This window comes from Odontesthes bonariensis, chromosome 9, assembly GCF_027942865.1.
Source record: "Odontesthes bonariensis isolate fOdoBon6 chromosome 9, fOdoBon6.hap1, whole genome shotgun sequence".
Lineage (NCBI taxonomy): Eukaryota > Metazoa > Chordata > Actinopteri > Atheriniformes > Atherinopsidae > Odontesthes > Odontesthes bonariensis.
Genome location: NC_134514.1, coordinates 25,371,638 through 25,515,816, shown reverse-complemented (window position 1 = coordinate 25,515,816; position 144,179 = coordinate 25,371,638). Strand labels below are relative to the sequence as shown.

The 144,179-nt window shown below is 41.1% G+C and overlaps 2 protein-coding genes across 3 annotated transcripts in view; one reads left to right on the top strand and one right to left on the bottom strand.

The window, feature by feature from the left end:
- Positions 1–62, bottom strand: part of rbm7 (RNA binding motif protein 7) — a 6,784-nt gene extending 6,722 nt beyond the window's left edge. Inside the window, exon 1 of the mRNA XM_075473830.1 lies at positions 1–62. This exon is cut by the window's left edge and continues 136 nt beyond it. The gene's annotated coding sequence lies outside the window, so the exon portion shown is untranslated.
- A 71,300-nt stretch (positions 63–71,362) lies between these two features.
- clmpb (CXADR like membrane protein b) lies at positions 71,363–143,142 on the top strand. 2 transcript variants are annotated; one of them, XM_075473828.1, is made up of 8 exons: positions 71,363–71,551; positions 71,663–71,767; positions 123,011–123,162; positions 130,452–130,653; positions 132,588–132,755; positions 134,005–134,127; positions 134,609–134,750; positions 137,148–143,142. In XM_075473828.1, the coding sequence occupies exons 2-8, from the start codon at positions 71,737–71,739 to the stop codon at positions 137,482–137,484; spliced, it is 1,155 nt and encodes a 384-aa protein (XP_075329943.1). In that variant the 5' UTR covers positions 71,363–71,551; positions 71,663–71,736; the 3' UTR covers positions 137,485–143,142. The 2 variants fall into 2 exon arrangements, with proteins under 2 accessions (XP_075329943.1, XP_075329942.1); XM_075473827.1 differs by having other exon boundaries at positions 71,363–71,767.
- The last annotated feature ends 1,037 nt before the right edge of the window (positions 143,143–144,179 follow it).

The window sequence follows — 144,179 nt, the reverse complement described above, 5'->3', positions numbered from 1 at the left end:
AGCACTAGCGTAAAAAACACTGCGACATTCAACTGGAGGGCCTATTTTGACGTAGGCAGACGTAAAGCGAAAGACCCCGCCAGACAGAAAGTGCTGTCGTGAACAGCAAGGATTTTACGACACAGAAATACTGTACACGATTTCCCCCGTATGTCCTCAGAAAAATGCAACCACGTATTTAATACAATTGTAGACCATCTACATATGCCCAGCACTTTTTCGTAACATAAATACCTTGATTATTTAATTGTTATTAAATTATTATTGTTATTTAATCACAATTAAGGGAAGCATGAAGAAAGATTTCCATGGTAATTTGACCAGACATGTGGCACAGTCTAACTTAGAAGTGAATAATTTCGGATATCAACCCAGACCCAGTTGTATCCAGGGCTTTTTATTAATCCATGGTGGAGGTGGGCAGTATTGGGCTTCCCTTGTACCCAATATTTTAATGTTAGGTGCAGGGCCTTCTAAAGAGAAAATTGATTTCTAGTTAATCTTCAATCTTGGGTTCAGACAAGTTTAACTGAATGATTTCCAATTGCACAGTAAGGCTAACTGTCCAAAGTCAACCCTTCTAAATATAAAAGTGATGGGCCAGAAGAAGAGAATAGCAGAAGCGTTGCTTTTTGTACTTTTGTCACTCTAAAAGTCATGATCGTGTGAGACGGCCTGACCCACAACCATAAAAGTAAAACATCTAACCCTTTTAATTTAATCATTTATTTATTTTTACACAAGTGGTTGCCTATTGTTGCATATCCTATTTTGAGTCACTCCCATCTAGTCAGATGCTTGGTCAGGATACAGGTTGGCATCTTGCATGTTAATGACCAACAATGTTGGGAAGTTAATACAAGACTTCCAGCCAGTATTCACAAGTATGACTGTCTTGAGAAGAATCAAAGTCCTGTGTTGAATCCATCTTCTTGTACAATTAACAAATGCTTTTCATTCCCAGTTGCTGTTTGGTGAGATTTAGGTCTGTCTTCTGATATCCAAAGTGCATGGAATGCAGCATAATCCATAAAGTCTGTGTTGCTAGTAGCCTGACAAGTGCGCTTGAGTTTTGTAATGCAGATTTTACGCTGTGCAAGTATGTGAGAGTTCAGCATTAAGGTAAAAATGCAAAAGCGTGGTAACCAATCCATCCCTCCATTTTCTATGCTCACTTTATCCAGTTTAGGGTTGTGGGGTGCCTGGAATACCAGCTGCTAAAAGAGACAAACAGCCTTGCACACTCACACTCATTCCTAGGGTCCGTTTAGAATCTCCAGTTAACCTAACATGCATTGTTTTGGACTGTGGAGAAGCCGAAGTGTTCGGACAAATCCCACGCTTGCATGGGGAGAACATACAAACTGAAAAGGCCCAGTCAATTTGAACCAGGAACCTTCTTGCTAACCACCATACCCCCATGCAGGTCCATGGTACCACTTTTTTTTTGGTTTAGTTCATGGTTGGACAGCAGGTTTTTCTCTACCTTAGAGCCTGATTACATTCAGCTGAGGATTTGCACATGGAGAACAGCCGGCACCACAGTTGTTCTTATTATAGCCCAGTGCCTTCTCGGTCCCTTTGGAGGACCTCTTTCCATAATTGCTCAATAGATTAGAATCTACAAAGAGAAGTTTTTGTATGCACATTGCAAATCAAGTCTCATAAAAACTCCACATGGTCACGAAAAATTGATGAGTACCAAGTCACCCGTACACAGCCTCCAGCTAAATTTTCCCTCTTTTTCACACTCACAGTCTCAGACGAGTACGGTATAAAGGCAATTTAAAAAATCAACAATATTTTTTGTAGGAACTTTACGGGGATATTTTGACAACCATGTCTTGCCCAAAACGTCCCAATTCTGAGCAAACTGCACGCACTGCAAGTGCAGTGATAGGCCAGAAAATCAAAAAGCAACTGGATGTAACTCTTGTTCTATGTTTATGTGTATAGCCTGTTTTGAGGATGTGCCTTGCTATTTAATTTATCATTGAACAAATAAAGAGTAGGCCTATAAGGACACAGTTTACTTTTTTTAAGCAGCTTTTTCGAGGTTTTCCAACAGAAAAGAGGATGCTCTTCTTATTATTTTAATATGCCATTTTTCTTCCTGATGTGAATGTGTGGAATTCGCAAAAGTCACAGACTGAGTTGTTACTCACTTGTAAAGATGAATGGAGCCATGTGTATGTCAGCAATGTCCAAAGTGGTCTTTCCCGAAGGACATTAAAACCACAACTTGGCCGTACCCCATGTGTAACATACAATGCATACAATGCACAAGAAAGAAGCAGCAGAGAAGACATTGAACCCAGGTGACATTCAGCTTATTATTTTTTCATGGTAATTTGGGACAGGGGCCATGCAGAAGCACTGCATCTAATTAAGTGCTGCTCCTAGAAAAACCATGGAGGGGAATATATTCAGAAATTAGTGATATTTATTTACTTAATGGAACAATCTGCAGGATTGATTAAAAAATATGTATATTTTTATAATCAAAAAAGATTACAAAAAAGATTACAACCAAACCATGTTTCCATGTAAACCTGAATTTCAGAGTTTTTCCAGTTTCAAATTTTAACTGAAAGCCCTACTGAAATTCGTATTTAGTAAATTTGTGAAAAAGACAGTTCGCTAACCTTGATGTCACTACCAGCTTTGATATCACCTGCTCCAATGCTCCTCGCATTGAAAGCTGTAGTATACTTATAATTCAAACTTAATTGTGTCTCATTAAATCAGTCGAATACACATTACTGTCCTTCCTCTTGACCTGTTTATACATTCTCAAAATTGCAAAATAAAGTATAATGTATTGAAATCAGTTTGTGTTGCTGGCAATAGCTGCTAATAACTAAACAGGTTAGTGGGAAAGCCCCCGTGTAGTTTTACAGGTTGTTGATCTGGGTTGCAGTTGAATACTGTGTGACATCAATCACAGCCCTGACTTCGGACAAACTACAAAATAAATGGAAGGCAGCATGAGATCCGTGGCTGCTTGCGCTTGCCTAGAAGTTGGTGTGACTGCATGCTGTTCAGACTGTGTATAAAGGGTAAGTCATCGTAGCAATTCTCATTTAGACCTGAAGCAAACAAGGTCAGCTGCTGTGAGGTCCATGAAGAGGATTGCGTGTTTGAAAGGAGCTTTTCAGACTTTAGACATCTCGTGCGGTTGTCACACTACCTTTGCCTGTTTTTCTTACCTTTAAGCTCGCTCTGATTGGGTCGGCGCTTCAAGTGTCCGGAACCAAGCACTTCTGACCGTGGAGGTCAAGCAACCAGAATGAGAGGCTTTACTCCCATCGTAATCAGATGGGCCGTCGAGTCTGTCTTCTATTAATTAGATCAATTTGACTTGTAATGATTTTCTCCTTCATGCCTGGGAAGCAACCTAACAGATTCTGCCACGGTTAGTTGGAATAGGGAGAAAAAGGGGCCGCACACAAGCCACAACACAATGACCATCTATCATTTGCTTTTCTTTTGGTTTAATTTAACACATAGAAGATAACATTGGACCGTGAGCAGCAGTCATGCTGCATAGCCGTACATGATCTATACAGCCTGCGATCTGCATGATGTATTACATGCAAGTCAAAGTTTCCATGATATTACTCATGTGGCAATAAACTCAGCAGTTTAACACCGAAGTCTCAGCTGTCATCATGTCTGCTGGAAGCTGAAATGTTGCGCATAGTTATTAACACGTGCTGCAAGGGATATTGCTGCAAATGCTTATGATTTATTATGCTGCAAGGCTGCAATGTAAGCTGTAAAAACGCAGCCTAAACCATAAAACCACACCTGTGCGGCACACTATTAGTCTACCAAAGCCTTGAATCTATTTGGGGTTCTTATACTGCCATTACCCCATGCATCTCCCTGATCTTGTTTCCCTATTTTTACAACAATTGGAAGGGATTCAGGGGAGCATTACCGAAGCGTACTGTACTGGACAATGAATACAAAGTGAGATTGGTGGGTGAAATGGATGACAAAGACTGGCTTATCCACTACATCTGAATAAAGTCTCAATTACTGCCTGCGGCATCTGAATGAAATAAATTAGCAATATATAAATCGGTTTACTTTTAAACCTCATTTTATGCTATGAAAAAAAAATCAATTGACTTTCTTAGAAATAACTAATTCTCTTTTACAATGGCTGGATCAGATAATAGACTTTTTAACAATTGAAGAAAGTATAACTACACAACACTTAAAGCAGCTGGATGTCAGGTCTACATGGTCATTAGTACATAAGTACATAGACACAGTAAAACTTACTAATTAAACCTCTCTGTGAAATAGGTAGGAACTTTTTATGTATTTTCTTTTTTCCCCTTTGTCTATTTTTTTTTTTGGTTGTTGTTTTCCCCTGTCTTGTGGACAAGCGCTGTCCACCTTGTGTGTGATGTATGTGTGATATGTGCAAAACTGTAAATAAAAAAAAATTTAAAAAAAAGAAATAACTAATTCTATCTATTCCATCCATATCTATTCTGTTCCAAATACTGTATACTGAGCTCAGAAGATTCAGAAAAATGTCAGTAGGTGTCAGCATTGATCCACCGATGCTGGTTACACCAGCACTACATTACTCAGGATTTTATTTCTGTGGGCATGTGAAATGGTTGTTATGCTGTATGGCAGGGGAAAAAAAACAGCTGGGGTATTTTATGTGGAGAAATTGGATTCTATTGTCATTGGAATATCCCTTTTTAATGTTTCTCTTTCCGGGCTGCAGCCCACTGTCAGCTTTCCAAAGGGCTCTAAATGGATTCCTAATGAGGTGATATAACCCTATTTGCTCAATGGTATTTTATTTTTTCAATTTACAAAGACAGTCGCCGAAAAATTGTCAATGCTCCACAAAAGAGCAACATTTGGCTTTTGGGACAACTGCTGGATGGAAATATTCCAGAGCAAGGGGATCTTCTTTGGACGTCATAAAGCCATCGTTGTTGTTGTCCAAGCATGAATATTCTCATTTTCTTTTCTTTTTTATCACTAACTAGTTTTTAAGTAAAATCCAGCTGACTGAAAAAGCTGGTTGATGTATGGATCACATCCTACTGGGTGTTACAAAATCTATTTCAATCCTTATTATTTCATATTGGCACATATGCATACAGCCTTCGAAGCTTGATGTGTGGAGGAAAGTAGCAGAACTGCTGCCCAGTGGCAGTTCGGTTAAGTGCTCGCCCCCCTGAATACGAAAAAGTGAAAATTAATCAATGAATAGCTTTATGAGCCAAGACACTGACTCACTCTGTTATGCCATTTAATTTGCCTGGAAACAAGTGAAGCTCAAGCTGGAAGCCATCATGCTACTTTACAACAATCCTGCTGGACCTAAAATAGATATGAAACCATGGTATGAATTTTACAATCAATTTTTCAATCAAACATCAATCACATTATACACTCATTGACATTAACTTGTGTCAGCCTTTGTTTATACGGCTATGCTTGTGATGCTTGATGAGACTTGACCACATTGTTTTAATTGATAGAGGAAGAAGAAGAAAAAATGACCATGAAAAACAGAAGCAATGCTGCAGGGCAGGACAGAAACCAGTGAGCACCCGCCAACCAGCTACCCATAGTCTGGTCACATATGGGTAAAGTCTTATAATATGACCATTTAGCTACACAAGGCATCAGTAATGGAGCTACACACACAAACAGTGTAAGCACACTTCCAATCATGACCTTTTGCCCGGAGGTGTTTCACAGAACTGCAAAGCAATTGGCTGCTGTCTCCAGGCGCGTCCTTCTTTAACACCAATCTTTCCTTTAGGCTCCAACGTATATATACAGTATATGCACATGCTGCTGCCTTTCCCTCCTGTTCATTAATATTCATAATTCATGCGGAATTAAGTGATTCGGGAACATTAACCGCGCATGAATATTTGTCGGATGAAAGTTTAATTAAGCCATCCCTCTTTGGCGGCGTGATGTCACAGAGCAACTTCCCATTCACCGCATCCAGCACACAGCTTAATGGCCTGTGTCTTTTTAAGTGCTACTCAGTGCTTATCCAGCAAACGCCTCAGCCTACACCCAATCTTATATTACACCACTTGAGTTCATATTTGATAGAACCAGTTGATAGGGTTGGTGTTTAAGCGGTTCATTTTGTTTCAGTGGCAATATGGGGATCAATCATACTTAATTCAATACAGCAGGAGAACCACTTTTGTTGGGGATTTCATTCATTATTCAGGACTGCGGACTATACATAGTCTATCGGCTCAGTTTTGGATTTTACCTCCTTATAATCCTGCATTGGCATAGTTTAATAAAGAAAAGAAAAGTTTTTGGGTGTATTGCTGTAGACCAAAAGTTGCTGTGCACACAGCCAGACACAACAAACATTTTCATCTAATCTATTTCTGCAACTTTGCCCCCAAAATTAGAAGTTAGGACTTCAGAGAAATGTCCTAGTTTTCATTTTGAAGGACACATCAGATGAAGTGTTTCTCCCACACACGCACACACACACACACACGCACACACATACTGTATGTGCAGACAGCAGCTCATCATTGGCAACATGCCACCCCGTTTCAGCATCCACCCAAAACTAATAGATTAAAAAATCTTCTGAAGGGTGTCAAAGCCGCCCCCTATTTTCACTGCTTTGCCTCGCATTGCAACATGCTTGTTAGCCCGATGTCGGTGCCGCATGTTGTGGCCGCCCTGACATGCTGTGACTTCATTTTCATTCGTGTGACTCCCCCTCTCGTTTTCTGTCCTCCTTGCACAAACACACAGACGCATTAAGGGAGAGATCCATCCTGTTGCTACAGTGCTGCAGTGCTGAGTAGCACTATCAGAAAGAGAGAGAGAAAGATGTTTGGCAACGACCCCACGCTGCAAAAACCGACTGCAGAAGACCATGCTCAACCTTTTTCTTCCCCTCCTTTATTCCAAAAGCACCTCCTTATTCCCAAGCCCCCTGTAAAGAAGGTGTCAGATCATTAATATGAACTTATTATTAAAGCCATAAAAAAGAGCATCTGTTGCAATAAAAGGAAAAGGGGATGTTTGTTTTGCACCCAGCAATCATTCTACTGCACTCCTTCCATTACCCCTACCCCTCTGGCTGTTGCAAGAGGTGAGGTGTCAGCACATTTCAGACAGCTATAGGCTCACCCTGGTGCCTGCCTGTTGAGGAGCAGAATAATGCCCTTTGCCGGAGGTGCCATATGGAGGATGTTTTATAGCTGGAGAAAAACAGGGGAAATGACTGCCCTCGAGGAGTAATTAAGAAATGGATCTCCATAGTATGAGGTGCATCGCATCACAAATCTCTAGCCCTTTAAAATATTCCATCTCTGACTCGTCTTTCCTTCTTTTTCTCCTGCTGCTTTTTTCAAAGCCTCGAACATCTTTGGAGAGGATAATGAGCTCTTTCAAAAAAAGCGCCTCCTTCTTTTTTTCCCTCCTCCAAAAGTAAGCTTTTGCCTTTTCTCCACTTCATTATAATCAACAGCGGAGTGTCCCATATTCCTGCCGCTGAGCAGAACATGCCCTCAGAGACAGTCAATATTGCAGCTTATAACCTATAACTCTCAGTTCAACCCCGGAAAAAGAAAGTTTTTTCCCCTTTGAAGATTCTCATCACTATGGTAATCAGCTGATCAGAGGATGTTGTGCCAGCTACTTGTGATGCAAATATTTGCTCTACATGCAAAACCTGCAGATTAGAAATTTAATTCACACTTGAGTTCAGGCTAGAAGTCTGATTGCCGTCAATGATGTAATTTCACTGAAGAAGTTATAGTCTTTCTAAAACACCCTGCAGACAGTCAGATCACCATCTGTAACGGCCATATGTTGAAGAAATTACACTGGGCTGGCTTGAGATTCATGTGTTAGCAGATTAAGACGTGTTTTTTTTTTCTGTATAGACAAGATAGCACAGCTGTCTCAAACTGGATCTCCAGCTCATCAAATGCCACTTGACATTTTAGAATTTGTCTGAAGTGGTATTGGCGTCACACATTTTTAGAATATAGTTTACACTTAAATAACCCAAAACATTTAAATCAGATATGACTGGCATACTTTTGAGAGACTGCCACCGAACTCCATAAAGTCAATTGTGCAAATCAACAAAAAATCGATTTAGGCTAGATATATCTTGGAGAAGTAGTGGAGAACAGGAAAAGGTCATTTCTTTTCAGTAGAAAACCGGGGGAGAATTGGTTGTTTTTCGGTTGCTTTGAGGACTACTTGAATCAAATGCCAGTCTTATATTGACATACAACTACAGAGCTAACCTTCAAATTCACAGTAAACTCTTTGGAGAGCTTGGAGTTTTTTCTTTTTTCCTCTTCACCCTCAGCCCAGCCCCGTTATCGTCACTGTCAGGGTAAAGAACATTACTTCAAACTCATGCAGGAGCTGCTCCAGGCTTACTGTGTTCCTCACCGCAAAAGAGTGGAAAGGAAAGTTCAAGAGGAGTTAGACACATCGGGCAAGATAGGACAATGTCAAATCCACTGAAGGCTGTTCTAGAGGTTTGGATCTGTCATTGTCACAACTAATATGTGGTCGCTCTATCTTTGGCTTCCTGGGCTTCTGGATTCTTCTGTTAAAAAGAATGCAGCGTTTGCTTTCACATTCAGCAAGTCTATTTAGAATGTCAGTTATGTGTCTCCCATCCATAGTTCCGTTCATAGTATTGACAGCTGCAGTGATATTTATCACCATCAAACTCTCACTTGGGGAGAGTGTGACAAGAATATGTATTAAAGTTCATGGTTCAAAACTGACTTGTTTTTTTCATCAAAATGGAAATCAATAGTTTTTTTGTAATACGTGTAGCTCATTAAAGATGATCCATTTCAATGGAAAAGAACATTCCGAACTATGCAAAAATTGGCCTTTAGATCTTTGCTTTCTCTTCAGTTAGACATTTTGATTAGCCATTCAGATTTCATGGCGGGTTGTGGCCCTTCAGGCAATCCTCTGGGCACACGTCTTCAGATCTGCAGGTATAAAACAATCGTTGCAGAGGCAGACATGGCATGCGATCATTTCTGCTTAGTAATCTTTTAAAAATGGTCAACTGGCAGCTCAGATGCAAGTTTGGATTGCATGGCTATTCATGAATGAACAGATTTGTGTCACAGTTTGTAAATTCCTCCCTGAGAGCTCTGAGCATGATGGATAAGCCTAGTTCCTCGAAATGTGAGAAATGTCCTAGTAACTAAAGGTTTCATGTTGTGTACAGAATAGTCACAAAGGAAGCTTAAACAGCAAATCACTGCAGCATCACAACTTATCTTTTTCAGAAACAGTTATGGCTTTTGTTTGTGTAAAATAATCTGAGTGGTATGTAGTATTAAGTAGTATTCATGCTGACTAGAATGAACAGGAAATATCATTTCATTCTTTATCTTTAAAGTAACTAGTAACAATAGTTGTCAAATGACATAATAGAGTAGAAAGTTGCTCCAATATTTCCCCTTGAATTGCAATGAGTAGAAATTTAAAATAGCATAGAAGAGTTAAGCACAATTTTACAGTGATTGACTTGTGAAATAAACTGGTGTAAAAATACACGCCTTCGTGTTCACCTGATCCACAACTAGTTTATGGGGTTTGAGTTTATTTGCTCTTCTCCTGTCCCCCATTTTGAGCTGCTGCTAGCTTGCGCAGCCCATTAGCCTCTCTGCTTCTGTATATTGAAGGCATGTTGACCACCATTCACTACAAATAAGACAGTACTACTCATAAAAAAATAAAGAAGTATCCCCAAAAGAGTTTAAAAAATAAGATATTACACATCTGATAGCAGAAATGTATTTATTTACTCGTTATGTACATCACTGTAGTGATGTAAAATCATATTTTCACAAATGAGCAGATTTTAGTCTCTCCCAAATGTGAATGTTTTCTACACATAGCTACATTTGTTTCATCGGTTACTCGATTAAGCTATGTCAGATGCACATGTGCTGTGATTTTACACACACTGTGTGATGTGACATTACTGGGACATTATGCCCTCCTAACTTTGCATTTTTCCGGTCCAGAGTGATGCATGCAACAATGCATCAGATGGCTCCCCCATAGAATAAAAGAAAGAACCAAAAATAGTTTCAACACTCCCACCATCTGCTTCATGCTCCACCCAGGGAAATCATATTCCATCAATCTTTCAACCCTTTATTGACGGGATGTCCACATAAATTTGTCTGACGGGCGTTGGAGCACGATGAAATATTAATTTTATATTCTCTGTCTGATGTTCCCAGATGCGCGGGCAAGTAGCTTCCCTCTGGCAACAAAAAGCAGAGGCTCATATTGTACAATTACACGTAGATAATGCTGATTGAATGCTAAAAAGCAGGAAACATATTGATGGCACTGGCTCATATTCCATATATGCAAAGTGCAATGTGGGGACAAATTATGAGAAAGTCACTTTGTAATGGTGGTCAACAGGGTGACCTCGTTGTCAGGGAGACTGAACTTTACAGTCATTTATTCAGTCTTCACAAAGGCAAATGTGCATTTGTATTATTAGAATTTTCTTGACGGAGACACAGAATCTGTACCACCTCACATATGGTGTTGTGTAAGCTAGAGCCTGTAAAAAGGCTAGAAAACTTGGCCATCCATTCCCTGCATTTTATCAGTGAAAGTGCTATTACATAGTCGGAAATCTGAACACAAAAATGTGTCTCGCAATACAAAGAAACGGTCAACTTATAAAATTGAAACAAAAATACACAATAAGATACATTTTATTGCCAAGGCGACACATCCAACATTACCACTTAGGCGGGTACTGTCAGTATAGACGTGGTTAATAAATCATGTACTGCATATGGTTCCGGTGGTATTGTACTTTAGCTTTGCAACCATGACACTGTGAGTACATCATATTGCCGGAGACTATAAAGATATAATTGATTTACTGTTTTTTCATTATGTTTTACAAAGAGGCTGGACAAAGTCATAAGCTGCAACATCAACACATATCAACAGACAGCCACACTGGGCCACAGAGAGATGGATCATAGACGGGAACAGACTGAAATTCAAATTGGAAGCCTTCAGAGAGATAAGGCGAAAGGAGGTCTATCGTGAAAAAGAAATCCAAAACCAATTCTTCATTCAAAAGCTGGGTCAGTTGAGTGTCAAACTGAAGGTTTGAGGAAACTATCGCGCAATCTCAAAATGACAGCAGTGGAGTATACAGGCGGTACAGTGATATATGACTTTATTAATGGGTGACACGGGCGAAAGAAAGAGGCTGAGAGAATCACTACTGTGGAAGCAGCAGTTCTCCCTTTTGATCCCAACCTCTGCTCCCCCTGTTTTAAATCCATTATAAGACAAGTAAGCCGCAAAAGTCAAAGGGCACCGGCACTGAAATCTATATTGCAGTTTGAATAACAGTAAAAAGACATGAGCATTGTCAAGCACTGTTTGCGAATTTCAGTATCCAGCAAAAAACTACGTTGCATTTAAACTGCAGGAATGAAGATGGCAAAATATAACCAGTTTCCCCACCTATGAATACTCTTCATGTTCATCTTTGGTAAATAATGCAACATCTTTAACTTTTTCCACCCAGCACGGTGGCAGGTCTTCTTATTATCTTATTCTAATGACTTCCATCTGTCTAACGAGGGCTTATTTTTGCTGTGCCCAGAGGTGCACATGTTTGTATTGTTGTATTTTCTCACTTGGTTAAATGTTAATTGAGTTTTTCATATCATTTGTGCAGAGTTAATCTCTCACTCAAAGGATTTTTCTTAAATTAGCTTCAAGGGTCTCTGCAGGGGCTGCAGCTCCACTCGTAATGCTGGCTTGTGTGCATAACCGCTCGTTGTCAAAGCATGTTTCATCACGTAATGAGCCGTCTGTTGGGTTTGAAACAGTGAACGAGAATGACTCATTGATTGTCATGGAAGTGCAATTGCTTAAGTTGTCCAAGTGCATCATAATATTCATACCGCATGTCATCATTGCAATCTGCATTCTGCTGAACACATGGATCAGTTTTCACTCATTCAGATCGCTGCTGTATAATATAATCAATGCATTACACTTTCTATCGCTCAGTACTGCAATTCCTCCAAAGTATTCCAGCTACACCTTCATTAGCATATGCTAATCACTCTAAGATGAGTAAGATGCAGCTAATGGAGTGTATATTTTTAAGAGGACTCAGCAATTGCCGAATACTAAGCTCTTACTGTAAAAAAAAAACGCTGCTCCCATTAAGCACAGTGCTACGAAAACACAAAACTACAAGGCTGCACTGGGGGAAAATAACGTCTCTCTACCCTAAATACATGAGCTTAAAGATTGTTGTTTCCACAAACACTATTTGAAGATCCAATTGTAGCAGACAGACAGAATTTCCATTGCATTTTACAAATGAATGTTGGTCACTGGAAGATGGCTGAAAAAGATTTTCTTTTGTTTGGATGAAGCCGTACGACCATATTTTTTGTAATGAGAATTCTTCCTCCAGGGGCCGCAATCATTTAGTCAAAAGGCTTGTGTATACTGACACAAAAGTAAACATATGCATCAGTAAGCTTTCGTTCATGCCCACGGCACTGAATTTATGAATGACTTTGTCCGTCGATGACTTAAGTCATCGTCAGGGCACTGACACAAGGATCCAGAGTGTTTCTAGTGGAGGTTTGGTTATGGAGCAACTATTTTAGATATGTGAACAGAGAGGGGGTAAATGGGGGCTTCAGTATTAATGTGAAATGTGATTATGGCTAAAATAAATGTAACTGTTTTTCTTTTTTAATAAGCTTTTTTTTTCTTTAGGTTAGGACACGTGCGCATCCTGTATTAAAATTGAATGGTAATAGAAAAAGTAGCAACATATCTAAATATCCACCCATTTTCAATTATACTGTTGCTGTATATAAACTGCTTTTACAGACCAGCCAGTTATGTATACTAATGCCTGGAGCAGTTACACAGTGAGTGGTAACCAACTGTGCAGAAGAAGACAGATGATATTGAGAAAAAAAAATAAGAAAACTGTACAGAGTAATGGTACAGACTGGCAGACACTGACAAAAAGCGATGACAGGTGAGGAGAAGAGTGTTGATGGAAGAGTTGGGCTCAGCTTCGCCTAAGTCCTGCTCAGGGCTGAGAGCATGAGGCTCAGGCAGTGCAGGTAATGCAGTGAGAGTTGGTGGTGATTACCCTTCAGCATCATGTCCTTTGTGTCATTCATTCTACTAGCAACCCATCTGCTCACAATATTAGGTTCACACAGCATTGCTACCACGTTTCACTTTTTTTTGTCATTGTTTACTTTCACTTCGCCACTACAGTTAAAATCCTAAAAAGTATCTGGGGCAGACAAACTGTAAGTTCTACAGAACAAAGTTGTGATGTATTGCATAAAATGACATAAGTTCTGTTGGCCACATCCTTAACTCCCACCGATTTGTGATTTTGTTGCAAAAGTGAATAGATTTAAGAATATCTTTTCAAGGCTTGTCAAATTCTCCCATATCTCTTTCTTTTGCATGGTCTCTACATTAAAGTGCAGAGAGTCTCCAATTTTACAAGAATGCACGGAGGAAAGTTTTCACAAACACGATCTCCCTGAAGAGAAATGCTGCTACCTAAAATATGATGCAGATGTATATATCTTATATATTCGTTAACTTAACCCAAACAACCACAGAGCAATGAGGTTGTGGTTTTATCCAAGTTCCAATGACACTGATACGATATTTATCTGCGTCTATGTGGTGGTAAGATCATGGATCCATAGGCGGTAGTCTTTGGATTTAGTAATTCCAAAGACCAAAGGGTTGAGGTAAAAATAAAGACCACCACTCAGAGCAGTCACTAAATCAAAAAGCAAAAGCTTTTGAATGCCATCCCACCTTGTGATATCAAGTGTCAGTTAGCCCTTTGAAATGACTCCAACATGCAAAATGGTGAAAACAAGATATCCCATAGTGTTTCAGCAGCAGGAAGCTGTAAGTGTAGCAATATGTGACATCCTCTTAAGCTGAAAGTGTCATGGTCCATGTTTTTGTGTTTTGGTGTATTACTTTCTATGTCATCTTATGTGTTGTATTCTAACATTCCACTCTTGTTTCACTCCATGGTCTTCAGTTTCTGATTGCCACACATGATCCTCGTCCGTTATCACCTCCCTCAGTATGTATCCTCTGGGCCTTCTTTTGTTCTGTGCCAACTCATTGGTTTTTGTCACGCTTTGCTTGTTTAATAAGTAAGTTATTCCTCTTTGTGGAGTTTGTTGTATTTTCTGTTAACTTTTACATGTCCTGCTCCAGCAGCTCTTTCAGTTTTTCTTAGCTTCAAAGACCATCTGCCAGTCTTGGCCTCTCTCTGTATTTGGGTCCTAACCTGAGTTTTACTCAAGTCATGATTGAAAGACTATTATGGTATAATTATGGTGAGTGCGTTTGAGTGAGGGTATGGGAAAGGAGAGGAGAAGGAAAAGGCCTGTGGTGAAGTAGTGGAGTAGGTTTACCCATCATCGTTTCTCTCCACCTGGCATAAATCATACTCATCCAATTATGATTAAGTCAGTAGCCTAGATTAGGTGGTTTTACCGTGGAGCAGGGATAAGATCAGTCTCTCAGAGTCTTTTCAGCTTCAACATGGCATGTCTTTTTAATTAATGGGCTCTATCGGCTGAGTTGGAGATGGTGCAGCTATTTAAAATGCTAAATGTTTTTTTTTGGGTTTCCTCTTTCTCATGCAAAAGATACCCTGCAATCCACTCCCACTAGCACTGCAGACACGAGCTAATTCTCTCTCACAGCTGTCAGAATCACTCTTGGTGGCATCTATGATTAATTTAGCCTTTGCAGGCTTAGTTGATCTGGTACAGCATGAAGCATATGCGTATGTTCCTGAGTGCGTAAAGTGTGCCTCTGCAGCAGCAGGTTGATAAATTAATGCCTAATGTCATCTGCAGTGGTACTACGGTGATACATATTTCCATTCCTCATTGAGGATTTGAGGCCATGACACAATAGGAATGATCCTCCACAGTCACCATCTTTTGAATTTGTACTGTGGGAAATTAAATACAGACTTTCATATGAGTAAACCTCTGATGGTGGGTTAGACTTGACACTTTCTTATCCGTACGTGCTGTGGATGCATCTTAAACTACATAACCATTGTTAAAAGACAGTAGCTGCAGAGAGTTCAAATCTATGGAAGCTAATGAAGTGAATTATTCACAGCTCATTATGTGTAGGAACAATTCAAAGCATGGAGTCCTGTTGTTAGAGTCACACATGGACGGGGTTATTTGATGAACATGTTCAGAGGGATTCGCTCTGGATAAACTGGAGGCTTTAAGAATCATGAGGATATGTAATTATGTCCATTAGTGCATCACGATATTATGAATTACTGATTGAATTGTTTTGCATAATTGCAAGTGCTTGTATGTTGGCTGATGGAATCCATATGGGTTGCTAGCCTAACGGGCTGTCCACATCAATGCTAAATGAGTCCACACCACATATTATATGTGGGAATCACTTCTGAACACATCTGAGCCATTAGATGAAAGATCAAAATGAATCCGGGGTCAGGTTCTGTCCTTTGAGGTGCAGAAAGATGGATGACTTCAAAGAATTACTTTACACTGTTTTCTTATTTGCACTAATATGCATTATAAAGTGAAGGCCTTTGCTCACCGAGTCCTTATTTGTCATCCGATATTGTTGCATGTCAGCTTTTGTCTGTCATTAAGGCTCTCAGAACAGGTTTGATTTTCTGTCTTTTTTTCATCAGTAAAATGCTTTCTTACAATAGTTTGACCCCTCGGAGCCACCCTACGTACACACTTCATTGTCCAAAATGACAAACAGAGTCACTTGATTTTCCAGTACCCAACACTAAGTATGACAAACAATGGAAGGAAGATCATTTCAACTGGTTCAGCTGGACAGTAGAAATGAATGGACTTCTATTAACATACTGAAATACACATGGAAGCAATAAGGAAACATCCTGTCGCTGTTTTATCAGCGGATATTTTATTTGCCCTTGGTGCCATATCCAATGGATCCTGCATTTCCTTTTTTTCTAATTCTACTGTGAAAAAGAGGGAGAGGACCACAAAATCGTCCTCAAAACTTGATGACTCCCTTTTGTGAGTATCCGTAAGGGATAGATTAAAAAAATTCAAAATTTGATTTTTGTCGTATAAGGGATTTTAAAAAAATACTAAAAATAACATGCATACTAAATACATAGATTTGGTGTGCAATGGCCTAAAGAATAGATAAATCCCAACAGAGCACTTTATTAATGCTAATCATGTTTGCCACTTCTGACAACCTCTTTCATGTGAGTTAATTGACTGAAGTGAAGCTGTTTTCCTCTTAAGTCTCCTTTCATGTACTTACTTTAAGTTACTGGCTTTTAAAAGTTCTGTTAACACAATCGTTGGCCAAAAAAGTACTCATAAAAAAGTATCAAATCACAGGCAACACACTGCCAGTTGGCGTTTGGTACTCTGAAGTTTGGTCTCTACCAGTGTGTGTGAAGGACAATGTGGATGCTAACATCATTATAGATAGACGGACGGTAGCAATCCATTAAAACGTGTCAGAATCACAGATATCAAAAAGCTTCTTCTTCACGTACTTTGTTAACTTGGTGTTCTTGTCTTGATTCAGTTTGCCAAGCTAAGCAGATGCTCCATGACCCTAACGTTACATTTGCTTTTACAAAAAAAACAAAAATAGGATCTACGAGAATATTTAGAATATGAGCTAAATGGCAAACTGTGAGAATATTTTATTGCGATTCGGACATAAAAGTAAAGAGCACAGTAGTGGAGAGAGAATCTTGGCTGTACTGCAGATAGTTTACCCTCGTGAGTCCTTGATAACCTTCCGACCCTCCCTCTCTCTTCCTCCCCGGTGTACTCCCACTCTCCCCTTCCCACCACCCCCCTAACCCACTTGTCCCTGCGGCTAACATTTGTGAATTCATCACTGCCCTCACAGCCCCGCTCAGCTGTCACATCGCATCTCACACACGCAGACAGTCAATGATAACAGTGTTGGAGCTTTTCATAGTACACATTTCCACCTACGACTACTGGACCCTGAAATGTAACTTCACCAAGAGTCGCTCACTACTAGCATAGCATCAGATCCTGACTTTTTAACCGTACTTCATGCATTCGGTTGAATTGGAAAATTTTAGCCCTTTCCTGCTGTTTCTCTCTTGGATCTATGATCTCTCCATAAACTATCTTGGATTCTTGTAATGGATTTATTCTCATATAGATAATAGGAGCCTCAGCTGGTGGCTCCCATTAAACTCTGCATTAGAACACCACAAACCGTGTTTTCGGGCAGCCATCTTAAAATGGCATATCTAACAGGTTTATTTCAACGAAAAAGACTATGATGAGTACAGCCGTAGCACATCTGATCACATCCTTTCAAATTGACAGTAAAGAAGCAAAGGCGTGTGTGTAAGGGGGTGCAATATAAAAATTTTGATTTTAAGACAACAAAAGAAAACTGAAAAGAAGACTGAAGAAAGGTCCTCGAATTAATTCACCACTTTTCTGACATCATGTTAACGGCTTTTAACACACTTCTACTCTAGAATAACAGGGGGGAAAAGGCAAAAAAAAAACAAAAAAAAAACAGGAGAATAGTAGAGCTGCATCTCAATCTCACATCAAACTATGTTCTTTGTTTGTAAGACAGCCTAAAACTAGGACCCACTTACCTGTACAGATGGGACAAACTCCCTTTGAATGCCAAATGAGTGCCAGAGAGCCGTAAGAACACAGATGTTGACGGGGGCTCATCACCACCCTGCAGGGAGAAATTGGCCCCCTGACTGTTCCCATCATTATCCACCACAGTTGATATTTTATATAGCCTTGTTCATGGTGACAGTCTTTCAAAAATTGGTCAGCAGTGCATTCACAAGTATATGAAATCGAAACATTGACTGCTGAGAGTCAATATGAGTGTAATTTAGAAGTTCATGAACTAATTTATTTATTTTTTTTTATCAGTGACCTGTGAAAGAGAGCTGGAGTACCTGGAGAGAATGAGGATGGACATGCAAGCTCCCCGCAGGAAGGCCTGAGCTGAGATTCAAACCGGAAACCTTCTTGCTGTGACAGTGATGCGGTGGCGACGGAAATGCACAGTCCCTTGGCTTTTTGCTTATTTTGTTACACTCCAACCTGTAATTTAAATGTTTTTCAATCTTATTTCAAGTGATGGATCTGAACAGAACAGTCTAAGTTGGTGAAATGAAATGAGAAAAAAAAAAAAAAATATATATATATATATATAGATATATATATATCTATATATATATATATTAAAAAAGAACTTAAAAAACTGAAAATTGGCATGTGCATATGTATCCACCCCCTTTGCTATGAAGCCCCTAAAAAGTTCTGGCGCAACCAATTAACTTCAAAAGTCACATAATTAGTGAAATGAAGTCCACCTGTGTGCAAACTAAGTGTCACATGAGCTGTCAGTATAAACACACCTTTTCCCCCCAGAGGCTGCAACACCATGAAGACCAAGGAGCTCTCCAAACAAGTCGGGGACAAAGTTGTTGAGAAGTACAAGTCAGGATCGGGTTATAAAAAGAATATCCAAATCTTTGATGATCCCCCGGAGCACCATCAAATCCATCATCTTCAAATGGAAAGAACAGTGTACCACAACAAACCTGCCAAGAGAGGGCCGCCCACCAAAACTCACAGACCGGGCAAGGAGGGCATTAATCAGAGAGGCAGCACAGAGACCAAAAGTAATCCTGAAGGAGCTGCAGAGTTCCACAGCAGAGAGTGGAGTATCTGTCCACAGGACCACAATAAGCCATACGCTCCATAGAGCTGGGCTTTATGGAAGAGTGGCCCAAAAAAAAGCCATTAATTGGTGCTTAAAGCAAGAAGGCACGTTTTGAGGTTTGCCAAACGGCGTGTGGGCGACTCCTCCAAGTGTATGGAGAAGGGTGCTCTGGCCAGATGAGAAATTAATTTATTTGTGTTGGAATGGCCTAGTCAAAGTCCAGACCTCAATCCAATTGAAAATCTGTGGTTAGACGTGAAGATTGCTGTTCACAAGCAAAAACCATCCAACATGAAGGAGCTGGAGCAGTTTGGCCTTGAGGAATGGCAAAAGGTGCTCTTAGAGACCTATCCAAAGCAACGTGCAGCTGTAATTGCTGCAAAAGGTGGCTCTACAAAGTACTTGCCTTAGGGGGGGTGAACAAGTTTTCTGTCATTTTGTCCTATTTGTTTTTTGCTTCACAATTTAAAAAAATAAATAAATACAAATTTAAAGTTGTAGGCATGTTCTGTTAATGAAATTGTGCAAACTCTCAAACAATCCATTTAATTCCAGGTTGTATGGCAATTTTATATATATAATATTATACATTGTTATATAAATATAACGTCATTTTGGACTGATCCATCACTCTATATCACTGCATTAAGATCAACAGTGTCCTTGTCTGGGAACAAAATGTTCTTTTTTGTAATTGTTTGTCTTAAAATGGTATATATGTGGCTATAAATATATAAAAGCAAGAGAACATTAAAAACATCTAATCATAAACCTTGGGGATCTGTGTTTTAATGGAAGTAGGGCACGAAACAGAAGAATAGGCCTAGCTGGGGGAAAGAAAACGTTTTTTTCGTAAGCTGGTGAAGTGCATTGTAGAGAGTGCAGTGTAGGGACAGGAGGTCTGGAGGGATGTGTTAAAGTGGAATCAGAGAGATGGGGAGAGTTTGACAGAAAACAGAACAAAAGAAAGAGGAAGTAAGAGTATGAAATAAAACAAGAGCATGCATCTGTTTTAAGTGTACTGCTGAACAGGATGATCGACAAGACAGGGGACATATGTTACTCTTATATAATTTTTTCCTCTATTTTTTTTTTTTCAATGTTGGTCAAACTTTCAGAATTTCAATTATACATTTAACCCCTTCACCCTCACCCTAAAAAGCAATGTTAAGCTTTTTAGTTTTATTTCAAAATCACTGTTGCAAAGTGCCATTGCAATGTGTACCCAGTAGGTTTGGCAGAAGGAAATAATACACAGCAGACAGTTTGACTCATAATTTTACACAGTTTTTAATAATTACAAGTTATTTAATACACAAAGTTAACAAAGAAAATGGCCCGTCTGTCATAGACTATGTTCAGTTCATGACTAAAACTCTACTAAATTTTAATGAAATGAAAAAATGATCTTATCAAGCCCATTGAGAAACTGTAATGTTGCAGTTATCTAAACATTTCCTTATATGTTAATCATCTCAAGCTGTCATTGCGCATGGTTACTGCTGCTAGCAGGAATGACCTACCATTCTAATTCTACCATTCTGTGTTGCAGCTGAGTTTCTGACTGAACACACTCTGTTGTTTCAACACTAGTTTGTCTAGAGGATCTGCAGTATTGTCCATTATGCTCATCAACCCATTTGAGAAGTAGCTGGCCGCATCTCTGAAAAAAATGCAGGATATCTTTTAGCTTCAGTGTTGTGATGCCCAGAACAAAGTTTAACATGTGTAGCTGTTGAAGGCAATTAGGCAGTTGAATAAATTAGCCAGATTTCCTTTTCAGAGACCTGTTTGACTCCTGTTTAAGACCGTTGTGTTTCTCCTTAGTTTGGCATTGAGGTCCAGGGTTCAAGTTCCTTGTGAGTCCCGTTTAAGACTTGTTAACTCTGTGTAAGTGCATATGTAATTCACTAGGTTTAGGCCTGAGAGCTGCTTGGTTGGAGTAAGAAAAACAAAGCATTTCAACAAAATTAAAACTGCATGTTGTAAAAAAGACCCCAAAAGGGACTCGATCTCATGCCAAGGGGTGGAAAAGTAAGCTCTAATAAGACAACTAGTGTGCATCAGAGTAATCTAAACACACAAATATACAGAAACAAGAAAAGTGGTTCTAATTCAAAAAAGTGTGCTCATCAAAGCAGAGTACCAAACTGTCTGAAAGACTTATGTGGCAAATGGGTCATTTATTTAGTCAGCAACAGCACCAAAAAGTCAACACTACAGTCGGTTGGATGCAGAGACTTCAAGCACATGCTTCAGGCTGGAGTCTGTCAAATCAATAACACCTCTATGTGCATCACTGCCAAAACTTCTCCAGTAGCAGCATGAAAGGCCTGCTGCTGAGTGCAAAGGAAACTATTCTTCAAGTTTTGGGAACAAAGTACAGTGCACAGTGAAAATGAGTACACCCCTGTTGAAAAGTAACATTTTGAACAATATTTTAATACACACACAAGTTATTCCCAAAACGTGCATAGAGTAAGTTTAATACAACATCTGTTCAGCTTACAACAGAAAAGAAAGGTCAATAATATAACTTAAATGATATATTTGTCCATTTTTGTGAATTTATGCTGGTGCAAAAGTGAGTACACCCCTATGTTAAACTCCCTGAGAATGGGCCGTGTTGGCCCGAAATGTCATGAAATGAAAAGGCATTAAAAGGGAGGTCATCGTTGTGCGTTTCATCCTTGCCTTACATTGAAATTTTACATTTTGAGTCTGCACCAGGCTAAAAGAGACGTGTGTGAGATTTGACTGAAATCCTATGGAGAGTATCATGATCTGCTTCAGTAGTCACAGTACATGTTGACAAGCATGTTTCTTTTGGTGAAATTCAGCTTCCTACTGTTGATGGCATCCATACAGCCCCAAACCATGTCACTCCCACTACTATGCTTGACTTTAAGCATGGGGCACTTTTCTTTGTACAAATCACTTTTTACCACCACACAGGCTTGACACCATCGAAAGCAAATTTGTTCATCTTGGTGTCATCAGATCACAGGACATGGTTCCAGCAATCCATATCCTTTGTTTGTTTGTCTCTGATGAGACAATGATAAACAAATTTGCTTTCGATGGTGTCAAGCCTGTGTGGTGGTAAAAAGTGATTTGTACAAAGAAAAGTGCCCCATGCTTAAAGGGACACTATGTAATTTCTTCCCCCATCTAGTGGTGCAATTTTATTTTGGAAAGTCGAATGAATTTGCTCTCTAGCGCCTCACGTTTTCAAATGTGCGCTGCAACTTCTTGAACTACGGCAAGCGGAATGTGTCAAGATTCAAGAAGCTATAGCTTCAGACTCAAGGTCCATACAAACAAAAAGAAATCAAGACACACAGTACAAAGGATTACATAACACACATACAACAACACTATGAATACAGATGACAGATAACATGTCAGATAACATAACATCTCCTTTGGTGTGCAAGCAATTTAGTCATATTCCGGGAGTTACCGGAAGTGACGTCGACGCAGCGTTAGCATTAGCCTGTGTTAGCAATAGGAGCATTAGCAGCGGTTAATAAACTCCCGGTAAACTTACAAACTTTCTAATGCCTCGTTTTGTGAGTTAAGAGCCTATGTGTACTATGGCAGAAGTTTGGTAACAATCAATGCATTATTAGTGGGATCATTTACGAGATAAAATCTATTTAGCATTTTTTATTTTTTTTTTAACTTTATTAGTAAATCAACAAAATAACAGTTTACAAATGTGAGCATAACGCCAAAAAGAAGATATCCAGGGGGAGCATAGGAATAATAATAAAAAGAAGAAGATGATGCACTTACAAAAAGAAAGCTAATGAACACAAAGACATATGTGCCAAGGAATAAAATCTATTTAGCATTAGCGGCTGTAATAAGCCATTTGGCGGAAATGACGTCACAATGACGTCATTTCTGCTTGTAGGCCTGGTGGGGAAATCGCGATTCGAAGTGCTTTATGTCCCTCTCGGCACTTCGTCGTTTTTCATATACTGGAAGGACATGGCAGCCTCCATAGAGCTTACCTGCTCTATGTAGATACAGACAAGTTATTCTTCACTCAGGAGGATAAGTGAGATTTTTGACAGAGATCATTTTACACCAATGAGGACTAACTTATGAATGAATATGTTGATTTGAGCTAATAAATGACTTAATTTATTACATAGTGTCCCTTTAAAGTCAAGCATAGTAGTGGGAGTGACATGGTTTGGGGCTGTATGGATGCCATCAACAGTAGGAAGCTGAATTTCACCAAAAGAAACATGCTTGTCAACATGTACTGTGACTACTGAAGCAGATCATGATACTCTCCATAGGATTTCAGTCAAATCTCACACACGTCTCTTTTAGCCTGGTGCAGACTCAAAATGTAAAATTTCAATGTAAGGCAAGGATGAAACGCACAACGATGACCTCCCTTTTAATGCCTTTTCATTTCATGACATTTCGGGCCAACACGGCCCATTCTCAGGGAGTTTAACATAGGGGTGTACTCACTTTTGCACCAGCATAATTTCACAAAAATGGACAAATATGTCATTTAAGTTATATTATTGATCTTTCTTTTCTGTTGTAAGCTGAACAGATGTTGTATTAAACTTACTCTATGCACGTTTTGGGAATAACTTGTGTGTGTATTAAAATATTGTTCAAAATGTTACTTTTCAACAGGGGTGTACTCATTTTCACTGTGCACTGTATTTGACCCTTATTCATAAAGTCATTGAACTTGACAGGAACTCCAAATGGTGGTGGTGTACTGCAGTAGGTTATTTAAAATATAATATACAGTGTAACCGAAGAGAAAAATCTGACCAAAGATTTATTCTCTCAATCGTGTTTAAAAAGGGGCGTGCAATTAAAGTGTTTTAATAGTAAGCAAACAGCCACAGCCTTTTCGGGTTAAAATGGGTGATACAAGAGGGAAAAGGAGAGCGCAACTTTCCACACAGTGAATCTTACTGAATAAGGAAATCCTAAATAATTTAATTATATAAACGGTGTGCTTCTGAGGTTTATAGCCCAGCCGCAAAAATACTTTTTTCCGCACTGAATTGTATGAACTGAGACATTCAACATAACCCAGACTAAGAGATCTGAACACATCACACTAGTTTTAAAATCTTTACCCTTTCTTCCAGTCAGTCACAGAATAGATTTTAAAAGCCTGCTGATGGTTTACAAATCCCAGAACGGTTTAGGCCCAAAATATATCTGTGATATGTTCAGAGAATATAAACCTAGCAGAGCTCTTAGATCCAAGGACTCAGGTCAGCTGGTCCAGTCCAGAGTCCAGACTAAACATGGAGAAGCAGCATTTAGCTGTTATGCTGCAAACAAGTGGAACAAACTGCCAGTGGAGATTAAAATTTAACCAAATGTAGACATTTTTAATTTTTAAATCCAGGTTAAAAACATTTCTTTTCTCATGCGTCTATGCATGAAATCTGAACAATATCTTTTAATGTATCCGGACTGTTGCTTGTTTTTAAATTCATTTAAATGATTTTATTTGATTCTCTTTATATTCTTTTACGTATTTTTAATGCTTCTTCCACTCCCTGCTGCAATGTTTTTATTTTATGTAAAGCACTTTCCCCCTTGAGCTGTCACCTTATCGTGGTGGGGGGGTTTGCGTGCCCCAATGAGTCTGGGAGCTATGTTGTCTGGGGCTTTAAGCCCCTGGTAGGGTCACCCATGGCAAACAGATCCTAGATGAGGGACCAGACAAAGAACAGCTCACAAGACCCCTATGATGAATAATATTTATGGACACCGTGTTCCCTTGCCCGGACGCGGGTCACCGGGGCCTCCCCCTGGAGCCAGGCCCAGGGGTGGGGCCCGCCGGCGAGCGCCTGGTGGCCGGGTCTGTGCCCGTGGGGCTCGGTCGGGCACAGCCCGAAGAAACGACACGGGTCCCCCTTCCTACGGGCTCACCACCCGTGGGAGGGGCCATGGGGGTCGGGTGCAATGTGAGCTGGGCGGCAGCCGAAGGCAGGGACCTTGGCGGTCTGATCCTCGGCTACTGAAGCTGGCTCTTGGGACGTGGAACGTCACCTCTCTGCTGGGGAAGGAGCCTGAGCTGGTGCGCGAGGCTGAGCGGTTCCGGCTAGATATAGTCGGACTCACCTCGACGCATGGCTTGGGCTCCGGAACCAGCCTCCTCGAGAGGGGTTGGACTCTCTTCCACTCTGGAGTTGCCCGCGGTGAGAGGCGTAAAGCAGGTGTGGGCATACTTATCGCCCCCCAGCTGTGCGCCTGTACATTGGGGTTTACCCCGGTAGACGAGAGGGTAGCCTCCCTCCGCCTTAGGGTGGGGGGACGGGTCCTAACTGTTGTTTGTGCTTATGCACCGAACGGCAGTTCAGAGTACCCACCCTTTTTGGAGTCCCTGGAGGAGGCACTAGAGAGTGCTCCTCCGGGAGACTCCCTCGTCCTGCTGGGGGACTTCAATGCTCACGTGGGCAATGACAGTGAGACCTGGAGGGGCGTGATTGGGAGGAACGGCCCCCCCGATCTGAATCAGAGTGGTGTTTTGTTGTTGGACTTCTGTGCTCGTCACGGATTGTCCATAACGAACACCATGTTCAGGCATAAGGGTGTCCATATGTGCACTTGGCACCAGGACACCCTAGGCCGCAGCTCGATGATCGACTTTGTAGTCGTATCATCGGACTTGCGGCCGTATGTCCTGGACACTCGGGTGAAGAGAGGGGCGGAGCTGTCAACTGATCACCACCTGGTGGTGAGTTGGCTCCGCTGGTGGGGGAGGAAGCCGGTCAGACCTGGCAGGCCCAAACGTATTGTGAGGGTCTGCTGGGAACGGCTGGCGGAATCCCCTGTAAGGAGGAGTTTCAACTCCCACCTCCGGCAGAGCTTCAACCATGTCCCGGGGGAGGTGGGGGACATTGAGCCCGAATGGGCCATGTTCCGTGCCTCCATTGTTGAGGCGGCCGACCGGAGCTGTGGCCACAAGGTGGTCGGTGCCTGTCGTGGCGGCAATCCCCGAACCCGCTGGTGGACCCCAGTGGTGAGGGAGGCCGTCAAGCTGAAGAAGGAGTCCTATCGGGCCTTTTTGGCCAGTGGGACTCTGGAAGCAGCTGATGGGTACCGACAGGCCAAGCGGAACGCAGCCTCGGCGGTTGCTGAGGCAAAAACTCGGGCTTGGGAGGAGTTCGGGGAGGCCATGGAGAACGATTTCCGGACGGCCTCGAGGAGATTCTGGTCCACCATCCGGCGGCTCAGGGGGGGGAAGCGGTGCATCGTCAACACCGTGTATGGTGAGGGCGGGGCTCTGCTGACTTCAACTAGGGACGTCGTGAGTCGGTGGGGGGAGTACTTCGAGGGCCTCCTCAATCCTACCGACACGCCTTCCGATGAGGAAGCAGAGTTGGGGAGCTCGGACGTGGGACCTCCCATTTCTGGGGCTGAGGTTGCCGAGGTGGTCAAAAAACTCCTCGGTGGCAAGGCCCCGGGGGTGGATGAGGTCCGTCCTGAGTTCCTCAAGGCTCTGGATGTTGTGGGGCTGTCTTGGTTGACACGCCTCTGCAGCATCGCGTGGACATCGGGGGCAGTGCCTCTGGACTGGCAGATCGGGGTGGTGGTCCCCCTCTTTAAAAAGGGGGACCGGAGGGTGTGTTCCAACTATAGGGGGATCACACTCCTCAGCCTCCCTGGTAAGGTCTTTTCGGGGGTACTGGAGAGGAGGATCCGCCGGATAGTCGAATCTCGGATTCAGGAGGTGCAGTGTGGTTTTCGTCCTGGCCGTGGAACAGTGGACCAGCTCTATACCCTCCGCAGGATCCTGGAGGGTGCATGGGAGTTCGCCCAACCGGTCTACATGTGTTTTGTGGACTTGGAGAAGGCGTTCGACCGTGTCCCTCGGGGACTCTTGTGGGGGGTGCTCCGGGAGTATGGAGTGCCGGACTCCTTGATATGGGCTGTTCGGTCTCTGTATGACCGGTGTCAGAGTTTGGTCCGCATTGCCGGCAGTAAGTCGGACATGTTTCCTGTGAGGGTTGGACTCCGTCAGGGCTGCCCTTTGTCACCGATTCTGTTCATAATTTTTATGGACAGAATTTCTAGGCGCAGCCAGGGCGTTGAGGGGGTCCGGTTTGGCGACCTCAGAATCGGGTCTCTGCTTTTTGCGGACGATTTGGTTCTGTTGGCGTCGTCAGGCCGTGACCTTCAGCTCTCACTGGAGCGGTTCGCAGCCGAGTGTGAAGCGGCTGGGATGAGAATCAGCACCTCCAAATCTGAGACCATGGTCTTCAGCCGGAAAAGGGTGGAATGCTCTCTTCGGGTCGGGAATGAGATCCTTCCCCAAGTGGAGGAGTTCAAGTATCTCGGGGTCTTGTTCACGAGTGAGGGACGAATGGAACAGGAGATTGACAGACGGATTGGTGCGGCGTCTGCAGTGATGCGGGCTCTGCACCGGCCCGTCGTGGTGAAGAAGGAGCTGAGCCAGAAGGCGAAGCTCTCGATTTACCGGTCAATCTATGTTCCTACCCTCACCTATGGTCACGAGCTGTGGGTAGTGACCGAAAGAACGAGATCGCGAATACAAGCGGCCGAAATGAGTTTCCTCCGCAGGGTGTCTGGGCTCTCCCTTAGAGATAGGGTGAGAAGCTCGGTCATCCGGGAGGGGCTCGGAGTAGAACCGCTGCTCCTCCGCATCGAGAGGAGTCAGATGAGGTGGCTCGGGCATCTGGTGAGAATGCCTCCTGGACGCCTCCCCGGTGAGGTGTTCCGGGCCCGTCCCACTGGGAGGAGGCCCCGGGGAAGACCCAGGACACGTTGGAGAGACTATGTCTCTCGGCTGGCCTGGGAACGCCTCGGGGTCCCCCCAGAAGAGCTGGAGGAAGTGGCCGGGGACAGGGACGTCTGGGTCTCTTTGCTCAAGCTGCTGCCCCCGCGACCCGATCCCCGGACCAGCGGAAGATAATGGATGGATGGATGGATAAAGCACTTTGAATTGTTTTGTACATGAAATGTGCTATACAAATAAATTTGATTTGATTTGATTTGATTTTGATAACAAAGGACGACTGAATTTACATCACAAGCAGAATGTTTTTCAGCATAACCCAGAAATACATTAATCAGAATGCAGGTAGATTGTGTCGGATCAGACTAATGCTGTATTTCGGGGTTGAAGCCACACAAACCAGCGTTCAAAAAGTTGTCATTGTGAATAACCGCCAGGAAGTGGTGAACCACTGGACCGTTGCCAGTGTTGGGTCCTCTCGTGCTGAAATTTATTTTTGCTGACAGCCCCCCTTCCCAAAACCCCTTTATCACCCATTCTCCTGGACATATTTTCGTAGCATGTCAGAGCAAGGTTTGTCTCCCTCAATCACAGGGAATCAACCCTCCAGATGCAGTCACAAGACACAAGTTTTCAGGTGTCATGAGGTATGCACAGCTCGCTGCAAGAAGAAAAAAGTTCAGCATGACAAAATGAGAATACGGTGACACGTTGACATTCAACTTTTGGTGAGTGACGGACTCAACTTGTTATTGAACTGCACAAACCTGACAAATAAAAAAAATAAAAATAAAAAAAGGAGATGAAAACACAGTATGTCAGTTCTTCAATTTCACGCAAGACTGCCTTGCATCATTGCAGTGTATCCCTATAATAAAAAGCTTTTGCGTTCAGAATAGTGATTACCTCACCTCCCCCTGTGTACCGCACAGCTGCTCATCTCGCTACTCCAAGGATTCTTCACACCTGACCCCGGTTCAGCGTCACGAGGACACCTTGATGTTTGTTTGGCACGGTATGCATTTATGTGCTGAAGCATTTCTTATATAAGTGCGAGTGTTATTTGGCCTACAGCTCACAGGCGATATATTACATAGGGAGCCACAGAAGTGGGAGTCATCTATTTCACCTTAGTTTTGGTGCTTTCCATGCCTACTGGGGCCCCTGTCATGTGAACAGCCCTCACAGGTGCTGCATCTTGCTGATGGAAAGGGAAGAAGGAGAAACAAAGAGGTGCAAGAAGAATTAGGCCACCGAGGACACCTGTCAAACCAGCAAGCAGGTTACCCAACATGTTCTTGCGACTGTGAATGTGATCAATATAAGGCTGGCGCTGTAGACAGATGCGCGCACACAAGCACACACATCCCCTGAGCCGCAAGCAGCTCTACTCTCTGATTACCCCTAACTCACTTATTTACGTGTCCACTTATGCCAGCAAGAAAAATGTCCTGTGTCAGCATTGTGCCGCTGGGCTGTGTTTGCCATTAAGCCTTTGATTGCATTATGGGACATAAGCATGATTGATTCAAGTTGGGAAAATGGTGATGCTACAGAGACAGAGCAGCTCCAACGGTTAAATCAGTCCAGTTTTGATCATTGCATAACTGCTGAAGGACGGACTGATGCTTTTAGTCTTTTGACCGAACTTTCGCTTTTTGACCATCACAGCGATTTAACTCGTTATTATCGCGTTAATTATTTAACGCCGATAAATAATGTGTAATGTAATGTAATAATTTATCACGCATTAATGCAGGTTTTTTATTTATTATTATTTTATTATTTTCTTTTATTATTTTTTTTTGGGGGGGGGGGGGGGGGGGGGGCTTTTGTGTCTTTAATTGATAGGAAAGTTCAGAGAGACAGGAAGCAGGGAGCAGAGTGAGGACTATAGCCTCTTGTACATGGGACACCTGCTCAACCCATTACGCTAAGGACCACCCCTGTTTTAATAGTTATTTTATTTTGTAAAAGTCTGTTGCAGCCTGCTGCGGAACCGTAAAAGAAAGTAATTGGCGGATCCACCAAAAATGGAGAAGGGTACGGAACTTTTACTCGGTCATTTTCATGTTAAAGTTCTTCCAGACGGCGGAGTCGACAGAACCAAAGTCATCTGTAAACACTGCCAAGTTGAATTGTCTTATCACCGTAGTAGTTCCAGTCTAAAATATCACGGAAAGCCAAAACACACAACTGATAGCAGCAAGTCATTCAATGAAACAGACAGTGGAGCGAGGCTTCTACATAAAAATGCTGACGTTAAAAGTGTGTTTGCACAACAAATTTTATTGCACTTTCATTCATATGGCAGTACATTTCAAATAGAACTAAATGCTAAAAGCTATACACTACTTTTTAATTCTTAAAACATTTAAAAAACATAAAAAAATTCTTTAAAACATTTTTGGATTTTGCGTACAAATGCGATTAATCGTGATTAATCAGGGAAATCATGTGATTAATTAGATTAAAAGTTTTAATCGTTGCCCAGCCCTAATAAATATTAAAAAAAAATACCTGGATTCAGGTTGCCATTACACTCCTTAAATCAACAGGCACAATTTCTGGGCCTTGAGTGAGACACAGCCACTTTTTACAGAGGTGGACAAACACTTGTGAGACTGGGCTGAAATGAAATAAAGTCGAAATCTCTCACCCACGTAAGTCTAATAGAAATGTTGCAGAATTATCTGCATCTAAAGCAAGCTGCTCATAAAAGGAGACAAACCCATACCCGAGAGATAAAACTATACTTTTAGTACTTTTCCGAAGATTTGATGATCTTTAGTTCATATTTATGCAGAAACGTTGCAAATTCTCACTTTCAGATGTTTTCATGGATTTATATTAAACCTCATCCTTCCATTAGCTGGTCATAGTAACTAAGATTACGTGCAGTTACTGGCATGTAACTGGTCTTATATACAGAACAATAAAGGAGCGAGATGCTGCTTTTGTGTCCAACATACAGCAAATCCAACATCTGAGGAGATACTGTTGTTGTGTGGCTGCATCTGATATTTCATTGAATGAGGATGTCTGAAGATGTACAGTATGTTTGAACTTATTGAGTGACTTAATTTGGGATTCGTGTTTAGCCTATTATTTAGCTCATTGTTTTTTGTTTTTTTAATGCTAATACATTTTCCCAGTTATAACCAGAATTGTTATTCTGAGTTATTTTGAGGTAAAATGACACTGACTTTTATTACAGCAACAACGTAGGCTGGAAGTGACAGGGTTCACTCTTAGATGATGCCATGGTGCCTAAGGATGGTATTGCACTATAAAACCAATCTGTCTCCCAATTAACCCAGAGTGAAGTCATTATTCAAAGCCTTATTAACTGACGAAGGAGTAATTCACTGTTGTAATAAGGCATTTGCCCTTTACATTAGGGCCTGAATGCTGAGTCAGAGCATTATTCTTCTTTCTTATGACCTAGGCTTACACCTTAGGACAGGTTCTGGGGAAGATGACCATGACAGAAAACTTAGCTGTGGTGTTCTTGCCATCTGCATTTCAGTTTCAGTGACCTAAAAAAGGGGGATTTCTTCCATATCACCACTTATTAAATCAGATATCTGCCTGATGCTTTGTGTTGTTCTGGCTTTTTTCATCAAAGGTCTGTCACATCTACTCATCGTTGACATTTAATTCTCCACACAGCTCAAGCTCCCTCATGTAGATCCTACATTTGCTCTTACAGCTACGGTTAAACACGAGGCACATTAGTCATTGTGTTTGGAGAGATTTGCTCGCATGTGCAGTCGAGCTCACATTATCATATTGTCTTTTCCTTCTCTTCCACCGCTCCCTCGTGTTTCCTTGCCTTTTTCTTGTCATTCTGCAGTTGGAGAAAAATTACATGTTCTGGAGCTCATGTGGACCAATTTTAGCGCCAATTGACAACTGCATGCTAGTCAAACCCAACAAGTCAAAAGAGATCTCATAGAAGTCACTCGTCCTGCAAGTGCCCATCTTATGGGCTGGACACACAAATATACATGCATAACACACAAACCACATGGTAAATCATAGGGAATAAAATCCAATGATAATGTCTGCCTGCATCTCTCACGTTTTGAAATTCCATAGATTTCTATCCCTTGACAACATACTACAAAGCAGAATAAATGTTTAGACCTTTTAAAATGCAGAATATGCCTTCATAATTCATGACAATCAGAAAAAGAAAAATTGGCAGCTGCCAGATTCTCTTATGTTATTGTGCGCTAATACGGACACTCATCTCTATGTAACCGAACTCTATTTTCCTCTTTAGACTTTTTTGAATATTCTTCAATTTTCAGTCAATTTACAATAAGCACAACTGATGGAAGACCTGCGTCATGAGTGTCTCCCCAAATGGCTCTCACTTTGGGAGAACCACCCAATATGAGGCCATGTGCCCATCATATTGTATTTCCTCTAAGCTGATGATGGCTAGCACTTCTGTTGACAAGTGTGGATGCTATGTCTCCCAAGCCCCAGTCCTGACAAGATCTTGATGACTATGTCTCCCAAGTCATCTCTCAGAGGATGACTATGGGACAGATAAAGAGAGATGAGGATCCAATAAAAAAATGGGTTTGCCTGCAAAGGGCACTGAGCAGCTCCTTGTTGGTGCATTTTGATACACATGAGACAAGCTAAAAGTGAATAACAGGGCGCTTTGTGGGACGTAATCAGACGGAAAATATCAAGAGGCTCACAATATTAAAATAAGGTAAGGTTATATCTGGCCTCCGTTGGGTACTCAGCTGAGGGTCAGTGGTGTGACGCACACAAATCACTTTGGTGGCCCTTTTTCCTAAATAATACAACCAGGTGTTCATTACTGAGATTATTGAATTATACATGACCACTTATTAAATCATCGTCCGTAATGTTGGCGGTGAGGCTATTTAACCTGTGCGCAAAGCACTCATGTTTTCCCCTGTATGGGTGCTACAAGGTAGGAGTCCAAATTTTCCCTAAGTGAGTGGTACAAATGGGTAGCGCAGTTGGATTGTGTAGCGTGAAAGTCTGTTCTGAGCTAAATTGAGACTGAAGGGGGAAACAAATAAGGCAGGAATCCTATCAAATAGGAATGTGGCGCAACAGTGAGCAATCTATGTTCCAAACAACCCATGAAAGCCAATCATGACTTGCTACCCAGAAAGTTTGAGCTGTTAAAGTTAAAATGTATTAAAGCTATTAAACATAATTGCTTAAAGTAATCAAAGAGGGAAGAAATATAGGAAAGGAAAAAAAAAAAGACAGAACAAATAGTGCCAAATACAAAAGTACTGATGGTTATTATGTTAAAACAACGTTATTCTGAATGCACAAGTCTACATGATATTATCTATCAATCCATCCAGAGATCCCCAGCCCTACCTCTACCCCAGCCGCTTTGTGGGGACTTTGTGGTGTGTTCCTAAGCAAACCAAGAGATATCTCTTCATCAAGTCCGGGGTCTGCCCCGAGGCCTCCTCCCAGTGGAACATGTCCCAAACACCTCGTCCAGGCATACCAACAAGATGCACAAATCACCACAGCCTCCTCCTTTAGGAGCAGCGACTCTACTCTGAGCCACTCCAGGATGACTGAGCTACCCCTAAGGGTGAGCTCAGACACCTTAGGAGGAAGTTATTTGGCCACCTGTATTTACAATCTCAATATTTTGGTCTGGAATCAAAGCTTGTGGCAAGAAGTGAGAGTTGAAATGTAGATCACCTGGTAAAAAGGGACAAAGCTTTGGGAAACTTCACAGCTTCTCAATTATGGTATCAACTTACTCAAAGACATGGAACACAGGATATTATAACATATTACCAATGCATAACTGATACTAGAACAACTTTAAATGTTGATCAGTACTGTATATCTTATCCTACGATTTTTTTCGTTGAATGTTTTAACCTATTATTGAAAAAGATAACTTATTTCAGTCCGGCCCAAGCAGCCTTTGATATAGCCTGATTAACATAGACTTTCAAATCTCTTCGAGATTCTGGTCTGACCAAGACCATAACGAATACGATTCGAAATGGCCTGGTCAACCCGCCTCCCTCGGGTTGCTACTGGTTGTGGCCAGAAAAGGCTGTGCCTAAGCTTAAGCCAATCACACCACTCTTTCCTCTGACGTATGATTTAGCTACCAGCGGGGCTAACTGGTAGATTAAACTCTTACCAAAGCCAGTAGGGAGCAAGGCGAAAACGTCTTTCCTGTCAAGAAATGATTCAAGGGCTGTTCTTTGCTCGATTTTTAACGAGAATCTCCCGTCGAACACTTTCATTACAGCATCTACAGCAGTGTCAAAAGCTTGACGCTGCTCCATGTTGATATTGAATGAAGCGCTTCCGTGGACAATCCAGTGGCAGTTCAACCACGTCAATACCTTGAACACGCCTCTACCCTGGGCCGTTGGCGCTGCTCAAAGTTGATTGTTTCCCGACAAAGTGGGTGGAGCTTCCCATTTTTTCGGGAACTCGAATCCACCTGAATGAGCAGTTTGCCTGAGTAAGTGTAGCAGAGCCGAAGGTGTTGCGTCACTGCGAGGGCGGAGCCTGGGTATCTTTGATAAGCAAGAGGCTGTAAACTCAGATTCGATCATGGAAACAGAATCTTTCCTCTTCAAAAACTGTAACAGTGCTACAAAAAAAATTCAGAAATTGAAAGGTTTTTTTTAGATCTAATGCATATATGTTGATCTGTTGAGACACTGTTTTGAAGTAATGTTTTATTTACAGTTTGCAAGTTGTAGATTGGGCGGTTGCAGATAACAATTAAAAACACATCAAAGATCCTATGTAATGTGTCTCTTTAACAAGTTATTAGAAGTCTTATATTTCCTTAAGATGTCTGTCCAGATTCAGCTCAAAATACCACGCAGATCATTCATTATAAATAACTGTAAAGCCCTTATTTTAGCCTCCTTACCAACAGGTTGTCTTAGTATATGTCGTTTTAAATGCTATTTCCGCATATTAGCTCTGACTGTAGTCAATGCTAATGCCAACATTAGCCATATTAGCTGTGCAAGGATTTCCAGTTATCGTGGACAAAAGTAGACACAATCCCTTTTTCCTCAGCATTTTTCCTCTGCCTTGAAAAGCTGCAAGGAAGTTGAAGCATGCACAAGAATACCTTCACATTTAGTTCTGATCAGGCTCTCTTCTAGTAAAATTGCAAGAGACTCCAGAGGTGGTCATAGTGTGGAAACAATGGCAGAGTGGAAGGCAGCTGCTCAATAGGGAAGCTCCATGCTTGGCTGTATAATGCAGAATGGAGCAATGAAAGAGATACTTCTCTGTGATTAGTTGCTAGTGTTCATTGGGTCACACAATAGAGAGAAATCTAGCAACTTCAATTTGGGCCATGGCAAAAAGTTATTACCGTTTTGATGTATCCACAGCAATTATACAGCAGACATAGACATGCTTTAAATTTCAAATAAAAACATCTTTATTTCTACAACGTGGCATCTTCGGTGCACACAGGATCATCACTACTTTAAAAGAATATTTCTCTTCATCATTGTTCAGCTGCATTCAATCAAAATAGCGATCTATCCTTTTTCCATGCCTGCTTAATCCAATTCAGGGTCTTTGGGGAGCCGGAGCGTATCCCAGCTGCCATCAGTTAAAGGTGGGGACTCTCAGGATGGGTTGCCTGTCCATCACAGGGCCAACACAGAAAGAAACAGACAGAAACGGCCACGCACACTCACATGCGCTCCTACGGTAAAAATAGGGTCACCAATCAACCTAACATGCATGTTTTTGGATGGTGGGACCAGGAACCTTCTTACTGTGAGGTGCGAAACACCACACCATGATTTCAAATGCATTCTATCTAATTATCTTCTTTGTAATATCTTCTAATGGAAGAAGTTCTGAAGCCTCGCTCGCCTATCTCATTCTGGCTAAACTCTCCACGTGTAAGATATAGCAAAATCAGAGATGAACATTTACACTTACAGGAACCTGAACTGAAGCGTAAACAAAAGATTTCCTTCCCTCTGGTTTATACTTTAAGTTTTGGTTTCTGTCACAGTGCCTGCCATGTAAACAAAGTCCAGTGTTCCAATGTGCACTGGCCTCAATCCACTCTGCTTTTTCTCACCCATATCCTTTGTGTCTGTTTATCTTATGCGTGCATGCATGTGTGTTAGGGAGGGAAAGTTACAAAAAAAGAGGACATGGAGTAGCAATGTGACAGATGCCAGGGTCTATATATATATTTTTGTTTTTACTTTCACTGCTACTGGCCCAACCTGCTCCTCTTGTTCTGCAGAGGACAATGCCCATCTTAATAATCACAAGCAAGGCAATGACCAAAATAAACAACCATACTTTGTTCTCCACAGGCTCATCTCTCAGGACGCTCCACCAACAGATGTCCAGGGATTACCCCATCCCACTGGAGAGTCACAGGCTTTGTTTTTGTTTGTGAGTTTGCTTTATTCATTCGAAAATGTCAAGTATTTTTAGACAGGACGTCGCCGAAACGTTGAATGAATGAGCTGTGCAGAATATGCATCAATTCACTAGAGATTTTCCACATTTACAGCAGGGATGCTTCATAACCATCAAATCTCAATATGACACTGCCTCATCTCCTTTGTTTATCCTGTTGATATACTGTATCATATGAGTGGAATTCATTAAAATTAATTTTAAGAAGACCATTTGAAAGATTTGATTGTTTATGACTGTACAGGTCACAATACTCCATTACACTACAGGTCAGTCTTTCTTTTTTTATGGCCGTCATGCAAAAGTGATTACAAGGTAAGTCGAAAGTACTTTTCAAAATAGATTCCTAAAGACCTGAGGTGACTGCTTCCAAAAGTATTGTTGCTATATTATGCACACATGCTATATTTTGAATTTTTCAGAATGCGTTTGCTCCAAAACCATTTCAACAAGGATTTAACATACAAATAGATCAAAATATTATGACTGCTCATGCATAAAACAGTTAACATGAATCATTTTTTAAGTGTATATTAGCCTGGTTTCCTTTGCCATTTTTGATTTGCATTTGATATCAAAAAGATACGAAAAAGAAAAGGTTCACGGAAACTAAAGCAAACGCAAACACGTTTATATGCTCACTTGAGGTGGTCATTGCCTCTTCTTTCAAAGAAGACTCAATACACACTCGGTAGAATGGAAACAACTTTGGGAATCTTGTCTGACCTCGGACAAATTAAAATGACGTCAAACAGTGAACTCACATGACTTACCGGGTACCTTCTCAGATATGACAAAACATCTGAGATATTCTAAAAGATGAAAGTAAGTACTTAAGAAGAGCTTCCTCCATTTTCCTTCGGTGGTATGTCCACCTTAGCTGTTGTTGTTTGCCTCCTCAAAGTTTGTTCCTGGAAAAAACTGCTTCTTCGTCTTTTGTACAACCACTGGCAGCGTAGCCTATACCGCCACCCTCTGGTGACACTGCACAGCTGAGTTTATTTCCTTCAAACCAGTTAAAGCAATACAATGTAACTTCTCAAAAAGCCCATTATGGAGCTCCCCCTACAGGCTTGGAGGTAATGTACGGTTACACTGTCGTAAACACAACACCCTTTCGCTTTCACGTTTCACGTTTGTTGACGAACCGGCGAGGAGTCAGAAGGTGCAAGCTATGTCGACCGAGAAGGTAAGAGTAATCAAATGTACCTGGGAGCGTGAGAGGGGTCTATTTGTTTTTGCGGTAGGTGTGCCAGTAAGCAAGTAGAAGTACTTCCGCTCAGCTCCCGGGCCGGTCCAGCAAAGTTACATAGCGCAGTTTTTCCAACTCAGACCCCCAAAGGGCATAGGAGACAGGCCAATCGTAATATTAAAACTCATTCTAGCCGCACAATTTTTTTCAAGCTGTTATTTTAAGGTAGAAAGGTTACATAGTATTGCTTTAATGGAAATGTGTCTGATTCATTTTTTTTCTTTCTTACTTCTATCCTTTGTTTTTTCCATCTTTGAGAGGTATATAGTTGGCTATGGCAAAAGACTGGGTTGGAGAATCTGTGAAACAAAAAGGTGCGTGTCAGTACACTGACCAACAGTGTTCTAAAACATGGACTGATAATACGAATTGAAAAGTGTGTTGAAAAAAAAGACTGATCCAGGTTAGATCCAACTTGCAACTTAAAGGACTTATAGGATCTGCTACTAAGACTCTGCTGCCAGATACCACTGAGGCACCTTCAAAACTCCTGCGGAGTCAAAGCTGTTGTGGTGACATAAGAATGAAAAACAGCATGGTGGGAAGAGGTTTCATTATGGTAGAGCTCACCAAGATATGGAGCAAACTAGTATCTATAATGCTATCATTGTGGAGTTTTATCACCTACAGCATATACACTCACCAAGCACTTTATTATAATATACTACTCACCTTACTCATCTAATAAAAAATATATGTACTGATACTAAGATTTTCACAGTTTTTTTTCTTTCAACTGGATGTAAAAATTACTTTGGTCGCAAACTTGAGACTCTCACATTTAAGCAACAAAGTCAGCATAATGATGTTGTAATGATTGCAGGATGAGGATATGCACACGACTGCCAAACCAAACAAATTGGGTTTTAGTTTAGTTTAGGCCTTGTAATTGGTTGAGGCGAGGCATTAAAGACTACGGTTAAGATTAGGAAATGTCACGCCTCAGTTGAAACAGACACTGCGATAACATATTGCATCAAAATATCCTTTTCCTTTAAGAAGTCGTCCAACTTCATTGTGTTTTTCCTTTATTTCTGCTCCCCTCTCTGTCCAAATGTTTTAAAAGCTCTTTAGCTAGTCAATTACCCTATTCCCATAATAACCTCTTTCCATCTGGCATCTGAGGTATTGATGTAAATTAGAGCTTGACAGACACACATTGAGTCGTAAGAGAAACTTTAGTTAACCCTGTCTTGCAGGTGAATCCATTTCCATCGTGTTCCTTTACAAACGATTTACTTTTTGTTTTCTGCCGCCCTCACATCCAGTAAACTTGTGTTGCACTTTGGTGAATTTGCAAATGATTCTCCTTTAAAAGCAAACCCGCAGATGAATTCTCCACTGGACTGAAGTAATTGCAAATTGACGGACACGCAGGAGTTTCAAATGAGGCTTTGACAAACGTTGCGTGAATATGTGTGATTTAGATGCTACACAAACACTCTTACTTAATCGTTCATAGGCAAGGCAAGGCAAGGCATCTTTATTTATATAGCGCATTTCATACCACAGGCAACTCAATGTGCAATACTCTAAAGATTGCTGCTATCACAGAGGGGACAGCATCCAAGCCAAGGTGACCTTCTGCAATCTATCAGATGCCCAAAATTGAGCGCATATCTGCTAAATCTGATGGACTACAGAGGCAGCAGCGTCTCCATTAAATGTGTTTTCATCCTACGTCTAGCTAAACACGCCACTGAATAAAACCTTCCGTTTACTGATAATGTCTCTGTGCTTTAGGAGCCAAACAGTTGTTTTAGAAGGACATGGTACTATATGCTGCAATACTGCTAACTGACAAAAGAAACAGAGAATACATCTGGATTCCACTTAATATATTGGAATGACAGGTAATTATTGCTGATTTAGTGGTGTTATTTGCTCATTTTTTCCTCTTTGGGAAATATGTTTATTATTATTCTTTCTGCAAGTCAGATTAGAGGACTAATACTATTATCGTGCCTGTACAGTACAGATTAAGCTACAGCCTGCCTGCAGTGTCGCTGTTCTCGACTAGAAAATAGTACGACACACGGCCCCCTTCTGAATTTGCAGTGTCGTTTCCACTTTGTTTTTCCAGATTTAATCAACGATAATATGCTGATTTACTTTAAGAGGGGCTGTTGAGACGATTTTCTGATGAGAAACAGTTAGTCAAGACTTGCTGGCTCGCTGCGAGTGCTTCACCCCTGCACCATGCAGAAAAGGTCAAGTTGTACCACTGAACCACTTATAAAAATGCCCCTAAGTGTCATAAACAAATCACAAGACAAGCAACACGCAGGTTTACCAACAAAAAGCTTTTAGTGTGGGTTTATATAAGCACAGAAATAGAGATTTTTCATTCCCAGAATAGTAAGGGTCTATTGAGTGCATCATAACTACGATGTTTCATATTTACTTGAGTAACATCATCACAAGATGTTGATTATGGTTGTAAAGGTAAGTTATCAATAAGAATATGTATCTCACCCTTATATCTAGATTTGTGAGTTAAGATATGATTCAGTAACTATACTATGTTACACAAAACAATTCAGCTAGATGCAGTATGATAAAGTTGTTGTTTAGAAGCGATTTCTATAAATGAGGAGCTGGTTCAAAAAGACTTATTGGATCAAATTCCACGAATTCAGAAGAATTTTTGGTAATTATTACCACAGAAAAAAAATTGATTTATTAGACTTTGCTCTGAATTCAAAATACAAGTCTGGTACACATTTGTTGGTGAAATAGGTCAGAGCTGGTATCTTTTATCTTGACTCTGATGTAGCTTACATGCAGCAAAAAGTATCTCTTTCAACCTCACTGGAAGATCGTAAATTCTAGCAATCAATCAAGGAATAAATGCCTATACAGTAGCTGCATTTGGTCTAAATGAGTTGTTGCTAAATTGTGATTGGAATATGTTTTCAATAGGAATGCCTTTGTCTCGTGGGCTTGTTCTTGCTTATGCTAGCTGTGTTAACATCTAAAGATTATTGTGTGGCTCACTCACATTTTTAGCTCTATCGTTTTATTGCTAAACTCAATTGATGGTCTACAGATGTTTGTCAAAGTTTCCTTGCTTCTTATAAAATGCAGACCATTACAGAGCTGTCAGATTTTTTTTATTTTTTATTTATTTATTTAAAACAGGGACAATGCACAAAAGCATTAATCTTTAGAGAAGAGATGTCTTGTGCCAGGTTGGAGCAACATTTGCTAATTTCCATCTGTAGTCCCTGAATTTCTATGTATAATTCTATGTATTCTATGTATAAGTTAAGCATCCCAAAAGAAAAAAAAATCGAATGAATTGATGGTGCATTGTGCCAGTGTGCCAAAATTATTTTTGTGTTTTCTTGGCAAACCACCACCCAAACATATACACTGTTTCAACCAGCATCTGATACACTATCAGACCTAGATAAAACCTTAAATGTAGAATGAGGTCATTGGCTGGTTTATTTGATTCAATCCAGTGATCTGCATACTGATGTGAACACATCTTCACTGTGAAATTGAGCTTGTGATTGGTATCAGGTCATCTGGACACCTCTGGTTATTCATGCAAGAATCATTAATTTAAGTTGTTTATTTTGAATGATGTCTTGAATTTTAAAATTCTATGTATAAGTTAAGCATCTCAAAAGAAAAAAAAATCAAATTAATTGCCATGTTTTATTCCTTATGACATTTTATGATTACCAGTGCCCCGTTTAAAGACTGAGCAGAAAGAAAGAAAGCTACCAAAAGTATTTAACAGTCCCTCGCTGTAAGTTAATGTAGGGGCTAAAATAGCTCCAACGTTAATGTGCGGCGAGGGCTTTCCAGCCAAGCTCTCCTCCAAACACAGTTATAAAGAGATGCATTTACTCTCCTTAGATGTAATTAAAGCACTCATCCACTGAGACTGTAAGACAAGTCTGCTCTCTCCGATCTACAGAGCTACAGTGAAGCTGGAGCTTTGAACAATCATCCTTCAGGTGAAGGTGCCACTGTGCTGACAGGAGAATGAGGGGAAATTCAACGAAGCCTAACACCTCTGGGTTGGTTCCACTCATGTGGTGGTCCTTTTCTTGTTGTTGAGGGAGGACTTCCACAAATGATGACACTTTTTCTTTGTCTACTCTGCTCCTCCACGCCTGCTCCTCTCTTCTTTCCTTCCCCGCTCTATCTTAACCCCCAACGAGCAAGAGTGCTTGCTCTTCCTCCAATTGCTCGGAGCGATCTAATTACAATAACTACACCTGCGGGAACCATTTTTTGGTTTGACACTTTGGGTAATAGGGAGCGGCGATTAACTGCTGTGATTCATTGTTCACTTCACCGCAGTCATGTGACATGATAGGAGGTTTTTCTTCCACTGCCAGCAGGTGAATACGCAATCTGTCGTGAGCTCTTACTTCTTTTGTTTTGTTTTTAATTGTTGACATTATTAGCATACCGTAACTGATTTCTTCATCTTCACTGTCCCGGTTCTCAACAGAATTCCCCGAAGAGAAAAAGGAATGCAAAAAAATCGAAATACAAGATGACATTTCTAATAAATGTAATTCATTATCATCAACAAACAGGCAGTGTATAAACCTTGAATGTTGTGTAATGTGCGTCCCTAATGACATTGGCCAATGGGCACACTAATGTGTTCAGTAATTGTATGCACTAAGTAAACAATACTCCAGCTGAGAAATTAGCCAGAGGAGCGCATAAACAAACTGTGTCCCTAAGCTTGTTAGCCCACCTCCTATCACAAACTAATTATAACAAAGTTTGACTTTTCCACAAAACAGTCGCAGTGACTGTTTCCATGGAAACACTGCCACAATAGGTTTCCGTGAGCGGCACCTGCCAGCAGACAAGGCACCTTTCTGCATCACCATTAAGTGGGATTCTTCAGGACAATGGACTACTCGTCTTTTTTTCTTTTAAAATCAAGTTGGTAAAAAACTAGATAGAATCAATACTGCTGTATAGTGGCTCGGCAAACGCAGGAGGGTTAGAGTTCTGTAAGAGAGTAGCAAGGCTAAAGGGAAGGGCCATGAGGCTAGTGGAAGAAATCAATACGGTTTCAGTCACAATGACAATGTAACTACATTTTGAAATATATATTGGCTGTCAAATCTCTTTTTAAAGTATACAATTTTGGTCTATTGGCGTATGAAAACAAAATCTTATCTTCACGCGTCCACTGCAGCTTTGGAATGAAGAAAGATGTTGATCCACCAAAACAGAGCACCGAAGGCACAATTTCTTTCAATCTCGTTCTGCTTAACTGCTGCAGTAATGGTAAAGGAAATTGGATTTGGCTCTTCTATGGTAAGTCAGAGATCCTACTATATCTGCAAAGCCAGAAGGGGGGAACGGACCTCTTGGTAAGAGGTGCATGGGAAAGGTTTCCCTCTGAAGAAAATGAAAATGTGAGTGGAGAGAGATAAGAAGCACAGAACCAAGGTGGTCTGCTTTTACAGTTTAGCACACTTGACCTTGTGCCCCTTTAAGACTGAGTTCATTGTTAACTCTGTGGGTTTCCTGCAGTCATTAAGTCTGGCAAATCGGTCTTTTTTTTCTTTTTTTACCTGAGAAATGGGGCTACACGCTCAAAAAACAAAACACAATAGGGGTGTGAATATCATATGTATCGCTCGCTGTTTCATTCAGATTCTATTGTTCTTGAAAATGATTCAAAAGAATTCAATTTAATTCAAAAGAGTTCTCATTTCAGAGCCGATTCAAGTCCACCGCATGTAAAGAAAACGGATTGAGAGCAAACTTTTTAAGTGTAATTAACCGATCTCTATACAAATACTGTTCAAAGAAAATAAGTGGCTTTCTGCTCATATCGACGTCAGAGTTGATTAAGTGGTGAGTGTATTCAATGGTGTTTGAAAAATGAGTTGCTATGCTCTGCATGCCTGCTATGTCACGAAGCTCAGCTGTAGTAGTGCGGCTCTTCAGAAAATGAAATGGAGCTGTTATACACCTTTAAATGTCCCACCCAGTAACTTTCAAATAGTCCCAATTCAGTGCAACCTCACTGTAATTTCTAACAGTACCCTTGCTTCATCTTTTCAGCGGGATTTTCTAACACACCATGTGTCGGGACAATTGCTTTTCAACAGATTGCTGCCATCATTAGGTTTTTGTCAAACACTTCAGCAAATTCATGCAAGCTCAGTAAGACGTTTTCATGTTTTGCCGTCCTACTTGTGGGTTGAAACCAGGGCTCGAAATAAAGGAGCGGTCACTCACCTAATGTTGGGCTTTTACCAACTTTTCTTCCACAAGACTTAAAATCTCTAATGCTCAAGGGCATCAGCTACCCCGTTAAAATCTCCATCTGTCCAGTCCCATCTGTGTTGAAAGAGGGATTTGCTCTGTGCTGGCTCACAGGTGAACTCGTCCAGTGATCAAGGTTAGCAACCATCTGCACGTACTGTATTGAATGAGTCTGATATTACAGGCTTAAAAATTAGGAATCAAAGGAATTTCCAAAAAGGAATTAAACAATAATGAAAGGGCTGATATATGGTTGCTTTGTGCAGTAGAATTCCATCCTAACTTATGTCAGTACTCAGCAGTGTGGTTTGTATATTCACAGAGAGGCTTCAGCACAGATGAGAATTTGTAGTTTTGTAAAGACAGTGTTTCACCATGTATCTCCACTGTATCTCACCATGAAAAATAATTCACATGGACTCTGCATGAACCATTATTACAATATACCAGTAACGTGCTGAATTAGATATTTGGCTTTTTTTCCCCTCACGTCTGCAACATTTGGGACGTTTCATCAAATATTCCACTAAAAGTCGTAGTTTCACTGACTAAGTATTATGACCTTTTCCTTTTAAATTCATCTGATGAATCCAGCTGTACTGCTGTATTATTCAGCTTTCTTTTTTTTGTCCCTATTCAGCAGACACAGCTGAAAGAAGACAAGGCTGTGAAAGAAGAAACTATCTGACCTTCAACTTAGTGCATCAATATGTAGCCGAAAACCTCCCAAACGCGGCTTCACTTTCCACTAAGTCCCCTATGAATAATAAACACTAAGCCACAAAACAGTCAGACCAATTTAATATTGTCTTGATCATCCGTGTTTGAAAACAAAGAGACAGGGTTTTGGACCGAAAGTGAAAAGGTTTACGTTCTCTAGGCATCTTTGTGTTTTCAGTTTTTCATTTTGGCTAAAGGATTTCGAGATCAAAGAAAAAACATGCATTCATGTCCATGTGAATTACTTTCTAATTTTGAGCGAAAAAATATCCCTATTTCCACTCTATTGTGTTTTTAAGCTTTCAAATGTGGACAGATCTCTTTTCCTTTGTTGTCAGTTCCATTCCACTCAGCGCTGTAATTGTGCCTTTTAGACAAAGAAAGTCTGGGGAAGTTGAACAAAGTTGCTGTCATTGTTCAAAATGAGTGACTCATTTAAAGAGCTGTGGTTTGAATAGGTGACGGGAAAATGGCCTGCAGAGTTTTGACTTGCAGCTATAATATTTGCCTATCTAGTGAATTTCTTTCGAGAAAAATTGACAAAGACTGCTCCCGAGGGAGAGTAACTTGAGACGTTTTGCCCTCTGTTTTGAGTCTTTTGTGGACTTGCAAAAAATTTCAGGATCTAGTCAAAGACTTCTTAATTCATCTCTGGATCAAAGGCTTTGACTTTTGCCATCTTTGGTATGTCTGCCTGTCTCAGAAAACCGCCTTTCAGCGAAAAATAGTGCAGTTCTGGTTCACGATCAGTGCATTTATTCAATGTTTCATTCCAGTTTTTTGAAGGCTAAAGTGAAAAACGGCGGTTGACACGGCAGAAGTCTAATCTGCTTACAAGTTGCAGATTTTGGTGAGGCTTTTGTGTCTCATACCATTTATTGTATACTTGTGTTGTCTGGACCTGGAACAGTTACATCACAGGGTTCTCCTCAATACCTACTTCAAGGTAGCGTCTGAAAAATGCCTTACTAATGAAATTCAATAAATTCTTATTACCTACAATTCATGTGGTGCACACACATATAAATACATTTATGCATAATATACACATCATGAATTGACCAGTAGATCATAGCAGGCTTCATAGAAAATGTTTCCTCAACCTAGTAATTTTTTTGGTTGATTTTTGTTAGCATTGATGTGGTTACTGTATGTATTTCGATGATTTGCCGCATGATCCCCTACTCATCCCCTGATTCTACTGATTGCGGTTGTGTTGTTTTGCACAGTGTGTTTGAAAAGTGCCTTTTCGCACTGCTCAGTCTATTTTTGACAGAAGCTAGCCAAGCAGGAAGTGAGGCATGGGCATGGGTCAATTTAAAAAAAAAAATCCAGCCTGCTTGCAAACCAAAATAAGCAATGGCGCTGAAATGCAGTATTGTAACAGAAAAGCCTCAAAATTGGAGATGGCAATGTTTCATGTTACCTATAGTGTTGTTTGGAGCAGACTTCACTTGTTGCGATGACAAACCCCAACAATTTAATTTCATAAAATTCATAAAAACACCATCCGTGTACTTTAACGCATCGCCTTCAACATGCGTTTTTTCTATTTCTACACTTAACCGCGCAGATTTTTATACACAACTTTAACCACGTATTTTCAATGCCGAAACCTATTCGATCAGAAGTGGCAGAGAGGTAGAAAGATGAAAACATTTTGGAAAAGTTGTGCCACCACCTACTTCCTTACAAGTATTTACACAGATGTCAAATGTGGCACAGACGTATACAGTTTATTGTGACAGCTTCACATACTACAAAACGATGTTGGAGCAACTGCAGTTATGTGAGGCAATGCTACTTTTTCCGCTGCTAACCGACACATTACAGAGTGAGACTCGCTGAAATAAAACACCCTTTCCTGAACAGCAATAACATATCACATCACTGAATCAGCAAAACTGGTTGCATCAGACCCCAGTGTTATACAACACTGCGGATACTTTTTAAGGAACATCAGAGAGGCATGGTTATTAACTGCAGTAGTTTTAAAAGTACGAGGCGAATGAATTAGTCATTAGATACCTAAATAGAATATTATAGTTGACTAAATGTGACAGGAAGCCACATGGACCAGACAGTGTAGGTTGTTTTTACATTGTTCTTGTGTTTTATGCCTTGTTTTATTTTGTGTTGTACAACACTTTGTTTCAGCCAAGGCTGTGTTAAAAGGCAATATAAATAAAGTTGATGATGATGATGAGTAAAACTTGCTGAGCCACACTTGGTGGAATTTAAACATAACAATTGGAATCTCTTTATAATTTGCATCTAGTTTGTGAAAGTCATGCCAACACCAACCCAATGTAGCATTTGGTCATGCGGTATGGTGACCAAAACCAAATGTCTATAAATTTGCAATTGTTTAAGATAAGATTAATTAAAATAAGATGCTAAGCAACCAAATTTATATTTTTAGTCTATAGTTGCCTATTTACAAAGTCAGATGGGATATCAGCTAAATAAATCAGTGGGCTCAGCAGTTAATTAATCAATTCATATAATTTATGGTAAAAAGGAATATGATATATTTGATATGTTCTAACCATCTTTTTTAGGATTTTGCTTGTTTACACCAAACTTGGTTAACAGTCCTATTAACCTACCTATTGCAAACAATCAGACTACCAGGTTTGCTTGTGACTCTTGAAAGTGGAGTCCATTTGTCAGGAAGTGAAGTTTTAAACCCCGCGGAGGACCAGACTGGAGCCTCGTGGCACCTCAGCAAAAGGGAGCTTTATTTTTAGCAGTCGAACAACAGGAAGTAGAAAAGGAGGCCAATTCTACCTGGCAAGATATGTAGGAATGATGACACTGGCTCAGTGGAGTGTAAACTGGGAGTGGAAAGGTTGGTGCGGTTTGATAGGCCAAACACTGTTGGGAGAGGATGGGGGTTAAAAGTAAAGAACGGGGGAAAAGTAGCACAGTGACAGTAATCCCACAGCAAAGAGTTCAGGGAAATTTGAAATAAAGTGTTCATTGCCTGCAAATATATTATACATTCTCAACCATCACCCCAGTGAAAGTCTTATTCTTGTAATATCATTTCAATATCTTTATGTATCATACACAATGTTCGGTAACATGAACATTTTAATGTATAAGAATTAAACACAATGTTATCAATAATATGAATATTCTAGTAATATTATTACTATGAACACTAAACTTATACTAACAGTCTTGGAGCCTTACTTCAATGTGTTACAGTCCAAAGATGGCACAAAGAGACGTGATTTTTTATAAACTAACAATAGATGGGTTCTGTAAAAACGTAATTTCATAGTTAGAAAATTTTAAAAAAGTGAAAAAAATTGGGGAAAAAATCATTCAATACATGTTTTTTTATCAGATGGCTAAACGCTTCAGACATTGGGATTGGAAATCAGCCCATTAAGACTGATTAAATCCTGATTTTGGAAGCGTCATCAGACAAAAACTGCAGTTGAAGTCATTTGAAGACAACATCTATGCTATGAGTTTGGCTGTGCTTACATGTGATCTTCCACAGAGAAAGTTTGGAAGCGGCACATTGCTTTGAACCTTGTTTACGGTGGGTTGTGGCGTTGGACGTGGTAGCTTCACTTAACTGGAAAAAAGAAAAAGGAAAAAAAAACACCTGGTTGGAACAGCGTCACCTCAGGATTGCAATAATCAGATGGAAGGTGGTTGGGACCACAGTCTGGCTCTGGCTTTATGAGATGTTTCATTTCAAGTCTTTCGGAAAAGGTGAAAATTCACAGTAAAAGGTACGAGGAGGGGACGAAAAGCTTAAATGCAAGTGGATACAAAACACAAATGGAAGCACAGAAGTGACAAGAAAAAAGTGATTAGGAATAAATTATCATTTTGTTGCAAAACAACTGAAAACACACATCACTGTGTTTAATTCAAATATCGTATGAAGCGGAAATGAGTGCTGTAAAACAACCCTTTCGTTAAAAGCCTCTTTAGTCTTTGAGCAGCAAATAACCTAATCCCTCACTCCGAATGATCGTGACGTTAGACATGAAGAATCTGACTGCTGAGAGGACAGATGGGATACACGTTTAAAGAACATATGTGGATGTATGTCAAAAATACATGAAGTTATTACAAACAAAAGGTGCACTGCATATCACATCTACACTGCATGAAATCTTCAGAGGTTTCTGATAAATGCGTTTTAGATTGAAGAGACAACGGACGTCTAACCAGTTCATCAATATAATACTCTAGTCCAGTGAGTCATTTCACATAGTGTATATAAATTCAGAGAGCTGCATCTGAGAGAAAATTTCTCCACACTGACAATTTTGTGAAGAACAGGCTGAAAGCCTCTCTTGCTCAGGAACACCAGCAGTCCTTCGTGTTAATGTGTAGTGAAAAGGAAAACCCTCGTGTGCACTGACAATGCGACGAAAATAGACAAAGTTCCAGAAACCAGCAGACTGTTTCTACTGAAGTGAAATCACAGTGAATAAAATAGTAGCAATACAAAACATCCGGAGAAGAACAACTTAACTCTTGTTTAATTCATCCAGATTCCTCTACATTGAAAAGAAGCAGACTGGTCCTTGACATAAAAGTCTTGAGTTTGAAATTGTTCCCCCTCTGGCTCTGTGGACATCTAAATGAAATATTCATTGAAATGTTTTTTCTGTTTGTTTTATTCAATATTGTAACCAAGCATTTTGTATTTGCCTCTGACCCTTGCTTATATTGCTTTTGCCCACGCTCATGTATACCGTCCATGCTGCTCTCAGAACAGCCACGTGACCTGTATGCTGAAATCTCAAACTTGGCTCAGTCCGTGATTGGTGGTACTGCACATTGGAGATACAGCTCATCTCAGTGACTGCTGTTTTTCAGCCATTCGTTCAGGTGCCAGAAACCAGTGGATTGCCTGCAGGGTTTTGGTGAGGCAGGCTTTTGTTGCTCTGTTTTGTTGTTTTGAGCTTTGCTGTTTTAGTGTGTGAAAAGACTCAAGCTGCCAGCCACTTTGTTAGTATTCAGCTCGCTGGGAAATACAGTATGTGCTCTCAGGAAACTGTTTTCACAGCTTTCATTTGCCATCCAAGATATTATACCATTGCACTTTCGGCAGAAGGGATGAAATTCACCCTGGTTTTCAGTTCTTTGAGGTTTGACAGAGTGGTTATGGAAAACTTTTGGTGTCACGCTCTGCATTACGCATTGAGCCGTTTAAGACACATGGCACACTGTGTGTGCTCTCAATGCTAAAATGTCACCGAGGGCAAGCAAAACTTTAGCCCACATGTGTGCTGCACAAACCTCTGAGACTCGCCTCCACCCACCTACCTTCTAAAGTATCACACGCGGCATTTAAAGAGCCGTGTGTGATACTAAATGCAAATGCAAATAACATATCAGAGTGAAGTGTACAGACGCAGGTCGCAGGGGTGGCATGTGTGTGTTAACTTGACTTACACAGAAGGCCTTCTCGCCTTTTCATTACGGACGGCAGATTGGGAAATGGATTGGGAAATTGGATCAGGCTCTGCATTCATTAGAGTGCACATACAGGCGTGATTACAGTACATAGACTCCCACTTCCTCACCTGTCAGGGCTTTCTGACGGGGAAGTATTTATCAAGGAGGAAATTAATGTTCCTTCGTCATAAACACATCTGAGTTCCAGCTTACTCTGCGAATGACAACCATTAGCAGTTAAATTGCATTAGGTGCAATTAAAAGGAATGATTACGGGGGGAGGGGGGGTAATCACTGGTGGGCCAGAGTTATTGCCTCCTCTGGTATGTCTGAAATGTATGCATGAAAAGGAAATGGTTCTGGACCAGGTTCAGGCTCCAATTAAGCAAAAATGCCCCCAATAACTCCGATGTCATGGAAACAGCTTGATGGTAAATCTTAAGGGGAAGAAAGGTCAACCTAGAAACCCAACAAATGTGGATACTATATGTGCATGTATTACAGAAATCCCCTGAGCACACTCTCTCTTATAGCATAAAAAGGTCTTTGATTGGACTTGGAAAATATAAAATAAAAGCTTTTCCTCCCTGATGGAGTTCACTTTAAATAATAGCCTTGTGAACCACTGTGCACAGTGCGCTAATAGCAAACGTCTGATTTTCCCCATTTCTTCCCAACTTGTGTATTTTTCCGGCATCAAAAAAGCCTTCAATAAATAATGCTGGCGGCATCCGAAAGTGTGACTGAAATGCAAATGAGATTTGGTCCCTGACTCTCATGTTCCACCGTTGGTTTCAGGTCTTCCGGGGAGTTATTTCTGAGGCAAATATGGGTCACGACTCACTAGGTGTTATTTTTAAGCATCAGCCCCTTTAGCCAGTGTCTGAGCCACAATAAATTCATCCGGGCTTGATTTGCCTTCTTAAAAGGACAACTTGGAGAGCTGTGGTACACTCTTGGAACTTTTCCTGTCTTTTCTCTTTAGTTCCTTCTCAGATGCCAGTTATTTCAAGAACACGGACAGAAACAAAAGATATTATGTCTGGCTTTGGTGGCATCTATTGCGATGTTAAATTAGACAGACAATGCTTCAACAGCGTCACTCCCAGAATATTGATGTGCAATTGGTGCTGGCTTAGCACTGCGTGTCACACAGATGGGCTTTAATAAATTTCCAGGATCTGTGTTACAATCCTCAATGTCTATATTTGGACTTTGAAAGGCTCACTTCTCATATTTGTTCTGCAGTTTAATTTTGCCATTAGTGTTTGGCTCCGGTAACTGACCACGTTCTGGTATGGGGGGGGTGACTATAAGGTAGCAGTAGGCGTGGGTTTCACTGATGTCTTTTCCACTTGACCCCTTTTCCATTACAGAATTTGAAAGAGCTAGTTTTTAATGTTCTGCTGCTATTCTGGGTCCTTTCAAAAATCCAATTAGGCTCCCGAATTTGCTGGATTATGAGAAGACCGTTTGGGATTTCAAAAGCCTCTGTTCAGTCTTTGTAGAGGACTTATCGCCGATCTTTTAGAAGGAGAGAAATTTCATTGCTACTTTATTTTTGGTGTGAAAATTAAAAAAAATTTGAAAGAGAGACTCAATTTGCCCTTTGTTGAGTTCAGGCATGCTTTTTAAGTAACTTTTCAGTGAAAAAGGAGGATATGTGGGCAGTTATGTACAGTATTCAGCTGAGGTGCAACATCTGATGACATTAAAACTGTTTTGAAATGACTGTAATGTAATAAATTACCAATCCATCTTTTGTCATTGTACAGAGTACATTACTCCCAACAGCAACCCTTTTGGTCCTTCTCACCAAAGTCTCTGCGGGCAGCACTAACCACTCAGCAGCTATCTTGGAAACACCTCTTGGCAGTTATCTTTGGCAGTTAGAACAAAGTTAAATGACTGAGAGACAATTATAATGTCAATATCTGTATCAATCTATCAATGTTCCATTGTACCATGGAGCCAAGGCAACAAGCAAAATGACCTTCATGGAGGTGAAAGTCTTGTTGTAGAAAGAGTTTTACCCATGATCGTTATTCAACTCTAACAACGTAGGTTTAATTACTAACTCTAACCAGATAATGTTGGTGCTTAAACCCACCCAGACAAAATTGTTTCAGTAGAGGGTTCTCATGTTTTAACTGGGCTTAACAACAATTATTTAGGTAAACAAGTCGATTATTCAATCAATAATCGAGGAAGTGGAGAAGAAATACTTTTTGTAATGTGTGTGTGTTTTTGCGGGGTAGTTCTAGGAACATTTCAATAGAAATGAGGCGCTATTTGTCCAACACAATGAACACAGAAGTTGCTTTTTTTATAATGGACCAAAATGAAAAAGCCACTATACCACCCAGCCCAAGCCTCAGCTTACTTATGTTCTCTACTAGCAAGTAGTAAAGAACATAACACTAGTAGCAAGCCTACCGATTTACATTGAAATGCTACCTTGTGTTTATTCTGCTCAGAAGACTCAATAGGTGAGCTGGGTGCTTTCTGCTGAGATGCTGGAGCACTGCAGCTGTGCTGTTGTGGCAAGCTAATTCAGTTTTACACATTATTTTTGCTTTTCTTTTGTTCGAACTGGTCCTAAACTTTAGACATTTTCATCCTTTTCTCTGACTTTCCTTCATCACACCATCGTGTCAAGCTTGCAACAAACCCAGCATGTACGCACGTTGTGTGACAGTACTGCCTCCCCATGAGAGAAACTCTCCCGCCACTTGTTGAGGCTTTCAATATGAACCACGTGAACACATGCTCATTGTGTTTGGAGGACTTGGTTTCTATTCAGGGCTCTTTGAGCAGATTTTTTCTCCCTTGTCATGTCTCTTTTGTAACAAGGTGCTCTCAGAATAATCTCTTATACAGTGAGAATATTCATCATGTTGTGCTCATAACTTGGCTGTCTGGTTCACACCTGCTCACCGTGACGCATTACTGTCATTCCGTTATGCAAACGTACTGTCTTGCTTCAAATGTCTTGAGATAGATTCACTGGGGTGCTGGTGGGGAAAACTGCAACCCATGTGTTGTTACCATCTGCATTCCTGTCACACTTTGCATCCAATTTACACCTTCAAATGTTTTCTGAAACAGTATTGTTTTCACTCTGCCAAAGGAAAAAAGCAAATTAGACTGGATGCATTTGTTTTTCATTGCCTTCTGAATTTCATCTCTGGTTGTTGAATGAGGCCACTATTCGAGTGGTGAAAGAGCCTGTATAATTTATGCGCAACGGAACCCTCATTGCTTTTTTTTTTCCTGTCAGTTTTTGAGTGATTTGTTTGCTGAATCTCACAACAGCCTGTCGAACTTCAACGAGGATCTGGCAGGTTTGAACAGAAGGAGAATATTCACATTAACATGTCTGTAATGGTATCCTCGGTCGGGGAGCACATACATTGTGTCCACAAAGATCACAGACAGTAAGTGACAAAGGATATATTCTGCCACAGTGGCCACACATGTAAAATCTGAGAATGAGTTTTTGTCTGCACAGTGCCAGCAAGTAAATTGGTTCTGGCCTGCTCGGTTTTATCCAAGGTAAGAAAAGTATTTATTGAATTTAAAATGCCTACTTAGCACAGTATTAAAAACAGTTTAGAGGGACGCATCAATCATTTGTTCCATTATCACCTTGCAGCCTTGTCTTCTTGATCATGCACCTTGAAAAGAATGTTATAAAAGTCCTCTTATAGGACATTCCTACAGTTAAACGACCCAAACATCTGATGCCTCGACAAAGAGTGCTCCTGAACTAACCCAGGCCTTGATATTTGGCAGAACTGAAGGTGAGCTTTCAGTGAATGCCTGTTTTATGGCACAGCTGAAAATTATTCTTGTTTGTTCTGGACAAACAAGCAATAAATCACCTTGACATCTTTTGCCTTCAGATTCCTGTCTGTGTGGTTCATTTCTGTCTGTTTTGAGCTCATTAAACAGGGCTAAGGGACTAAGTGAGCAGTATGTCCTGAGGAGGAAGCTTGTCTTCCAAAAGCATTTCCGTAACCTAGCGCATCTATCCTCTGGGCATGCTGAGCTGCCCCTCCCCACTCTGTTTGCAGTGGCCCTGAGCTGCTGTATGTGTGTATATTCGATATTATTAGGAGGAGAACTGCTGCAAGGTATAGAGAAATGTCAGGGAGGGCAGCTATTTTTAACAGCTGGCCTTGATCTTTTTTTCCCTTTTTTCTTCTTTAAATATATATGTATGTATGTATATATATATATATATATATATATATATATATATATATATATATATATATATATATATATATATATATAAAAATATATATATAAAAATGTACATAAAAACATATATATACTTACATATATAAATAGTACCATGTGCATCAATACATTGTCCGGCCCCACTTTCACAATGGACACACAAGTTAGCCACACATGGACTTAAAGTGCATTTTTACGGGTGCTATTTTTAGAACTTATCATTCAATTTGACTTAGTCTGTGACAAATGAATCAAGTGCCTGGGCGGGTGTTTAAATAGATTCTTGCAAGAGCTATGCAAAAATCTGTTCACACAGTCATTGATACACACTAGTCCTCATTGACATTGCAGTGCTAATGCAGGCAGGTGGACTCCTCCTCTTCCACTATGCAAGCACCACAAGCTGAGAGCAGCCACAGAGTCAGCTCCCATCTCACACGTGCGCTCTCTCTTACTCTCCACTCAAACATTTGTCTTCTCAGTTTTGTTTGACTATCATTTCCCCTCTAAAACTTCAAAACACTCCCTGTTTTTTTTTCTTTTGACCTCCATGTGTACCTTTCTATCCTGCCAAAAGTAAAGGAACAGGCTGATTGAGGGAAAAAAAAAAAAACGTCTCTTCCATTTTCCTTCCTTCTGCTGCTTGAATCAGATTTTCTAAGAGCAGCGTTATCAGCCACTTTAAAAGCCATCAGGAAAGATAATCTCTCAATTGCCTTGATCATATTATTTCTGGGGCACTTTTTGAAAAGAGACAAAGACATGAGAGTGTTATGACTCCGTGATTATATCGCTCTCTAAAAATATCAAGTTTGTGAGCCGTCACTGTAGACCAAGGGGGAAATATTCTGCCATTTCATCTGTGAAAAAAACGTTATTTAACTGCTCTAGGGAGTTATTTTTGGTGCTGAGTATGACAGGTGTAATTACAGAAGCCATATGGTGCTTTTCATCTGTATTTTGATGGCATTCGAGAGGTCATTCTACAGCTGAGTCTAATTCTGAAATTAACAGTGATGCAGAGTTTGTGCCTGATGCAAAACACATCATTTTCTTGTTCCATTTCGACCACAACCTAGTTGTCATGCACATGTATATAATTTGTCCCATTATAAGACCTATATCAAAAGAAGCTGTAGCTCGAGTCTACTTTTAGGTGCGGTCGCATAAAAGTAGTCCAAATTACATCTACGATCATGTAACAAAAAGAAGAAGTACACCCTTCTTTAATTGTAAAGTTTTAACTATGAGGACATAATAAAAATCATCCGTCCTTACAAACTCTTAAAATGAAGTAAATACAAACTCAGATAAACAACAACACAAATTTCACATTACACTGTGGAACTATTCATTGTACAAAACTTAAAATCTAAGTTCGCTCAGAGGGAATGCAGCATCCAGGTGCTGCTCATCAGATGCACTTGATTAATCGTTCACCAGCAAGTGTGACAACCTCTGTAAATGCAGAAGTTTTGGCAGTTTGCTGGTCTGCAGCATTCAAGAGACTGTTTACACAATACCAAATGGGGAAGACCCATGCAATGATCTTAGAGAAGCAATCACTGCTGCCTGTCATTCTGGAAAGGTTATAGGCCATTTCCAAACAGTTTTGAGTCTATATTTTACTGGAAAACATTCAAGACAGTAGACAATCTTGTGAGCTAATGTCCCAGCAAGTTCACCCCAAGGTCAGACTGTGCAATGCTCTGAGAAATTGTACAAACCCGACAGCTACATCTCAGTCTCCACATGTTACTACACATTGAATTATTTGGAAGGGTTGCCATGAAAAAGTCTCTTCTCTCTAAAACGAATATGGCAGCATGGCTTAGGTTTGCAAAGTTGCCTTTGAACAAATCAAACGACTTCCGGAACAACGTCCTTTGGACAGATGAGAATAAAGTGCAGATATTTGGTCATAATGAACAGCACCATGATTGGTGAAAACCAAACTAAACATATGGGCACAAACGCCCCTCATACCAACTGTCCAGCACGGTGGTGGAGGACTTATGCTTGGGCTTGTTTTGCAGCCACAGCACCTGAGTACCCTGCAGTCTTTGAGTCGAGGAAGTCATGTGAGGCCACCTGTCTGGCAACTAAGGCTTGGTTGAAACTGGGCCATTAAAGTGGATATTTATCCCAAACACAGCAGCAAATCTACAACAGAATGGCAGAGAAGGTAAAGAATCAAGGTATTGAATGGACCCAGTCAAGATCATTGTGGTTGTAATGCTCTCATGGGACCTTAAAGGGATAGTTTGCCTCTTTTGACATGAAGCTGTATGACATCCCATATTAGCAATATCGTTTTTTAAATTTGACTTACCCCCTGCTGGGTCCTGTGAGCCGAGTTCCAGCCTCGTTTTGGCGTTGACGAAGGTAGTCCGGCTAGTCAGACCTCACAATAGCATGGCGCTATTTTCTCTCTCCCTTCTTATCACTACGGGTTGTGTAAACCTTGCAGACCGAAGTGCAGACCAAGCAGTCCCCTGCTTCCGAGCAGTAAACACCGTAACAGGTGGCTGTATGCATTTATATGATGGGAAAGAAAATAGCGGCAAGCGATTGTGAGGTCTGACTTTTTCTGTTGAACGATTTTGTGATGCAAATGTATTACTCTTTTGAACGCATATTGTTTTGAGAAGCAAGACGCTTTATTTTTTAAGCCCCAGCCAACTAGCCGGACTACCTTTGTCAACGCCAAAACGAGGCTGGAACTCGGCTCACAGGACGCAGCGGGGGGTAAGTCAAATTTAATAAACGATATTGCTAATATGGGATGCCATACAGCTTCATGTCAAAAGAGGCAAACTATCCCTTTAATAGAGTTGTGCATAAATAATTGCCCCATGCTGCTAAAGATGGTTCTACAAGGTATTGAACTATGGAGTGTACTTAATTTTTCACAATGGTTCTGCATTTGACTCATTTATTAATTTTATTCTTTTCTTAAAAAAATCAAAATAAATGACATGGTATAACACACTGTGTTTTTCATCTTGCATCGTCATTCATATTTAATTTGAAGACCTGGTATGGACCAGATGATTGCAATTATGTCCTCGGACACAAAACTTTAGAATTGATGGAGTTTTCCTTCTTTTTCACTAGATTGCATGTCCAGAGACTGACAGACTGTAGAGTGAACCCTGGCTTTTAAAAACAGCAGTGAATGTACTCACAGAGGCAGAGCAGGGGAAAAGAGAATGAAGGTTATGAAACACTGTAGTTAGAAAATGAGAGAGGTAGTGACAGAATGAGAAGACATAGAGGCGGCACTGCTGGCATCAACCCAGTGCATTCACTTTGCACGGCCACAAATCAGTGAGTGGTATGTGAGTCAGGATCCACCACTTGTGTTTGCAGCGCCAGTGCTCACATTGTTGGAGAGCAATCAAAGAGGCTTGAGGTGTAGCTGAACACACTCACTGAAGTGGGCTTGGAAAGCATTTTGCTTTAAATTTACTGAATCGCCTTCTTTCGCTTATTTAATGAACACGTGTTAGAAGCATTAAATAAAGCCCTGTTATCCACCTACAGTGTAGCAGCTGACCCTATGTGGTGCAGACCGGTTCAGTCATGCATAAATGGCAACCATCCCCACAAGGCTTGTCGTGTACAAATACTCCCTAGTTTAACCTTATCTTGCGAGTATACATTCAGTAAAACTGACTTCCACAATCCCACACAGAAATAGTATCATGAGGCTTGACACTCCCTGTACAAACTACGTTATTAGTCAGCATGTATGCTAACCAGAAAACACAGATCAAAAACCACACATTCTGAAATGCAGGTTGAATATAAAACAGGACAATATATTGTTTTCTATCTGTGTCTTCTTGTTAGAGGCATCTCTAAAATAGACTTTTTTTCATGTTCAGCAGCCATGACGCGCAATAAGAGTACAGTAATGAGCTAGGTGATATTTAGTGGGTGGCCATTCTGACAAAAGCAAAGTGACAGCTGCATGCTAGGTTGTAATTTGTTTCTTATAAAATCCCAGTTTGGTGTCCAAGCTCATTACATGTGAGAATGTGTCACAAGCGGTATTGCACTGGTAAGTAAACCACAGTTTCAAGCACACACAGCATCTATTCTCAAGGGCTGATGCAAGATACCATCATATCTCTGCTAAACCATGTTGCACCAGAGTGCAATTTTATGCATCTGACACACTATGCTTATTTCTAAGATTGTGTGGTGTTACCTGCCAGGAATTTGAAAAAGAAAAGAAAAATGTTTTTCAGATGTACTTTTTACTCGGGAGATCAAAACCCAACTAGTTGGGGTCCAAGTCTCCAGAGCAAATGTTGACGGTTTTAGTTCCCCGGAGACCTGACCTTTGCTGCAAGTGAGTTTTTTGCATCTCTGTAGATTGAGAGGTTGCCCTCCTAGAGTCTGTGCTCCAAAATCAACACCTTAAAGCTCAACTGAAGTTTGCAGCTGATCACATGAACACAAAAAAAAGCCTTCGAGGGGAACATTTTGTGGTCAGAAGGGACAAACATTGTGTTGTTTAGCTAAAAAAAAGACCAGAGGTGTGTGAATAAAGGTGAGGCATTCAACCAAAAGAACACCACCAACTATCAATCACGGTGGTGGAAGCATAATGCCCTGGGGCTGTTGGAACTGGCAGATCATACAAAATAAATTCAATTAAAAGAGGAGGACTGACTAACATCATGGTACTTATTATTATTTAAAAATTATTCATTAAAATTCCTCACACTATATTTGCTTATTCATATGTATGATTATCACATTTCGGAATAACTTGGTGTCCAAGAAGTTATTGGCTAAATGGAAAAAGGATATTGTCAGACTCTTTTGTCGCAATAGGTTGGAATGGTTTCTATTTGGCAGAAGCTGCAAGGCATCCCGGAGGACTCTCGGACTTGAAGCAGCGTTTGATTGTTTTCCTTGTGTCTGTGTCTCTAAAGCGTTTCCATTAACTCAAATGTGATACTTTCCACAGCACCTGCCACTTTACCTGATTCAAATATGATTGACTTATGAAGCCAGCCAGACCCCCATTATCATATTCATTACCTTTTTTAATGGAAACCATACATGCAATGTTTAACTGTCCTACACGTACAAAGAAAACCTTCCCGCAGGCTAGCAGTTACTCCTGCCTCTTTTCTCTTTCTATGATAGTCTTATCTCTAAATACTCCCCTAATATCTTGTCCTACCCAAGCTGTGACTAGGTGTGCCCATCATGTCAGATTAGGAAGACCGTGAATAAACTTGTCTGTGAGAGAGAAGGCAAAGAATTAAGGTGGACGACCGAGAAGCACCTCAGGGGGATTAAACTAAAGTTATTTGATTTACTCAAATGGTGATCCTAGAAAGAAAAAAATAATATTTGAGCTTGCAGCTGTGCTTTCATCAGAGTAATGAGAGTTATCTATTTTTTTCCCACTTTGGGATAAATAGAGACCAGCTACCACATTGTTGCATCAACGACAGTATTCCAAAAAGTGATTTACAAACAGAGAACTTTCAATGCCTTACGTCTTCGTGTTTTAATTTCTCCTTCTATGTTTTGTGATTATATCATTAACCTAAGTAGAAAATAGTTAGATTTTATATGTGTCCTTGTGGGCTGAAGGGGGATCCAACTGTTTGTGAGAGCTGAGGTCAAGAAATCATCCAGAACCAAACATTGGTTTGGACAGCTAATGAATGGGTAGATTGAAGGATTGATTTGTGTGTAAATTCTTGCCTGCAGAGAGTCATAAAATCCTCTCACCATGGTCAGCAGACTCATACTCTGAATACTAAACAGCCAATACAGCAAACATGTCCACAATGGTCAATAAGGTTGTCATTGTTGTGTCCTGATCTTTTCATTTCTAGTCTTGCTTTCTTCGTGGTCCTTGTCAAAGGAATGATTTTGCTTCACTGATCACTGCATCAGTCACGACGCGGCCCATAGCTGCTGTGGACAATTGCCTTAGCTTTAGAGTAGTTCTCATCTTTGAGTTTGGAATTGTCTGTGACCTTTTTCTTTTCTTTCAGAAATGATTTGTGTTTTCTTTTTTCCTAAATTCTGTTGTTATCCAGACAGACCCAAAGGAACACAAAACGTAATCATTTGTTATTTTCTGTTGAGTTAAAAAAACAAAGTAAGGAAAAGAAAAATGACCCACTTTATCTTTCAGTTCTGCTGGCTTATTAAAGTAAGAGAACTTTGGAGCTACAGCTCTCTTATCTTCATATTCTACAAATATATTTTTAAAAAAAGCATAAATGTATGCCCATGTACAATATTAGTACTGTGCAGATGCTATATTGAAAATCCATCCATCCATTTCCTATACCCGCTTAATCCAACTCAGGGTCGCGGGGGGCTGGAGCCTATCCCAGCTGTAACTGGGTGGAAGGCAGGATACACCCTGGATGGGTTGCCAGTCCATCACAGGGTCACACAGAGACAAACGAGACAAACAACCATCCACGCTCACACTCCCTCTTGGGGACAATTGACCAATTGACCAATTAACCTAACATGCATGTTTTTGGGTGATGGGAGGAAGTCGGCGGACTCGGTGAAAACCCACACACACACGGGGAGAACTTGCAAACTCCACACAGAAAGAAAAATCCATCATTGTCAAATTGCACTGAATAAAAATTTAATTGATTACTTCAAACTTTAGACCAAGCAGGCAGCAAAGGACGCAACGCTTTAAAAACAACTGGAGCCGGCTGCGAAAACACAATCTTATTTCACAAGCTATGAAGCTGAAGCTATATAGCGTCAGCTTTGAGCTGTGCATCCGTTTGGATGTTCAGGCATGTATCCAAGCACATCTTTAATCACAAGCAAAAAGCCATATGTTACATCTATGCCTGTCAGTAAATAAACACAATTGTTGTCTTTTAAGTTGTTTTCTTGAACAAGCAGCTGGTTGATTAAAGGTCCAACAGATCACTACGGCAGTCATGTTTGATTAATGAACGTATAAGTCAATATTCACTGTCTCTTTACCTTAATTTTGCTCTCAGCCTATCCCAAGGGACACTTTCTGGCTCTTCAGCTGCTGGATGTTCCAATGTGCTTATTAGTAGGAGAAGCTACTCCAGCTTCTCCTACTGACTAGCTGTACCAGCTAGTCAGTTGGTACAGCCTCTCTACATCAAAAATATTTTGTTTAGTAAAAACATTGATAAAATCCACTTTCAGATTTTTTTCAATGCTGTCTTGTCTCGCGTTTACTTACATAAGTGAACAACCTAATTGATTGGTACGGTACACTAAAATGACACGTCATGTCTTTGCCTTTATTTATTTTTAATCGATTGATTAGATTTGGCTGAAATTCGATCCATATTCATCCTTTGTTACTGTCTTTTGTGTTTGTTTAGACAAAATTTTTACTCATTGTCATTTAATCATTTTATCACTATTCATATTGTTTTTATATAGCTGATTTCATATCTGCACGATGTCCGGGTTCTTTATAGTCACACCATCTTAGAGGTGAAACATTCAGCGTGGCTGCTGCTGCTGCTACTTGCAAGTTTAGGAGTACCACAAGCAAATATTTCTCTAAATTGAGTAGATTTCTCTCTATATTTCTCTAAAAACACAGTTTTTTTTTTTTATACGAGGCATTCAGAGTTTCAACATGTTGTTTGTGAAGTAATTTGAACAAATTTAGGGGGCAAACTTCCAACATTAAAGGTGATAGAGAATGGTTGGTTGAATGGCATTAATCCTTGTTCTGTGATGTGATATGTAGCCCCAAAAAAATTGGTTGGGTCTGTAATGGCTCAGAACCTCCCTAAAAGGCTCTCTGAAACAGCTGTTACTATGCTGGGTTTAGAATGCGTCTTTTTTCCTTATTGGCGTCGTTTCAGAGCTTATCTGGCAACCTCATTATGAAATGCAGGTAGGTGTTGGCGCTATTCGGTTGCCGTTGCTTGATTGGCTGCCCTTGCTCTCACTGAAAACAGAGCTATAGAGTAATACACTGACTGAAAAGAAAGCTCATCAGAATCAGAATTAGTTTTATTGCCATTGTTAGTGAACAGTGTTCACTAACTAAGAATTTGCTGCGGCGTAAGGTGCAAACATGTAACATAGGATATAATAATAAAAAATAAAGAATAAAAATATATGAATACTAGAAATGCACTCAGAGAGTGCAGACCTCCGCCAACCGCCAACCTACCTGTGGATAGCGAGCCATGTATGGACATACGTTCCTGATGTGGGCTACTTGTTCTTTGGCGCTGTCAGCAGAAGAGGCATTCCCTTCTGCCTATTCATTATTGAACAGCAGTGTTCGCCGTTATAATTTTTATTAATATTATTATTATTATTATTATAATGTTCTGTCGGGAAGCAGTGTTCGCCGTTATTATTACGCTATATGCAGTTTTGCACACTGGCTTACATAACTGTACAAATGTACAAGGTGTGTACAACAATACACAGTATCCAATATACAGAGCAACAACAGTGCAGCTTCTTTAGTGCAATTTTAATGATGGTAAAGTGACTGGGGCAGGTTATGAGGTGATTATGAAGTGTTCATAAGTCCAACTGCAAGGGGGAAAAAACTGTTTTTGTGACGGGAGGTTCTGGTCCGAATGGACCGAAGCCTCCTGCCCGAGGGGAGTGGTGCAAATAGAGAAGGGTCAGCTGTGATCCGACCTGCTCGCCCCATAGTCCTGGAGACGTGCAGGTCATGGATAGATGCAGCCGATCACCTTCTCAGCGGAGCGCACAGCTCGCTGCAGTCTGTCTGTCCCTGTCGGAACTGACCCTCTACTGAGCAAAATTTTCGACTGAAGCCTGCTCGGAATCGTGCAAGGTTTGTGAAACTGTACTCCGTGAAATGCGCAGCGCAAAGGAAAAGTCGGCGGTTGTATGTACTGGGGATGCTGTTAAAAACAAATAAAAGCCATTGTTCGCGAACATTGCTTTCCGGGGGAAGAATATGTAACGATCGTAGTCGTTACACACAGCCTTGGAAGGCTCACCTGTTCCTGTTTCTCGCCGAAGGGGCGTGTCTGAAACAGGGTGGCTGTGGATTTGAGTGTGGGGGGGGGGGCGATTGCTGAAAAAGTGACATCACTTTTTCACAAAAACGGATTGGGGGATATTCTGGGGATATTCAAAAAAGGGGAGTACTTAAAACAGAGGTTCTGACGCTTGCTGGCACTTCGTGTGTACTCCCCACAGCGGGGAGACTCAGAACTAACACCAAAAACGTGAAAAAGACGATTTTGATTCTCTATCCCCTTTAAGTCTCTCTCTGAACAAATTCAATTTGCACAATGCACCCGTAAATGCTTCTCAGCAATAAACATGAATAGCTAAAGACAAACCCTAATCCCCAATGCAGAGCAGAAGGACGGTTGTAACACATTTATTCCATCAGATGCTAGCAAAAACATTAAATTTACATGGACTACAAATGGGAAACACTAAACTGTGTGCCTAGGTTTGACTAAATAATGTACAATTATGATCTGTATGTTTCTGACCCTGGATTCCAGTTGTCTCTGAGAAACAGCAATCCATTTGGGTCTCTTTGTCACAATGTGTGTGTTGTGTTTTTTTTCCGTCTGGTCTCAGTTTTGCCATTTCCTCACCTCTTTCCTCAGTTCCCTCCCACCAGTCATCAGCTCCACTCCCTTCACCTGTGTTGAGTTAGCCTCAGCTGCACCTACTCACTAATCACTCTCCCCACAGTAATTAGTCTCCCGGTTTGTTCTCAGCATTTGTCAGATCCTCACCGTTTCTACCCCTCGTCCTGTCCGCAGTTCTAGTTCTAGTTCTAGTTCTAGTCTCGTTTTTTTCTGGTTTGTCGGTATTTTGGTTTTTGTATTTCCTTGTTTTAAGAATGAATAGTTTCCTTTTATTACGCCTCCTGGCTCTCACTCTGTGCATGCACCTGGGTCCTCCAGTCTGTAAAACGATAGCTCTGTTCTCTTGTTGAATGTTTTGGTATGGCCATTGATGAGCTGTCTTTTTGCCACTTGGTGGCTGTAACCCAAACATATGTCTGATGTATCTGATTTGATGACATCACATGCATTCCTTCTATATAAATGCTTGAGGCACTCTATATTCCCTAACAACATTTGGCATTACTGGGATAATTACATTGCTACTTTGCTGGAATATAGCACCAGAAGTACTGGTTTACTTTTTTTTTTTTTGTAAAATGTAGAATAATTGAATCTTCTTGAGTTTTGATGGGTAATACAGATACCACTAATGATGGACCTGCTTCTTTGCATCTTTGTCTGTTGTCAAAATGGCCACTCCATAGGCAAGCCACGGAAATCTGGAGGTGCACTATAGACCGAAACAACACAAAAGCGAGAGCTGCGAGCACAAAATTGACGTTGGACAACCTTACTTGCTAACAAAATAATGCTATTGCTCAAATGGTCAAATCAGAAATGCATCATTGCAGGTTTTCCTGGCTGAAAGGGTGCGGGAGGACAGTGCAGTAGTCTTCTGTCATTTCACAGATAAATGGAGCGAGTTTGTTCAAAAGTCCCTTGATATCACAACTCAAGCCATCAACTTTTAACACGCGCAGTGGTGTCAAATTGCCTGGTTGTCCTTTACTACTCGCATACGATGCTGTGATGTTTGTGCAAAACTGGGCTTCAGCTTCTGTTGAGTGCAGATTTCTTGAAGAAAGCATCACTTAAGTAATTGGTTCCTCATTCGAATGGGTATATTATGTAAGACTGAAGGTGCTCTGTAAATGTTCCTTGTGCATCACTCTGAAAGTGTTTATTAACAGCATGGTCATTCCCTCAAGTGATGAATGGAGATATGCTGAAGATGGATGCCCCAACCCCCCCCCCCAACCCCCCCCCCCCCCCCCCCCCCAGCTACACCAGCACCTGACATCCAGCATGATGCAAAGCATCTGCTGATTTACACTGGTTCTTCACCACCATATGGCTCACATTATTCACTCTCCAGTGACCAGGGCGGAGGCCATTTCATCAAGTGGGCAGCAGTTGTTATAGTTGCGGTTAAGACTGAGCAAAGGAGAGAGGAAGTTCAGAATCAGGCAAATCAAACAAAAACAACACTTCACCTGCTCCCCTTTCCCCCCGGCCGCTTATGCCTCAATCACGTCTTGTTTATTTGCCAAACGAAAATGGGCCTTTGAGCTCTCTGTCCCATGTCAATAAACCTGAAGAGGCAAAGCAATCAATGACAAAGAAGGCATCCAATTTACGCTTAAATCTAAGGCTAATCAGCTAATTAACTTAGCTGAAAGTGGTATCCTAAGCTTCTGGAAAAGGCTCCTCAAGCGCCCTGTTAAGGAGCGTAAAGACACTTTTTACATGAATCAGTTAGCTGTTGTCAGAGACCCTGAGTTATCGTGGTTTTGAGAAGCAAAGTGAGACACAAGAGGTGTGATTTATGCTTTGGTCGTATTTTTGTCACATCGGTAGATCATAGTAATGATGCTCATGTTAGTTTTGTGGCCTGTTTTGCCAAAATTATGTGTATTTGTCAGCACTCGTTGGCAGGATGCAACATTTTCCTGTATCCGTTGGTGTGGAAAATGTCAGCGTTGAGGGATACAAATTCAAATGCGGGATGCAATGTTGTGGAAATTATTTCCAAACGTGATTGATCTGTTTATCTTGGACTGGAGCAGGCAACAATTTCCAACCTTTCCTAAAGTCAGAGTCACGCAATTTGAAATAAACAGCCATCGGTCTCATCGTCTTCCTCAAATCACGCCATCATGTGTGATTGGGTTAATCAGTCATTTACTCTTGTTCCGCCTGATGGATTCATTCATCTCCTCTTTCTTTCAGTCTTTCCCCCCTTCAGTTTATTTATTTACCCTTTCACCACAGACTAGTAAAGTAACACGGGGCTCTTTGATGGTATTCAGTTGTCTGCCTCGGCTTTAATTAGAGCATGATAACATGTTTTTAAACTCTTCATCTTTCTCTGCCTCATGTTCCCTATGAGGGACTCATGAATAAATTGAGGCAGAACATCCACTTTTGAACTCATTGGGCTTTACAGTACAAGGAGGCAAGTGCGCTCACAGGAATATGGAAGAGCAGATGACAGAAAGTGGTCTAAAAGGGGAATTAGCTGCCTCTTCTTTATCGCAGTGTATAACTTGCCTTACATAATGTCAGGCGAATATGTGAATGTGAAGATATGGATTCTCTTTCAAACATTCCATGCAAATAAGCACACGATGTAAAATAAAAGATGTGTGTGGCTGTTGGTCTGACAGCGTCATTTACCCTATAGATCAGTAAATTTCCCTTCCTGCAAAATTCATAATGTGTACAGCGCGAGGCTGAGAAATGATTCGCACCGCAGACGTGAATCTTGAAGGCTTCCAGTGCCACCCTGATCTCACAGAAATCTATCGAATTAGCTTGACCTTTCCTATTTCTTTAAAACAAGAGGGTGGAACCTGTATTCAATAACTTAATTCATTGGAGGGGTTTTGTCTATTTTAAATCTTTTTATTTTTCATGTTCAGTAAAAAGATCCACGACACTGCAGCAAGGTCCCCAGAATGGGAAGCTTGTATATTTGTGTGCGCAGAGAATGCCGAGAGGAGGAGTGGCTTAAGGAGACAATTGCAATCTTTTTGTGGGTCCTACACCTACTTCCTGTCCTTAGCTTGTCTCCACAGTCACACGTCCTGAGGTTGCAGCCCAAACAGAGCCAAATAAGGACAAACAAGGACAATAAAGCCTGTGTCTCTTAAAAAATTACACCACCACACTTCTAGTGGGTCATAAGAGGGATTGAAAAGGATTCATTTTATCCTATTTTTATTTTTGCTTTATTTTGGGTGGGTGTGGGGGAGATATTCTGCTTAGTCTGGATTTAACACATCTCTGACTCGATGCCAGGATCTACTTTGTGTTTGAAGAGAGACTAAAATAATCGACCGGGAGTACATTTATTTTATTGGCTTAAGAAGAGGCTGACAATTTGTTCCTGTGGTGGAATTGCAGAGTACAGTCGAGAGAGAGCTTTACTGACCTATACACAAACATCCAATTGGGATCAATAAGCTGAGTGGCCAGTGCCGCCTTGAGATGTCAGCCATAAATCTCAGAGGGCTGTCATTTCCCTCATTAAATTATAAAGGATTCGTGAGCTGTGAAGCGAGAAAGACACAGCATTACTTTGGTTGCTAAAATTAGGAAAGCCTAAACACAGGAGTTTTTTTTACTCCTCATTCACATTGTTATCCAAGAATCCTTTTAACTACCCACTTCTTTCATTCCCTGAGGCCAAGACATCCCAGTGTGCTCACGTGTGTTTGCGCGGTGTCGTCCGTGGGTCAACACAACACCGACATGTCCCCGTGATGTCACGATGTGGGAGTTACAGCTGTCCCTGGCGGACGGGAATGCTCTCAGTGAAGCACCCCGTCTCTGCCATGAGGGCCGAGGTGCATATTGTTGCTCTAACTTATATCGCAAATCCACTTAAAGTACATAAGTCAGGAGTGCTCCCAGCTAAAATGCGAGGCATGTTGACTCTGGAAGATTTTTTAAAAAATCATGCACCCTGCACTTAGGAGGATTACATTTTCATGTGCAGAAAGGGAGGGAGAGCCCCAACTCCTCATCATCCAAGAGATCCCCATCTACACAGAAAAATATACTTATTTTGGAAAATAATATTATATTTTCTGTTTATGTCTTGTAATGAATTTCACAAAGCGGTCTTCGGTTTTCAGTGCAATGACAAATGAGTTTGTGGAGATTTTCTGTGCTCTCAGTGATGTGAAACTAATCATGGAGAAAGAGCAGTTTCCACACTGGTGACTTTTCAAGGCCCTGTGGTATAAATATCAACCATCTGTGAGGCCATCTGCATTGCTGTGCTATATCATGCACCAAGGCCAAGCCACCAAACGCAGACAGGTTGCCTCCAACGGCACTATCTACACTGCGTGCAAGACAAGTAACCCATCGCACAATCGCTGCTATCAACGGCGCATCCGTCCTCATACCTCTTGTAGACTTTGTCATCTGCTTACACAAAAGTGAGGCCAACCTTTTAGAAGAGCAATCATGATAACCTCGGTGCTGTATAATCTGCTATATAGATGCATTCCTTACCCTGCCTGCAGATTTTTGTAGAAAAGTTGAACCCATATGAATTACATATTGGTCATCAGGTGCTGTGACAATACCCCTGCTGTGAGGAAAAATGTATCTGTTAAACCCAGCCATCCATAACAGCTTCACTGCTGACATGACAGTAGTTTTGAGTGGCTCTTGCTTCTGTACTTCACTACACTGTGCTGCAACTCACTTCTGCGAACACTGACCTCTGTTGAGATGAGTTGCGAGGAGACCATGACCTTTTGGTTTTCCCCCCCGAAAAATACAAAGACAGACAGAGTAAACAGAAAAATAGATCAGAGTGTGAGTAAAAACAAGCTACAAGGCCACACCAGAACTGAAGACATTTCTTTGCCGTGTATTGTCTGCCCTCTTGCAACATTGAGAATTCTGCTATTTGTTGCATATTCCGAGTGTCACCTGCTGTTTGCACATGTGTTTCTTTGTCAGTGTCTGTACTGCGAAAGAGAGAAGAAGAGAGAGGGTGTGTGTGCGTTTGTATGTGTGCATGTCTGCTTGTGCATTTGAGACGTAGTTTCAGCTATCTAGTTATTGGAACGGAAAGGAAAAGAGGAAGTTTGGTGCTGAAGAGCAGGCCACTTGAGGAGGAAAGAGAGAGGAGAGTGGCCACAGGCGAAGGAAAATCCTTTTTGTTATTTCTGTTGATTGTTGAGACATGGAAGAGAGGAGGATTAATTTGTCTCTGGATTTGAGAGCATCCATCAGCCGTACTCTACCATTTGCTGTTTGTTTACCTGACTTGGACCATCCTGCTCTTGTAAGATGTCTTATGGGTTAGACTGTCTTGATAAATGCGGTGTGGCAGTTTTGGAAAGATTGATAGAATAATCCTAAAACTGACAGGCTGGTGGACAAATTAAAAAAATGCAAGTGAATACCAATACGCCCCCTGCCACTTAACAGATGTTTAAAGTGCTTTTGATTGTAGCCATGATTCATCGTAGCCTGCAAAACATAAAGAGCCCAGAAAATACATCATGTTTTGAATTCAAAGCATGATGTATTGCTTGTAAACTCATCCTAGCAAACTGTCGCCTGACAAAACACATTCTTATGGAATTATATGAATTCATTTTATCATCAACACTTCATATACATCCCACAATTTACAGTTCAATTGTGTTACTTTTTATAAATGACTGACAAAATGCAATTTTTTTCATGTATCATGTATCATTTATCAAATTATCCTGAGTGAATGAAGTACTTTAGGTATAAAATTGCTTTTACTTTTGCTGGCAAGTGAGTTAAGGGTTCTGGTTGGGCTAGTGGTTAGGGTCGTGGCTTATGGTGGTTGCTTTACCAGAGCAGCTGTAAATGAGCCGTCTTTGCCGCTTAAGAAGCACAATTTCTCCTTTTTCGTCGACTATTTCAAGAAGTGTCCTGAGACCCTGGAAGGTATCGCCTTGACTTACCCGCAGAATGGATGTCGGCTTTTATCAGTCAAAGTGGGTGTTTTTCAGTCTCAACACATGAGACTTGAAGCTTACAAGTGCTGCTAATGTGACTGCCTTGAGTCGCTGAGACCCCGTCAACTATCAACAAATCTTGGGACTTTTAGGTCAAACCTCTTTATAGACAAGAGAGCCGCCGCACAACGTCAGGAGATGGTTAGCTAGTTTAGTTGCATTCCACTGGAAAAAGTTGGCAACTGTACTGTTACAGTGGTGTGGTACAGCAAGGTTCAGCCCCTACACAGCAAAACCGGTTGCTATTGTGCACATTTGTGGCAGTTCCAGTGTTTTGTTCGTGTCTCCTCCTAACGACCGCAAAAAAAAAAATGGCAGAAAGACCATTTAGTCTCACAGAGACATCTTCACAGTCTTCTATGATAGAAGTTCTATCCCTTTAAGAACCAGTTCGCATGCAGCTTTTTGTCGCAAACAAAGATTGATTTTAGACGGTCACCTCTTGTAATTGAAGATCGCCCACTTTGATTGGAAAAAAAATGTCCAATTCTGCTCTGCAGAGACTCCTTACTCCGATTAACATGCCGGGTCAGATTGTGCAGCAACAAAACACACGCGTCCGCTTTATACACATCATTTCACACCGATTCATTTCTGATCTGAACTTTCACCCCAGCAATAACAATTTCATGTGTCATTTAATGCTGTAAGGCAATAGAAAATGATATATAGCTTGAAATGCACAGCACTGGCAGTGGCGTGCCATATGTACGCAACAGTATCGGTATTATGTGCTTATGAGGAAGTAGAAGGCCTATGCTTGATGAGAAAACAAATGTAGCTTTTTCGGGTGTATAGCTTCAAAGCCCTTAAAGCCACTTAGGTGATGTGAAAGCTTGGACGAAACATGGTATCTTTGATGGAATCTAATGACTCCATTTACTCATTAATTACACTAACGTTTTGCTAAATTGCTAAATTAACATTTCCTCACAACTCTATTTTGTCTTAGTCTTGGGCTTTGAAAAACCATCTACTTTAAAAGGAATAATCTTTTTTTCCCCAATTAATCTAATATACAGTTATTTTTCCAATTCACTTCAGTGTAACTTCCACTTGAGCACAATTAGCAACCAGTGTCACTTAGGTCACTTGTGTATTGAATTTGTACCTGAGTGGTAAAAAAAAAAAAAAAAAACTGAACGATGACTTGGTTAACTTTGGTTTTACAAAATTTTACAAAATGGTGTCATCAATACCAGAAGTATGTGATCAAATTGCTCGCTCGCCTGATAAATGATGTTCAGGTTGCGGTGACATAGAGCAGCTGCAAATTTGCATCTGCAGCCAGAAAATGTTTGGGAGGATTAATCAGCTGTCAAAACGTTGCACTTGTAACAAAGTCGATTGGGTCTTAAAATCCCAAAACAGCATAAAATAAATCATTATTCTGTTTCATAGCCGTACTTTTATGTCCCTGCACTGTGTAAATATTTGAATTTGGAAATAAAGCAAAAAACAAAGTGTCCAAAATGAGTCGGTATGCAATTATTGGACTTTAATGTCAGCTAACTTTTTAATGGCAACAATAAAATACACCCAAAGCAGTTCAACACCATCTAACAAGAGGACCCGCATTCCAACAATCATTTCCGTGCATGTTGCAGAATACTCAGGCTGCGTAAGAGAACTTCAGACTCTAGAGGTCTCCATCCTTCAGCATCCCCCTCATCATCCACCTATCCGCCCTCCTCCTCCTCCTCTCTGGTATTTTGTGCAGCGGAGGTGGAGATGAGGAGAGACTGCCGAGGAGAAGACGGAGGGGACCCTGAGACAACGCGTCCCACACCAGAGCCAGACAGCCAGGGAACTTTGATTTGACGCCAAGTAGCCTGTGATGAAAATGACAATGGAGCAAAAGAGCCACGTTTCTTCCTCTTCTTCTTCGTCCTCTTGGGAGGCTTAGATGCGTCGGGTGTGTGCAACATATGATGTCCTTGGACTCGCACGCTTCACGAAGATTCATTGATCTCTGATTTCGGTGTTCATTTCGCTGATGGTGCCGCTTCGTTGTGCTTGCGCTTAGGTCAGCCGAATGAATCAGAAGGCAGTCTGAGCGCATTGTTTCCAGCTCCGTTGCATTTGGGATTTCAAGCCGTGATGTCTGCAATGTTTTGCTCTTTGTTTCTGGGTAAGTCACTTTCTATGTCTTTACGAGATTTTTGCAGTTAATTCCAAAAGCATCGGGGCGTACTCGTCAGACAGTTGTTAGAGAACACGTTGACATTCTGTCATTACGCCCCCCCCCCCCCCCCCAATTATATATTTTATTGCTTAACACGGCATACCTGGTTGGCTCCATTCAGAATGATGTCAGAATATATTCTCTTTTTTTTTTAATTATCATGTAGTAAGCACTGTTCGGATACAAAGAAACTGCTATTTTTATTTTTATTTTTTTAAAAAGAAAAAGAAAATGGAACAGCAGAGGCTGTTCCAAACCATTTATGGCTGCTCTCCTTGGGGGAGCTCTTAAAAAGGGCCAAATTAAAGGGAATAAAAGTTCACCTGACCCCTCCCTTTAAATCTGCTGCTTTGTTTTATTGACCCTGCATGGGCTTGAATTGACGCTCTTCAGGGACAGGCCTGCTGCAGATTATGGAAATCCTTTTATGCCATTCTAAACAAAGAGTTGAAACTGTATTAGATCCTACTCGGTTAGAAAATGCTAAGACATTTTTTTCTTAGCATTTGGCCCAAATTTAACAGTCCATCATATTGAGAATGTGCAGATTTGTTCTTTTTACTCTTGCATGGAACTTTTGACGAAAGCAAAAAGGAAGAAAAGTCCATTAAAAGCATCTTATGGTTTGCATTTTATGGTAATCAATACGAAATAGCTCTCTTGCTGGTAGAGAAATAAAAGCTCCCTCATACTTACGCTGCTTCTCCTCTTGTTATTGCTGTAACTATTGTTAACAAAGTGTTATGCAGAGAGCCTGAAGGATTTTCCCGGTCCAGAGCTGAACGAGGAATGTTTGATTCCTCTGTGACTGCACTGACTGGAAGTTGCAGTTTCACTGTGAGACGGAGTGTAAAATGACTTCCAGTCAGTGGTTTCAGACAGTACTTCTCACTGCTGTCTTATCACCTGCAGTGAAACTGAGGTAAAAAAAAAAAACTCAAAATCCCCTTGCTGAGTGTAGCTGTCTTTGAACCGTCACCAGGATGAACAAGTTTGGAACTGCCTGTATTGCGGTTAGAGTGGGCTACAATGTGCATAAGACCGAGCAGCTTGTGTGCTCTGGATTGATTCCAATATTGCTGTAGTCTGTGTGGTCTTTGCTGTTTGTGTGTTTTTAGTGTGAGGGGAAAATTCAAAAACCGGAGTATCATTCATCGCATTAGTTTGATGTACAACCATTGTTATTTGCTCCTGTTGTTACGCTGACGCCTTATCTAAAGCTGTGTGTGTGTGTGGTGTACAGGTATACATTAAAGGAGGGGTTCCCATCCACTGTGACCCTGACTAAGCGTAGAAAACTGAAGGATGCATGTGCCTTGCTTAAATGCTGACCTAGTAAAGGTTGCAATGTGAGTCCACAACGTGCTCAGTGGTGATGGTCACCCATCCTTACTGAGGGAACTGACTCTGCAGTGGACACTGCATAGCAGCACGTGTTTCAGTTTAGCTCATCATCCCTTTTGTTGTTGATAACGACGCATCTTAATCCAAACTCGCAGATTATCTTACTGTGACTGCCTTTCTGATGAAGATAATGCTCATGATACAAAAACAAAGCTGTCCTTTCAAGGAAAGTTGAAAACATTGTACATAAAATCATACAACAGTAATATATTCCCATCTATTAATAGTAGCGCATTTTCTTAAAATAGCCACATGCCTGTGCCTAGAGTATCAAAAGACATGTTGTTGCCATGGTGAAGCATTACATTATTCCCTCCCTGTCATGTTTAAGATCGTATACAATGAGGTTAGTTCAGCTGAAAACGGTGTCATCTTCACACTGATACTGTTGAGTTTGCAGACAATGTCCAGCTGTATTGGTTATTCTCTGAGGACCCCCCCCCACCACCACACATCCACCCCCTACAACTAAGCATCTAGCCAGGCTGTTCGGCCATGCCAAACCACAAGTCGTTTTCTGAAAGTTACACACCGTGTTAAGTCACGATCAACTCCAAGACCAAGTAAAAAGAAGTGGCTAAAGAATCAATAGTAATTAATAGCTGCTCAGTTTCTTTTTCTTTGGCTTTGGCCCTGCAAATCCTGAGCCATTCTTAAATGAATATCTGTTGGAGAGTTGGAGATGTAATATCCACCGTTCACATTACAGATAAGTAGCACAATTAATTGCCACAGAGAGTTCTGTAACTCCCTTTGGTAACCTTGCCCGGAAGAAGTAAGAAACGGAACAAGGTCAAATAAAGTAACTCTCTCACTGAACGGGTGCATTTGGAGATTTATCTGGGTATGGGAGAGCTGTGATTGATTGCTTTGTGTTAGGACTTGAACAGTCTGAATAAGGGAATTTGAAACTGACTGTCCGAGCCGTGGTAACACAGTGTAATCCCTTGACAGAAAGAAGAGCGATACAGTTGGGAATGCAGACGCACATACATGTGCATGACAGTGAGAAGATGTCCGTCCCGATGCACGCATGCAAGTGTTAGATGTAGATAAAGAGAACGGGGGCTCCAAACAGAAATTCTGTCCCCGCTCTATATTTAGCATGACTGGCGGGGTAGGCAGAGGATCTCTGACATGTGAAGATGACAGGAGCCTCCTGAGCCAGAGGTTATGAAGTGACATCTTGATGTGCTTGTGCCTGAATCACACTCCCACACACAGCCAAAGACTTCTGACCTTCCAACACAGAGACGTTTTGATATTTGACGATATTACCATACGTTCGGGCTTGCTTTTGATCTTCCTTTGACATGAATTATTCTTCAGCGTTATCATTTGGCATCCCCAATGTATATTCTCAGTTTGAGAAATATTTGTATTGAGAGAATATGTGAGGAATCTGGTAGCTCTGCTTTGTGGGATGTGGACGTGAGTGATATTTAAGGTATTTGTATTTTAGATATGGAGCTTTCCACACTGAGTTAACCTTCCCATCACATAGTAAAAGCACGGAGATTTAAGAGCTTTTCAGTCTTAATTATGTTTTGTTAATGAATAATGTGCAGACAGAACACATTCTCCGTATTCTCATCTACATAAAGGGGCCATGCAAAGCATCACAGCATGCAAATCCAATAATCACAATTCAGTTTATATTGCATTTAAAGTGTAGGACATGCTTTAAGTAGAAAGAAAAATTTGCAAAATTGCAAATATATGCCAGTGAATTTCTCCACACAGGTAAATGACTTTCCTTCCACCTACAATGTCAGTTATTTTCCCATGCAGTACAAACAGTGTAAACAGATTTCCATGGAGAGAAGATTGTATTACTCAAGGCAAAAGTAGCCAATCTGAATAGCTCAGCAAGGGCAGAGCACTGTGGAATACAAAACCTCCACCAAGGGTGACAGAGGAGGCCTACAGATGAGTACAGAGGTCCGGCCGTCCTCAAGACAAATGACCCATATCATTAACAAACACTGATTTGCCTCCCTAGCACTTTCCCCCTGATGTATATGGCCTTTGAATGACAGCACGCTTCCCTGAATAACAAGTCATCCTCTTTTTGTACCGGAGGGATTCTGCATGTTTCATTGATTATGGTGCTTTTAGTCAGGGGCTCTTTCTATTCTGTTCTGTAGTGGACTTATTGCCATGCTCTGAATGGGTATGTTTGCAGGTGAAAGTGGACCTTTGTACAGATAAAGCTCTCATTCTTAGTAGCATAAGATCGAGGTAGGTTGTTTTTTCATCCAAGGTAAAAATAGAGGTTGTACTGCTGGATTTAGCATAGTTTTTTCCTGAATAAATGGACTGTTTCTGTTAAATTGCTTTGGCCGTTTCTTCATCTTTCCCTGTGGTGGGTTTCTGCCACACCCATCATTTCCAAGCCGTCCAGGCCTTTTTCTGTATAGGCCTTTTGTCATCCACATCTTGTAAAAATTAATACACATGCCTTGACAAAGTCGGGTTTGTGTGGCGTTTGTGACCTGTAGACCCTCCACCTTCCATCCCTCACCAAGAAAATTACTGCCAGATTATTTTGGAATGTATGAACAGGAACTGCCTATTTCACTTTACTGCTAATCTTTGACAGATGTTCCGGGGGGGTGCGCACGTTCACATTAACTGAAGCCACATGTGCAGCCTACGCATGATATTTCTCCACATCAATATGCTCGACTGTACAGGAATATTAACAAAACAACAAAAAGAGTTTTTTTTGCAGGAGAAAAGCCATTTGTTTTTTATGAACAAAACCTTAATAATGTAAGTCAGGAATCTGAGACTGTGATGACAGACATTTAGAAGGATTCTACAAATTCTGGATCAGGTTATTAAATGTTTTGATTATTAAATTGACAAAATTTGTATGTGGCGGTTACAGAAACAAGTTGCAGGGCATCCAGGGAGGACATCCAATTCCGAGACTAGACTTGAAATTTCTGCCACTTTTACTTTCACTTTAGACGTTTCATTTTCAGTCCCTCATTGGTTTGGGGGAGGTACCAAAAACTACTAGCCTGGCTGACGCGTCCACATCTCGATGAGATGGTGGTCTGGGAACTAGTTGTGCATTTTCTCGTATTTGAGGCGTGGTTTACGAATGCCTAGAGCCGTTTATTGGGCGCTACGAATGTCTATCAAATGGCGTCTGGTTCTTCCCATGCTGCTTTGCGCGCGATTCATAGCCAATTGTATCACTTATACCAGATGACGTATGTAGAGCGACAGAAATTCGACGGCAAATACATCCTTCTTGGGAATGAAATCTTTCAACGCCAAACGTTGCTCTTTTTTAAAAGTAAACTTGCGTTCTAAGGTACTTAAAACACTTTCTAAGGCTGCATCGAACGGTAACGTTGTGTCCGCTGCAGAGCATGTGAACGGAGCGGAGCGTGGAGCGGACTGTGGAGCGGAGCGGTGAAATATGGTCAGAGCGGAGAGCGGTTTTCCATTCAAAAGCCGGAGCGAGGATTTCGCTCCGCTCCAGTTCGCTCCGATGCGCTCACAACGTCAATTAAAAATGTCGGATTATAAAATTTGTAAAATAACATTTTTGATTTAATGTAGTCTAGTGTAATAAATTAATAATTAAATAGGAAATGCGGGGCAACATGAATGGAGCGAGATGTTACGTTCACAAGCAGCCACGTGGGCTTTGTCACCCGTAGTAAATGAGGAAGTGAGCAATTCAAGTCGAGGGCGCAACGGTGTGTTCTATGTGTGGCGGAGCTAGCATTAGTTGCAGAGAGAGTGCGGATAATAAACAGGGAAACGCCCGAACTGCAGGGCCTACAAACGCTATCGAGCGTGGATTGTGTATTTCGTCTGGAGTTTTGGGACACGGGAACGCTCGGAACAGGTCACGTACCGTGAAGACATATTCCCCTTTCTGATTGTCTGAATTAAGCTGACTGCTCAGGTGCTAGTTCTAACCCTACCTGGTGCCCAACATTTTCTAAACATTATTTTTTTGTACGTCAGAGTGGCGATAATTTAACAGCCAGTTAAATAAGAAAATACACCGGTCACATCATTAAATCAAACGCCGTGTGTCCCAGGGCCCTGTCATAATTACATGAAGTAAAAATGTCAGAAAACTCCTTCTCCTGAAAATTTGAGCGAGCGTGGAGCGATTTCACCTGAGCAGCAGGAAAATTAAGGTGAGCGCGGAGCGAGTTTTGAGCGGAGTGTCCTGGCACAACTTTGAGCGGGGAGCGAATGAGCCAACAGCCTCCTGAGCGGGAAGCGGGAATTGCGCTGCGCTGCGCTCCGCTCCGTTCACATGCTCTGGTCCGCTGCCATGTTGGATTAACACTCTACAAGCTTTGGTGTCGCGCATAGACGTCGTCATCGTCTTGCTGCCCCCCCCCCCCCCTTCTGTGATTGGTTCCCTAACTCAGGCAAAAATAAGGGCGGTGGTTTCCAGGCTGCCTTTGGAGTGTGAATGAAATCACGCGCAAAGCAGCATGGGAATTCCCAGGCTAAAAAACTACTATAATTAAGTCTAGAATAAACACAGTGACACATCTCTGTCACATTTGTCTGAGGTCTAACTGCATCTATTTCCACGCCAAAGGACATGTGTTAAAGTGTTTCATGTCATCGTGCACACTGAAAAACCTAAATGTATGTCTACAAAACTTGTTGAAAATGAAGAAAGTTAACACTGCTTTAACATTGCTTTGTGACATCCAAAATGCATATACACCGTTTCACCAAACTATTTTCAACCAGAGTCCCTCAAAAGCAGGACTAGCTTGTTTTTTTTTTAAATTTCCCAATGAGTCTTGATGAGTTAAATCTGCAGCAAATCCTCTCTATACTAACCAGGATGTATTCCACTGACATCATTAACCAGTTCATGCTCTCTCGGCCCAGTTTACCACTGTCTATGTCTTTGTGCCTGTGTTTTTCGGTGTGTTACATTCCATTAAAAAAGTGAATTAGGGAAGAGAATATTGCTTGAATCAAGACTTACCACAAATCGGAACAAGCTTCCAAAAACTAAAACACTTCCCTGTAAAATCGTGGTCAGAGGACATGTCGACACTGAAACTTTGGGTTGCCCTCTTCTCTGCAATTCTGTTCTCTTCAGCCATAGCAATTTCCTCCAAAGGGAGGGATTCCCATCTTATTTGCGGTAGTAAGTAACTGCGATAGCCAGTGAAGCAAGTGCAATTACTGGCTTTCTCTTTTCTTCGAAATTGTGAAGTGATTTGCTGCTTGTGAGCATTAGCAGTGTATTTTAATCAAGGTCTATGATTCTTTTATGTAATCAGCGAGTAGATCAGAGAGTGAGCAAAACTGAGATAAATGCTGATGCTGTCAGCGTGGCGGAGAGAGGAATGGTTTTGGATCGATTCACCTTGTTCAAAGTCCATCTTATTAAATCTTTGCATACACTGGCATTGCTCGATATAGGATTCAGCAGTAAAGTGCAAAGGTGATCAAAATTCACGTCTTGCAAAAGCTGCCGTTTGAAATTATTTGTTTATCAGGGGTGGGGTTGAGATGCTATCCGTTCTGAGCCTCCAGCCCTGTTGTGTTGCTTTCAAGTGCTTTCTGCCTTAGTGAAAACTGGCAGCGCGGAATAAAGCTGGCACACTTGTCGTCTCTAAGCAGAACATGCTTTTGATCTATGTTTTCTGTCTCTGAAACCAGGGATATCTGTTGTTTTCTATGCAGCTGTGCAATCCAACTGTGCAAGAAAATAAACGGCTTAAATAAATCTAAATCTATGCTACTCAGTTGCTGGTTAGCACACCAGTTACTCAAAGAGGGAAAAACTACCCTTATTGATTCAATATTTACAGCCGATTAGCTGCACTGGGAGGGGGCATCGGCTTTGTTAAAGTAGAGGTCAAGCCTCCCACTGTCACCTGTAACATGACTGAAATGGACCAAGCCTCATTAAGCTGATTTCACATCATCTGTTTCCCTAGAAGACTTAACTTGATTGGACATAATGGTGTTTTCGTTGTTGTATAAGTCATCTCCAGAAAGAACCTAAAAAATGTCTGAAAATTATTGATAATTTCTTGGCTGCTACTTAGCTTTTTAATTTGGCATGGGGAGTACCTGTCAGACCCCAACCCGTGCGATGCCTCGTCTCACGGTGCAATTATTGATGCATCGTGTTCAGATTACAACATGGATATTGAAACTTTATCCTTCTGAGATGACAATCAGCGAGAGATTACAGCTCACAGCTGGACTGTGGCCACAGGGAGTCCTCCCATAAATCTACACAAAGCAAAGAGTTTTTCATGAAAACAGAAGGGATTCGATTTGTTTCCATTATGGCTCCACTGCACCAAAGATTGACTCTTCTTTCACCCTACATGGGATTCAGCTGTAATTCAATCCCGACAATTGACTGCAGATGAATGAAAGAAACTTGCTACGCACCAAACAATGGCGCGCCGGGTACATTTTTATTTTCCCCTCCTCTCGCATTTTCCAAATTGGGAGCTGACTGAATGAACAGGAGGAAATGTTCCACGTCGCTCTACTTAGACGCCTGTTGTTCTTTTCAATTTGAAGCAGTCTATTAGCTCGGCACGCAGGACACTCCATTAGGTGTTTTGAACCCGCACGCTCCGTTGTCTCACTCCATTTCCTCCTTTGCTCGCCAGGCTCCCCTAAAGCACATTGGGGGCTTTAATCAGCAGAGGCCCCTCTGCCCTTCAGACGTTCATCTTCAACTGTGGTTTGTCATCACAGAGAAGCCAGGAAAGACCTCAAGATGGATGGTGTTTGGAGGAGAGGGAATTTAGTCACCATTGATTACAGTGTTGGTTGACAAAGTGGTTACCTGAAGACCTGGACACCATCTGGAGGTTCCCATCCTCTCTTAATGCAAGTCAGGACACTGCCATCTGTCCAGTTTTGATCTAACGTGAGCTTTCCATAAGTGTAAAGCTGCTTATGCAGTGAGTTTGAATAAAGGGTTTAATATGTTTATGGACTGTAACAAACCTCTGGAGATAGCCTTAAAAGCGCTGCAAGATACACAGTTCTGCTGATTAATTCTTTATAGGGAAAAAATCCTTCATCATCAGAACCTTCCCTCGTGTAATTATCATTCAGATTAAACTGCCAAATGCGGTAATTTAGATCCAGTCTTGGGTTGATAGACTTCAGTCTTTAGATTTTAAAAGTGCCAGCCATTTGGTCTTTCATAGCACAGCAAAAACATTGTTAGCTGAATTTGCTATGTTGTTCACAAATCAAGTATGCACTGTAACTGATTGACCTCCAGCACTGCCCTCAGTATTTCACATTAAAGAGCATTGGCCTTGTATTGGGCCTGGAAGACTGGAGAAGTTTGTTCCTGCTAGAGATAAGGTAACTTATTCCAGTGGCCAGGCTGTGCTCAGAGTACAGCACAGTGTCAGTGCTGAGAGAGCTGTTTCCCTTCTTGTCCTCCCACTTCAATTCCCCTTTCCAAGCAAAGTGGTTCAGAACAGATGGCACCACCACCTTTTTTTTTCCGACTCGTTAGACTTGACTTGTTGATGAAATGGAGCCTTTACGCTATATTGCCCATGCAGATGTGTGACTGTATATTTTTTTATTGTGAAAAACTGCCCAGCAGTAAGGTAGAATTCATAGCCTGAATTAGTGACAGCATGAATGTTGTATTTAAATCTCACAAGGCTCAACAACGGGGTTTTCCAAAATATGTCTAATTTTCTCTAGGACCAGGAAAGCAGCACTCGCTTTGTATGGACATAAAGTGAATGTGAGATGTGTTTGTTTGGCAGTGACACAGCTGTATGCTGGTTGTGCTTTTACAGGGTTGTGTATCCACTGTAGTAGTGGAATATACCTTGGTAGTTATGCCAACAATTCTTGAACAATCCTAACTCTAGCTCATTCCGCAAAGATAAGATCACATTCTGCCTCGTGTTTGACTCATGCTCTGCCTGTTTAGCCTGGCCCATCATGCATTGTGTCAGAACCAACTTACTGAGCACCACTTTACTCGACAAGAAATAGACAGGGGCTTAGGACAACATTCAAGATGCCTGTCATGGTTTGGCATTGCTGTGCAAACTGTCATGCTCAGCACAAAATTGTCTTTACTGTGGATTCTGGGTGAGAATAATGATGTGTTTCAGTACATATTCGGCAATGCAGCAGCAAGTGAGAACTGCTTTGTCCTTCACGTTTGATGTCTCTCTGAAAATTATTATGCAGGCAGCTTTTTTAGATCTCACATTTTCTCTCGGCAGCAAACGTGATTTTTATGTTGCATGTCTTTCTTCAAGAGGGAAATCAAGAGTGTTAGCACTTGACTTGATTTGCTGTCTGGGATCCAAGGAAGCTGCGCAGGAGGAAATAGCCGAGTTTGCAAATTCAAGCTCTTAAAATAATTAAAGTTGGCATGAGGACTCTGTTTTCTGGATGGGTCCAAGCTTTAAATAAGGATGCTTTGGGAGTTGGAACACAGCAGCTGTAGGCTACTTTATACTCTGAAAATAGGAATAATCGTGGTTAGAATGTGCAGTGGGCAGACAAGATGGACTCAAATGCATAATGTTACCCGTTTGCAATGAAAAGAGGCTTTTAGCCAGTGACCCATCTTAGTAAGAAAATAAACATTTTTACGTTTAGAAGACGAAAACGCTGTTTATTCTATTAACCTTTCCACTCAGATGCACTCTTGACATTGAACAATGTGGAAGAGGCCGACTCCTCATTGGCCCTTTTGCTAATGAGGCAATTAAGTGTGTCCTGCCTTGGTTGAGCAAGGGGACGAGAGAGCAAGCCAAGTCATCTGCTGTCTCAGCAAACACCGAGCATCTTAGCTGCGCCGCAGTCAGAATACATAACAAGCCCTCCTTTATTGTAGTGGTCACCCAACCGTCGTGGTTCCCCATCGTCGGTGTGACCCTTGGCACAGCTGGAGATCACAGTCAGCATTCACCCAAGTGCACTGAATCACAGCAAATGAAAAAAAAAAAAGAAATTAAGAAAAAAAGATAATCAAGATAACGTGATGCTCTTCTCATGAGCTGTTTCGGAGCTATGGTGGTGAGAAATTGTGTAGCCACAATCAATTTTTTATGAAGTAATACAACTCAGCAAAAAAAAAAAAAATAGAACTTTAGTAATGAATTAAATTTATTCTTCTTTGCAATATACAGCCCACTTCAAAACATACTCTTGATCATTTAATGATATTTCGCAATAAATTCAAAGCATCTTACAAGTTTTACTTACTGGAAGCACAGGCCTATTCTGTAGGTCGGTATATTCCTGCACATTATACCTGATTCATCTCTGAGACTCTGTGTCGCCTGCTGACTTGAATAAACTTGTTTCTTTACGTTATGAGTTATTCATGCAGCTATAAAAGAGCTCTTGACAGACCGAATGCCAGCGTTCGGAGAGATGCACACTCTGGAGGTCAACAGTAGAAAAGAGTGAAATGGAGTGAGGTTGTAGCCTTGATCCTATGCAAGACCAATTAGATAAACAAGGTTTATGCCTCTCTTTACCTGATAACCAGCAGAGAAATCAATGTGCATGTGTCAGAGAAAGAAAGAAAAATAATGTGCAACCATGCCAATGCATACTTGGCTGAAAGGTCTTTGATGTGTGCGTGTATTCATGTCTGATTTAATCGTCAGATATCCCCTTTGACACATGTTTGAAGGCAGTATAATGGCAGTATAATGTGTTGCATTAAATAAAGAAAAAAACAACCTCTTTTACCTATTTAGAATAGCCTGACAGCAATTAGCATGTTTCCTCCTTCTTAGCTTAGCGACTGACTGCTATGAGCAGCTGCTGTGACATACAAAAAGGGCCAGCATTAGGGCCTAAGTTAATGTGTTTAAGGGATGCACAATTCTAACGAGTGATAACCAAAGGCTTAAGGCTGCTCAGAAGGGATTATCGTTCGTAGCTGTCTGTCTTAAAGCTGAGGCTTAACCATCATACGCTTTTCTTATTTTCCCCCTTGTATCTCTCCTCTCTGGCAATGAATCGGCAGTGATTCCTGACACTAGGCATGAAATAAAACATCTTCCTCAGTCAGGAATAAAGATGGCTGCTCATTAGCTGTGGAGAGGTGTACCGAACCAGAGACGGGAGATGTCTAGGCAGATTTTGTCTGAAATCAATGCTTATCTTCTGAAGCTTGCTCTACAGTAGGTGGCTGCCACAACTTATCAGATAAGATTCAGAGGAGCTAATGTAGGCTTACTAAAGTCTGCTTAACACAGACTTGTGTATGCAGCTTTCAAGGGGAAAAAAACAAGCACTATGGCTCCTTATAGCATCAAATTTGAGACTTCTTGCGCAGGTTTCACTGTCCATTTTAACATCTTTGCCATGTGATTGGATCAATACAGTGATTATCCATGCTTAGTGTGAGACATGGATACCTCTAAAGCAGCAGGACTGGGGAATAAGAGGCATGATGGTTTTCAGTTACAGGACACTAAAGATGCATAGTGGCAAGGGCGCCAGATAAACTGCACAGTTAGCAACGATTTGCATTGGCAACTGAGTGCATGTGCTTGCGGCTAGCTAAAATTACCGACACTGAACACGTGCTACATGGCTTTTTTTAACATTATTCTAAACGAGACATAGTTGTATACAAACACTACATGTGTAGCCTTCTCCCTGCTCACTCATACTTCAAATTTTCCCTCACATAGCTATACATTGGGAAATAGCTTTTAGGGTCATCCAGTATTCAGCTCACTTTGCACAGACATATAAATCTTATAAAGATAGCTAGACCAGAATACAGTTTTTCTGATGTGATGTCGATAGTCACTTGCAGCCCTTTTGGGGTAGATCGGGAGTCCTTTTCACTGACAAGTAAGTGTCAACCATGCTTGTCGGGGTGTTAGGGATAAATCATAATATAGCTTATTTTCAATTTGCAATGAAATTAACTGCACTGAAGCATGGATCTTTACTTACAAGTTGGTTAGAGCACCACCCACTCAGGTTTTTCCCTAATTCTCTTTAATTCATTCCTCTACATAAATAATCACAAATTTTGTATTTAACCTGCCCGGTCTGCTTGGTGGACAATCTGATGCATTATTGCACATATTATCTTCTGAATGTATTAGCTAGGCTTTGAAAGCTCTCATTATTTTACCTACTGATTTTAGCTTAACATCACCTGCAGTTGAGCTTGAGTAATCCCACTTATTGTTTATTTATCATTTCTGTCAAAGTGTATTTCATTATATTTGACTGGAGAGTTGTGTTCCACATTGCCACTGTTTGCCCTCGTGGCATTGGAGCGCAATAGAACTATGAATGGTGTTTCACTCGACTGATCAGCATGGTCATTAATCCTAATATCAAACTTTAGCCACCGTCCACACCCAGCCTGCAGCTTGACTATAAGTAATCATAGCCATACACCTGTGTGCACTGGGGTGCAGGAAAAACACTACCAGCTCAGAGGCTTAGTGCATCAATCTAGAGGCAAGGTGTTTGGTTCTCCAACCCCTTGTTGGACAATTCTGCAAGGCAACCTCTCTCATCCCTAGGGAATATGTTTATTAGCTCTCTTATTGTCCTGTTTCTTCTCTACCGCCTCCTCCCTCCCTCTCATGTGACCAGTGATAGTAGGTGGTGGTACCTGAATAGACTGCGCCTGTATAGCTCTTCGATGCATGGTCGTGATGGATGGGGACTCAGCTATACAAGCCTTGCTCACCAGAGGCTGAACATATTTTTCCCTCACTGCCCTTGTAGGCCCCCATTTGCACGAGGACAATCGGGGATGCTGCTTTCTGTGAGCTCAGCAGAGCCGGCAAGGAGTATTTGATTAAATGTAATGGAATTACAGTAATCAGATTCTAAAACGATGACATCTGTAATCTGTTGCAGTTACTGTAAATATGCAGTTATCAGATCACGAATGCTTTCAGTGCTCCAGAGTTTTTGCATTGTTCGGCTTGGATATCCCAACTCTGACATCTAAATTGTGAAATGTCTTCATGTATTGCAGAATCATAGATATGAATTAATCCTGTTTAATTAAATGCACTAACAGGAGGGTGAGATGAATCAACAATTTAAGCAGCATCGGTGTTTTCAGTTTTCTGCAGGTAACAAGCACTTTTGGTAAGTGCCTTCAAATGTGATCCTCCATACCCTTCATACCTGGGGTAACAGTGATGAGCTGGTTGCAGTTGGTGGGATATGTGGAAGGGGAAAATGGATGCATATGCTTATGTGAAGTATTAGCAATATAGGGCTGCATGGCTACTTGATCATAAATGGAATAAAGGTTACAGAATGCTATGCGTGGCAGCACAGTGCTGCTTTTGGGTCAGAGATGTTAGGGAAGGCAAAGAAGAGAGGCAGAGAGAGGATCTGTCATTGATCCTGTGGCATTAGCCTGCGCTGCAGTCAAAACGAAGCCAGTGCTGTTTTTCTCTAGGTGTAAGTTTGTATGTGTTTGTTTTACCGACACCTGCATCTGGAGTGTTTATGTCCCTGTGATTAATTATAACTTGTGTGGACAAAAATAAATCCCTCAAAGCATTTACGTGTGCGTGTTTATTCCCAGATGGCCCTCTGTGAGTGTATTTGTTGGTCGTCTATTTTGCAGATGTGTGTGCGTGAAAACATACAGTACTGTATGTGTAAATCAGACGCGTGTGTGGGGTATATTTCAGGGTGTGCATTGTCATGGGTGTGTATACTATGTGTATGTATTTCTCTGACTGAGTGCTTGTTTGTGTGTTGCACTTGTGTGCATGTACACATTGATGAAGCAGGAGACGCTGCTTGGCGACTCATCCATCATTTTCCCCCCTGGCCCACGATGCCCTCAGAGGAGCTCTGCTCTGTCACGGTGACATTGGGCCCATTTTGGAAAAGAAAAATGGTGCATCCGCCCCCAGCATTGCTGTCGCACATTGCCCCCCCCCCCCCCCCCCTCTCCCCGCCTTAAGCAAGCCTGCCAGCCAGCTTACATGGTGCAGTTACACTCCCTCTAACAGTCTTAGTCCTTTCATGCTGTCAGGTTTACACTAAAGGGGAAAGATTGCTAATCACAGAAAGCCCTCAGTTGAAGGCCTTCACGTGTCCACATATATTTCGTAGAGCAGCTTCAGGTGGGCTGTAACTTCTCTGACCCGCCTCACCCCCACCACCACCCTTCCACCACTTCCTTTTGATAACCTTGGGCAGTATGGACAGGGGTGAGAAGGGAAAATACAAGGCCACTTTGTATGCTTCCCACATTGTACCTGCCTTGCATCTCTTCCTCACTGGTAATGTAAAGGGTGAGTCAGCATGAGCAACTGCAGTATAGCGGCCCAATCAATCTGTTTACACTTGCCTCTAAAGAGACAATGCCACTGCTGCGGTATGCATGTGTCTCCCACCTCTCTTCACAGATCCCCCCCCCCCCATTACGACAGCCATAGAGCACCCTGGACAAGCTGTCTGTCACTGGTTGAGAGTGATAGATGTCATGGTCAAGGAATCCTGCTGCTAGCAAGAGAGAAGGTAATGAGGAAGAGAAATATGTGGGTAAGAGATCTCATTTTGAGAGCAGTGTGTCTTGCTGCACCACAGCAAGCTTTATGCAACATGCAGTGTCACTTTCTCTCTCATCAGGAGTCAGACAGGGTGGGTGGTGCAGGCATTCAGTAGCATGCAAAAGTCTGGGCATCCCATTTTCAGAGTTCTGTCTCTGAAATGGCTGCAGGAAAGCATGACCCACTTTCCAAAAGGCATGAAATTACTTCTAACATATTTCCTTAATATTTTAAGCAAGTTGTCTTTTCTTTACTTCCATATTTTTTACAGTTTCAAATAAACAAAGAGTAATGGGTTCGTGGTAAAAGTTTGGATACCCTGCATTGATCAGTCTTTGGTAAAAACTGCTTTGGCAAATATACTACTTGTAAACTTATTTTGTGATGAGCTCAAAGTCTTTCAGTGACTTGTTTGGGGAGGTTCACTCTTTCTTGCAGCAAGATACCTCTAGTTCTTATTAAATCTGGGATGCTTTGTTTGTTTGTGGTCGATGCAGATTCTGGATGATGGGGCACTTTGACTGACGCAGCGAAATTTTCAGCTTCAGGTCATCCATCATTATTCTGTTGTAGAAGCCATTTTATTTTAATTATCAACCTTTTTACTAGGGCTGAAGATATTAAAAAAGAATAAATTTGTTTTTTCCCCAATAAAAAAAACTCTAAATATGTTATTTGGAAAGACTTTATTGTAGATTACTAAAAAAAAAATAAGAGCTGTTTAAGTTTGTATCATGAAGCGAAAAGTTGACAAGTTTGAATTTATTAGCCATGCTGGACACTGAACGTGCTGTGATGGATGCACAGAGCATTTCATTTCTGGGTAGTGGTCGCAAAGCTGGAAGCTACAGTAACAAGCTCCGGTAGTAAACAAACAAATAACGAGAAGACAGAGTCGTGGGATTCTAACACACACAAGTGTATGGAAATAAAACACAAGAAAGAGAAGATTAATATTAATATCTAGTTTAAAACAAACAGGGATTGGCTGTAGCTTAGGAGAGGTCATCCTTGCAAACGGTTGCTGATTTGAACGCAAACTTCCAAAGGTTAATTATCCTTGGGAAAGATGCTGACCCCCATCTTGCCCTCCAATCGTAAGTCATGAAAAAGTCAAATTAATAGCTAAATTAATGTCATGTTAAATATCTGAAAGCTTTGTTAAAAGTTACCTGAAAGTTCAAATTGCTTGGGGTGCTCAAATTTTGCATGACCCTCCTTCCCACCAATCTTTCTGTCTATTTTAGATCAATTCATCTCCATAGAAACCGAAGTTTTGAACAGTAGTGGTACGGTTGCGTTTCATATGTGTGTTTTCTATTTCAGATGCGGCTCTTTGCAAAACGGCGGGATAACAAATAAACCACTCGCATATGAGTGATAAAAACAACGAAATATATAGATACACAATCAAAACATGCACCGCTTTAGCTCCGCTGCCGTCCTCCTTTGTGCTGCCACTTCACACATACACACTCAGAGAGAACAACACTTGCTTTGGCAAAGCACACAGATCTACGGATACATTGGTAGAGAGCCACACACACTCAAACACAGCTTTTCCTCAATAAGCCTCCTTTCATAGAGAACCCCTCTCTAGCTGACAATAGCAACAATAGCATAAATCCTGATCCCAACAATAGTGATAGACAGCGACGTCCTTCACTGAACTCATATGAGCACATTTCACCTTCCCTTTCCTTGCTCTAAAGGTGTTTCTTTATCTTACGAAGGATCCGTTTTATTAATTGCAATCATCCTGATGGCACATTCTGATGGATTTGTAGTTGATTGCCCCCTTCTGTCACTGTAGATCAACTGCCATCTGAATCAAACTCAATTTGCCACTAGCATTGTCCTCAGTAACTTTACATTCCCACCTGACTTCACCTTTCCAATGAATTGGGCCGAAGGTTAACAGCTGTTATTAATTTGCATGACCTTGTTGGCTGTTATGTCCTATTGAGCTGCTGCGCAGTGACATTCCTGTATTGTCTTTCATACAGTCCCCAGAATAACTTCCTTCCTGTACATGGATCAATAATGTGGCATGGTCTGTAAGAAATATTACGCCATTTCCCTTGCAATAATGTCAGGAATTGTGGAGGATATATGCTTGCTGGGCTGAAATCAATAACCGTAATGTAAATGTAAGCCTTTCTCTTCCTGCTTTAGTGTGTTTATGCACATTTCAAGACTATAAAGCCAGATTTCCTTCTGAGAAAGCTACCCGGAACGCATATTTTCTGCGTAGGATTACAAATATCACTCACAGCTTGCTTTTGAAATTCCCATCCCAGCGTTATGATGCATTGCTCCTTATCACAGCCTCTCACCATGAAGGGATAGCACATTTCAATCATTCTGTCATGGGAGAACTATAATCTTTTTCTTCTGCGTGGCATATGTCCTTCTACTCCTAACTAATCCTTATTATGCCTCAGAAGCGAAGGTCATTCTCAAAGCCGAGGGGTGATTAAGTTAATCCACTTGTTTTCTGAATCCGATTTACCTCATTTTCCAAACTAGGGAACAACGTTCAGGCACAAAGACATCAAGATGATAGTGTGGTACGTATTAAGGAGGAGGGCCCCAACACTGGAGAGGCTTGTATTATCTGTCTGCATTATCTGCATCCTATTCTGCTTTCCAGTTCTATCAGCAGATTTCTAATGACTGCGTTCAAAGCTATCTATGCCTTATGTTGTCCTCGAGTGAAAGTGAGAAGAGAGCACACAAGTTAAAAGCAGCACAATCCCCCTTATTCTTGAATCAATATGACACTGCAGTATAAGCCAGTAGCAAAGCAAAGCACAGTGCCCTGGTGAGTAGGAGTCCGTGCTGCGGCCAGCAAGCCTCAGTGAGTTACGCAGTGCAGTGGCATACAGTTGACTTCATTAGCAGGTCCCTCCCTTGAAGGGAATGGGTTATTTACTACTGCACCGTGCAGAGACAGATGCTCTACAGATATTATACTATAAAGATTTGTACAAGTACAAATAGGTGTGCGTAACAGGAAGTGTGTGTTTCGGGGACAAAGCTGTTTCTATTCCTACAGTCAGCAAATCAGGCTAAACCTTTAAAAAATCCTGAGCTAAGTATATTTGAATTCAGTGGGTATATAAAGTAATAGATTTGCATACCTGTGTATGGGTTTATTTGTGTGCGTTGTAGAAGTTCCCAACTCTTCGTGTAAGCTCACATACTGGTTTCCAAATGTCTGCCGTCTTGCCTTCGCACATCCCAGCTAATGTGTCGTATGTGTGTGTGTGTTCATCCGCACATCACGCAAATCTGCATTTGCAAATATCTCTTTAGAAATTGATTAGCCCACATGCCTTTCAACACATCAGTGTAACAATTTGTTTCTCCCCTTCTCCAGTCAGATCACCCTGATCTGCCTGAGGGAAACAACTTGTGAACATAGATGCATGTTTGGCCAAGTTCATACACAAATTGGCTCTCAGACGTTTTCAACTGCCGCCTACATCATTTTTATAACTATCAGTCAGCACAGTTGAAGCCATCTGTTGTGTGTGAGAACTCCAGGGTTTTTCTTTTTGTCTCTTGTTTATGTTGCACAGTTCTAAGATGTGATCTTGTCACACCCCATCATTGAATGTGTTCCACGAAGACAGAAAATCAGAGAATGATGTTAGAGTGTGTGATAATATGTAACAGTTTTTACATGCAAAGTAATTGAGAAACCATTAGTGAGCCTGATATTATTCCCCAAGACCTTCTTAGCCTGGCATTAAAAAACATTTACAAAAAAAAACCCACTACATTATAATGCAGTCTTCATGAGCTAAAACTCAGGCATTCCATTGACTGAAACAAAAAAGAAAAAGAAAGTAAATGAGAGAAGGTTTATTTAGAAATATTAAAATTCAACACAGAAAGTAAGTAGAGAAGCAAACAGATTTATAGACACTTGGCATTATTGCAGTGATGAGTTGTAGTCACCCAAACTGTTTTTCGACACGTGAATCTGCAGATCATTTGTTTAGTTGAACATACATGTGCATACAGTGGGAGATTTCCACTGGAGATGCACTCTCACTGGGTGAAAAACTAGGGAGGGGTCTGTTTATAGAGGCCAGGAGGCAGGACATGATGCAAGAAGTACGGTGTGGAAATGAATGTCCTAAAAACACATTTTGTTTTAATATCAAAAACCACATCGTTTTTAATGTATCCACAATGCTGAAAATTGTATAGAATGTAGCACAGATCAGCATAAAAATATATGACAGCAACAGCAACTCCTATCAGCATGCTCACTTGGTCGCAGTAAATGCTCTGGAAGTTTAGCTGCTACATTAGCAAATTGCCTCAGGACCCAGGTGTTTCTGACATTTTAATAGTAGGGCTGGGTGGAGAACTTATCAAGTCCAGGGCATTTTAATTTTTCACATAGAAAAATCTATCTCAAGAAAATCTAAAAAACAAGAAGAAAACGGCGGAACTGAAGCGTCTGTGTCAAAATGACTTTGGTGTCCACTGATGTTTGCCATGACAGCAGCATAATTATTTGGTTTAAAGACTTTTGTCAGTGGCTCCCAGTTATAGACGAAAGTAAAGAAATAACATTACACTTTTGCAAGACTGTCAGTTTTCTAAATTGGTATAATATGTTTATATTTTCACCTGTCAAGATGTGCTATCATGAGATATTAGGCTGCGGGGTAACATTGTCCGTGTTCTGATTGTGATACAGACCAAATTATGTTTACTTGTGGTGATTAGATTATCCTAGTTTGAGCAACTAACTTCAAATTTAACAAAAAAGCCTCAGTTAATTGAGGAATTTATTTATTCACTATTTATTTTTCAGATGTGTACTGTCAGGTAATGCTAATGGCTGGCAACTAGCTGTGGCATAGAAACATTAGCCACATTAGCCATGCAACGTGCTGATTTAAGTATTTTCCATTTGTTAGTGAGACATTGCCGTGAGATGCTTGTGTTGTCTTTCAGAACTAACAACATAATGTCTGCATGCTTTGCCTGGGGCTGAGATCATTTATAGCGAGTTAGCAAAACCCTCCTTAGCAAGTCAATGAAAAAGCAGTCACTCATTTTTTGTTTAAGGGTGCACTCACCTAGTTTCAACAACTATGTTGAAATTGATTCTATTTGTACAACAATTTATTCAGTTTATCTATCATGGAATACTAGGATAGCTAACAAATAGGCTCTCATATAGCTACATTTTCAAAAAACATGAATCGTGCATTTCAGTCCTCATCAAGCCTATAAAATGGATTCAAGTATTGGCTGTCACAATTATGTTTTAACACCTTTAATGAAAGGTAAATCACCAAATTTCTTCACAACATGGTTCAGTGTTGAAGTGAGACTAGAAGCCAGCAACTATTAAAATTGCATTGCATCTTTACTGTATACAAGCCTATATGACGAGACAATATTTTTAAAAACAAACAATGAAAAGGTATAAATTATTCAAATGCAAAATGAATTAGATCTATGAATTAGACATATGTTTGAACAATTAAGCAATGTTGTTTAAAAAGATGCATCAAAGACAAAATGACTCTAGAATTTAATATCCAAATCAAATCGAAACAGCAGTTCAAAAAAAATGGGCTAGAACTCAGTTTGAAACTGACAAGTCTGTTGGGAGCTTGAGCTGGGTTGCAGATTTCTATCATACTGTGTATCACAAGCATGTGGCAAGAGAGGCATGAAAAAGACTGACAATGAGAAGGTAAAGGGGGAGACGAAGAAAAAGAGAGGGGTAAACAAAAGCAGCACAAAAGGAAGAGTGACTGAATGTGGGGCAGAATAATAAACAGACATCCAGTTAAAAGAAAAAAAAATGAGGCTTGAGCAAAAAAAAATGCAGATGTTTATGGGTGTTGAGCAGATCCTGTTGTGAAGCTCTCAATCAGTCATAATAAACAGGCCTCATGCACAACTGAAAACACCTGGAGCCCCCCCATTCCTTTCTAAGTCAACCTTACAATTATTACCCTGTTTGTGTGTGTGTTCTTCCTGGTTCCTTAGTCTCTCACCCCTATTCCTTTGCAAATTAAGGCGCAACCTTGCCAGAATTAGTTCTCTCCATAGCCAGAAAAAACATCATTTTAAGCATTTCCTGTTACTTTTGGTGACTGATGCGCTGCATTCTTATTTATACTGATACTGTATTTGCACTGGCAACAAGTGCATTTGGATCGCAGAAACCTTTTCTATGAACAAACGGTCTCTTACTCGCCCCGCTCCATTTCCACCAGACAAAATAGCAGCAAATCAAAGTTTTGGAGGTGACATTTAAACCCTAAAAGCAGCCCTGATTGGGAGAGATCCCCCTGAACGTTTGGGGTGGGGCTTCCAGTGCTGAATATTTCTGATTGATCCAGACTACCTGGTCTAGTCTCCACCACAGCTCAGAAAATCTGTAAATGTTGAGTTTTACTGCAGGAACAGTTATTGCTGTTTGTTAACACGATACTGAAAGTCTGTGCTGGCTTCAGTCATCTGTGACACAAAGCATGCACCTCAAACCTATGTTGGTTGAGCAATGCCGAGAATGAACGGGGACACGGTGTGGCTGTGATCAGGGCTGCAGCCTCAAAACTCCAGCAAGGAGAGACATTTCACAATGCAAAAGACTCGATTTGACAAATCTACCTTGTACAGTAGACCTCAGACGAAATGCAGAAACGCAGGGCTATAACAATCTTGTAGGTCTTTGAGAGAAGCCCTGCGTTTAAGTTCAGGATGCTTTTGGTGGAAATGTACCACATGGTTCCTGCGAGCCCACATCCCCCCTCTCCAAAGACTTCGGTCATAACGTTCTTGTCACTTCTCATGAATGTCTCCCTCCTACACTGAACAATTATGTTACATAACGAAAAACGCTTGATTGCTTTTAGGCGATGGGATGCAAAGGTGACAGACTTTCTTGAAGAGAAAGTAAACAAAAAAACAGGGTCATATTAGGAGAATTGTTTTTGTAGTTTTGAGCCTTGAGAAAAGGGCTCGTATAATACTCACATGCATCTACCACAGATGAAAAACTTTTTTTAGACTGGAAATTGTAATCCACTGAAAATATCATCGCTCTTTTTCAAGGGTGTAAAAGAACAAAAGATAGTTGATTTATGCAAAAGGATAATAATGTTTAAAAAAATTTTTTTTATTTTTGGATTTTTTTCAAAGGCAGCCTCTAAGCTTAAATTTTGTGGAACAAAATGAGAGAAACTACTGCAGATGTCCTGGGAGTGTGAGCATTTTGGAGTGGCCTGCACGAAGAGTGTTTAACTTAGACTCTTTGTGGGGAAAGCTTTGGGTGAAAGCTGCAATAGCTCACATGTGAACTATGCTTTTATCTTCTCTGGAGTTTTTCAGCTCATATGCAGGGCCATGTTTGTGCTCGTAATACAGTTTCTTGTTGTTAATGCACTGTAGCTGGCCTCTAGAGGTAAAGCTAAAGCTCCAAAGTATCCCACGCTTCCTTGTTACTGGAAATCTTTGCTCTCTGTATCGTGCCACCTGGGGTCTCTCCACTTAGTTAGGTCTACTAATCTAACTTTTTAAACTCTGTCTGACCTCAGCTCATTTGGACCGGAGAGAAGAGGGAATAATCAATCTTAAGATGTAGAAATCGCAACAGTCTAAATAGTTTATCCCCTCCGATTCTGCAGAAAGCTGAGTATGAGGCAGGAAAGAGGGAACTTGCTGGATAGTCTCTCAAAAAGTTGACTCCATGATTGCATCTACCACGATTAAGACTTTGATTAATCATCACAAAGCATTTCATTAAAAAAAAGAAAAAAACATGCTTGAAGCAGCCTGATCTCAGCCTCCTTTCCTTCTTTATTGCTTTCTGGGTGTTTCTCATAATGAAGCAACATTGGTAGTGGCCAGTGTGGGACCCGATCTTTATCGCTAGAGTTCACATGGCGCTTGCCAGATGGAACGCTTGGTGGGTATTTATAAGCAAGAGCACAGTGACGGAAGAAGTACAGCATGATAATGATAGAGGACTTAAATGGTTTAAAGCAGTAAATGCTGTCTCTCCACACCGCCCTATGGGCTATTAGACTTTATGTTAATAAGCTTGTCTAATGCCCTGGTTGACCTCTCTTGGTCTGTCTAATATGTGACTCCTTGAATCTTGCTGCCTACAAAGTCAAGTCAAGTCAAATTTATTTGTATAGCACATTTCATGTACTAAACAATTCAAAGGGCTTTATATTAGATAAAAGCATTGCAGCGGGGAGTGGAAGAAGCATTATAAATACGTAAAAGAATATAAAGAGAAACAAATTAAATAATTAAAATGAATTAAAATGATTAAAAACAAGGGACAGATAAGTTAAAAGATACCGTGCAGATTTCATGCATAGACACATGAGAAAAGAAATGTTTTTAACCTGGATTTAAAAATGTCTACATTTGGTGAAAGTTTAATCTCCACTGGCAGTTTGTTCCACTTGTTTGCAGCATAACAGCTAAATGCTGCTTCTCCATGTTTAGTCTGGACTCTGGACTGGACCAGCTGACCTGAGTTCTTGGATCACAGGTACTATATTTTGGGATGATTATAAGTTTGAGTTTTTAAAGAGCACCATTAGCTGATACATTAGACCCTGCCAATCTGTTTCCATTTGGTGGGGTTATGACAGATTTTATTAACTCTGTCCCATCACACAAGTTAAAGTGCATCTGTTGAGGTCCATAGCTATCCAGCTAAATCATTGTCTACTTTGAGACTCTCTGCCTGTCCCTACAAATTATCTCCCATCTCACCCTGGGAGCTGGAGCGCAATGATCCATTTGAGCAAGAGAGACACCTCCCCCATTACTCTCAAACAGAGCTTGGCACACCTCACACTGTCATGCTGGTCATAGATAGAGCTGGCTAGAAGTTGTTAATATGAAAGAAAGGACGTTTAAGCGCTTTTAACGGCTCTCAACGATACGTCTGGTGAATTTGACCAGCCACACCTGCATCCTTATGTTTTTTTTTTTTTGTTTGTTTTTTTTGCTTTTTTGAATTATCAACTTTAATTTTAAAAGATAACAGGACAGAAACGACTCAGGTGAATTACTAAACCACACCAGTGACTCAGGATTTCTATAACCGTAACCCAGAAGGGTTTCACCTGTAAACGTTCCCATGTGAAAAACAAGAAAGAGATCATATCTGCGTAGATATATGTATACGTGTATATATGCATGTATATAAATATACAAATATATCAAATGATCATTGAAAAAGCTTGTACGTAAAATGTTTAATTTCATGACAATACCAACAATTCTAACTTTATCACTTAAAAAATGATGCTGAGACAGCTGAAAATAGTTGATTACATCAAATTAGGGCTGACAGCAAAATCTAGTCCAGGTGGAAAGTGGCAGGTATTAGAATGGTATGTCGTCTTAAAACCAAGAGAAGCTTCAACGCTGTAAATCTGAGCTGACCGGGTGACAAAAACAAAAACAGGACAAAATGTAAGAGGTGGAAAGAGGATCTGCGAGAGAGTTAAAATTGCCAACCAGCATATTTTACAGGATGTATTTGTTAATAAGATGAATCACCGGGATACTGCTGAGGAAATTAAAGTTTTTGTGGAACAGATACTGACATCCAGACTGATGTTCAGCTGCCCGCTGCTTGTAAACTGGGGTCTGTGTTGCAAGAAACAAAGAGGAAGTTCAGAGAAAAACAGAACTAAATGTCGCTTTGGAGGAAAGTTATCCAGTTACCTCAAGACTTTTCAATAATAATAACGATAATACTTTCATAAAGGTATGTCTCTGTGTTGGGTTCCCCCAGCAACGCAGCTCTCATGATCATGTGCGAACTTACACCCCTCCGTCACATTAAGATGGTGATTCTACGGAGGGGGTTACTCTACATTTGGTGCATCATGAAATGCAAAATGCAACAAAGAAGATCCAGGACTGTTGAGCAGACAGAAATAAGGAACAGAAATAAGAAGAGACAAACATAGAAAACAATGAAAAATCAGACAACCAGCTGCTAAACCTGTAAAAACAAAACTGAAGAAAATCCACGGCTTTTGTGGGGAATCCAGCCTCAGAGCCACCAGGAGCACCTGGAAGCAGATAAGCAGAAAACAAACACAAACAAACAAAAAAGCACAAGCAGCAGAAATCACATTTAATACAACTGTGGATACAGATTACCTTAAACCACAGGACAACACAACAACTGCTTAGCGAGCATGCTACTGGGCTAATGAATGTGTGTGTGCGTGTGTGTGTGTGTGTGTGTGTGTGTGAACATGCAATACACATAGATGGTCCCACATAGGTCCCACATAATAACCATGCTTAATTATGAGTGTATAAGTGTATGGGCCACAATCCACATCCCCCACGCCGAGAGGGCCCCCAACAACCCCCAAGGAGCACCGAACCCGGAAAGCCCACCGCAGGGACAACCACGCATCCACCTACGTGGTCCCCTTTGCTGTGTACAGGAGCCAGAAGGGAGATCTAGAAGACCAGAGGGCAGCCACATAATGGCTGCAATAGGCACCCCTGTTTCCTGGGACCTGCCACAGAGCAGGACCTGCATCCTTATCTAACAGGACAATGTGTACGAAAGTTCACGAAACCTATAGCAACCCTAGCATGTCTTGGACGTTAGCGTGGCATACAAACAGACAATAAAAACGAATACCTGAACCTTAAATATGTTTCAGTTATAAGATGACTTATGGTTATGAATTGGTTATAAATGCAGTTTTGACTCACAGAGAGAGGATTTCAGACACACCTGAAAGTGTTTGTTGTTTGTTAAAGAGAGAAACTAAACACCCAAATTATAATAATAAGTTGTATTAAATGAGAGTATATAATAATGTATTTTAAATCGTCTCTCTGTGTGTTTATGTTTACAGTGAAAAGTGATTAATTAGCCTAATTTATTTCTCGATCAAACACTGCCACAGTCACAATCAGAGACTTATCAAAATAGTACTTAATGATATACTGAAGCATAAATAAAGTAAAGATGAGGCCACACGAGGCCCCGGAGGTGCACCAGATCAGGCTTTTGCATATTTGCTACCGCTGGTTTCTCTTTGCTTCCCTCAAATTGACTGATTCTGACACCTCAGCTCTGATTTATCTGCATACTTGTTCATTTGATTGTCACAGTAAGGATGCTCACAATCCAGAGAGAACTTATGCCAGCAACTAAATCCTCTGGCAAGCTATCATCCTGTTTTTAATTTGTTTATTTTTATACCAGGGCTATTACTCAAGTTAATTACTTCCCTTTGCTTCGCTTTATTCTGTTCGCAAAGGTTAGCAATTAAGTTATGTATTTAATTAGCAATTCAGGTCAACTGCAAGTCTAACTCAGTCCATTAAAGTTCAGCTTAATCTGCCAATTTAAACCATACAACAAGTCCTGATTCCCTCGACAGTTGATTTCATCGGTAAGGTCTTTTACCCTAAGTTGGAGCAGAAAGTCGAGGAAGTCACTCTGCTGCTATGTCAAGATGGAATGAGGAGAAAGAGGCCTGTTGGTGAGTGACCTCAGATAGGTTTGTGATGGTTGGGTTGAGTAAATTAGAGGCTTGGAGTCTGGAGGAATGTGGCTTCTCTTTACTGATGATCTGGGATTGATTGGAAGGATTTGGTGCCAGATGTTTGTGGACCTGAAAGGAATATGTCCTTGCGGTATTCTGCGAAATGGGAGAAGGCTTTGCTTTTTGGCTTTCTTTTCTCTCTTCTGGCTGCTGTCTAAGTCATAGTCCAAACCCTAATACCATATTGCTTCATACCAAGCCTCAGTCCACAGTTATTAGACTTTCCCATGATATCCCTGTAATTAACGATGAACTCTTTTGCCTGCTTCCTTCCAGTTTTCTTTAATGATGTCATTTATTAGGGAAAGACAGAGCATCATTTTGTCTCTCAAGAAAGCCAACATCAGAAGCATATACTAAGGTAATTTATTGTTGGGTTACATAGCTCTAACCCACTTACTGAATGAAAAAAAAAACACTTTTTTGTATTCAGTGATTGTAAAGAGGGTACCTAATCAAGGCAATAAACAGACAATGTCTTGACTGCATCTTTTTCTGCTTCCTCCTAAATTGGCATCCGGTAAATCTTTGCAATCATCTCAGCTGAAGTTCCTTCATAATGGTGATTGTTTCTTCCGTCTTAGTGTGCACAATCAGTTCTACAGCCGGTGGTGTACGTTTTAACCATTGGTAGTTTGACTACTGACAATACATCCAACGCAAGAGAGACAATTAAAAGGATAGATAAATTTATTAACAAGTAGTAATTATGATACTACTACTAATATTACAATGATAATAATAATAATATCAATTACAATAAAATGGTTAAAGCCTGTGTCATCTTCATCTGGCTAATATATCCAGTCTCAGGTTTGCTTGTCTTTCTAGCTAATGGCTATTTCATCCTGGGTTAATGGCGCGGCATTTTGCTAACTTGCCACTATCATGTCTGAGAGGTCAGCCACAGGGCTTGATCACTCACCTTCCAGGTCACTTTTTGCCCACCGCCCGCCACATCATTGAAGGATGGCCCGTTACCATCACAGGGAGCACCCATGCGGCCCTGAAGCTGATTAAAACACAGGCTGATGGGTGTTATTTACAGCGCGGCCCTTGTGCGTGAGTTGTGTGTTCTGTTTACTTGTGCATGCTTCTCAAGGACTCCGGCCCCAGCAGGCTCCTGGCTCCGTCAGCTCCCCCATCCCCCTGTACTTGCAATGTATCATGTGAGGGGAAGAAAAAGAAGGCGGTGCAGTGGGCTGTCATTTCTCTCAGCCGGATGTGTCACCTCTTTAGCCTTGGTGAATAGCTAGCTGAAGGTTGAAGCCTGCTGACATACACTTAGACCATAATATGCCAGAATGTGCTGTGTTTGTGTGGGATTTGGTGCTCGTGATGGTTTGTGTGGCCTGTTAGGACATACTGTGTGTGTCTGCACATGCATTCGCGGACACCGGTGAGCATGCACCTACAAAGACACTGCTGCTGATGGCTTGTCACTGATAGTGGTCTCGGCATGAAACGAAGGTCACAGTACTCTCCGGGTTTTATCTGGCCCTCTCACAGGAGTACTTCTGTAACTGTCAGCTAATGAGACACTCGAGGGGAGCAAGGGAAAAAGAGGACAGATACAAAGGGTGACGGAGAGAGAAAGACAGAGGGAGATGGTGTTATTAAGAGAGCAAGAGAGGTGAAAAGTGAGAAAAAAGAGTGGGAGCAAAATGTGAGTGAAAGGAAAACATGGAAAAGGGAGAAACGAGAAAGCAAGAAATGCACGACGACACCAAAAGAAGAGGAGTGTGGGGTGTGGGGGCGTCAGAAGGAGTAGAGTTGAGCTCATAGGAAAACAGCGGGCTGCAGGGATAAGGAGGGACAAACACAATGAAAGGCTTGAGGAAAATCAGAAAGAACACTCTTCTTTAGCTCCATCTAAAGAGAGCTGCAAAACACAGCCTCACACAGCAGAAGAGAGACACAGCATGGGAGTGGCCTCCTGCAGTCTGTCAGGCACCACACCCTCAGAAGCACCCAGCCCTGTCTCCTTCACCTCTGCTCTGTCTTCTTGTCTCTCCGTCACTCACTGCCTTTCTGTGTTGCTCCTCTTTTGATTTGTCCTCTTTTGTTTTTACCCATTCCTTCAGAGTGCTCCCAGACAGTGCCTTTAGGCCACCATTCTCCAGAATGATGGATCGGGTCGAGGGTGCACCGAAACGGAGGGGGAGGTTGTGGTGCACTGCAGTGAAGCATGACTGATGGGAACATGCATTATTTTCCTGGAGGGCTCGACCAGCAAGGGCCAGAATGTAGTATAGCTGCAGCGCGCGCTAAAAGGGCCCGCTGCATGGAGGGAAGGCCAATTTTTAATGCTCATCCTGTTACCTTGAATCTGAGCCTGCTATGGCTATCAGTGTGTTTCAACTCAGGTCAGCGACAGAGGAGGATACTGCAGATGTTGAGAAAAAGACATTTTCTCCTTGGTTGTTTGCCGAACAAACCCTGTTCTCTTCCACAGGCTTATAGTTTGCTTGTCCTTAAAAGGCTGTTTGTCTGAGACCACTGACTCACCACCACCACGGGACGTCATCCCACAGCTACTTTCCTGACTCCCTTTTCATCATACATATGCATTACCTTGGCCTACGCCTACCTTGTCTGTTTTGTGGAGTCATTCACAAAATGGTCACAAACATCCACCCAAGTGCTCCTGCAGTGCCGCCGAGTTACGTCATAGAGTTTTAACTTTTGAATCAATATTCTGAGCACTGGATTTTCCTGTGACTTAGTAAGGCGGGGGGGGGAGTCTGTAAATGTCTCTTTCGTTACATTGTGCCTGTCGTGCTGTGCATATGTACTGTAGCCTCGGCCCAACTCATTCATTTGTAATGACTTGGTTATGACTCCCTTGAGTCATGCTGGAGACTAAAGTCTCCCTGTTCACTCAACCAGAACCTCCTGCTGGAGAATGGAAGGAAGGGATGTGACACTATACAGTGTTTTTAATGCAAGAGGAAAGAAGTGCTGCTGAGATATAAGCATGTCACACATAAGTAGGATAAAACCCAATATGCTTTCATTTAACTCACATCAGCTGATTGTAATAAGAAAAGTTAAAAGGCAAATCCAGCTGTGGTGGTTTTTTTCTTTTACATGTGTTTGTTTAAATGAAGCTGAATTCAAACCATGTTAGTGGCCAAAAATTGTTAGGTACCTTCAACTGTATGTCAACCACGACATAGTAGAGTTTATGACGGTGAATGAAGAAGTGAACACAGTGAAGAGTGTTCTTTTGATGGGCCAACTGATTGGATACACTTGATGACAAGCAATTGATTTTGCTCTATAAATTAGACGGCCACACAGTTTACGATGGGTCTGACTGTTTACAGTCTGATCGCTCTACCCTTTCCACACCAGTCCTCTTTCGGCCACCTCGCAGTTGATGACCCCTCGATGGCTTTATACTGCGAGATCTTTCCACTCAGTTCTTGGCAAACGATTTTGTGTCCACAAGTCGACGGTGCGACGCATCATTCAGAGAGCCCCCGTTGGTCTTACCCATCTGCTGAACACCACAGTGTCTTTCAGTCTACTCTGGAGAGAAGGATATAGAAGTGCACTTGGCCTCCTAAGAGTGTGCTGGGTGATTGATGGCACTCACCTTAAGACCCAGTTGTACCAGTTGAAGCTCTAACAGTTATGCTAAACGGTAGTACAAGGAGGTAAACAGTCTCCATGGAAACTGTAGGATTGTATTTATCATAACAAATCTTAAAACGACTTTTGAAAAATTTTAAGATGCACTTTAGTGAGTCGCTCATCTTAGGATAGATTAAGCCTTATGTGTCACACTTAAGGTGAAAACTTAAGGCAGTTTGTGCAACTGGTCCCTTGTTTTTAAAGCATAAATCATTGAATATAATTAAGTAAGTTCAAACGTCTCACTTCTATTCACAATGAGCAGACTTTTGTTGTAGTGACTGAAAGTCAAATTCATATAAATCAGCATGTTGCAAGTATGTATAGATCTTCTCTCTGATCCGTAATTAGCTTTCCCTATAGTACCAGGTCATCAACATGTGCATCCAGAATAATCTCTGAGAGCATTGGAGAACTGTTGACCACAAATGAGAACAATTCCTCTTCTTTCTTTCTTTTGATCTAAAAACCCATGATCTGCAACAAGAGTAATTAGAATAGGGAGAATTTAGTTGGCACAGACAAGATAAACCATCATGTCCACTCATGCCTAATATGCAGTTGGTTCATCCCAGCAGACTAGCTCACATGTGAGGTTTGCTTTTTAGAAGAGCTCTGAGTCCTTTGATGTCTGCCAACAAGATCTTAGAAGTAGATCCTTTAAGTCCTCTAAGTTGCTTTTTTGGAGTTATCTTGGATCAAACTTGCTCTAGAACTTTCTCAAGCACCGCATCCAGTTGTTCACAGGCACTTGCCACCGTTAACCAGATGCACTTCTAAAACTTTTGTCCTTCAGAGATTGACCAGTCTGTATATCTTTTCATTGGGATTTGGTATTTTGTCATGATATCACTTTGGTAGACCAAGAACTTTGACAAGTGAGGAATGTGTGGCAAGTTCCCAAAGTAGAAAATATGAATTGAAGTAGTCACAGAAATAGTCATAGGTAATCAATATGCCTATAAAAAGATGCTATAATAAGATAGTTTTTGTTTTCAGTTCAGCTTACTTTTTAAATAAGCAACTTGTGGTGACTATATTGCAGTATTGTTACTTTTTTATGAAAAATAATGATTCTATTCTTCTCTATTCACACCTTTCATAGTCAAAATAGTAACTTCTATATTTAAAGATCATTTCTGTAGTTTTTATGCTTTGGCTTTCATTCCTATTTCATAAGAATAGACTAATAAGAATACAGGACTAAGATCGAATTAACTTCCATTGAGATGCTTGCTATCTAAATGTCTCCACTCAGCTTGGATCTTATGGGAGTCTTCCAGGTGTTTTGGAGTTTGGGAACTGAGGCATTGTGAGAGGAAAAGGCTGTTGCCAAAAAGACTAAAACATAAACAGTGTGAGAGCACACTTCATCCTGTCTGTCTCCTGCCAGGGGCTCCTTTTTCATCCCTGCTGGACTGTCTTTGCTCCCCCTGTCACATTCCTTCTCTGACCCCTTTCCTCACATCTTTCTCTCCTTCTCCTTCATTCATTTCCCTCTGTTCTTTCCACTTTTAAGATTGCTTAGCTTCAAATCTGCATTTATCTGCAAATTTCTCTACTCTCCCTTTCCTCTGGTCTCTCCATCCTCCTCCCTCTGCTCCTGTGAACAACAGTAATTGGGCAGCAAAGAACAAAAACAAAGACTGGATGTTAGGAAGCCAGCTCCCATGAAAGGCAATGGGTCGCTACCATGCCTGTATAAGGCCAGATGACTGGTCAAAGTCATGATAATGTGAGTGTGTGCATGTGTGTGTGAATATCTGTGAGTTTAAGTCCTTACTGCCGTGTGCTTACCGTTTTTTAGATTTGACCGTATGCGTGGGCGAGTGCATACAGACTTGAGTACTTGTCACATCAGCGTGTGTTGGAGTGTGTTTTTGTGTGAGCGCAACCCAGCAGCAGGCTGACGTGTGCCGTGCAACCACAGGGACCCAAAAGGTTTTGCTCCCTCTCAACTAATCCAAACAAAGCTCAGGCGGAGCCAGAATGAGGAATGTCTGCACTGTTGGTCATAGACGTAAAGGGTCAACTGGGACGAGTGTGTGTCTGTGTGTCTGTGGAAGACGCATAGATACCAGCTTTGTTCCTTTTTTCCTCATTATTTGTTGTTGTGTGTCTACTCGTTTGAACCTCAGAATTTTCACTGTTTTGTGCTAACTTGCCGGAGCTTCTCAGTGATTCTTATCTCCAGTTTTACCTGACTTCCATGTATAGTCACACAGAGATGATGAATTGACCCTTATTGGGATGTATCTAATATGCAATGCAATCGTGCACAAGGAGTTCAAGACATAAAAACATGCTAAAACATACATATAAACACAAAAATAGACACAGGCATGTTCGTGTTTATCCAGCTTTCTCCATTGTTTATCTGATCCAAGTTCTTCCATTGGTTCTGTATACAAAAACAACTCATTTCGTTTCCCGAATGTGAAAGCCTCACATGAAGTGTTTTTTCTCCATTTCAGCCACATTTGCACAACACATTCCCATTTGGCTCTCTCCTCAGATTCCTGTTGCATTTCAGAACTCTAACCACTGACACTGGAACTACGGTGACTGGTGAAATACGGACAAGGTTTGAAAGCTTGACAGTTTGCCTGAGCCACAGAGATCATTAGCCACTTGTGCTATTGCGCGTCTTGAATTTTTCTGTCGTGTGGAAAGGAGCAGTCACACATAGGTTTGAATTTCCACCCAGCATAGTCCAAAGACAAGAGAAGCTGAAAGAATATTGCACTTTTGTCCTTAATTTAAGCACACGAACTAAACAAAGATGTTTCACATTTACCTCGTCAAATGAATTGAAGTAGTTTGGTTGTTGAATACTGATCCATTCCACCATAATACTTAAAATCTTGCTGTTATAGCTGCTTGAGGAACTCATTTTGCTGTATTGTACCACAGTGTTGTCAAAGGCTGTTGTGAAGTTTCTAGCCCAAGTAAAGACAACCATTACACAGGTACTAGTGTAATTTTTAATCAAACATGAATATAAAAGTGGCATTTTTGTAAAGATGTGATGTTGCAGGTCTCATCAAAGGATTTTGTCATGTAACATCACTGGTGCACACTATGTGTGTGTTTGTGTGTGTTCAGGAGAGACAACAAGAGAGTGACTGCTTAGGTCTGATTAGTCTCCATGTGTTCACAGAGCCCATCGGCCATGGACTTTAGAGCAGCTGTGACTGGTTTGACCTCTGACCTCAGAATATTTTACTCTAAGGCTAAATCCCAGGGTGCAGCCTCTTTGCCTCTGCAGACTGCTATTTATTTATTTTTTTCTTAATTTGGCTGCTTAACCAGTCAACTGCACAATGATCTGTATGATCAGTTACATCTTATTTAGTATCATTTGTACTGCACTATTACATGCAATGGACTGTTAAAAAGAAAAATAATGTAAAGGTCTGCAGTGGCCTTGCAGAATGCTTCTCTATGTGGCGATACGACTAATTCTTTGGCACGGATTTACTTCCCTTCTCTGCACTTTCTTTTACACTCCATCACGGAGGAGTCCTGGTGGTAATGAAACAATGCAGCAGCAGAGCAGGTGATTTACAACAGGGATCGGCCCATTTGTAATGGCACATGTTCAGACACTCTAACTATTTGGCAGAGTATCAGCTCCACTGCACCATAGCTCAGTCCCCAAACTGGAATTAGTTTGTATACAATGGAACCCTAGAAACTTTATGTAGCTCCCAGACACAAGTAAAGCTGCAGTTTCGCAAGCGAGCCAATTAAAAGCCAATGACATTCAAGTGTGTGAGACACACTGACATTAAAGCTAATTCCTGCTAAAAACCCGGTGACATTACAGCAACCATAAGACAACCAAAGACTGTTCTTTACTACGTTGCGTTATTTAGTGAAGAATGCGGTACTATGTAGGGAAATTGCCAGTGGGAACTCTATGAGCCGTCTTTCAAATGTCATTAGACATTTTTCTCTGCGCTTTGAGCAGTTGAGATGACCTCTGCATACTGTACAGCGCAGCCTGGGGATTGATGGGGTGGGACACGGACTCCTTCAAGCCGTGATCAGAATCTGAATCACCTTTAATGCAGAGGACATTATGCACTTGTGATGCAAGTGTTTAACTCTTTTTGCATTTGCCATATAGCTTTACGCATGGCTGTGCAACTTGTAGCGGAGTATGGTGCATATGGGTGAAGGGGAATTGCACATTGTTACTGTAATGACAAAAATGCATGAGCAATTCAGAGTGGGTGTGCCCCACCCCCCTACCCCCTAACCCATTTTAGTGTTATAGTCTCACTTTCAGGCTCATGCAGATATTTCTCCATCCCCTCCTCCTTTGCATTAGAGAGGGATATAGGTGCCAAACGGGAGTTTTAAGGTTGAAACATGGAGTCAGTTGCTCGTCAAATGGGTAATAATATATGCAATCTCTGTTTAGAAGATATAGGAAGAAAAGAGGACACATATTTGCTCCTAAACACCTCGCCCGAAGCTAAACTTTGCTGCTCATTGAACCTTACAGGTAGTCTTCTTTGTTATCACAAAGGCATAGTGAGCCTTAATCAGTACACAATGCACTGCTCTCAGACCAAATTAACTTCTACATTAACAATCAAACAGATCTTATTCAAATCTGCACATTTCCTGAGGTTATGCGTCATGATGAGGTTATGCTCCAAACCTACCCATTAATTTAGAATAGGTAGATGAATCCAGATTTTTTTTTTGTGTCGTATGTACACACAATTTTATACAGGAACAAAACCCTCTTTCTCTTTGACTGACCTTCTTCCCTCCCCCCTATTAGCCTGGCTGCTCATGCTGAGCCACAAGTGTCACATCGCATCATAGAGAGGCACCACTAATACAAACATTAATACAGGGCAGATGATAGAGAAAAGCTTTTTTTGCTCCCTGTCTTCCTTTTTCCCCTCAGCGAACAGATTAGTGCCTAATCCACCAAGAATAGGGGAGATAAAATGTCCCTGATTGGCTACATTGGGATAAATAAACACGTCTGCTGTAAGTGGAACTATGCCGCAAAAAGCAATTTTTATCAAGTCATTTTGTCTCAAGTGTAGTCATAAAATCGTGCGTTCTTTTAGATAATTGAATTCTGGGCCATTTACCAGTGCAGTTTAGGGGTTACTTTAATATATATTGAGATTAAGATACAATCAGATAGATCAGTCTCCAAGCTGTTTGAAAAACTTATATCTTGAAGCATATGTTTAAGGTCAAATTGCTAATTAAATCACCTCATTCTGCACAACATAGAATGCCTTTTAGCACATCTCTATCTTCGAGATGGATATTGTTATGAGCATTGAGTCAGCGTTGCTGCTATGGTTCTTTTTCTTCTTATGGAATGTTTTGAAATCATCCATTACAGTATTTTCATGGCCTTGCCTTAAACAAGGCAGCTTCACCACCACGGTCTAAGCCGGTGAACCTTTCTAAATCTTTTGACAGACTTTTGTCGGGGATGCTATGTGCCAGCGTGTGGCATGTAGGTGCAAGGCTGAGACGTCTGAACAGTTGCTTCCCTGTGGACTCAGCAGAGAACATTGTCATTGTCCTGCCATCGCTCCAGCCATGCATGACACATGAAATTATGTATTCTCGGCTGAGCAGACACCACACAAGGGGAGAAAATAGTGGGCTTTTATGGCAATCACTGTTATGTGTAGGTTCACTATGGGGTCTGGTGTACGGCTGAAAGATAAGAGAAAAGTAAGATCGATGACGATGGGGGTTGGAGCAGTGGAGCTTCTAGTGGTTGTAGCTCTCCCTTTAGGCTGTCAGGCTCCTCCATTTCCCATGGGAGTGCAGCTTCAAAGAGTTAGGCATTTTTTTGGAGCCTGTGCAGTGTAACTCAGCACAGGTGACGGGATGGTGTATGGCTTGTCACATGTCTCCTCCAAAGCGGGGGGGGGGGGGTCACATACCATGACACCGTCTTTGTCTTCTTCCAACACTCTACCTTAAAGACTACCACGATAGCCAGTGGGATTTGCTCTTTTCAATTTGGATTTAATCATGCATGAAGGTTCTTTGCACATTCTGAACATTGTCAGGTACAATTTGATGCCCACATCCACTGCACCCTGAGAGAAAATCTTCTAATTTATCTCAAGGGCATCATGGTATAACATTTTAGTAGATCCACTACAATAGATAAGGATAAGTGTGGACGCTTTTCAGAACTTAACCTTCCGGAGAAACCAGACTGATGTTTAAACCTGTTGCTTTGAGTTTCTGCAAAACAAATGTCAGTGAGTTAAGACTACTTCAGAACGTTTATAAGTCATCTGACGTGTACCAGACAGATGTGACCTGTAATTTCCATCTGGTTGTCTGAATCAAGATAATAATAGCTCTGCCAGCATACCCATACAAGATCCAGGTGCTGTTTCAGTCGTCTCTTGTCACTGACAAATTGCATATTAACCAGCTTCTTGTCAGCATATTGGACTAAAAAAAAAAAACACATGCTAACATTTTCAAAGTCTGACATGTAACTTGTAGGTAAAATGGAGATACTGCAAAATGTAGGTTCAAAGCTGAAAAACAGCTAAGCCTCACTTTCTTATTTATTTGTTGTGTTGGTGAAAATGGAAGAGAAAGTGTAGGATGAAAGAATTGCCTTCCTGAGTGAGGAGAACGCTCTCAGGGGCGCGCCGCATAAACCTTTCACTGGTCAGAGGCTGTTTATAACCTTTGTGTGGGATCCAAAATGCCAGAGAGCCAAACGTCTTTCATTAATCTCAAGACAAAAGCTCGCTTGCATCAGCACAACTATCAGAGTGCCGGCAAAGTGAGAATCATATCCCAAACTTTTAGAGAAAAATACAACCACCAGGGCTGCTCCAAACTCTGCTAAAACCCACATTCCCCTCCTCCATCTTGTTCTTTTTTTTTAATTAGGCAGGAAACACTGCACTGGGGCTGATGCATAAGGGACAAAACACTTAGCATGTCTGGCCCAAACTAAGAATCTCCATTCTGGTTCCTTAAATAAATCCATTTAATGCTCCCTCCTGGGTTTGCTTTCTGATGCCTAAAAGGAACATGGTGTTTATTATAACTTTAGCTGTTACAGTACGTTCTATAGACTAACCAAGCTTAAGCAGTGCGGCCAATTTAAAATGAAAAGACTGTAGTAAATGAATTTGCATAATACACACATGAAGAAAAAAAGACGGGGGAGGGAGTAGGCGTCTTTAAGGTAGACACTGAGATGAAATCCCTGCTACGTCTACAAAGCAAAAAATAAATATAGTCCCTTCGTCCAGCCCCACGGACGCACTTCTAAATATCCAGCCTGACCTCTGATTCTATCCTGTGTTGAATTACTGCTTTAACCCAATAACAGATCTACGATACACCTCATACACATTCCTCGTAATGTTTGATTCACTTAAAAGTTGAGCACAGGGCATGTTTTCCTTTACATCCACTCCCTCTTTCTCTATATCCCCATGGTGATGTCACAGGGGATTAAGTCATTGAGGCCAAGGGACTTGTTTATGATTCATCTGGAGGGAGGCTATACTCGCTTCTAGTACCCACAGGGAAAGCAGCTAGCAGGCTATTTTCCCAGTTCCCTCACTTCTCTGTCTGCTAAGAAGTGCCAAATGGACCTAAATGAGATGATGTGAAGGGAGAACTGTTAAAAGTGTAGATTACACATTTCCAGGTGACATAAATCTTTATGATGTACACCCTACATCATAGTCTGAAATTGTGTAGGGATAAAGCATAAATTAATTGTTGTAATATAAAAGTTTGCAGCTTGCATTGTCAGGCATTTCAGCAAATATTATATTATTTAGTTTGTGTGATGTTAAAGTATCAGTACTTCCCGGCTACGTTGTTTAATTTGAATTAAATTCCCAAAAAATACAGATCGGATTTGACGGTTCACAATCAGAATTAGAACTGTCTTGCATCTGACTTTCATTCATGTGAACATGACTGTCCATTTGCATGTTCATGAGGTAAGCTAACTTTTTTAAATGCGTCATTTGTAACAACAGAAAATGTTCAATTTCTGAGACTTGTTGGGATATAAAATTGAGAAACAAACCATTTTGAACTAGAAGCAAATTTTGGATGAAATAAAAAGATTCACAAACATTTGTCTAGCTATTCAAAATAAAGATTGAGCAGGAAAAGGAAAGCTAAACTGATAGCTTTTTCTGTTTTAGCGGCTATTGCTAGCAGCGGTGCTGCAGGTTTAGGATGGCAACATTCAGTGCCTACATATAAGCAAAACGTTGCATGGAATCCAATATGAGGATCTTTACTTGTATCACGTAGCCCAACTTTGGATACGTGTTTAATCTAATACCGCATACTGAAGTGACAAAAAATAGATTTGAAAGTTGAAATTGATGATTGATGATCAGTCTTCACATATCATTGAAAAAAAAAAAACGTGGATGTTTTCATTTTTGCTGGAGTTCATCATACAAACTACTAACAATAACCTTAATTTTCTTTCCGTTTATTTCCTTAACTCTCAGTTTTATATATTTATTTGTTTTGTTGTTTGTTAGTTGTTGTTTTTTTACCATCTCAAATCGACTGAAACACAAGGAACTGCTGTGATGTTGCCCTAACTGGTGGCAGGCATTTAAGCCCTCTACAGTCTAGTCTAACCCAACTGCATGTCAGGTTTTAAACAACCTGCTGGAGTTAATTAAGATTTTTAATAGGGGTTTGCCTTTAAAAAGCAGACTCATTGAGTAAACCACAGTCACTTCCAAAGGTTACTTTTAAGCACATGTTCAACCACAAAACAAGCTAATCTAAAGGTAGGTTCATCTAGTGTTCAGCTACTACTGGTTTCCTTTGTTAGTGATGAAAAGTGGTTTGTTGGATGTGACAGACTACAGTAGGATAGTGTTATTCAACATGAGTGCAGTGGTGTCAGGGGAGCTAACATATTACCACAGTTAGTGGGACTTGATGTCTTCTTTTAATTGCTCTTTTAATTAACTTGTGTCTAGCCTTCATCTTGTCAGAAGATGCCCGGGCATGCTATTTAGCACAAGGTAATGAGATTAACCTCTCATTGACCAAGCAAATGTAGATTAAACATTATGGCCAAATGAAATGAGCGAGGTTTTATTTAGTCATGTACACAGGCAGGCGGCAGGCAGGCGGCAGGCAGACGGCAGACAGGTGGCAGGCAGGCGGCAGGCAGGCGGCAGGCAGGCGAGCCACAACTCTTTCAGTGGTAACATAGCTAAATTGTCAAGGGGATAGAGGGGAGTATGTTCGGCTTTGAGTCGCGAGCGTGGCCGACCAGATGCATGGGAAGAAAAGAGAGAGCAGCCGGCACTGGAAAATAGTACGAAATTCTCCCGCACTGCCTGGCTATCTCTGGAGAGGCCAATGCAGGCAGTCGATGAAAACAGGCCATAATCAGTCAGCCACACTCACACATGTGTCAGGTTCCCCACATAGAAAAAACAGACACAGTATCCAGACTCCCTCTCTGTCACCTTCTGTTGCTGTTTTGCTCTACACATTCACTCAGAAAGAATGCAAATGACACCCTTTTTCTATATCTACATATGCATACAATAGCATGACCTCCATTACTATAAAGGCACATCCAAGCTAACTGGAAACAGCAGAGGGAGCAAAACCCGGCATGTTTAACTTTCATGTTTTTTCCAACTGAATTCCCATCCCAAGTTTACCACATTGCTCAACCTTGACTGTAATGCCTGCAGACACAAACAGAAACATGATGCTTCAGACATCTAGTCATCTCCTGGAAGAACTCAGGATTTATTGCTAATAATCGCACTGCACCTAAAAGTTGGATTCATGGATCCTTAAGGGAAAAATAAAGGTTTTCAAGAACAACTTTTACTGGTTTTCTGAAAGGAGCATTTTTCAGTCAAGCACGTAAAAAGATTTCTTGGTACCACAGAAGGTCCCACTTTTTTATATTCACTAAAAAAGACATGTTCATGCTTCTATGAACGTGGATTCACATGTTGGAATATGAGACAGAAAAATGCATCTGTGTGTTTCTTTTTACTTCCATTACTTTGATATGATGGAGATAGTCATTGCTCCACAATTCTTGATGTTTGCCCTCATTTCATTTGGAGTGTTAGTTAACACACCCCGGTGGCCTACTTTAAACTTCGTTTTTAAGAACCACTCACGGCAGCCTTAAAAAAATACAATTCTACAATGTTCCAAAGTAGACTCAAATCCCACGAATCTTAAATGAAAACTGTAGGTTAACTGTGAACATTTGGGACACTGGCTGTGAATTGCTAAGGAAACTTTGACTGAGATAATGTGAGCCCACTCTTGAGACTTCCCTTTCACCCTATTTCCTTCTTGCTCTGGGCATTTCTGTAAGCAGATGCCCCTCTCCCAGCTAGAGTAAGCTGCCTTTCCTTAGCCAGCTCTGCACCTCGTTTTAATCAGGCTTTGGGGAGTGAAATATGGCCCTGGTGAGAGTGCCGTACCAAAACTCCATTCATCTGGTTTCAATCTTCTCTCCGCCCTCGGATGTGGCCGCGTGGGCATTCCTTTTCTAGACATGGGGGTGGAAAGAAGTGGTGCCGAGCAGCACAAAGGGCATGTGTATTTGTTTGGAGGAGTGTGTGTTTGTATCACTGCTCAGACCCTGCAGAATGCAGACAGCAACTTGCTCAAGTTTGGATTAGACAGTTGCTTTAGTATAGCCATTGTGAAATTACTAAAAGGATCATTTTAGACCATCGCTCAGTCTATTCTTTGTCAACCTTGAAAAAGTTCATGTATCCTGCGGTACTTTCAAATACATTCCACATACATTCCATATGCTATTATTCTGTTCTTTTAATTTGATGCATCCCAAAGGCACACGTTGCATAGATTTGCTTTGTGTGAGTTTGTTCCACTGAATGCAACAATACATGTAGGGATATTTCATACGTATGCGTGAGTAGAAGGAAAAGAGGGTTTGTGTCCTGCATGAATGGGCTTAGCTAATCATAAAGGCAGATGGTAGCTTGGTCCATTAGCTCTTGTAAATGAGCCTAAGTGAGGCCTTTCCTGGAAGCCTTGCAGCTCCTGTTGACCTCCCCGGCCATCATACAGCCACCACTCTGGCTCTGTCAGCCACCCCACCAAACAACACCTTTCAGTGTACAGCTGCCAAAACAGACGTGACATCTGCTCACCTCTGGGGAAATGGCAGCCATCGACATGACCTTCCCGGTCATGGGCTTGGATGGATAGGTTACCTCTTTGTCCTTTGCAGCTACAGCATCAGAGGCTGTAATATTATCAGCCTGTTATTTGTGTATGAGGCGTTGCCCGCTTTGCTATTTTTCTGCTTAACTGATCAAGTAAGACGATGTGTGAGACGCATACCATAGGACTGACAGCAGCGCTAACATAACAGTGACGTAGAGATTTAGTGATGGGCGGATGGAGAGAGGGAGTTAGCGTCCCGTCTGTTTTCAATTAGCCAGTGATATGTACAACATGGGAGCTGCTCTGCTGCATTCAGTTGCTCTTTTCTTAGATCCGGTGCAGTAAATTAGCGTCTTTGCCCCGAGAGTCTTTGCCATCGGACCCCAGGTGAACTTGGACTTTAGACAGTGACAAATAATCGCAGTGACCTAAATAATGGAAGTAAATCTCTGTGTGCAGAGAGGCGAGAAGGTGGAGACGAATAAGGGAAGTGTACAGAACCCCCTCACACTCCTGACTATGAGCTCACAAAATGAAATGCTTACATGTCCAGACTGGAACTATCTTACATTGCCTCTGAAGCTAAACTTTAATGCTGTGCCTAAATATAGCTCTCGCTCTGGGCTTGTTGTCTTCCCATTCCTCTTGTTTGTCACGTGTCTGCAAACTTAACTGTATAGCCTGCTGTGGCTTTTATTATCTTCCCACGAGTTGTTAAATGCTTCTTTGAAACACCGCTGGGGTATTGAATTGCATTTTAATAAAAGCCAAGGGTGTAGTACTTTATAGCGCACGAGGTGGATAGTATTTGAAGTTTTCATCAGTTTAATACTACTGTGAAGCATCCATCATCAGGATGAGCACGATACATTCTACTTCCTGTGGCCATACACCAAGTCAGCTCTATTTTCAACTTAATGGACATAAAAATTGCAGATTGCAGCAAAATGGACTTGGCAGCACAAAAGCTTATTAAGTATCGATTCGCTGAGGTCAGTGCCCATGTCCAGCCACTCCAACAATGTGAGAGGAGTTCATTCACATGCTTGCCAGCTACAAATTGAGATTAGACCACATAAATAACTGGAGAAATTGAGGAACATTTTGTGAACAGAGAACGGTTCAGCTCACAGTTACCTAATGTGCCAGGAAAAGCTGTAGGAGGAAGAGGTTGTTTATATGTGCACCGGGGGTTTTATAGCTGTTTATATCATAGCAAGCCCGTCTGTCCAGACTCCAGCAGTGCTTAGCTGGTTATATACAGTATGCCCAATTGGAAAGCTTTAAGTTAATCAAATCTGTTCACTGCAGATTTTAATGAATACACTGACTACGCCATCTGTCAGGTATGCAGGGTCAAGAAGAGTTTGATCTCAGCAATGAGTAGCGTTTCACACAGGCGTCAGAGACCGTTTTTCTTTTTTTTCATACACACCTGCCGGCAAAAACACCTTAAAGACTCTTAGATCCCGAAATTATGTCAGCCTTGGGACAGAAGTTGAATACTGTTGAATACCGGAACACGCAGAGAATACTCAGTCCAGGAATAAAAAGAAAGTGTTGTTCGTGAGCTTAAGCCAAATCAGATTCTTTCAAAGCAAATGTAATTTCCTGAATTGTTTTCTTTTGATAACCCAAAACTTTGGTGACTTTGAGACGAAAGCAATTGCTTTCCCCTTGGTTTTACACCTGCGCCAGCCAAAATGAGTTTCCGGCAAAAAGAGCGTGGCAGCAGCAATAACAAAAGCGTTTCATCTCAGAACGGAGCTTTATTTTTCGTGAATGTCTTCATATGCAAAAGGACACACTCTCCTGTCCTCCTTTAAATTGTGTTCTCAGTGGGACACAGCAGGTTTATTCAAAGCTGTGTGCATGTGCTGCAGGGAAGATTTGCCCTTTGCACACACCCACACCCATACACACAGCTTCAGTCACCTTGGTGACTGAAGTTTCTGCACAACGTTAACACTCTCTCTTTTTTGCTGCCTGCTTTTCAATGGTGTTAGTTCCAAATAGTCGTGCAGAACAAAATGACTATCCCCACACACTGGTTTGTTTAGGCTTTACCAGATGGTGGGAGGATCCCTTTTTGCATTGAGAGTTTACTGTCCAAGCGCGTGTTATCTGGTGCAAAACAGACCATTTGACATTTGGACCTTGTTCCCTCTGAACGCATTAAAGGGAGGGAAAATGTCTCGAATGGTGTTTTTTTTTTTTAAGCTGAATGTAAATGGTTTAACAGCACGTGCGCTTTCTGAGGCTGAGAAGTCAGTAAGATACATTGATGTGATTAACATTTTGAAAAGGGAGCGTCCTTTCAAAATGACAAATTGTTTTTTAATTTAAGAAAAGAAAGAAAAACTTTCAGCCAATGACGACCACTGCTGCCTTTGTGCAGGAGGCAGGAGTTTGCCAAAGTCTTTTCTGAGGTGTCACTCTTTCCGCTTGTTTATTTTTCCTTTTTCACAAGAGCCAGCTACGGGTGAAAAGGTTAACAGGCAGCCTGCGTACAATGATGTGTATAGTTTCAGGGTTTTTATTTTACTTTCAACCTGCAACACTTCTGTACGTTGAATTCGAAAACAGGCTAATTCAAAACTGTACAAGGAAGGTAAAAGCGGGCAGACGGGCAGCCTCAGCCGTGCAGGACAGTGGAAAAAGTTGCATTTGAGACTTCAGCTTTTAGGCCAAAGTAAAGCCCTTGATGAGAGGCTTGGCTTCTATTGACAGTTTCAGGCTAAAACTAGAAGATTTATCGAGCAGCCAGAGCATTTTGAACAGCAACACCCATGAGTGTGGGTAATGCCACCAGATTCAGCATTGATAAGAGACGTAGAGTCTTGTAAGCAGGTTTCACTGCCTCTCTCATTCCCTTAGGGAATGGGTAATTAGTTTTTTTTTTTTACCCATCTCTTCCGAGCTTCCTTATTTTGCTCAGGCATAATGCGTAATGCTTTTGGGGAATTAAAAGTGCTTGTTGTGAAACTAATTTTGGATCTATTTTGGGGATATGTCAGTGGGATAGTGTTGCTATCACTCAACACGACAGCAATGACAAGGCCATGAAAGGGATGCTAATGAAGGCAATAAGAGCAGCACGAGGTGAACATTTACCACAGGGCCTTACATTATTCAGACCTCTGTGGTATTTTGTCTCCTTTTTCTTTTCCCATTGGTCCTCTTTCTCATTTCCCTTTTGCTTCCCCCTCCAGGTTCCAGGGATTACTGTGAAAATGATTCCTCCTCCTTTTTCCCTCCACAAACTCAAGTATTAATGCTCTTGCCAGATTTCTCAGAAACTACCCATCACCCTTGTTTTCCTCTCAAGGATGAATTCACCTATTTCACCTATAGTGGTTCTCACATTTAATGGAACTTAAAATACGAACAGCACTCTAGTCTATACAACCGTTATGTCCTTTTATGTTTGTTCATTCTTTTAACATGACATATAAGAGTACTTTTGAAACTAGAAAGAGGCGGCATGGCACATGACAATGTACTACTCATCAGTTGCAACACGTTTGAGCATTTCAACATTTCACACCAGACGTCATTCTTAAATGTTTCATTTGACTGGTGAAAAAAATTGAAAAAAGGAAGCTAATCTCCACATATTTACACGTCAGGACCCATTGGCGTTACACTTTTTTTTTTAAAACCAACGAAAACCCCACCCACAAAAATGAATCTTGGAGCCTGAGATCAGCCACTAAAACTGACCACACCCTTAATAATCAGCAACAGGAAAAACAAGCATTTTGGAGGACCACAGGAAAAAAAAAAAGCTATCGCTCATTCACTGAACAAACACTTCTGCATATGTCTAGCGCTTGCTCCCTGTAGCAAATATTGCCACTGTCACCGTGCAAAAGCAACAAAAGCAACAGACTCACAGGGACTCTACAGCATACATGGGCAAGACATGGCGCGGGGGCCAGAAGCTGCCAGTGGAACATCTTAATCTCTCTACATCGTCCTCACATGAAAACCATAAAAAAGAACAGTATTAAAGCTATCATTTTTCTGATGAGTATTGAGTGAAATAAGTCGAAATTGCTGCCATTTCACTTGGTTCCAGCAGAGAGACCCATTCAATTAGGACAATATGTTTGACAACGTTGCGCGTGCCGCAGAAATACAAGATCGAGAGATTTATTGATTAAATATGCTAATTATGCTACCAACCTGTCATTGACTGAAAAAGAAGAAAAACACCTGAAATTATTTTGAAATGAATTCTGGGGCAGAACTTTTTTTTACAAAGCTGTCCACCATCCACAAATAAAGCAACAAAGTTGCTTTCAGTCAAGCGAGCAAAGAAAATCACTGAAATATCAGACAGAAAGAGACTGTGGAATGCAGTGATTGAGACATTTTGGGTCCATACAAATGTTAAAGATAATCATCTGACTGATTGCAGATACCAATTGTTTTTGTGAATACTTTCCCTTAATTGCTGGTGAAACAATTAAATATAAACCTGAATAATTAAGTTTTTCAGTCCCTCATCTCACTCTCTTCAGGTGAGCTTAATTATTTTAAGATGGATGCATGAACAAAACCTTTAATAATATAAGGTAAAAAAAACAATTACTGCCTCAAAGGATGCTTTAACCCCTTAACGCCTGAATTTATATAGCTGTATATAAAAAAAAATGTTTTGTGTGTGTTTTAGCCTTTAAGTAGATGGTAAATAATGCTGAGATTATTAATGTCACTTTTGCACAAAAAATAAATAGAATTTTTTGTATGTTGCAAATTTGCAACAACAGGCATCCTGGTCAATTTGGAGTCAACGGTTACTCCGGCTACGGTTTGTAGCATATAACGCCAATAGGCGTTAAGGGGTTAAGACCAGTAAACCATTGCCAATTCAATGTTTTTTCAGTGCTTACAAGGCCCGACATGTTATGTTAGGCAAAGATTAATTTAGATGACTCATGCAACACAACCAGGACACACCAGATGAATATCAGCCACTACCATCAGCTGATGTTATCCCATTTTCCAATAAGCCAATTGTAGTCAACAAGCTGAATATCTGACAATACCGATGTTGCTGATATATCTGTGTGTCCTTCACAGAAACGGCTGGCATACTGTGCTTGACTTATATTTAGTTATCCAATGCCTGGCCCTTTGATTACTTTTGACTAACTCAGTATTACCTAATCAAGAGCAATCTTACCCATCCGCTAACAGTTCGAAAGTATTGACGCATCTCTCTAGTAACAAGTTTTGAAACCTTCAGCCGCAGAACAAATGTAACAACTGATTTCTAGGTAATAATGAAGGAAGGAGGATAGTTATTCAGGAAATGTTTGCAGGCCAATGCTGAGTAGCAGTGAGTTCTTATTGCTTCTTACACACTCCTTGTAAACGACTCTATGTACCTCATTGTAAAGTGTCACTGACAAAAGCTCCATGTCAGCAGAAGGTAGTGTTGGTCGCTGGGTGTGACACGAGAAGGATTATGGGGTTTTATCCCTTCAAAGAACCAGCCTCAAGTCCAGGGGGGAAAAAAAGCCCCCTTTTGATTTTCATAGGAGCAACACAGTCGTGAGTTGGACCTTGAAACTACAAGGAGACTAATGTTGTGAGCCATATGCAAAGCATGTGTTTTAATGGTTGCGATAACTTGGTACATTTAAAAAGACGTTCCCCTTAAGGGAGCTGGCTGCACGAATTAAGAATTCTCACTGAAGAGTCATGTGGGCTTGTTATTTGGGGTTTTTGTAACAACTTATCTTTCGAAACATCTGAAGCTTTTTTTCTGTTTTTTAAGCTCCAATGAAAGAATAAAGAGGATGGGGGAAGTAATGACCTATACTTACACATGTTCAACATTGGTTGTATGCATTGTGTCGATGTTGTGCTGTAGAATAGACAGTATAGGTCTCAAAAGAATGCTACGGTTGGGGTAAAACAACATGCTGAGCTGTGGGTTATTTCAGCATTGCCTCATGTCCAGTGCTCGTCTTAGCTCAGCATGCCCCCAAGTCAGCTAAAAAAAACTAGCTCTATGTCAGCAGTAAGAATGGATGGATTGTATTTGCATTTACATAGGATAGGAAAGAGTTGAGGTAATTGTTTTTGCTTGTTCCAGTGAGACTAACTGTCACTCAAATGTCACTTGAGTGTGCGTGTGTGTGTTTCACACTGGTGTATTTCATATCACAGGTATGTGTGCTTCGGCACTGATTTACTGTCAGCAGATAGTCCCTTGTGTCTCTGTTTTGTGGCCAGGCAGCAGTGGTTGATTCTCTGTGATAGAGCATGTGTTCACATAAAGCATACATCATACACAGCAGCGGTAATGCTTCCCATAAAATGTAGCAGCGTGCACATGTATCCCAAGCAGAAAATGCAGCATGAATGCAGAAAACTGGAAACTGTCAGATAGGTGCCTTCGATCTTATTTTCTTTTGTGCATTTGTTAACCTGTGTCTAAGACCACCTTTGTTGTGGTTTAATCATTTCGCCACACCAGTGACTGAGCCTCCTGAAAGAGCTCAAAATAAGGCAATGCACCATACCCCCACCCCTCCTTCAACCCATTTTTCTCTCTCCCTTTCTGATATGCTGTGTATGAGTACCAGAGGTCATAAGCTTTGGACATGGCAAAGGCCCCAGCTGGGCTGATGTGCTGACTGAAGGGATATGGGGCTTGACTTTGGGGCAATGCGAAAGATCCAGGCCTGTCTTGTTTGTCTGTCTGTCCGTCTCACTGGCTACACTATAATGAGATTGCAGGGCTCTGTAAGGCGGATTTACTGGAGCACAACTCCCCCTAGGGCCTTTTCATAGAAATTGGTTCCTCCATATTTCACCCCTGCCTCACATTCTCTCCCTCGCCCTCTTTGTCAGATGTGTCTATCTTTCCCCCTCACACACTCTTGCTCCCACTTTAGTTAATTCTGATATGCTTCTTTCCTTTCTTTCTGAGGGTAAAGATTGAAACCAGCCACAAAGCATAAGTCAGCCAAAGAGAGCGATGAAAAGATGACACAATCGAGGAGAAGGAGGGATGAGGGATGTGGCCTGGGATGTGGCACCAATACCATATCACAAGCCCTCTCCACATTTAACTCCCCTTCAAGTTGGCAACACTCATTTAGATGGCCTCTCTCAAGTCCATGTGGATTCTCATGAAAACACAAGAACTCATACACACAACTGTGACCAAGAATGTTCTGTCGGCTGGCACTTATATGGTTCAGTTTTACTGACTCCGGGTCACCTTGCTGCAAATTGAAACCCAAGGTCATAAAGCCAAACTCAATTTTTATAGTGTGTGTGTGCAAAGTTGCCACAGAGGTGGATTCTGTTGTTTCGCATATATTTGCGCAAATGATGAGGTCTTGTACTCTGATCAGACCAGCTGTGCACACGGTGAATGAGGCCAATCCAAATGTGAGCTCAAACTCACATCAAGGCAGGCTTATTTTGGAAGCACTATGTCATTCATTCCACAGCACGAAACCCCCTGTGCAAGACCATGAATGAGGGGGAATAGTGGGAAGCAGTGAGCATATACTGAGCAATTCACCCCTCTGACGTGTCTATCATCTCTTTCTGGTTAAGACTAACACAATTTTCTTTCTGTCAGAGGCACAGCACATTTTTTCAGTTAAAATACATACAATTTATGTCTCTCAAAACCTCACGTCACCTTAAAAGTCAGTGGAAAGTCAAATACAACAGTTAGCTTTCTTCAGTCTCCCCGATCTTATCTATCTTTCATGTAAACTCTTCCATATACAGGGTTTACAGTTTAAACATTGAGCAGTTAAGACTGAGGTGAGAGGTTAGGAAGGAAGCAGGGACCTCTTATCAGACCAGCTGCGCAGTGGTGAGTTCAGCTTCGGGCTGATAATGAGCAGGAGGGAACTGATTACCGAGGCCTTGCCTTAGAAGCTGCAGGCACAGGTCTCCCAGCAGACCCCTGTACCACCAGTAACCATTAACGTGCACCATTAGATTCAACCAGTTGGGCATGCAAGCATGGTCTAAGTATTATCTCTCTAAAGTGTTCTTTATACACCAAAGCCCTCTCTCCCTTTTCTGACATTCAAAACCTTTATCAATGGGGAGTCCACAAGACAAATGACCCTGCAAATACCACATTAAAAAGTCATAAAAGGGAATACCTTCAGGGTGCAGGAGCTCCTCAGTGAGAAGAGGTGGCCCTTATTTTTCTGCTGACTAATGGTTTGAACTGGTGAGAGCAGGTGGGCCAGCATAGCAGAAGGAGCTCAGCAAAGTACTTTTTATGTCCAACTTGTGTGCCAACCAGAAACTTTGAACTTGATTGACAGAGAGCAGCCTGGAGCTTGGATTTAAAACTCATAACTCAGAATGTAGTGACAGAACTTGAGACAAAACTTGAGGAACTGCTGAAACCCATTGGATGAAGTTCTTTTGGGGAGAGGGGGTTTCTGTAAGATGACTCTACTCCTCCGAGCCCTGCATCAGCACTGACTCATTGGTCTCACAGTGCAGAGCTGACATTTTCAGTGGCCCAAAGATCACATCCAGGGCAGGGTGTTGGCTCCTATGAGAGTGGACCGATGGACATGTGGACAGGCGCCCAGTGTGCACTGGCCTCCTGTTGAACATTTGACAGCTTGCGATTGTGCCTGCCACTCACAAAGGCATTCTGTCAGTTAGTATCTCTGGGCTGAGTGTCGCCATTGCATACATAGACCTGTCAGTATACTGTACATGTTTTTTTGTCCACCACGTATCCCACACATGATGTTTATCGATCCAATACTTGCAGGAGGATAGAATTAGTTCCTGAGAACTTGATAAAAAAGCATGCTAATAAAAAAAAAAAAGTAACAATATTTACACTGCCTGCACATTTCACTTCCAACGAGAATTCTCCAAGCAGCCTGACTTTTATTTTCCACGCTCAGAGTTCCCCATAGCTATTGGCTCTTTCAGCAATTAAATTTAGTAGAGCCAAAAATATATATCACAATTGAGTGTGTAAGCTCAGTCGAGCTCTGCAGTAATACTCTCTCTCTCTCTACCAGGTGGAAGGAGTCAAATATCTCACTAATGCACCACAAGTTCCAGACTCAAACAATCCCACACACATACACCGTCCATAGTTTCAGCTTCCAGCAAACCCTTCTGACGCCTTTGGCTAATTCTACTCAAGCCCACAGGGCTGTCCAGCATCCTCCAATAAATTAGTCTTGCTGTTCCCCACACACTGGCCTTGCCAGTCTGGACGGCTCCTAACATTGCTTGCTCGTGCACACCGTTATAATTATTACTCATTCATACCCAAGTTTTTAACTGAAAATACTGCGGGAGTTTTTGGATTCCATGCCACATTTGCAACAGTTGCAACAGTTGTGGATAGACGTATGGTTGAATTTAAAAACTGTTTCGAACTTTATATTCGCTGTTAATAGGACAGTGGCCGTGAGCTATATCAGACCACAACTCCCCAAAACTGCTGCTGTTAATGAGATTCTATAAACATAACAATTAACTTCTACTTCCCTGGGACCTTCAATGCCAAACTTTATTCCCTATAAACAGAATTTCTATTCTGTTTCTCTTCAGTGTTCCGGCTTGATAAACAGTATCGCAGTATGAGTAAGAATGGGATTCGAGGTCATATCTTTCGTTTTCTGCAGCAATTTCCTCTATCCGCTCGGGTTTGCTGCCTATCTGCAGAATCTGTCTCATCTCGTGCTTGGATCAAGCTGTCGCCCCTGTATCAGTACCTGTTTCTTCATCTCCTTGTCTCTCCTCTCCCTCAGTTCTATTCAGCCTGCTGTCAGTGGGTGCCCAGACAGAGATGAAGAAGGTTGTTGGGGACAATGCCACCTTACCATGCCACCACCAGTTCCCGTCATCCAGCCCTCTGGACATCGAGTGGCTCCTCCAGAAACCGAATTCTAAACAGAAAGTGGTAAGATTTCCCTTTACTACATGCTTTAAGCCTGTTTTTGAAACATAGTTACTGGATCTATTGTTCTGTTTCTGTTTTGTTTTTGTTTTTTTGGGGGGGGGGGTTGTCTCCTTCTGTCTTGGGGTCATAATGATTGATTTCCTACAGGAGCCATAATAGTTACAGTAGCACTTCAATTTTTAATATACTCGATAGAAGAACAATCGTGCAGGAGAATGTTCTTCAAGTTATTTGATATTTGTAATCTCGGGACCTTTTAAGTTCTTTTTAACACATAAACACCAAAACAACCAAACATCTCACCGTTTCTAAGTTTTCATCCCTTCAAATTCTCAAGTGGCTGTTTGCTTGGAAGCATATCTAATTAGCACTGCGACCAGAAATAGCAAACAGAAGCTGTTGCCAGCGAGTAGAAGGCGCAGCATTGCCACAGTGTTTCTCCCTAAAACAGTCTTAGGAAAGACTTGAGGTTTGCTACATATTTCGTGACCCACTAGTTTACCAAGACGCAGATGTTGCAGCAGAATTGAAACCATGTGTCTACACTAAAGGCACAGCCTACCACCAGAACAGTGCTGGGCATTGCGCCAGTGGTAGCATTGCTGAACCGCATTACCACAGTGTCCACATCCATCTTGTGGTACACACTGGCCTGAAAAGAACATTTTCCACCACGTCAATCTTATTCAGCCAGCTGGAAATGGGACACTCTTTACAGACTCAGCTGAGAAGAACGGCAGGATTCTCCGTGCTTTGGTGTAATATTCAACAAAATTCACATTTTCCCAGTGGTCACTCGTGGTGTTGCAACCATAAAGTCCCCTGCAGCCCCTTAGTTATATTCAACTGCAAACATGTGTGGGTTTTACTTTATTCTATTTTCAAAACATGGAGTTGTCACTTTGTAAAATCTCTTCAGCAACTACAAATAAAGCATTTGTGAGTCTGTGGGCTGTGCAGGAACCCATAAGAAAGGCTGTCAGATGAAATCAATACTGTCCATGTGTAGTGGGCCCACCACACAGAAGCAAACCAGAATACTAGAAAAATCTATGCTCATATGCCTGCTGAGGGATTTTCATACAAGCAAGTAGACATCATCAGGCACTCGGTATAAAAGTGATATCCATACACATACTTCAGGAAGCCTTGAAAATTGTTTAAACTTGTTGCTAACAACAAATTATTGTTATAATTAGTAGCCATGTTAGGGCATGACAAGAATCCATCACTAATTTAGAAACAGCTCATTTTAACATTAATTGCTGTGTAAGAAAAAGGTGATTATTTTGGCAGATATGTTTAATCCCAATAAGATAGGTAATGTAACATGTTCTGACATGTTGGCAAATCGACACAAATTAAATCAATATGTAGTTCATTTAAACTTCATCATATCTTCAAATCCCACACCCCTTTTTAAAGGGGCCCCGTATTTGATTTTGTGTCTCAAAGACATTTTGGTGTAATTTCAGAGGCTTTGAATCATTAGCTAAACAGAACATTGTATCTTCTAACAGAGCAGAAAGCCTCACTAACTTTATGGGGGGGGGACGACTTCTTGTCTTTCTTCATTATTGCATTATTGTGTTTGTTGCCGGAAATAGAAGTGCAACGCCATGAAAAAAAGAAAGAATTGTAGAGTGCGGTGTGGAAATAGAGAGCCAGGAATGAAAAGAACAGGGAAAAACAAGTGTCTTCTGCTTTGATGATTTTGAGTAGATTATGATGAATATTTAAAGGGAAGATAACATTGAAGGCGCCATTAATTAAAATCAAATGTCTGAAAATTTGATTAGGAAAGAGACTTTGCCTCGAGCTCAATGAATAAATCATTCTATTGTTCGGCTGGAAGGCCGTTTTTTGCAGGAAAGAGTATCTTGTCAACATTTAGCCCCTTTTAGCAAATGTACTGGCGGCATGTGCTTAGGAGATAGAGGGTCTGTGGACAGGGCATTAAATGGGCAGTCACAAATTTACCAAAATTAATCTACAATTCTGCAAGATGAAAATCAAAAACTTACCCTGTGGTGCACTGTGCTAATTTTAAAACACAATTATTCAAAATAGTTTGTGTTACCACAGCAACAGCTGTATTAGGCTTTAAGTTACCATCCTTAAAGCTGAATTTAAACAAATAACTAAAACAGCAGTGCCGTATTAGTTAGGTAATACTGTATGTTGCTGACTCTATGCATAATCGCTGCCTTTCCAGCACATCATTTTTAGCATTTTATAGGTATTTATTACTGGGAGGAATTATTTTCACACACTGAGCTGAAAATAATTCATCCGACTTAAATGACAGCCTGCGTTCTGGATTTCCTTCTTTGTCTCTGATGATTTACAATTGTGCTGCCTGGAAAAGTGCGACACACGCATACACACAGGGGATTGTAGTCATTTTTGGTTATAATCTGTGAAGCTGTGATTCACAAAATAATAATTACAAAAATAATTAGGCTAATAATTTCTTTTTTTGGGCTCTCGGCCCAATTCTGCTGTCTGTTGTTCACAATGTCATTTAGCTTTTTTACATATTTAGAAAAACACTTTTGTTTATGTGTACAAAGAGGTGATGCTCTAATCATTAATTAAGGAGGTATTAAGAAGTGTTGGAAAAAGTACTCTTGGGAACTTCTGAACTCGAGGGATTTGCCTCCTCTGCAAGAGATGCATGGGACAATGATGGGCTGGCAGACTGTGGTGGTTGAAAAGGGTGACAGAAAGTCAGCCCAGCCTCGCCAGAAATTGTAAATTGTCTGTGACAATGTATGTTTTTGTAAACCTAATCATTTGTTTATTCATTATGTCTTTATTAGTTTAATTAACATAGTTTGTTTAACTATGTCCCTTAATTCTAACCCTAACCATGAGCTTTTAACTATTTTAATTATTTAATTCCCACCACTAGCGGATAATCACATAGAAAACAAAATGGACTTCATTGATCTGTTATGAAATTGAGATAGCAAGCATGTTTAAATGACACTTGACACTAGAATGGTGGCAGCCTGCTGTGGCAGCTCTGGACATATTGTGTCTTTCTTTGTAAATTTTATTATAATATTTTAGATTATCTAATGAGCTTTGTCTTGTGAAAACAGATTTTTTAATTGTTTGCATATTGCTTTGAATGCTGCTAAAGAGTAACAAGATAGAGTAAAAAAAGGAGGAAGTTGAAAGCATTTCCTCCCTTGATCATCATGGGGAATGCGAGCTCACCGGCAGATAAAATGGAGGAGCTTGAAACCCTGAGGAAGAGGCAGTGGGAATATTGGCAGGGCAATAATATTCATTTCACTAAGACATGAGTGCAGGAACGACTCTTAACTTCCCTCTTGCAGCAAACATCAAAGGATCGAAGCTTCCTCACAAAGTTAGGTCCGCTCTGTCCCTTCTTGCAGCCTGTGTTGCATTCCCTGTCCAATCTGTTGTTGAGGTGAACACACAGACATCTTTTCTCCATCACCTCCACCTATTCTACTAAGACAGTGTAGTGTCTGATACTTAACAGCTGTGTAGGGAGTTTGGGTCAGGGTGACCCAATGAGAGATAACAATAGTCTAAATTAAAACATTCTGAGTATAACAAATTCCCCAGTTAGTGTGTCCAGGGGAGGCTCAATAGATAGGTACACACCATATCCGGGCTTTGTACCTGTTGATGGGAACGCTGAGTATCTTCAAGGTCACCAAAAATGGGAAGGATTTGCCCTACTTAATGAGATAAGCACCCACAGTGGGACAGAGATTGCACGGACATTTGGGCTTTGAAGATCTCTCCAGACTTGATGCATCATTCTGTAATTCTGATACGGACCTGGTTGACAGTAAAAGTTTCCGTGTTCGACCAAGTCGGTGTCAGCAGAGTTCTTCCTGCATCATCTAAACATAGGCTGTTTAAAGTCGACCGTCCCCAATACACCACAACAGAAATAGTGTTCAGCATTTTTGTTGTCCTAAAATCCATAATCATCTCCTTTGTTTTGACCACATTCAAGAGAGAGTGATTGTTCCTACATCATGCCACGAAGTAGTTCTCTAGCTCCCTGTACACACAGCCTCCTGTTCACTATTTGCACACCCCGCAACTGCAGGGTCATCTCGGTATTTTCTCATCACCAAAATTGCTTTCATTTTTAAATATACAAACTTAGAACGTATATCTTAGTTTAGATTGTAAACTGTAAAAAAAAAAAGATTGTATGTGGACAATATAGCATAGAAGGGTTGCAAAAGCAGCTTAAAAAAAATTCTGCATAAAATACGCCCCTGTAGTATTCATAGACCAAAACACTATTAACACCATTTTGCTTTTTAACTTAAAGAAAAATTCAACTGAAACAGTAAATGTATCTTATTGTATATGATTCAAGAAGATATTGAGACAAATAAAAGTTGAAAATATCCCTGTTTTTGTTTCACTTTTCTCGAGTTAGTGCGACTAAACTCAAATAGCGACAAAAAAATATTCCTTCACTTCCAGTTGTACGAGTGGTAGACAGATGTTTCGAGAATCACATACAAGACTATAAGGCTATAAGAGTAGAAGCAGTTGTGTAACGTATACACACATGCTAATGTAGTTCTGTCCATCAGTATCAAGAACGGGGTACTCTTGTATGTTTGTGTGCTAAGAGAATTACAGTTTTCATTTTGCGCACACAGAGTAATCACATCAAAACATTTTGAAAGGTAACAACCAGCTGTGAAACTCCAAACTGGCTCACCAACCATGTAATTTGATCACTTAGTAATTTGCATTTGCGTTGATATAAACTATTATTTATAGTATCTCCCTAGTAAAAAGAAAACGTGATATGAGCACATACCATAGTCTTAGTTCAGGTTCTGTTTTTTAAAATATTTTATTAATCCTTCAAACATAATAGGACAGACGTGCTGTATTTTCAGTTTTTACTCAATAAACAAAACCACCTCATTTTAATTGCAAACTATACCATAACTGCCTTTGGTCATTTTCCTAATTCTCCTTAAATTCTTTACACTCATTAACACTTCCAGTAAATCTTTATCATGCTCATAAATGTGTATGCGGAGTACACCCAGACATAACTGGGGGCATAAAAACACGTAGCCATGTGTTGTCGTCTGCACTCACATATCAGTGAGTAATAAATGTCCAAGGCTCATAAAAGCAGCAGAGTTGTGCCCAGAGGAAGAAACTTTAAAAATATGCCTACTTTGTTTAGGAGCCAGGGCCGCGTCACGTTGCGCCTCCAGCTTTGGAGCAGTAATGTAGGTCTGTTTGCATTCGTGGTGTGTTCACTTAGGAGCTAGTTTGTGTGTGTGAAAGTCTGGGTGCATGCGTGTGTAAGTGGTCAGTCGTCACCTGTGATCCCAGCAGGTGCCCCTGTTTCTTAGGCACTGATGTGCTGTGGCACCGGCATTTAGCAGTCCCCATCTGCAGGCTCTCACTTGCCCTGAGTAATAGGCCACTGTGACAGCTGTGTTTGTTTGTGTTTGTGTACATGGATGGAGGGAGGGAGCTAAAGAGAGATACATAGACACACTAGGATAATACAAAACTTAGCAAAGACGTAAACAAGCAGGGAATGAAAGCTCTCAGATTTACAGTTGTTACATACCTACAGTATATTTTGGTTATTGTATATATATATATATATATAGATGAGTAAACAGTTATAACAGTGTCAGGTTGAAATGGCAATTAACTGGAAAGGTGGAGGTCAGTCTTCAGGACTGAAGGAAAAGTTTCAGGGAAGTGCTTTTAGAAATCGCCTGAAAAGCAAATCAAAATCCACTTTGACTGCAAAAGACCTTAATGGAAGATTTATCAGACTCTGGAGCGGTGATGCACTTTTATGCGATGCAGGGACACCCGCGTGAATGTGGATGTCAAAGGAGAATAATCGGAAGAAAGCTTTTCCCGTGTCCTCACCATAAAATTTCAACGTCAGAAGTTTGCGAATGAACATCTAAACAAGCCTGATGCATTTGAGAAACAAACCCCAAAGACTTTTTACACTGAGCAAAGGTATGTTCGGCGGGAAAAAGGGTGCAGAATCGCCTGAACGACCACCTTTTGTAACTGATATTCAAACGGTGGCATAGATTATGCTTTCCAGCCATTGCAGCCGGTGGCACAGGGTTCATTTGACTGCTAGAGAATATTCGATTGAATGCTATCAGTTCTGTAGGCAAGCATGTACGAGTTGTGGAAAAATGCTTGCAGTGAACAGAGGAAGTCTTCTACAGCAGGAGTTATCCTACAGCATCCATCGACAGGTTTTGCCATTCATCCCAAAGATCACTGACCTGAACACCAAAGAATATCGGTGACTGTACATCAAAGGGAAGTGCATGAAGAGGGATTCAACAGTTTTTATTATTTTTTGACTTTCAACTGTTGTCAGTCGCAGGTGGTTAGGGTGGTAAATACAGGTTTGCATCACATGCATATCAACAGGCAGTGGGAAATGTCACCATCTCATAATTACTGCGCCTTCATTGTTGCACAACTATGTTTTGGAAATGTGGGCATAATAACTGGCAAGATGTAAATTGGGCCAAATGAAATATTGAATTGTTTGAAAATAGTCCATGGGGTCTGATACTTTGCGCTAACAACACATCAGTGTCACTGAGGGTACTTTAATCTTTTTTTTTCCATCTTTTTGCAGTCAGTTTGACAGCTACATTTGTGCAATACGGAGATAATGGTGCTCACAGATAATCATCTAAGCAGTCTGGACAGTGGTGTTCCAGCAAATGCATTCATTAGCCAAATAATATTTCCCCAGTGTTAATTATAAAGTAATTGTTAACATTGTTACTAATACTGTAAAGCCTGAGAGTCTTCAATGTGCAACCGGTGCGGGACTCTGTCAATGTGCCTCAGCCGTGCGTCGTTACAGTTATGTAATTTGAAAAGTTATTGGCAGTCTACCAGTCTAATATATCAGGGGCTTTAATGTTGAGACATAGAAATTAAGTTGAGCAAATGCACTGTGAAGTGATATGAAATTCTTATTTGGATAATTGCTTGCATTCATATAATGAATTCTAGAATCCCAAGCTGCTGAAATGTGAATAACATTCCCAATAACATTCCCAAGTAGAAATTAAAGGGTCGTTTAAGAAGGAACAGCAGTAGGGCCACTAAGATTTGATCTAGCCCTTGTATTGCATTAGAAGCTTGTCTCACACGACTGTTTGATATCTTTAACTCGGTGTTGAGCAGGCATGACATTTCACAGCGTTCGGAAAAATCCCTGATTATCTTTTGTTCCACGTTTGCTACAGATTATTACCTTCTTCGGCGGCCAGGTGTACACCGAGGCTACGGGCAGCGAGGGCAGCCGTCTGTCCTTCGCTGGGGAGTACCTGGGTGGAGACGCCTCCCTGCTGATCAGTGACCTGCTGCTGACCGACTCCGGGGAGTATTACTGTAAAGTTAAGACTGGGGGAAAGTACCACTGGAGCCAGGTCAACCTCATTGTGCTGGGTGAGTATTTTCAGACACACTAGAACACTCACGCATACACTCGGGTGCTCGTGAGTGTCCGCGCACATGCCATCAGGTTATGAAGAAACCCATCATTCCAAAAAAATAATCTTACACACATACATATTTAGACCTAATCAAAAGATCATTAGCCTGGCACATTTCCTCCGTCATGCTGACTGATCTAATGATTCAATTTGATTCAGACGGTGTGATTTGATTTTGCTTATGCTGTTTGGGTTCGACTGGATTGGTTTGTTGATGAGGTGAGACCAGAAACATGCAAGTGGGTTTGGAAGGGCACAGAAGTGATTGATGCAGTGAGGGACTGAGCAGAATAGCAGACATTTAGTTAGATAACAGGTGGGGTTTCTCTGGGTTAGATGTTCATTGTGAAGTCCCATCTATTAGTTGAAAACGTCATTAAAAGAAGTACATCATAATCAATGCAGCCAAAAATGAGCTGCCAGAGACCGAATTTGCACCAGTCAGACTAAGAAAAGCCTGTTTTTGTTTCGCCCTCAAAAGCCATAACAAAGTCATTTTGTACTTTTTTTTTCCCCATTTGTCTAATAAAGCAGATGGCTATAAATGGCTCAATGCTAACATAGCATGTGTCTCTGCCTCGTATCAAAAATAGCTTCATAACTTTGAAGGACAGTCTGAGAAAGAGGAACAGCTCCACAGCCAGACAGAGTCCAGCGCGAGGAGCAAGATCGTTCTTAATGTCAGAGAGGGGGGTGATTTATTAAAACCTCATGGGAGATTAGTTCAACCAGCAGTTATTGGTTTTCTAGTGGAACAGTCTGTTAATACCCTTGCTCTCACTCTCATCTCACTTCCATAAAGACTTTGCAGTAAGTTAGAGCCTCGATTTTGTTTTGCAAATTGCCTTCAGCTTTGCTGTGACACTTTCGATTTTGAGAGGGACAGACATTTGCATTTTTCACTCGCTCCCCACACTAAGATAATAGCTTGGCAGCTGAGCTGGTTGTTGGCTTGGCATGAGATATTGAATGCGAGTGGATTCATTTTTGTGGGTGCCAGAGGTTGTGCGCGTTACATTGTGTGTGAGCCTGCACATTCATCCCTAGGTGTGGATTTGCATGTGCAGATTTCTGACTTTATCTGTGCATATGTTGTGTTTATGTGTATGGGCAACGATATTGTTGTTGTTGTTTTTTGTTTGCCACACTGAATTACCCTCCAGTTAGGCCTTACCGACCCAAACAGAGCTGTGAGATGCACAGATGAAGCACCAGTGCTCCTCGACCAGCTGCTCTCATTACATTTCATACGGAGCGGACGAGCAGAAGTCAGAGTTACTTATGCAGCAACTTTGCACACAAGCAGCAAAAATGAACATGTGGGAGGCAACGCTGCTAATATGACAGTGGGACAAGAATGCAAAACGGATACACAAATTTAGTTCACTGCTCATCTATAAATATGTCACTTGAGAAGATGAAAACTGTGCTCTATTTTCTTTGTATCGCATGTAGCAGTGCCTCTCAGCAAGTGTCTGGGCAGAGCAGCTGTGAAGATCTCAGTAGGCTTCAGCTATACTGTACTCTGCCTCCAGCTGTGAGAGACGATAACAAAACCTTTGACCTGTGCAGAGCATATTCCAACAAGCATTCATTGCCTGCTATGGGGTCATACTGAACCCATTGTCACATTAGAAATACTGTTTGCTAAAATGAAGGCGAACACATTTACTCGATAATTAGATATATAAGGCTCTTTTGATAACTGGATCCACTATTTATCAGTGTAATTTTATCAATATGATACAATAAGTAAAAAGCACCACTGAAGTGCTTCAATTTCAACGCAGAACTATGATTTGTGGGTGCGTTTCAATGTGATAAAGAATGATTTTCCTTACTACTCTGACATGTTCGGATTAATCTCTTTCTTATGTGTTCTCACAGTCAAGCCGTCCAAGCCAAGATGCTGGATGGATGGCAAACTCCTAGAGGGCAGTGATGTCAAGCTGAGTTGTAAATCCAGCGATGGTTCAGACCCTATTAGCTACAAGTGGGAGCGAGTGCTGGACAAAGGCAAGAGTCTGGGCAAGCTGCCAAACCTGGCACTGATAGGTAAGAAAAAATAATTGACAATTCACTGACACGCTGATTCACCATTCAAGCCCTCTGCAGAAAAAATGCTATGAAGATTCATTTCTATAATTCTTAAATTGTATTAACCTCATTTGTCCAAGACACTTTTTTGCTGAGCGCACCACCTTTCTCTCACCTTCTCCCATCTTCACATTCATACATTTTGCAAACCCTGACCCTAAATCGGCCAAGCCGAACCACATTTTCCTGCAGCTGAACCGTGAGCTGTTTGGCTGGTATAAATAAAAGTTACAACCCTTGGCTCAAGGGTTTTTGGATGGGTTCCCTTTTTTCTGTTTAATCCCATGATTCTGCATGCCTCTAACATGTTTAGACTACAGCGTTTCTCTCCACATTTGAGCAATAAGCCCAGGACCAAATAATGTCTTCTGGATGTATGTATGCACATAGATGTATTTATAGATTTTTTTTTTTCCCAGAAAATCAAACAGAACATAAATGTCATTCTGGCTCAATTAAATAATACTTGTATGTATGAAGACAGAATGAGTGGTATCTGGGTTTAATTGCAAAGTGGAGGACATCGAACGTAACCCACTGCAATGGGTTTTGTCCTCTGCTCTATACCAAAAAGGAAAAAAAGTCCATAGTAGCCCTGGGGCACACTTCACTCCCACTATGTGGACTCTGGCAAGTCTCTTGGATCATAAACAAGCAAATCTGCCTCTAAATAGTAACACAGTCGGTTTATAGCAGAAATGTTAATATTGGGGCAGTTCTCCCTACTGTGTATTCTTTAAACTGGCAGAAACCACCCAAGGGTGCCGCCATCCCTGTCTCAGTTTTCCCTCCAGTGTTCGACTGGTATCCATGATGGCATGAGTCCAGACCAAAAAAAAACTTCAAATTAATGGCATCCACCAAACAACACCTGTTCAGTCTAGTTAGTTTGCATTGGATGATAACACACCGCGTCAGCACCCATTATTTACGGGTCTTGTGAAAGGTAATATCACGTGGTTGTCAGTGATGGAGATGGCTTAATACGCCATGGGGCTGTGCAGCTTCATCGCTCTGTCAGACACGCTCCTGCTACTCTCCTCAAGTCCCCCTCAGAGTGATGGGCATGACTCTGAAACAAAACCCTCTATCAATGTCTCTGTCTCCCCGTTTAGTTTCTTCCCTTTTTTTGCTGTAATACATTTTCATCGTTGTCTTTCATGTTTCACATTTCATTGTTAAAAAAATGTTAACTTTTATTCACCAGATCTCAAAAACCCAGAGATCGTGACCCTGAGGAATCTTACCATGGACAGCACAGGCGTCTACAGGTGCACAGCGAGCAATGATGTGGGAGAGGAAAACTGCACCATTGAGGTCACAATGCAGCGTGAGTTTGGGGAGAGAAGGGGGACATGACCTCGCAGAATTCACCTCACACCAAATGGCAACACTGATTGATGGTTATTGTTTCAAACTACAGCTGCCTTTCCCTCTACACCCCCTCACCCTCTTCATCCTTCAGCCTGTGCCTCAACACTCGACTGAAAGTGTTGGCTGCTGGTAACCAGCCCTGCTCCAAATACCATGCTTCACTGTCACACTAATACATTCCCTGAGAATTCCAGGACAGGGTCATGTGTGGGGAAAACAACAGATCTAGCAGCTCAGCAGAAACAGTTTTCCAGTCCTGGTGTTAAATTGATTGTGGGTACTGTGAAATAGTAAGGATAGAGTGCTTCTCAAGTAAATGGGCATGTAGAAATAGGAATTTATTGATTTAAAACCAAGAGTGAAAACTGTGAGTAATAATTTCTCACGAGACAGTATGTGAATCTTTCTCTCATTCCTTCTTCTTTTCTTATCCTCAGATGTGAGGGATGTGGGGATGGTAGCAGGTGCAGTTGTGGGAATATCCCTCGGTGTCCTCAAAGTCATATTAATCATCTGGCTCGTCTTCCGGAAGAAAGAGAAGAAGAAGTACGAAGAGGAGGAGACCCCAAACGAAATCAGGTTCAGTTAGAGTATTTTCTCTTCTCACGCTTTCACCATTTTTTTTACTTTATTATAAACGGGACACACTAAAAACCAGTATGCATAGGACTACGGCCAAAGATGTTTGTGTTTATATGTGTGCAGGAGTTTGCATTATGGGCTATGTATGTTGCTCTTAGCTGCTGTTCCCCAGTTTGTATTTTCAGACAAGCTCAAAATTTGTTGTTGAAATGACTTAGGATCCAAACCACGAATTATTGTTTTATATTTTACCTAAAGCCAATTTGCATGTTGAAAAAAAAGAGACAAAACTCATGTTTGGTTCATTCTTTAGATATGCTCTGACAATAAAAACCAGCTCAGTGTTATAGTCTAGGGTGTAAATTGTGTGATATTTTCCATCATAACAAATAAGCCCAGAAATAATGACTGTTTGGCAAACAGTACGACTCATTTAAAGTGCAAGAAAATATAGATCTTACCAGTATGATCGCATACTTGTATAAGATCATATATAGGATTATACATGGGGGATCTGTACCACTACACCCACATTACAGTTTTGTAATAAAGTTATACAGGCCTTCATATAATAAGCAATCTTTTATCATAAATTATACTCAGTGACTGTATTCAGCTGTTATCACTAAATGTTCGATCAAATATCTCAATATAAATATGTATGTAATCAATTATAAGTTGTTTGATTGGTGTATCAGATAATTGCTTCTGTATATAAGCACATATAAAAGGAAAGTGAAATTTGCTTGGGCGGAAATGTTTTTTTGGATATTGGCTCTACTTGCTCTACTTGCCCTTTTGATTAGGTCTGAATTATTGATAGGGGAAATAATCACTGAGCATAAACACTACAACCATCAACCTGAGAAATTTGTGGCATTAATATAAAAGTGCTTATTTTTGCCAGCAACAGTCTCAGACTCTCATTTGACTAAAGGTAAACATAGGAATTACTTTATGGGAGTTAAACTGCGGCCATTTTGTTGTTGCCAGCGGCAGTGCTATATCTTAATATCGGATCAATTCCAAATGTTTTTATCCCTACTAACAATTCAGACCCAAACATAATGGGAGAAAAAGGAAATTCCACATCCAACGGTCTAAACTCTTACATCCACTCCTTCAGCCTTCTTCTGAAGGAAGGTCATTCAGCATTCGGTGTAGCTGCAGTTCTACATACATGTAGCACACGCTTGCTTTGACAGATTGAGCTGGAGTATTGATGTCACTTGTGTGCTAACTTTGTGTTTAGCCATTAAATCACAGGTTCAGCTGAAACAGTTGTGAACCTTGACTAAACAAGCCAAATGCTAACTGACACAGCGACAGCCCCATTGTACCGTGTACCTGTTGTCCTTAGCGCCTGTTTCTGAATATGCATGTTCTTCAATCCTCTTTAAGAGGCCTTTTTTCTCCCCACCCCCCCTTTTATTGCAACGTGTGTGTTTGCTTGTCTTTATTCGTACATGTGTGGTAGCGAAGAGATCACAATAAAACTTGTATGAATGGGGGATCTTTTAATGACACTGCAGCATTTATGTTTATTTACTCAATCGTTTTTTCATTCTTTTTCTTGCGACAGGCTGCAGTTGTGTCGGTGCATATTTACCGCTGTAGTAATGAATAATGCAGTGTGTCTGAAGGATGGCTTTAAGTAAATAATGGAGACGCGATTCAGTATTTTCTGTTTTCACACAATGCTATCAGCCTTAGCCGTCCCCCTAATGTGCTGTTCCAGAACTCATGGGTATACAGTAGATCTAGCTTCAGCAACTGCTGTTTAAAAAGACTCTTTTTGTTTTTTCTTGCAAGAGTTATGGAAGCTTTTTATGTGTGCCTGAGAGGATACCATGTAGCGGCAGGGCACACGAGAGGTTTCTATTTCTCGCTTTCTGTAAAGATCCCGTGTAATTCAATTAACAAATCAAGTAAACATCAGAGCATAATTGACCACAGTTTTGGTGTTTTAATGCTACTCTCTGTCATTCTCTTTTAAGTTGTGGATGCCCTTCGGACTTCTTGGGAGCTCTTTTGGAAAGTTTTCTCCCATCGCTGAAAAAACTGAAGTGAAAGTAGAATTAGAAAGGAAAGTTTTCATTGTGTTTTTTTTTTTTTTTTACCCCAACAATTGTGTCTGGGGAACTAGTGATTTCAGCAGATTTCATTATTCCATACAAATGTGCTTCACAAAACTCAGAGGCTGGGGGGTATCTCATGAATTACATGAGGCACCAACCTAATACAAGTCCCTTGTGTTGCAAGCCTTAGAATAGTATGAAGGAACGGCACAGTGGTGTTCTGTTTTGCAATTCATTTTGCATGGATCTATTGTGAGAGGCACTTTTGACATAGAATAAATGTTGTTATGTTTCCTTACTTTGTTTCCAACCACAGGGAGGACGCTGAGGCTCCCAAGGCCAAGCTAGTAAAGCCCAACTCTCTGTCCTCGTCTCGCTCTGGCAGCTCGCGCTCTGGCGCCTCCTCCACCCAGTCCATGGTGCACAACAGCGCCCAGCGTGGTCACCGCCCTCGCCCACCTGCTATAGCTGCTCTCAAGGAAAATGGACAGCCTCCAGGCTTCCCCCAGTCCCCTCCAGCCTACACCGCAGTGGTGCCCCCCAAGACCCCTGAGCCCCCTGCCACTCCCAAATACAACTCCAGGAACACGTCCGGGCCCACACCCCCAACTCTAATGGTCCCTGCCCAGACCAAGGCCTTTCAGACTGTGTAGGACTGAAAGTCAACTCTTTCCTGCAGCCATGTGAATCTCCCACCCCTTCCCAAGCTCCCTCTGCTCCCTCCCAAAGACTGAAACTCTTCCATAAACAAAGAAATGCAACTAGTTAAAAGGATGTAATTAAAAGAATCAATACTATAAATCCAAAAGTACTTTTAATGAATGCATACTTAAAAAGGGAAAATAAGACATGCTTGCCCCCTACTGAATTGCATAAAAACAAAAGAAAAAAAGAAGAGAGAAAGCAGATACCTGAGATGCAGCAATGTTTGTGCCTCATGGCTGAAGGCAGAACTTATTTTCTGAGTTCCTTCTTTTGGCTTTGGAAGGCACAGAGAAGCACCATGTGCACTGAGGTGGAAGATGCCCCCAAGTAGAGCTTTTATTTATTTATCAAATCAAAGGGTTAGCCAGGCAGTAGAGAGAAGAAATGAGAAAAAGAGTTGGGGCTGGATAATAAAGTAAATCCAACTCAGCGAAGTCGTACCTCTGTTTACCATTGCTCAAACAAGATGAATACGAGCACGGCAGACACGAGGTGCAAGAAAGTGCAATGACTGCCACCGATTTTTATTTTCATTTTTTCAGTTGGAGGACAGGGGCGTGGGGTGACGTCTGAGATTCATGTTGCTCTGCACCTCCGTTTGGCTGCTTGCTCTGAAACCACAAAACGCTTTGCCTCTCATGGGCTGGGGCGACTGTGCCCATCCATGTGGACAGACACAGCGCGCGGCATGTGCATCATCTGCCTCAGTGCTCTCGGTCTTTTGTGCTCTCACAAGGAACCCAAGAGAAACCACAGCGGTCCTTAGACTGACTCAGCGGGCTGACAAACAGCTCATCTGCTCCACCAATCAGCAGGGGAAACTTCAGGTACGAGGATGTAGCACTGACAGCGAAGTCAAATCAGTGGAGTGGTTACCCTTCCTTTCACGTCCTGTCTACATCAATGGACCTCCTTTTCTGGTACCAAATATCCTCCCTAAATAATTAACTAGTATTTATTAGGCCTATAGTGATACTTTAGATATAGAGATAAGCATCTATTAGACCAGCTGGACTTTCCTTTCTTTTGTCTCTGTTCTCCTGTGTCTCTTCTCCCTGAGCAGGTTGTAAAGAGTGACAGACAGCCATGTGTCCAATCATCCACATAAAGAAGTGCCACCAATCCCCTGGATGGGTTATTATTGTTACTTTTTTAAACTTTTGTTTGCCTGCTACATTTCTGAACTGAAGCCAAAATCTGTCACCATGAATGTGTGATGTACAAAGATGGTGGATTCCATAACTTTCAGCCTCCTTTTAAGGTACTGAATCAAGCTAAGGCACAAAGAATTGACCGTGACATTCAATTTTACAACACTATGTCTGAATGAGGGGAAACAAGGAGCATGTTTCCCGAGAATTTGGTCATTTAGGGTATGTATGCCATCATTGTCAATACTCTCCTTGGATCCATAACAGTGTTGTGGCACTTGATTGCTGTCTCGCCAAATCACTTGCTTGCTCAATGGTCGAGCTGCGTTATAAGCCAGTACCCCCTTTTGGTCGTATCCTTACACAAAACCCATTGCAGTTTGATTGAAAGTAGCTGAAAAAAGGGCAAGTAGCCTATCTAGTGTGCCTTTGCAGCCCCTCTTCCCTTTGATTGTTTATTTCTTTGTCCTTCTCTTCAGCACACCAGTGGTTAAGTCTCAGTTCACATACAGCTCCGAGGGTCAACAGCAGGAAACACTGAGAGGTCCCACTTCACAAACTTGCTCTAGTAATAACAGATTTTGCGTGAGGGAGCCCCGAGCAGAGTGAATGGCGAGAAAGCAATCCCATGGCACAGGACAACGTACTGTACATTATGTAATCAGTCTTGTTTTATATTGTACATACAGATAGATATATGCACACAATGTCATTTGATTTAATGATAAGGGTATGTGAGGGGAGAGTCCCCCCTTGTAAAAAAAAAGGTCAAGTGAGAAACCCAAAGTGAATTTAAACCATGTGTTGTGTTTTTGTTTTTTTCATATATCTATATACACGTGCTGTGTTCCACATAACTTGCCTATTGGGATGTCATGTACAATATTTTCATCTTAATTTGGAACAATTTGCATGATGGAGGGTGTAGAGATAAAAAAAAAATGATCGAATATCATCACAACCAGGACATGTATGGTTTTCACTTTTCCCCGTGAGAACAATATTGCCTTTGGTTTTAGTGACCCTTAACTTTGTTCAAATTTCTCCTTGAACTACCCTTCGCTCAGACCCAAACTATGTTTCAAACTGATGTCGGACATAAAATATAATCGATTGTGCATTATGAGTTGTCAGAAGGTTTGAAATATTTTTTGCAAACCCCCTTAAGCTTTTGGACAAGATACAGACAGGTGATAAATTAAAGGGAAAAGCTGAGTATGTTACGGAGCACTGTCTAGGTCTACTTAATCCCTTAGAGTTCACGTTAACAAAATACGGCGCAGAGAGCAGAAGAGGCCCAGCGACCATATTAATCCAGCTCGCAATTTCCTCAAATGAAGAAAAAACATCCAAAAAAAAAATTGAGATGAAGCAACACTTTCTTAACTCAGTTGGTTCTGGCAGGCAGGGCTGTCTACATTCAGATTTGTCTCAAAAAGGCCTCAAGCTGTTTCTGCCAATGACAGGTTAGCGGTGTCAGCAGCCGTGATGACATAAACAGACATCGGATGGAAAAAATAGGATGAGAAAAGCTCATTCCAAATGTTGCACTTTTAACCATGAGTGAGCACTATTTTGTCTCAAGCTGTTTGATAAAAGAATGTTTGACATGACAAGCGATCAACCCACGTTTAAAGAGTACAGAAGACACTTTTCAACTAATAAAAAAACACCTCAATGAAATGTACTTTTTCAAAGGGTCAAAAATCTCCATATTGTCAACAAGCCTTGGCTACATGTTGTCATACAAATTTAGCAGAACAGACCAAGGCTTTCTGTGATGGTCAGTGTTTGATATGACATGATGATATGGGCAGCTAACTTAAGCCCATGTTTTAGTTTAATTGCCTACTACTTATTTGACTACTTCAATATGACTCTCTGGAAAACAGTGTTGCACACTTTTGCCTTCGAGGGAAGCATTTCTCCAAACTACACAAGTTAAAATTGATGGTTTGCTGAAACATTTCTGACCTGATGGGAGTTGTCAATCCAAAGAGCCTGAGTGCTGTCTGGATGATTTGATCAGTTTGGATCAGTATGTTGTTGGCTCAGCGACTCACTTTGACACTTGTTATGTTTTTCTCTTTTAATGTATCTCCTGTCTTTATATCAGATTCTAATATTTTAATTGATCAACCTAATAAACTTTACTCCGAGGACAAATTTTACAACCGGGGTTCTCCAACTGGTTTGAGGTCTGGTAAATTACGTGTACAGTTTGATCAACATACTGTCTCTGGGCCCTTTGTAACGGGGCTATGGTCTCACCTCACCTATATATATATCTATAGCATCTGTCTAAAATACACATGTGGTTTGCTTTCACTCATGGGATTTTCGCACGTGACTTAACTGTAAGGGAAATTTAGTAAACGATGCCTTTTATACTTAACTAGAAACAGCAGTTCATATTTGATCACGGAGGTTATTATACGTGTGTGTGGGGGAGGGGGCCGTGTTTTTGTGTGCATACTTGCGTGCATGCATGCCCGTGAATGTGTATGTGTGGGTGTGTGCATGTAAGTTCAGTGTAAGCCCTTGGGCCACACCCAAGCATTTTGAAGTCAGCCATTCACCAAGTGAGAAGGATGCAGTCAAGCAAAGTAACCTCTATCTAACTTCATAAGACTGCAGCGTTTATTTTAGTTTTCGCTGAGTTTTTTTTATCTATTGAACTTGGCTGCACAGGCAGCAGACATGATTTTGCTTGTGGGGGTGGTGTCTTGAGACAAAGAACGTCCATAATTCATGGCTATCGTCAGCTCTGGAGGCCGTTTGTACGCTCTCTCCCTGCTCTTACTGTCTTTAAGCAGAGAATGCACTTGGTCCTTGGTGTACTGATGGCATCTCAAGGCACACACACACCCGCACATACATGATACATACAGGCGTAATGTGAACATACATACACATCAACAGGTGCACATAGCATGTGCAGGTGCACGCTAGAACACAGGTCTGCGCTTTATGTACACATGCAGTTGCACATGCACATATACCTCATGAATGCTCAAACTGCTTGCACTAACAAAAACCCAAACAGCAGTCCTTGTTATTTCTGCTTCTTCAGAATCAATTTGATGGATATCATGTCGAGAGGTATTACGACTGACCGATGAAACCAGAAAAGATCATCCTAAAAGGACACTGTGCACTGCATCACCCAGAGGACATCTACTGTTACAAAACACACACACACAAACACACACACTTGCATGCAGACACACTTACACCCAGACAGACAGACACTGCTATGCATCTTAACAATCTGGGTAGCATATGTCGAAAGGCTTTTTTCATGTGAATCTGCAATCCCACCACCACCACAGATGAAAGTAGCAGTGGAGGTGGAGAATGATATGCTAGTCTTCCAGCTGTTAAATTCCTCCAAGCTTTTTGATTTGCTTTCCAGTATCTGCAAGTCTCAGGTGGCAGATTCCCCAGTTTATGAGCCCTCGCGTAGCATCCCGTTTTGTGGCCCGGCAAACTACTGCTTTTTTTTTTTTTTTTTTTTTTTTTTTTTGAAAGAATGAATTTTAGGGCTCTTTTGTCAGTTCAGTGAGTGGAGTAGGAAAGTCTTAGCACACCTCAGAGTGTCAACAGCACCTCCAGTATCATCCTTTAAAATAGTAACCATCAGCACTATATATTGTCTTGTTATCAGCACTCAGCGGTGCAGTAAAATCATTAAAGACTATCCTGTGTTACATGATAGGAGTATGAATCTCATGTAGCCACGATGTTTTATGTTCTATTAGGCTGTTTTATTTCTTAGTAAAGCTGTTAAGCAGGGCGTTTTGTGGTCTGGCCTTGTCTCTCAGTATAAGAGAATGTGATGTATTATTACTTTTAGGAGGGGAAATGGACGGGGCTTAATTCAACCTCTCGAAGGTAGGGAAGACAATGAAAGAGGGCAAAGGTACCTGCATGTCATAGAGGATCGAGCAGATGAACGGGAATGCTTTGCTTTGATGTAACATAACTGTAATCGGATAAAAATGAAAATAATTTTAAAAAAATCTAAAAAAAAAAAATCTAAAATTGTAAATATATACACAAAAATTTTATGAAGCTTTATTTTTGTCTTATTTTCTTTTTCAAATGTTCATCCATGTACTTTGCACTTTCTTCTGTGCTTTGCGCATCATCATCATCCGGCCTGTGTGGAATCTGTGTGGTTGGCTGTTTCTCTTGACTGCGTTGTTTCGATGTCAGGGGGAGACAGGCTCAGCACGGCTTTACTGAATTGAAATGTAAGACACCTTCATTTACTTTACTCTCATCTGTTTTTCCTGACGTGGCTTCTCTTTGGTTTTGTAAAACAATATAGAATTTTTTTGGTTTGTTCGTTTGATGAAAACAATCCATGTAAATATCACAAGTAAAAAATGTATATTTTTACGACCTCTGAGTTATTACTCTTTCATTTGCAAATAAAATATTCAATGACAACTTAACTGGTCTCGTGACATCTTGTTTTAGATTTTGAGCAAGTACCCTTTATTTCACTGTGCAGTTTAGGAGTATTTCTTTATTGCTCACCAGTCGCCTTTCTGCTGACACTGGTTTGTGGAAAGTATCGAAGTCAAGGTCACAGTCTTTACCGTGTAAAGTCCTGCACAGAACGTATGTGTTCACAGAACAGTCTTCCTTTGTGACTCGATTAACTTAACCCAAATTTGACAACTACTAAAATAAACATTGGTTTGCCTACTTGTCAGAGAATTCAAACCCAGAAGATAGAAGATAAGCAAACATGGGAATGATCTGCATCATTCAAGAATTAAAAGCATTTCTGTTCAAGAGCCTACTCACAAGCTGGAGAAGATCCTTGTGGGGAATGTTGAAACTGAACTAAAGAACAAAAACAGGAAATCATTATCATTATTATTTTTTGTCATTATTGATTGCGGAGTGGCTTTTGTGACGCTTTTCTTTGCATTACCGCCATAAAAGAAGTAAAGATTTCTGTCTTTAGGGACATTAACCAGAGTAAAAGCAACCAATGGTGATGTAGCAATTCTTAAATGGGTCATTTGTAAGATTAGTGATAAAAAAAAATCAGACAAATTGAAGAAGAAAAGTATTGACAAATTGTAAAGTATTAACAGTTTTTACCTTGCTTCAAAGACTTTTGCTGCTGAGAAAATTTGCTAAGGTTAGCATGCTGTCCAAATAGCACGAGCCAGTCTTATTTCGTGATACCACTTAGTATGTCAAGAGGCAACAACGATTCACTGGCTATGTTTACATGAACAACAGTATTCCCATATTGGCCTAATAATCTTAAGATTTTATACTGAATGAGACACTTCCATTTAAACAGCATTTTCTGATGGTGTTAAGCAGAATAAGGTCATATTCAAAGGAAGCAATAGTTGACATATGCTATGTGGAGAAGGCCAACATTATTTGCACTATATATACACCTTAATTACAGTATTACATCATACTTTTTTCTTGGCATCTTCATGCTTTTGCCCTATCAG

Excerpts from the sequence above, each read along its gene's own strand:
- clmpb (XM_075473828.1), top strand. The coding sequence starts at position 71,737 with ATGTCTGCAATGTTTTGCTCTTTGTTTCTGG. Across the intron at positions 123,163-130,451 it reads CGAATTCTAAACAGAAAGTG|ATTATTACCTTCTTCGGCGG; the intron begins GTAAGATTTCCC and ends CGTTTGCTACAG. Across the intron at positions 134,128-134,608 it reads CATTGAGGTCACAATGCAGC|ATGTGAGGGATGTGGGGATG; the intron begins GTGAGTTTGGGG and ends TCTTATCCTCAG.